Raw genomic sequence first — 144,179 nt, 5'->3', positions numbered from 1 at the left:
GCTTGGAGCCAAGTTTTGTCTTGATCACAATTTTCTATAAGGGTTAATTTTCTTTTTGCATTACTATATCAGCTTTGGAAAAGATATCAAACTCTGTGAAAATAGACTGGTTTGGTTTGTTTTCTCATTTTTTTTTTCTCAAAGTTGATTTAATGTACTTGTTTTGCCACAAATTCAGAAGAGTTAAAAGACAGAGTAAGACCAAAGGTTTCTAGAATTAAAATGTTGTGTGAAAGCAGCTGTCCTTGGAAAACTCTGCATTTACAGGCACATGTGTGCACATGTATAAGGAGAAAAGGCCACATGCTTGAAGGAATTTAAATGTGAAGCACTTCCCTTGACTTGTTTATGCCAGTGCTTATTTTACAATGTTGCTAACCTCAGGCATCCTGACATTGCTTGTACCTCTTGTCCGTGCCATCCTCTTCCCTTTGTTCCCTGAGATTACAGGGATGCATTAGGGATGCTTTGTTTTCCTGGCTTTTGCTACAATTCTAAAGAAGTAAATAGAAATCTTTTGTGCTCTTTTGTTCTGAGGATTGCTATAGCAAACACTTCCACAACTGTATTATAAAAAAATAAGATTTGGAATGAACATCAGAGTTGGTAGCCTGTGGCAGCTCAGATGATCTGAAATGCTCAAAGAAACCTTTCCTTGTAGTGGGGAGTTTTTTTCAAAATGTCTTGCTCCTTAGGTATTTTCAGTGAGAATCATATTTTACTTCTAGTTAAAAAACAAAATGAAAACAAGACAAAAAACCCCAAAACAATGAACTTTTACTTTCCATCATGTACTGGAGAATCCTCTGCAAAAGGTAACATACCCTGCCTTGTGATTGCCGTATTGCATCTATGCATTTGTCCACAAGGTCATTGTAGTGAGACAGTAATGGATTTAATCAAATTTGAAGATAGATAAGTTATTAAATGTTTACAGTTTCTGCAAACAATAATATCATCTGATCAGATCTTAAAATCTGACATCTTTCATTTTATGAATCAAGATTTGTCTGGGTTTCTTCACATTTCAGTCTCCATGCAGGTGTTACAGAACAGCCAGAAGAAATGGTCTCAAAGTCAGAAACTTTTCTTTGGCTTGTGAGGTCGGGGTGGCTGCACAGCTCATTAATTTCCACTGATATTGACACCAGGTGCTCCACTTCAGGAACTGTGTAACTTTTGCCTTTGCCTGCAAGTGTAAAAGGATATTTTCAATATTTATTTCCTGTCTGCTAACATGAAACTCTACCTCTCAGAGGACAAGTCTGAGTCAGATGATCAGACTGTCTCTGCTTATCTCCATTTGGAGCTGCAGGAGAGGATATAATTGATGTCCCTGTGATAGATGAGGGGAGCTCCCCTGCTGCCCCAGCTCATGCCAAGGCTATTTCCTACCAGCCTGGCAGTCAGTTTGGGGATGATCTTCTCCTTTTTGTAAGTGATGCCAAAGGACAATCCTTCCCTGTGGTAGTGTTTGCAGGGGTCTTAGGATGAGGGAAGAGACAAGAATGTCGACTCCATGTTTCTGAAGGCTTGATTTATTATTTTATTATATATATTATATTAAAACTATACTAAAAGAATAGAAGAAAGGATTTCATCAGAAGGCTGGCTAACAATAGAAAAAGAAAGAATAATAAATCCTGTGACTGACCAAGACAGTCTGGACAGCTGGACTGTGATTGGCCATTAATTAGAAACAACCACAGATGCACCTGTTGCATCCCACAGCAGCAGATAATCAATGTTTACATTTTGTTCCTGAGGCCTCGCAGCTTCTCAGGAGGAAAAATCCTAAGGAAAGGATTTTTCATAAAACATGTCTGTGACGCTTCCCCTTCCAGCTGGTCACAGCCAGGGGCATGCCTGCTCCAGTGGTGCCCTTTTTGTCACTTGGGGAGGGGTGCAAACAGAAATTGTCACTCACACTCACAAAGGAAAAAAGGGGTCCTAAGTAACAGCCTGGCTGCTGGAGCTAAGGGATTCCTGACCCCAAAGGAGGGTGAAAAGTGTTTTTTCCCCCTGCCTTGACATGCTCTTTAATTGGTACCTTGTATCTGAGTGTTTAAACCTTGATCACGTTTTTAGCTTCTACCCCCAAAGTCCGGTCCCTGCTCCCCCAGCAGAGCAGCCAGACCTCACAGGGGGAATGCTTCCCTTGGGCCCTCTGCCATGTCCTCTTTCCTTGTTCTGACAGTGCCTCCTGGTAACTTGTGTGCTTGATAAATGATGGTTCTTACAGCAACATCTCTATTAAATGCCTTTTTTATTTTTGTAGTGTGTACTAATTGTATCGGGTAGTGATGGCATGCATGACGAGCTAGATATGCATAGCTTTTCCAAGCCATGCTATTTCTTAAAAATAACCCTGATCTCTTCTTTCCCCAATTAATTCAAGCAATTAAAATTGAATAACTTTGGGAAAAGCAGAGCTAAGTTTGGGGCAGAGCTTGTATTTTTCAAAAGGGAGTGGTTAATAGCTGATAAAAATATTTTCAGATACAAAAGTGGACACATTGGTCTCTTCTGTGCATTTTTGTATATTTAGAATAGAATTGTTTCAGGGAGAGAATTATTTATGTCATTCATTAGAAGCATACTTTCCAAGCTTTAGTTTACTTAAAAATAACAAAATTACTTAATAAATAATCACAATTTTTCATTGGGTTAGCTAATGTCAAAAAAGAAATTATTTCTCAATGCTCTATTTCCAGAGATAAAAAGGTTGATTATTGGAAAAATTGCTTAGATTTATTTTGTTTATATATAAAAAAACAAGGCTGCTTCAATTTTTATGAAAAATTAGCTCCCAGACAGAGGGGTACTTTATGGTGTAATAAGGATTTCCCTGCATCAATTTCTGTGTTTGTGTATCTGTGACACTTTTACAGTGATGAAAACCCACCCAAACCAGCTATCAATATGCCACCTCAATAATATTTCTGTGAAGGATTTAACTTATGTTTCACTTTGCTGTCAAGATATGTCCCAAGGTAAATTTGATGTAGATCCATTTTTTGAGCTGAAGCTCTCACAGGTGGCCAGTGCCAGCCTGAGATTCCCACCCAGCCCAAAGGCTGCAGTGCCATTCACATGGAGCAGCACAGTTCTGGTTGTGTCACCGTGTCCCCTTCCCCCCAGGTAGTGGCACTTAGTGCTGGCACTCACTTTACCATGGAAAAGCAAAATCAACAGTTGTGGCCAGAGATGTAGGCCTGCTTTATTCCATGGAATGAAATCTTATTCTATTCTATTTTTTTTTTAAGGCAGCAAGCTCTGTTGAATTTTTTTTTTATGCCTTTTTTCTTCCCAGAATATGTGGCCTATATTAAAAGCAGGCAAGGATTTTCCTAGCTGGCCAGCCCTATACATTATTATTTCTAGTGATAAAATGCCAAAAGGATAATGCAGCTTTACACACCTAATGACAGGGGGGTTGTCTCTTAAAACTGACATTATTGAACAACTTCACAAGGCTGGTGCTGATTTAAACCAGCTTATGTTCTCAACCACAATATTCAGCCTCTGGTGGTTAATCACAGAGTTTGTAATGAAAAAGATGCTAAGAAAGATTTCTGAGTACTGGGGGGAAAAAAAGTCAACTCTAAAGTAATTGATGTATTTTCTCTGTGCAGGATTCAGTGCCAACTGTTTGATAAACAGGAATAGGGAGATAGCATGTAAAATAGTGCCTTTTTAATACATGTTCTGCACACCTGTCTAAAGCATTCCTTGCTCCTTTTCAGCACAAATTCCTACAGTATTTTACTTCTTCCAACCACTGTTTCATCAAAAGGATAAGTTATTTTCAACTTTCTCAGCTTCATTCTCAAATGCTATTAATATTGTCAGCTAAGCAATGGCTCTAAATTCTGTCCTTTACTGGTGGAAATATGGATGCTTCAGATCACTATAATTTATGGCCCCTCCTGGGAAGGAAATATTTCCCTCAAAGTGAGTAAGTAAATGAGAAATCACTCGTTCCCTTTCTCTGCACTTGTTGAAAAAACCACAACCTTGTTTTAATAACTAAATATCATCCAGAGGAGAGTCACCTGCAGTAGCTCTCCAGGTACCATAAATCATTTGTCAGAGATGTAACTAAGAGACATGTGAAAAGTCATGGTTACAAAAGGTCTGTTTTAATTGTAGAGGAAAAGAAACTGTAGTAATTTTCAGCTAGAAATAAAGCTGCCATTTTCTTTTTTAGGGGAACAACACTGAAAAGATGCTTTGTAATGACATATTTATCAACAATTTGTCACATAGGGAGAAATAATTGGGGCATTAGTACTTGTGCTATGTTCAAAGGATAGTTATTCTACATGTTGCACAGCTTTTATGGAAATTGTAAAAATCTTTATTCTTATAAAAAGAGGGAAGACATTGAGGAGCTGATGACATTAACTTATTTTGCCTCTATCATCCCACAATTATTAACAATCTATATATACATGAAGCTTAAAATATTAAGCTGTGCCCCCTTTGGATAGCAGCTTGTTACCCTGACCAGGAGGAGATTACCTTGTGGACAAAACTAATGGGGTAAAGTGCTGTTCTTTTGGGTAAAAAAACCAAAATAGCCATTTTTTCTTAGGATTTTTACTAGCACTAGGTGCATGCACTGAAGAATAAGCTCTGCCAGTGAAGCTGGTTTAGGCCTTTCTGCCATTGAATATTTTTGTAAGAGAGCTGCTTCTACAGACTAGAAATCCAGACAAGAGGGGGCAAGCTGGCAGGTGGCCATGTACAATTCCCACCTGTTCCAGGTGTGTTCCAGAGCTTTTTGTGTTGGGCTTTGCCCCAGAGCCGGACCAGTGGGGAGGAATGAGAGGAGCATGACTTCTCTGCTAATATATTTGTGTGTTTTAGATTGGGAATGCTACAACTTTAGGTCATAAAAATCAGTGAAGATGAAATAAATGTCTTTAGGAAATGTTGCAAGTTTCTGCTTATACCACCACCACAACAGCACAGAAGTTCTAGCTTTTAAAATTCAGCTCATCCAAACCATGTCTGCTTTTTGCTCTCCCCTTTTTCTTCATTATACTGTTCAATCATCCAACCCATAGTATTTCTTGCTCTGGAAATTTCAAATAATATGAAAAGAGAAATAAAACTGTAATCAGGATAAGTTTGAAGGAGAAAAAAAAGAGAAAATTCTAGTTATGGAAGAGAACATGGTATCATACAAGCACTCAAATCAAAGAAACAGTGAATCAAGAGATGCCTGTCTGAATGCATGAGACAGGAATTTTGGTGATGTGTAATTTACACAAAGGCACAATTTATATAATGCAATAGCTGAGAGCATGCAGTTGTGTGGGCTATCAGATGAATAATTGTGATTCCGCAAATCATGTGTCAGGAGCCCTGGATGCTGGAAGAAAACAGGAGACAGATGAATAGTCTGGTAAAGAGAAAATTTTATTTATAAGCAGCATATGAAGCAGCTTTTTTTTTCTGTATTTTTGACCACAAATTGATGTCTGCAAACTTTCTTTTAAGGTTTTTATTTATCGGGGAAAAGCTCTTCTTAACAGGAGAAAACTGTAGCTGAGGCAAGTTAAAAATACTTGTCATTTAAGCTGGGTGAAAAGCAGAACACAGTGAATGAAATATTTTTCTCCATCCTAAATTTTTCTGGTGCTTGAACAGATGACATCTGTGAATCTGCCACCTTCTTAAGCCAATGATTAAGTGATGTGTGATTACCAGGAGGAAGTTGTGTTCCCTGTGGGGTTGGTTCGGGACTGTAACTGTCTGGGGTTGTAGCAATACCCCAAAAATGATGGGTTTGCCCCAGCTGAGACCTCAGCAGCCTGCCCAGAAGGGCTGTGTCCCTCTGGCTGCCCAGGCTGGAAATCTGTGCTGAGCCTCTCTGGTGCCTCTGCCTGTCCCACAGGGCACTCAGGGCCCTGGGTGTTCCTCAAGCCAAGTGTGGCTGAATTCTCTTCCATTCCCCTGGCACTGATGTAAATATCAGCTGAATCTCTGGGTAATTTAATTTATAGAGAGGAAATTCCAGTCTGAGTCTCAGTGTTACATTTGTTGCTGATATTTTGTTTTTCTTCTTTTTGTTGGGTAGGAATAGGGGAAGAGGAAAGAAGAAAATGTTTTTCAGGGATCATATGTTTTCTTCTTTTTCTAGAGCTGTAAATGTGGAGAGTAGAAAATACCACAGCAATTTAAATGTTTTTCCAGCCTGTTTGACTCCTAATATTCTACAGTGTTTTTTACCTAGTTCTTCTAATAAATTTTAAATTCCTTTTTTTGACTTAACTAAATCTTATGAATGAAACACCAATGGGGAAAAAATAAAGCAGAAGACGATTTTTTAAATGGGTTCTACATTATATTTCTAATTTTGAAGACAGAAGACTGCTTGTCTAAGGAAGTTCTCTCTTAGGACACACTGCAAGCATTTCCAGTTTGTATTACATCTACCTAATTCAACAGTATGAAAATGGCTAATCTATTTTAATAGCAACCAAAATTACAGGGTCAAAAGAGAAACAAATAATAATGTAAAACATCTTACCCTGCAGTCCTGGCTGTAGGATGGCAGACCTCCACAACAAAACATGGTCAGAGTTCTGTGGAAGCTTGGTGCAAAGCTGCAGTACAAGAAGAAATCTGAGTTACACTTGGTTCTGGTTTGTTAGCTTTCCTCATTTTTGAGAGAAAAAGGGAGGAGATGAGGCTATAGGAGCAGTAGGTATGATATAAGGTCCATGAAGGTACAGTGATTTGAAAAGTCTGAGTGGCATTGACCCCAATATAATCTAGCTAGTAGCTTTATGGATAGGAAAAAAAAAATTTGATTTTTCTTTTTTTTTTTTTTTTTTCAAGCTGCTGCTGTATGATTTCTTAACTCTTGAGGTTTTGCTTTTGCTGTATTGATCTCTGCTGATGCTTATCTCTGAGTCTGCATGCAGTCTATCCCAAAGAGTCATCTGCCCAACCCTCAGTCCAGTGCAGGCTGCCTCCAGTTGACCTCAGTTAAACTTTCTTGCTTTGGCAACATCAAATGCTGAGAGAAGCCAGCCCTGCTCTGGGATCCTGATCCTGCCTGTTGTGTGCAAGGCCTTGCTGTCTGTGGAAACCTTTGCTTAGGATGAAGTGCAGGCAGTGATTGTGCTTTGGATACAGGCTGCTATTCCTTTGCAAATGTGAGGACAGAGTCAAAGCACATTCTCTTTTAGCTTTTCTTCACCTTTGCAGAAGACTGTAGAGGTGTGGATTCTGATCTCATGGTACTGTGAGACAGGATGAGCCCTTCTGAGCATAATGCAACAATATCAGTATAAAACCAGAATAAAAGTGGTCAGAATCTGTTCCTCAAAGCTCTAATTTTAAAAGGTGAAGTCCTTGTGACAGTTAAGATAGCAATATATTAACTGATTTATTTAATATCTTTTTAAGGTCAGAATGTTTTTTTAATGTTTTTTACTTGGAATCAAGGTCATAGGTCCCAATTAGTAATAAAATAAATTGGAGCTCCAGTAAATTGGAGCATACCAATATTTTTTTTAAATATTTATGGTATTCCATATATTAAGGTTAAGGTTACTGGGTTGAGCTCTAGCTCTCTGAATGTAAAATTTGGAGGCAGAGGAGCAAGACAGACCAAAAGTACTACTCCTTTCATTATGCTCTATCTGTAATAAGTAGTATCTGATTCTGCAGCTTGTTAAGTCATCTGATATTCTGTAGCATGTATGAGAAAATCAATGACAGAAGCAGTGTTGTGTAAATAGACATGAGAACCTAAACAATCAACAAAAGATACTTCACAGAGTTCATGCTATAATGTTCTGTAAACGTGTGTCTGTCAGGACACTGAGATCCAACAAAGTGCAATTGCATAATGATAAAATCCTTAGTACATGCCCACTCAAGGTAGTAATGCCCATTCCTTAAATTCTCTGTTCTTGTGGCAGCATTTCTTGCCTCTACAGGAAGAGATAGGTACCTTTCCATTAGGAAAAGCAAATAACCTTAAACTCCTTGTTTATACCCTTCATTCAGATAAAGCAGAATTCACAGAAAAATAGCTATTTTGAGACTGGATTTTTAAAATACAGTAATGGTCTTAAGAGATATTTTCAAAAATAGAAACTTGACCAGAATTGCTGGCTTTGCTTTAATTTCCTGTTTCCTTATTATTCATATAACAAGGAATTGCTCTGAAAGAGTTTCTGTGCCCTTACTCAAGCTCCAGTCCTTCTCAGAGAGTTCACAGGAATTGCTGTAAATCCTCTTTCCAGACCTTTCTCAAGAGAATACAGTTGTGCCTTGATGCTCACAGTGTGTGAAACAAGTGCAGGATTTGGGTTTATATTTAGGAGCTAGGAAATACTTTTGCTTTTCAATGTGGAAGCTCTGTGGATGCTGCTGATCTGTACAGCGACTGCAGATCTATGTGAATGAGAGCTGAAATGAGTTTTCTGAACTATATGGAGAAAGAGGCCTCCCCAGAGTATTTTTAGTTCCTGGCCTTTTATGGCATAAAAAGAAACATATTAACGAGTGCATCACTCACTGTTACATGCACACAGGACATTATGTATGTTCATAAAATATAACGAAGCTGATCTCAGTTTCAGTAGAGGTGAGCCTTCATAATGTCCTCTGATCATTTACCAATGGCATTTGGTTAGCACCCAGAGATGGAATCATCTTTATGTCAACTTGGTGCTGCTGTAGGAAACTGCTCAGCTGCCCTTCTTTGAGATAGGGCTAAAAATACATTTCCTTTAAGAGGCTGGACTTGGAATGTGAAAAAAGAGTAGGTTTAGGTTTTTCACACTAAGTGCAGATGCTATTTGATGCTTTCAGACAGACTTCATGGTACCCTTTCTGCCCAAGATAACATTCTTGAGTGTGCCTCTATGGCATTGAAATGATTTGGAACAAATTATCTTCCTCTGTGGCAGTCAGCTGACTCCTGTGAAGTTGAACCAGTAGAACTGGGGTAATTTTGTTGACTTTAAAGCTTCCTCTGCTTCCAAACACCATCCATGCTCAAAATGCAGTCAGTTACCAGCACAACTGCTGTTATTTTGGATTGTTTGACATGCACCATTGATTTTAAATTGTTTAAGAAGTTGTAAACAATTTCTTTATATGTGAGAGGGATGTGAGTAAACAGAGGATTAAAATAAGTATTGCTTGCATATGAAACATAGATGTGGACTTTTAGAGAATTGATTTCATTAAACATTTGTAATGCTTTAGGTGTTGAATTGCTTGAATTTCTGGTGAGGGCTGTATAACACCACTGCTAAATGCATGATGAAGCACTATCACTTCTCTTAGTATTCAGGGAATTAGCTTGAATGCTTCTGGATTATTCCAGCTTTAAAATTTCATTGTAACTGTAAGTCTGAATGAACTCTTACTTGCTCAAAAGTGTTAATAACTACTGATTTATTGCAACAGTGCTGGATAAAGGAGCTTAAGAAAGCATATAAATTAAATATAAATTAAAATGGGGTTTATGATAGTGTCAAACTGCATCAAGGTTTTCTTGAATGTTTGCTTTCAAATTTTTAATTTAGAAATGTTCTTTCAACAAATAGGCATGTGGCAGTGTCAAAGAAGCACTTTCCCTTTCACAGTGCTAGTTGAACCACATTTATAGAGTATGAGCAAAGTGTAAAATCAATAAAGGAAGTTGATTGTTTTGTAATATCCCTCTATTTCCCCAGCAAGTCGTAATAACTTGTTCTGACTTTTGCAGTAGAGAGTGCATTCCTGCTGTTAAAAGTAAGAAAAGGTGTTCACACCATACTTTTCAAATGTGTGGTTGGAAAAATTGACCACTTGAAGGTCATTAGATTTTCTGCTTTTTCAATTTTTTGGGGTTTTTTAATAGGAGTTTATAAATCAGGAGTGAAAATTAATTTATTAATCTGCCTACATAACAGTAATATTTTAAAAACATAGTAAAAAATTTATCTAAAATATTTGACAAATCTTATCTCCTCACATAAATTAAACAAAAGGATCAACCCTAAGACAGTTGAGCAGGAAGACCTCTCTTTCATGATGGCCCAGGCTGAATTTGATATATAGGTAAATTATCTGGTAGAAAGCTCTTTGCAGATTTGCACATATTAGCAGTGCTGTGCTTTAGTGAGTACAGATACTCTGTGTGTACACCTGGAGCCTGAGCCTGAGATCTCATTTATTACCTTCAATTAAAATGAGCAACAATCAGGAATATGATTTAGCATAAACCCAAAACACAAACCACAGCCCTTTAGTAAAGAGCACTTGCTTCAGTTTTGGGCTTTGTTCCTGAAAAAAAAAAACACTGAATGTTTGGAGAAGGACTGGGAGACAATAAAGAATACACAGCAAACTCAATATTTCCTAAGAGGACAGGAACTGGCATTTTTGGGGTAGAATGGTGGAAAATGAGTAGACGCATTAAAACTCTTTAAATATGTAGTCAGCCACTGCAAAGAGAAATGGAGATGTATTCTGACATTTATTTGGAAAAAGTGAAGAATGTATCCTGAAGGAAAATTTGCTTTTAAAAAAATCCTTTTCTAGCAGTAAGAGACCCGAAGCATTGCAATATTGCTTTGGGAAACTGAGGAAGCCTTGTTATACAGAAAATCTTTTAGAGCAGGTTATGCAAATTTCTTTCTGAATCATAAGCTACAATGAATGGATTAAATGGTCTAACACCCTTTCCACCTCACTTTTTCCCATATTCTGTGATTATTACATCTTTATGCATAAGGATATGGTATGGGTAATCAGTCTTTTTGGAACTAATCTCTGTCTTGTGGAAATCACCTGAAAGAAGCTCTAACCCACAAATGACTGGAATACATTTATGTCAGTCATGATTTTGAGCATCTAGCATTATCCTTCAACAAAGCTAAGTGAATAATTTGGACTGGTAAAAATGTTAATGGAAAATGATTGCTCAACTCAAGAAGCAGGGACAATCCTAGGGAACATATCTAGCCAAAAATAACTGGGGAGTGCTTCTACAGTTTGGTTAGAAAAGTGCATTGGATTTTGAAATCACTCTGTCATTAGTGTGTGTAGGAGTATTTATTTATTTATCATGCTATATTTTTCTCTGCACTGATTCATGTTTTTTATTTTATTGGGTTGAAAGTATGCCAAGTTTGACATTTTAACTACCTTTGAACTACTTAAAATGGAAATAATTTCCATCCCCTCCCACTTATTCTTCAGTATGCTTCCTCTGCTCAAAATTGCAGAATGAACTAGTGCAGGTCAAAAGTTTTGTTTAATGAGAGTTGAGCATTTTCACCGTGGAATAAAAGAAGAAGAAAATGAGGTTACCTTACTTATAGAGATGTTCTGCAGTGAGGAATCCAAATGCATTTTGGTTCAATTCAGATTGCAATGAAACTAGAGAAATTAAAGGTCTAGTATTTGATAAAATGTTTTATAATTTAGCTGTGCCCCACATCAACCCTGCAATATCTGCCACATCTTCTCTTAAAAGAACAACTTTTAATCTTCATGCTGGAAGGAGATTTCACAATGAATCATAAGCTTAGTAGAAGCTGAAGTCTGAAATTCTCCCAAAAGCAACTTTATGTGCATTTTAAAAATCACAGGCACATTTTAATGCAATACTATTTCAAATTATTTTGCTCTCCCTGATGGAAATGTAGGATCCCCTAAATAATGAGCAAAATGTGGTGTGAAAAATTTTGTGTTCTAGAAACATTAAGTGAAAGACAGAGATTTGCAGAGGGAATGAAGTATCCTGCCAGGATGCAAAATTATTTCAGGCCAAGAAAACTGAGTCCAAGCTGTTAGACATACTGTGGGTATCCTGTTTGGGCAAAGGAATGAAATGCTAGATTGGAACATTCTCTAAAGTGTTCGAACCCAGCTGGTATTATATTTCACTTTGTGGTTTCTAGCACAGTCACACTGACAGAAGTTTTCAACTACAGTTGGCAACTTCTAGAATGCAATTCTCTTGAGGGTGGTGAAATTTGCTTTCACAATCAAATCATGAAAGGTCACGGAGCCAAACATGTCAATAGAGTCTGCCTGCAAGTGTCAGGTCTGGGAAAACGTGATGGGATCACTGCTCTTAGCATGGCTATGCAAATGTCTCAGTGAGCTGCTAATGGCGGGTTAGGGGAGCAAAGTGTGGCCATTTCCCTTTCACTGGCTGGATTCTGCCTGACTTCAGCTGGGAAACTGAGCCTGCCCAGGACCAGAGCCATCGGGGGAGACCAGCTCTGTGCAAACCCAGGGCACCAGGAATATTTCTGTGTCTGCTCTGGGGTGCCCTGAGCAGACACTGAGCCTGTGGGTCAGGGCACCCCAGAGCAGACCCTGATTTGTGGAGAGTTTCCTAGACTTCAACATAGACTGGAATCCACAAAAGTGTGAAATAGGTTATAGAGAACAGTGTAGGTGTATCACTTGGTGAGAAATTTAGGGTTTGAGATTTTTAGTGTGTTGTGGATGGCAGCTAGATGGAGGGCACAGGGTGTCATGCTGGGTTTCTTCTTCCTTCTTCTCCGTGGGTTTGGGTGGCATTTTGTAATTGGGTAGAAAAGTCCACACTGGGGGCTCTTTGGGATCAGTTATTGGGTTTAAAAAGGAAAATAATCTAGGTGTCAGTTCTTAATTGGATAGTTTAGTCTTAAAAGACCTTGTAACCAGAGATTGTTGGCCATTTTGTGCCTTCTAATGAAAAGCTGCCAAACTCACAATAGTGAGACTGTTTCACTGGTAAGAAATAATAAGTTGAGTCCAAACATGAACTACTGTCTCAAGTGCCTTCAATCCAGACCCAGAGAAACCCACAACTGGGGCCCCCACACAGCTCCTCCTGGTCAAACTCAGGAGTGCAAAAATACTGCATGAAAAAGCAGTAGAGGGCATATGAAATCTGTGTGCAGCTGTGAAGCTCCTCTTTAAATGCCAATACCCTGTGTGTAAGAAATACTGTGTGTCTAGCATTTTAAATAACAGGGATCATGCTTTAATTATTGGATTAGACTGAAGTAATCTCCGGTGTTGTGCAGTTTTGTGGTCATAAATTCTGGCAAAGATATTGTACTGAGTGGTTGACTTGTTACTGCATTTTAAAATGTTACAGGAAGGAGGAAAATTTATCAGCTCAAAAATCTTCATTTGTCAGAAAACAGTAAATTTAAAGATAGTTTAATGTTTATAACCTGGGAGACAAAGTTTGTTACATATGCAAAGATTTCATTTCAGTAGAATTAAAAACAGTTTTAATTTAAACTGAGATGGTGAGGAAAAATTGCTTAATACAAATTTTTTTTAAAAAACAAAACAGGATGTCAAGAACAGTTATTATAGCATGCACTTCATAAACTATTACAAACTTGGTAGATCACAGCAAACTTTAGTATAAATAACATTTTGGACTTTTCACTTACAGTTGTATGGTTGTGTTTCATCAAAGACTGTTTTTTAAAGACAAGCAATGTCAAATAATTGCTTCTTATCAATTCTGTAGACAATCTAATAACTTGTAAATCTCCAGCTAAAAGCATGTGGCATGTACTGAATCTGAAAATGCATGCACTTTTGAGAGGCTCTATAGGAACTGTGAAATCATTAGTATGGTATATCTAGTGCCAAAATCTTAAAAAACTACTACATGCAGCACATATTTGTGCAACCTGACCTTGTTCTTAGCCATGGATGTATTGATTCAGGCTTTGGATGGACAATGAATATGCCAGGAGAACTTGTGAGTGGCAGAGTTAAAGGTAACACCTCAGGTTCTGCACAAAGCTTCTGAGCACACAGAGGGCAAAGGAAACACAGCTGACAAATGTGCCTCAAACACTGTTCAAAAGTGCCACAAGATTTCCTGCCTTCCCTCCTCTGCTTGCTCCTGTGGTTATTGGCTGAAATTTGGAAGACCTAACAAAATTTGTCAAGGTGTGTGGCAAGGCAGTGTAAATGTAAAGGAACCTTAGGGCAGTGTGGTCATCACACTGGAAATCATTACAGCTGCCCCCTGTGGGATTCTGCAGCTTTATTGAGGCTAGGCAAATTTGATAACTAGTGGCACAAAACATATCCCTTGTCAGGGAAGCTTTCACCTGTCTGAACTGCAAAAGTCACTTCCAAACTACTGAAATTTCTATGGAAGTTTTTGTATATGAGGACTGGAAAGGCTTTATGGACATGGTCTGTCCCAGGTTTCCTGTCAGGAGGAGTATTGATACTGTCCCTCTTTGCTTTTGGAAAGCACTGATTTGTGTAAGACTAATTTAATTATTGAAAAAAGGTTTTCTCCAAGTTCTTTCCTCCAAAGACATTTGGATACTTCTAGTCAGGATCTGGATGTTTGTGGAACAGTGTCCAGCTCTGGGGCTCCCAACATAAGGACACAGATCTCTGGGAGAGTCTGCAGGATGGCCAGGGAGATGTTTAGGGGCTGGAGCACTTTTGCTCTGGAGCCAGGCTGAGGCTGTTCAGCCTGGATAAAGAGAAGGCTCTGGGGAGACCCCACAGTCCCAGTGCCTAAAGAGGCCCCAAGAGAGCTGGAGAGGGGCTTTGCATAAGGGTGACAAGAAGGGAATGGCTTCACATCATAGAGGGCAGTGTTAGAGGGACGTTAGTAAGAATTTGTTCCCTGTGAGGGTGGGGAGACCCTGGCACAGGGTGCCCAGAGGAGCTGTGGCTGCCCCATCCCTGGAAGTGTCCAAGGCCAGCCTGGATGGGGCTTGGAACAACCTGGGATAGGGGAAGGTGTCCCTGCCCATGGTGAGGGTTTGGAATTAGATGAGTTTAACGTTCATGTCAGCCTAAACCATTCTGTAATTCTATGTAATTGTTACAGGGCATATGATGCACTCCATGGTCCTAAATAGGAACCTACTGCTTGATGAATGAGTGAAAGGAATAAAATGAAATGCTAATGAAAGTGGGTAAGGGCTAAAAAACTGTATTTGGATATCTATTTAAGACTTGAGGGGCCTGTTTCTTATGAATTCAAATATTTGTTCTTTCAGCAACTGAAAGAAAATTTGGGATGATCTTTGATAGATAACCATGGCTGTGAGATGCAGGCTTAATGAGCTTTGTTATTCAGTGGACTTTAAGTATCCCTTAACTCATGGCTAAGCTGATTATAACTGCATTAAAAAATTCCCTTCTGTGCTGGAATAGTTAGAGATGCTTCTGCACTTCCTTTGATATGTACCAAAATGCATTTCCATTTGCACAGAAGCTCAGCACAGAAGTGCTCTGGTGTTATGGAAGGCAGCAGCAATAGCTGTTATTGAAACTTGATGCTTAAGGATTAATAAGAAGCATCTAAACTGAAAGCTCTTTTTTTCCCTCTGAAAAATCTGGCACATTGCTTCATGTTTTCCCTTGGTTTGCAAAAATAAAAATATGATAATAATTAAAAAAAAAGTTTATTTCAGAGTTCTGTGACTCTGGAGAAGTAATCATTTGCAACAACCTGAACATATCCCATGTTTTTACTCTTTTTGCAGTGCTGTACAATGTCTGCATGTAGATCATTGTTTTGCTAAAACACACCAGTTATTCAGAAAGATTTAATTTTGTTCTCTTAGGATATGTGTGGGATCTCAGCACCTCAGGTGGAGGTGCAGAGAGGCCGAGACCACCCTTGGGGGGCTTGGGAGTCCTGGAATGCTGCCAGAAGTGTCTGGTGGCTGGGCTTTGATCCTACACAGGAGACGAGACCTGTATGAGGACTGGGAGGAATTCACTGGGTGAATGGTGAAGGGATAAGTTAGTTAAAGTGTAAAACACAGGGTTTAGGATTTTGGTACAGGGGGGTCTAAAGAAGTAAGATGGAGGAATTGGGGCGTGTCCTGTCCTTCTTCTTCTTCTTCTTGGCCTCCATCTTCTGTGGTGGTGGTGGCACTTGGGGATTGGTTATTACTAGAAGTGCACCGGTTAATAAGGGTAGAAGGTATTGGGGAAAAATGATAAATATTGTACACGTAACTTCGAGTATAAAGATAAGTGACCGCCCAGGGGTTTGCAGAGTGTGCCCATGGCTGGCTTGCTGTGCAGACCTCTGTTGGGCTGAAAGAAAATCTTTTAGATAAACAATTAATAAACACCGAGACCGAGACAAGATCAGAAGTCTCTCCTCGTCCTTTGAAGCGCCGGGCTCTTCAAGGCCATCTCTGGGCCTTTCCAGGCCACCTAAACAGCTCACAGAAAACCTTACAAGCCAAAACAGCCGAGAAACCAAGCAAATGTCATCCCTGAGCTATCTCTGTTCATAAATCAGGCAAAGAAAAACATGAAGCTTACAGATATGTTTTTAAATTCCTGTATTAATGGCAAGTTGTTTATGCAAACATTTCATTTGTATAGACCCAGTCAAGGCTGTAGTTGTAGATACATTATTGCTCCTGATTCCAGGGTGAAAGAATGCTCAAAAGACTTCTGCTGTCAACAACTTTCATTATGAATGTAAAATTAATTGCCACAAGTTTTTTCTCATATATCTTTTGGTGTTAAATTTCTATGAACATTGATGCCAGTTAAAACTCTTCTGTCAACAAAAGCAGAAGAATCAAGACATCAAGACCAAAACAAGTTTGTTGCAGAATTAATCTTTGCAAACCTAAGACATTAATTTGAATCTGTTACAGATAATGTTTAAAATACTGGTATTTCAAAGCTGTCTGTGTCAGCTGTATTTTGCAGCTATTGGAAATTAATAATTAGAGATATTAATGCAAAAAATTAACCAAAGCCTCCCTCTCATTTTAATAAAGTGCTGGTTTGCTGTCACCTTGGGAGACCTCACTACTGTCCAACGCCTTTGCTGTGTAACTGGTCAGTGGTGTGCACAGTCATTCAGTGGGCAGCGAATATTCAGTTACCAGAGGAGTCTGGCTTTGTCTGAAGCCATAACAGCAGGACTGTGCTGAAAGCTGGAGATTGGGAGCACCTTCCTGCACTCTGCCAGTGCCTGGCTTTGCTGGCATAGCCGAGGCTCAGTGACAGTCACTGTGTGCGTGACACACAGCGCCCGGGGGGGTCACTCTGTGTGTGACAGCACCTGGCAGTCACTCTGTGTGTGACACACAGTGCCTGGCAGGGTCACTCTGTGTGTGACACACAGTGCCTGGCAGGGTCACTCTGTGTGTGACACACAGTGCCTGGCGGTCGCTCTGTGTGTGACACACAGTGCCTGGCAGGGTCACTCTGTGTGTGACACACAGTGCCTGGCGGTCACTGCACGTGTGACAGTGCGTGGCAGTCAGTCTGTGACACACAGTGACACACCGTGCATGGTGGTCACATACGGCACTCAGTGCATGGCAGTCACTCTGTGTGTGACACTCAGTGGGTGGCAGTCACTCTGTGTGTGACACACAGCCCATGGCAGTCACTCTGAGTGTGACACACAGTGAGTGTCAGTCAATCTGGGTGTGACACTCAGTGCCTGGTGGTCACTGCGGGGTGGCTCCTTCAGCCGTGGCTGTGGTGGCAGCTCCGGGCCAGGTCCTGCAGCCCAGAGCCCGCTGTCCCTGCAGGATGGGATGTGCTCTCAGCCTGCCCAGGGAGCAGCTCCCCTTGTACCTGAACCTCACACTGAAATGGCAAGAGCACTCACATAAAATACAGGCTGAGAGGGAAAATGTGCCTGCAGTCTGGAATAATGCAGAGCTGTGGCAAGTAAAACTGGCACTTCAGCAAAGGATAACTTTTTTTTTAAGGTAGTCTGTATTTTTGCCTATTTCTTCTTAGAACCCCCAGGGGTTGACTGTGCAGACCAATGGTAGGATGAAGGCATTGAAAATAAAAGTTCTGCAGTAATTTGCTTTCTCCCTGGGCTGACCTTGCTCACAATGCTGATGGCAGAGGTGAACTTCTGCCTCTTCTCACCGAGGCTCCCAGCTGAGGTGGCTTAAGCAGTTGACAGGGCAAATGATTGAGGCCACAGTGTCAGGAAAATGATCGAGGAGGGTAGGACTTGCTCAGTGTGCGAGGAGCAACGCAGCATTTCCCTGACAGAGGCACAGAAAGGGACCCAAGGCTGTCAACGGTGTCACTTGCTTGACCTTGCTTGACCTGCAGGTTCCTTAAGATGGAGTTGTGCTGAATATGATTACATTTTTCTCCACTTGTTGTCCTACAGTGTCCACAGACTGGCTGTACAGCGTGCACATCTTTGTGCAATAGTTACAGTGGCACTCTGTAGCACACCGTGTCTCTGTATCTATTGGATCATAAGTTGCTCTAAATTACTTTCTATCAAAAAAAGTCTTGTTCTCTGACACATCTTCTAATTAGACTAAAAATTTTGATCAACAGCATGTATTAAACATCCATTCCTCTTTAAGTTTCCTTCTGGGCACCTGCTGTAGTGCAGGTCACCTTTTACTATGCTTGGGTGCAAAGTTCTGCAAGATAATTTTATTTTTTTTTAATACTACAGGTTGTTGGATAGGTTTGCTGAATAAGCAATCAAGCTTGTCCTCCAGGGACCCCTACAGTAAATATATTACTTTTTAAATTCTGCATAAACTTTGCTGTAATGGCTATTTTGAAGACTCGAAGTTCACTTTTCTGCAAATATCACTTGACTCATGAGCCATAAGAAAATAATAAATTAATTTTGTCCAGTAGAGGTAACTCAAAAACTCATGTCATTTTCACATATCCAGTGCAGTAAAATATTTCAACCAATTCATATAGTCCAGGTCTCATGGAAGATCATGGAAATATGGAATTTAAAGCAAGATATGTGGAGAAAGTATCAGTAGTTTAGAGAACCTCTTCTGAGCAAAGCATCAGCTAAATTATTTGTTCTGATTTATTTGCTTGGCTTGAAAACCTTCCATCATGTTACTTTTTCAGCTCTACAAATCTAATAATTTGACTTTTAGGAATATCAACTTATCTTCCTCATTACATCATAGCACTTTTACAAAATCCCCTGCCTGTTATACCAAGTAATTGTTTCTATCAGCGTTATCCTCTCCCTTCATATCCATCATCTCTAGAACATATATTGCTTTGCCAGCTCTGTTTTACCCTGTCTGCATCATATTAATAATGGCACAGATGGAAGAGTTCTCTGAGGTCACTCAGTACAATCCATTTCCTGATGCAATGTTGGGCTTTTATATATTTTCCAATATATGTAGCCTGATGGTGAAGGAGTCAAGTGACTGGATTTTCACAATCTCATTCCAGCCTTAATGCAGTATATTTTTTTCATCTATCTTTTTCCCCTTCTCCCTTCTTACATTTCTTGCAGTAGCTAAAAAGTGCTTCTTGACAGATAAGAAATTGCATAGGCTTATGAAATCTGTGGCACCGTGTCAAGCACATCATATTCTTAACAGCATTATTAATATGTTAACAGGTGGAAGCTTATTATTATTCAGTGCTTTAAGTGTAAAATATCTAATATTCTTTTCTATTTTTTTATTCACCTTTGTAGTTTCCAGTTAATTTGATTAACAGCTTTGGCTGATAACATCTTAAATTTTGTTTCACAGAGGCAAGATACAGTAGTTTGAAATTCTTTTGGTTTTGATTCCGCAGCAACACTCCCTTTAGCTTTTAGTATGCACAAAATCTAATTTGAATGTTTTTTTTTATCAGTGTAAAATAAGTCCTTAATCTTGATTGCCTAAAAGCACTGACAGAAAACAAGGAAATGAAAAAGGTGGGGAATGTCAAAGCAACCAAAGCAGAATTTTTTAGAATTACTGGCTCCAATTCTGAAAAGTAGCTTCCCATATCTTGTCAGCAGGCATTGCATCAAAATAAGAGATTTTAACAATTTACTGGCTGAAATAGCCACTTTGAGGCTTTTTACAGGCCAGCTGTTTAGAGTGGTGAAAATTGCCATAAGAGATGGAATAAAGCAGGAGGCAAACTGCTCTGTTCAGGCCAGCCTATGCATTTGCTCTCTATATCATCTCTCTCAATCTTCACCTCTGTTTGAGTGTTATACCAATTTTTCTACCCCAGCCACCTGATTTACACATAAAATATATAATGATTAAAAAATTATGATTTATAATGCTTCAAACCTGTGAAAGGAAAAGGTCACAAGACTCAGAGGTGACCTCTTCAAACATAAAGAGACTTCTCTCCCTTTTGCAGAAGGGAACAGATTTGTTGACTTGATCCAGTGACCTGCTCACTTGGTTTTATGTCCTCTGTGCTGAGCTGCTCCTCAGCCACTGCGTTGTCACCAGGGCAGGTGTCTGCACCAGCCCCACACTGCTCTGTTTGCTCAGGTGACACACCAAAAGTCTCACTGCTCTCTGCAATAGTCTCCCATTGCAGGCAGCAGCTCAGACACATCTGTGCTGTGTGTGTCAGCTCTGTATCCCCATTTTCTCTTTTTCTCACACGTGTGTTTGAGTTTTCCTTTTGAGTATCCTGTGGAAGCTCTAATTCTTTAAGAAGTAGTTTAAATAATATTGGTTAAAATATACTTCATAAATTCAAGTATTCAGATAGGAGATACCAAATCCACAGGCATGTATATTTTTTTATAAGCAGTCTAATAGTGTCAAAAGTGAAAATAATTTGTGGTCTGGAAACTGTCATGTGATATTGGCCAAATGACTTTATTGGAACTATTCTGGCTGGTTTTTCTCTCATTCTTCATTTAAATAAGATCCATGGGAGAAAAATTTTCTACTACACAATATTTGCAGAATACCTTGTGGAACATGGCATTATTTTGTTGCCTTCTGGAATTTAAATTTCCTTTGCAAATATAGCTTAAGGATCCTATAGCTATTGCACGCAGAATCCCCTAGTAAAATTCCTTCTTAGCATAGTCTTCCTAAATGCACATCTCAAATACACTGCAGAGAGCCAGTATTGATCCTCCCTACTTTGCACACATACAGGGTACCCCTGAAAATGCAGACCAAGACAAGCCAGAGATTTAGACTTGTTTTACAGTAGAAATTCTCCTCATGTTACCAATTCTGCCTGATGGGAATGTAAATAAAATTTTATTTTAGTAAGGCTTCTCTATGAGGAAATTGGCACAATGAAGTAGTGTATTTTCATTGTAAATGAACATGATTGGACTGCTATCTCTTTGTTTAGGAACTAGCAGAACCTCTGTCTCTAGAATCAACTGTTTTACCAACCTAAGTGTTGTACCTACAGCAGACATGATGATAGTTATACTAGGTGACATTTTTAGGGCTTATTATAATTTGCAGAAGACATCTATTCAAACTGTTTGAAATGTTAAGTATATGTTACAGTTCCATGAGCACTTAAAGGTAATATAATCCTGCCTCTGGAGAAAGCTTTTCTTTCCCTTCCATCCATTTGAGCAGACTGTGAAATGAACCAGATGAGATGCTGGTATGGCTTAAACTGGAATTATTCCCTGCTCCCCAGTTTGGTTGAACTCCATCAATTCCCTGTGTGGGTCATTTCAGAATGCCTTGAAGACTTGCACAAGGGAGAGGGCAAAGAGGGGAGATGATGTGGAGTTGCTGAGCATGAAAGGGGCATCTTTTGAATCAGTAAAATTTCTGCCAGGTTAAACTACTTGCAATACTTCATGTTACCTCTGTTATGCTCATATAATGTTCAAGGAATGAAGTGGGGCACGGGGTTATGTTTAGGAATCCTCCAGCTGTCTTGTTAATGCATCTCAAGTTTCATATTGGCCAAAAGTTTTCAATGATCTTTCAGTTGTTTGCATCTCTTTTTGTATATTTGTGAGACATTGTCCTGTCACTCTTATTTATGTCACAAACACTTTATTACTGTTCTGCCAACAAGCAAAACAGGTGATTGTTGTCAAATTTTTAAAATGAACTCTGCATATTTTAATAATTAATTGAGCACTACCATTAATTAGGCTTTTTGCTTTTTTTTTAAGAAACAAATTTTCTATCGGACTGGGTCTGCTTTTCTGTGAAGTTCTAACACTGATTACATATCCTAATCATTCAAAAGAGCTGACTTCCTGGACTTTTGTGTTTGCCCTTCATTTGGTGGAAACAGAAATTTCGACTTCCTTTTTATTCTTGTGGTTACTTTCTAGGGACAAAAAGTGTTCCTGCTAATCCTTTTGTGTGGAAACACTAGCAGGACAATAAAATCAGTTGTTGATACTGAGATGCTATTTTATACCCTGTAGGAACTCTGTAACTACCAAAAATATCAGATTCTATATTAAGACCAATTCAAATCTTGTGTCTTCTGATACTGAAGATAAATTGAGGGTGGATAAAGGAAGGAATGGGACCATAGTTATGCGCTGTGTAGCACAGGTTGCATGTTTGACACATCAGGGCACAACATGCTTATCTGGGGTCTGAAATGTGTCCTTGCCCGTGTGTTACAGTGAGAGTGGCCCAACATATTCAATGTATGTCTGTGAAAAGGAGAAAGGAGTACAAGGTTATTAAATAAATAAAAGTCCAGGTGTTCTGTCCTCCAGCATGATAGCTGCCACTTTGTGTTCTCTTTCAACAGCACTTTCTATTGATATTTTGCAATATTTCTGAAGGGTGCTATAGCTATTTTGAGGTTGAAATATTTGGGTCTGAGTGTACTTTTGATGCATGGCTGCATCTAATATTATCCAACTGCATTGTTGCCTTAGGTTGCCTTGGCTATGATCAGCAATGAATGGGGCTTCAATCTCAAATTACATAGTGGGGAGAGAGGGAGGGAATTCAAGTTTATAAAGAAGACAAAGCCCCCTAATGTGCTTAGGGGATAGAGAAAAGGAGATTTGGAGGAAAATCATGGGGATAGGTTTGGTAGCTGGGCTGCAGAGCCTTGGCATGGAGAGGGTTGCCATGGCTACTGGCACTCCACAAGCCAGGTGTTGGAATTGGGAAGGAAAATGTAGCTGCTGCTTTCAAAGTTATGACACTTGCTATGCTTCTGCTCTTTCTTTTAAAGGTTGTTAACTGTCATTTTTCACCCAAAATTGGCTCTTTTGGTGAGGTTTTGTGTGGAATTTAGATACTCCCATGCTGTCTGTGTGAATTCCTAATTTGATGTATCTGGCTTTTTGCTTTGGGTTTTTCTTGGAAGGATTAGAAGATGAGAGGAGAGTGAAAGAAGAGAGAGATTTTATTGCAGGGCTTATCTTTTTCTTTCCTGTGTTTTGTTTCTGAAACAGTATATGTGGTGATTGTTTTTATTTAAAGATTAAAAATCCCACTGTTCAATCCAAATTAGTAAAACACAGGCTTATATTTTGATATCCAATATACTGAATTAAATATTAATTATTATTTTGAGCCAGAAATTCTAAATAAATGATTTTTATAGAATGTCTGACATCCCACTCTGTATCAATGCTTATCTAAATACTAGGTCAGCTTCTGATGGCTCTACCAGATAGCTTCAAGATTAATATAATACCCTACATTGAGTGTGATGCTGACTGAAAACCTTTCAAGCATTCCACATTGTGAAATAAGTAATTTCTTGCAATTACCCTGGAAGTGGCAGTTTTATTCACAAACAGATTTTTTCTAAAGTTCAGTGAAAGATGTATATAAAAACAATTGTGATTCTTGCAGTTGAAGCATGATCTACAGTGGCCTTACACATGAATGCTTAGTGATTATTTGAGTGACATGCTTTATTTAAAGAATATAATGCCCTTTCTCAAATGCAAAGTATTGAAATCCTTGCTCATAGTGAGAGAACGAGAAGGGAAATAATCTTGCAGTTAATAAGTGAAAATGTGACTGCTAAGTGCAGCAAATGGAGCTGATGATTTGTTTTGTGTCAGTTCCATTTGGTTCTAATACAATTATTGCTGAGAACTACTTTCTTGATGAATATTGTGAAATATTTAGAAAGGAATGAAAAAAAAGATTTTGTAAAAAATTGTGCTCGAACCTTAACATGTGTATAACCTAGGTGTGGCATATATAGGTGAGTTCACACATATATAAATTAAAAGATTTTATGTCTTTGTACAACATTTTAGAATCCAGAATAGTTAAAACAGTCCATGTATTCTACCTTTGTGCCTAGTTAGATTATCTGTAGTAGTGTTCCAGAGGCCTGGAAATATTCCTTCAGAGGTATGTTCTGCTCTCCTCCAGTTAGCATTGTTCAGGAAAATACCATGCAGATCTCAGGAATCCTCAGGAATTTTTGCCCAGGGCCTGAATACAACAACTCTGCAGTCAAAAACTCAGTAAATGCATGACAGACTTTGAAGTTTTGTGTGTCATAGCAATGATTATATGATAGTAATTATGATAGTAATTCTAATTTTTAATCCATGTTCAATGAATCTAAAAAGCCAGATTGTTTCAAGGTACTTGTGGTGTTTTTGGAATAAAAAAAAATCCCCAAAACACTGTAGAAATGATTGTATAATCTAGTCTTGTAATTGTGATTTCAACAACTTATAATTGGGTTTGCACGTAATTTTCATTACAAAATTCCTTAGTACAATAAAGCAATAAACTGGTAGGTATAGTGGCAGTGCAGGTCTTAAAAACAAATCAAAAGCCCAAACAAACCTGTAAGGCAGGATTTGGAACTGTGCTGAGGCTTTTGTGTGTTTGTACATGCATAGCTAAAGAACTTCTTAGGGTTCAATGAGATTTCTAACAGGGTCAGATCACTGCTTTATCTTCAGGCAATCGTTGCTTTAAAATGCATCTCCTGTATTGTTTTCTCTCTGTGATGTCAAGAGAAAATAATCATTGTGGTAACATCAGCTAAGCAGTGCTCCTGCAATGGCACTGGAGTCCAGCAGAGGATTTACCCAGGGCACTTGAGCAGCAGGAGCTGGGCAGGCTCCATCTCTTCAGAACGCATGCGAGTCAAAGTCATTGCTCAGGCAACTGAAAGATTAAATAATAACATTCATTTTCTTTATTGAGAGTGTCTTTCTGTGCATGTTGGGCCTGAGATTTTTGTCAATGTACCTATATCCTGGGTAGTGTAGTAGTGACTGAACCTTAAATCCCTTGCAAGGCCCAGCATATGCTACAGTTTGTTTTTTCTCTACAAAGTTCTTTGTGGATATATCCACAACAAAAGAATTGTTCCACATCAGAATTATCCTCATAAATATCTTGCTGGCTTTTGTCAGGCAATGCTTTCATCCTCTCTTATCTTTTTATTGATACTTTTCAGAATACCCTCTTTCTCTCTTAACCACACAAAACTCTAGAAATTACTCAAAAACCCCTGTCCTGAACAAGGGTTTTATATTCCTCCTTTGTCATATCTTGAAGTGCTAAGGCAGTGTACAGAAATTCTTTTAGATTTATATTCATTGATACTGTGGAAGTGTGGCTGTGTACGTCAAGGGTTCTGTGAGGAGAGGTGTGAATGGGCAAGAGCAGGTGGGAAGCTCTCACCTCTCCAGGCATCAGGACACAGCACAGGCTCCTCCTTTGCTCTTGGCTTCTCCTGCATGTACCCAGAAGGGAGGGACTCTTGCTAAAATATCTCTTTTGTAATCCTCATCTCATCTTGCCCTTTGTGTTACAATTTTCTTGCTGATCCTGTTTCAGAGACTTCTGAAATGCTTTTGCTTCTTTCAATCCTGCATTGATTTCTTTATGTTGGTGAATTGCTTTTGTGGAAGTGTGGCTGTCTACAACAAGATGGGAGAGGGTTGAATCAATTACAAGTAAAGCATGAACCAACCCATAACTAAAAATGATTCCTAATTTTGCTGGAATCCTGTGTAATAGGAGCACCCATGATTGCCTGTGTTGTGTAAAAATAATTCTATGAGCAGACACCAAGGTTAATTTTAACTCAAGCCACAATGACCAAAGAATGCATGAAACAAGCAATGTTAGAGTATAACCAAACAGCATTGGTTCAATTAAAATAACAATAAAATAACAAACATTTATTTTTCTTTGTCAACTTAAATTGCATTTAGATGTAAACTAGCTCACCAATACCAATGAGTTTGAGTTACAAATTGCACTTTTAGTGTACCTGTGAAAAATTAGTTTCTCTGATTTTGGCAAAACTGCCTGAATATTTGTGACTTTACCCTTCTTGCTTTTCTGAATTTTTTTAGTCAGCTTGTCACTTCTACCTCATGCATCTTTTGTTGCCATGGGTTGGACAGATTTTGTCCTAGTGGTGCACACAAGTTTTCCCAAAAGTTTTTCTTGTTTGCAACTGCAGTTCATCAGGCCTGTGTACAAGCATATAAACAGTATTTCATCTTATGTATTTTCAATTCTGTTTGTGATTTCATGTAAATACTCAAGTTCCCTAATTTGCTTCATGTGGTGTTTTCAATAATTTAACAATTAGGATGTATGTAAATTAATTTTATCTTGTGAGTTAGTAAGTAGAGTTCTAAGGACTGAGTGGGATCTCTGAAATCTTTCTGAATTAATCCTTGCCTCTTCTGATATGCTTAAATAGATTGTTACACAATCATGCAACATATATTCTCTATAAAGACAATTTTGTACAATGATTAATTAATTATGGGTTGTTCAGCCAAAGGCTTACCTCATCTCAGTTAACTCTAATGCACTGAAGTTAGATCTGTGCACAGTTTTAAGTAGTTAATTTGTGGTCAGGGCAAAGACTGAGGGCTTTATGAAATTTGGCATCATTCAGATTCTGTGGTTATTAAAAGCATATACCTGTAATAATTTCTGACATTTTATCAGTTTTTGAAAAAGTTGGAAAAAATTTAATCAAGGAGATCTCAAGCCCCTCCTAAAATGTAAACATCCTTTGATTCACTTTTTGGATCAAAGCAACAGCTCCTTAGAACACAGAATCATATGACAGCTAGCCAAGACCGTCCGGCATGATATAATTAAATTATCAGTCTGTTTAGTCATTGCTATATATCCTCTGCTAGAATCAAAATATAGCTAGGATTCAATTTAAAAACCTGTTCTTAATTTGCCATATCTTGCTATTTGATATTTTCCTCTCCTTTTAAGGCACTGCTGAAGTGATTTACTATAGGTGTCTGTTTTCTTATCGAGGTTAGAGGTTATGTTGGGGAAACCTGGAATTTATTATTCAAATTGTAATTTGTTGCTTGCAGCAGATTAATCTTTCCCAGGTTATAGAAATACAAATCTGCTTTGTGCAGTGCAACAGTGAAATTGCCAACATCTGGTAAGAAGCTCTGAGGGAGTTATCTCCATTTTCCTCAGATCCTTATAGGGGTCTCTCCAATTCCTCTTCACTGACTTTCTTATTTATTGCTGTATCCTCCTTCAAGACTAGGGCAGTATCATAGTACATTTTAAATTTATTACATCCAAATGGTTTTGCCCTCTTTGAAAATGTGATTTCTATGTTAGTTCCTGAGTGTGCTGGAGAGAACAGGCTATCTCACCTAGCTTTAATATGAACATCTGCTCATATTTTATCCTGTGGTCGTCCTGTTTTCCAAGTGCTTACATGGAGGATAAAGAAATTTCTTACATTTGTCACAGAGGTTGAAAAGCTTTCAACAGAATGGGTCTCCTATTCCTTACAAAAGCCTTTGGGATAAGTTAATTACAGCAATTCAGCATAAGGTGTTACTGCAACACATACAGCACATAAATGGCATAACTCGTGTAGGTCACACAACCTTTTACCTGTCCTTGCATGCCAGCAAAATGCTGAGAGCAAGGGCTCCAGCCTGCGGCCCTGAAGAAGGTTTTATGCTTTGTAGCCTCCACAGGTCCGTGTTTTATGAGCAGTCAGGTTTCTCTGTGTGCCCAGAGCAGCGTGGCTGTGCTGCTCTCCCTGCGCCAGTCTCAGAGTGTGCCCCCAGTCCTGCAGTGTGGCTGCATTCCTCTGCACACAGGAAAACAAGGCACAACTTCCCAAGGAAATTTTCTGGGAATCGCAGTGACAACCTCGGAGAAAGAGGAAACGGTTCTTCTCTCATTTGCTGTGCCTGTGTTTGTGCCAAAGCAGAAGGCAATATGGAGATTGTTCACCCAGAGTGATGGTGTTCGGTTTCCTTGGCCTATCAGGGCCAAGACTGTTGGTCAGGATATAGTCACAAGATTCTGTTCAGTGAGTTGATGCTTGTGCAGATTCAGTTTAGATGTAATATAGTATAATAAAGTAATTAATTCACCTTCTGATATTAATGGAGTCCTCCTCATCATTTCTCCCTTTGTCAGGGGTCCCCTTGAACCCTATATCACTGTGCTGGGATGGCTGTCCCAGGCCCTGCTCATATTAGCAATGCTGAGCTTCATGGGTCCCCAGAGGAGTCATTCTGGCTCTGGCTGAACTCTGAGTTGGTTCAAAACCAGCTGAAAGATGCCTGGATTTCAGCCTGGGTTGGGAAGCACCTCTGAGCATATTGGAGGATGTATGCATTGGCATCTGTTGTACAAACTGCATGGATAATTTTTTTTTTCTTCTGGGAATGTTTAACTCTTAGATGTAAATTATGGAGGAAAGAATGGCACAGTTTCAGTTCATCTTGCAAACCTGACTTTCTGTTAGGATTCTTGGTGATTAACAGTATGAAAAAGAATGATATTTGACATATGGGCCACCAGCTGCTTTAGTCAAAGAATGATCCGTGTGAACTAGTCAGGAGCCTTTGGTGAAACACACTGGTGTATCTGGTACTCTTAGTAATAGATACAAGAGGGTTTAATTATCAGAACTTTGCTTTTACAAGCAGTGTTTTCCTTCTTGAGTGATTTACATCTGAATCTGCATGGGTCCAAGCACTGAAGGATATTTTTGTTTTACAATGAAGCTGTATGTTTGCCTCCAGTATTCTCTCAGATATGATGCTAGTGAACAGAAGCAGCCATCCTCTAGACTAGAAAATATTTCTCTTGGGTGTTATGATTTCCTGAACTTCCCAGAAAATCACCTGCTGTAATCAGTGCAGACACCAAAGCCCTGCCTGTGTGCGGTTTCCAGTGTGTGGTGCAGCCAGTCCTGTTCCAATGAGAACTTCTCTGAGTGTCAGGGTACAAGGACAGGACAGGTTTGCAGCCATGATGAATATGCAGAGGCAGAAGGCTCATCAGGGCATGCTTAGATGTCTGAATCTGGAGTTAGATGCTGTGTAACAAGTAAAACTTGCAAGAAAACCTGCAAGATTTTGAAGGAGTTCAATTTTTTTAATAAGCTGAGATACCTTATTTATGAATGTTTAGATTTTTTGTCATTATGAGAGAGGCTCCGTGTCATGTTTCCAGACAAATTGAGATTTTTTTCCAAGAAATAGTGGCTTAAGAAGAGTGATTATTATGCATGGTAGGTATAAATGAATTATTTATCAAACATGTTTCTGTTCTCAGTAAAACTACTGTTGATCTGCTTTTCTAAGTGTTGTATTGTAGTAGTCATTTGCACACAAAGCTAGTCTTTACTTTAGTAAATGTTTATCTATCACCATTCGTATGAAAAACGAAAGATTACCAACAGAATTGATCATGCTGTTTTGATAATGTGCTTATATTTTTTTAATAAAAAACTCTATTTGTCAAAAAAAAAAAAAAAGTTCTAGAACCAAAGAAATAAAATCAGGTGTGGAAATGGAGCTGTTAAAAAAAAAATCAAAGAAATTGTCCCAGGTGGGTAGCAGCAGTTGCTTTTGGATCATCCAGATTGCACTGAAGAATCCTGTTCAGTTTTTGCCTTCTCCTGGGTGGAAACCTTTCTGCCTCCCCTATTGGAACATTTTCATTCTTTATGAAAAATTACTAAGAAATCCTTGATGCTGGGACTGTCATCCCAACTGATTTCCCTGCTCACTGTTAGCTGTTCAGAGGCACAAAGTGCTGTTGTCAGAAATTTTGAAAGGCTTCAGTTTGTCTTTGCTTGGAATGAAAATAAGTTTTTGCTGCCACATTCGTGATGAAATATTTTGAAGGCATCAAAACAGTAGTTAGTGAACAATCACACCATTTCATAAAGCTTACGTAGACAAATAATTCTTAGAGTACACCACTAAAGCAGCATTTTAATCCTGGAACAATACATTAGAATTTCAGCTTTTTAGGGAATGATGGAATCACACTCATTGAGGTTGGAAAAGAACTCTCAGATCATCAAGTCCAACCACTAATGCAGCACTGCCAGAATTGCCTGGTGTGTCAATCTCAGTCTTTTTATATGGAAGTAATTCAAGCTATGCCATAGGCATAAAGGAGAGGACTGAAGGCAATAGAAAGTATTGGACAAATTGTGTTTCATGTATAAGAATTTCTCTAGAATGGATAATTGAAAATGGGTTTCCTATCCTCAAGTTAGCTTAGGCAAGGGGTTTGCTGTTTTTGGCTGATGGTGCATGGCTGTCCTGGTGGATTTGTGCCAGGATTAGTTTTGCTGTATTTCTTGGCAGATCAGATGAGAATGAAAGGAAACGTGTAGGAAGGGCAATAAGTGAGTCTTGTTGTGAAACATCAAAAACACTCAAGCACATTATTCAAATTAACCGTCATGTAGAAATCAATCCTCACTCTGCCTTGCTTTTTCACTGAATTTTGGAGTCTGACGAACAAAATACGGTTCTGTAGGGGTAAAAAGACAAAAGCATGGGTTTTGTTCCTTAGGATTTGTGCATTCTGAGTGGATACTACTGTATGTAACCAAGTAAGGTGCAATTTAATCCTCTAGAGATAGCAGAGACCAAGACTGAGCTATGAATGTTAAGTCAAGGGAAAAAGGTTCCTAGTGAAGCTTTGGTTTTAGTGTAATCAATAAAATTCATCATGATCATAGGGGTTGCACAGACCTTCTAGGAATGAATGAATATAAACCTTTAGGTCTACAAAGAAAAAAATTAAACCTATCACTATTCTCTGGATAATTCTAAATTTCAGAGACAAATGTGATCTTAGTGCTCTCAGCTCATTCACTTCCCCACAGATGAGTGCCACTGGTGCTATTTGAAGGCACTGCCTGTGTTAAGGCAAGAAGAAAACTCTGCTTTTGAGGAGGAAAGGAGAGGGTGTTCCATCACCCCTGTCCCATCTGTCCCTCAGGGGACAGGGGCTCTCTCGGAAGCCTGAGGTTGGGCAGGAGATGGCTGCTGAGGGGGTCAGAGCCCAGCACCCAGAGGTAGAAGACTCTCACATGTGGGCATGGCTTTAACAGAAGGAATTAAAGCTAACCTTTGCCTTACAAAAAAGTGAGTAGCTCAAAGGTCAGAACATAGTGCTAGAGATCTGCCTGCATTTCAATTCAAGGTGTTACCTGGTGCCTTAAAGGATAAAAGCTACCAGAAAAACATTTACAGCTACACTAATTGACCCCTGCTGCAATTTGTAATTCTGCTAAACAGCAATGTGGAAAAAAAAAAAAAAAACAAAAAAAAAAAAAAAAAAAAAAAAAAAACAACAAAAAACAACTTCCCACATTCGAGAAAACTGTCAGCTGCTAAACATACATGAAGGGATTGTTTAGCCAGGCTTCTTCACAAGCTGTCAGGCTGTAATAGGGAATTTAGCAAAGGCAGATAACCCTTCCTCTGGAAAGTTGATTTTGACTATGAACTTTAATAAAACAATTTGCCTCCTGGGCATTTTTGGATTGTGCAAAATCTCTTTTCAGGTAAAGCACTTACTTGATATGCACAGACACATGCAGTGATCTCTGAGATGGAATGAGTTAACTGCACACAGGGACACAGTTTTTAAAGCACAGCATGATGTCGTTATTTTCCTATGCAACCACAGTAATAAAACCAGACATTATGGGAAGAATATCTTTGTTGCTGTGAGTTGTAAAGAAAAATGTAAGGAGTTCAGTGAGGGATTGGTTGAGAAGGAGCAATGGGTTTCTGAGCCTGTACATGTCATGCGAGGGGGAATGAGGTGCAATCAAGCGCTGTGATCTGTGAACCAGGCAGGACAAGGAATGAGCATGAAAGAGCTTTTTTTTGCCTTGCAGCATGGTGCTCCAGTTGTGATGTAAATGGTGATTTGTAAAGCTGCGGCAGGAAGTGACAAATGGCAGCGCTGTGCTTGTCAAGGGCTTCGTTAGCACGGCCGTGTGTCAGCTGCAGGAGAGGGATCAGAGCTCCCTCTTCTAACAGGGGACACTTCCAAGAACTGCCAGCTCATTCCCCATAGCTGCAAGAAGACAATTAGACTAAACTGAGGACATTGTTGGGAAGTTTAAAAAGTTGACATTATGCACTGTTAAAAAAAATTCAAGAGAAATTCGACGCCAGTTGAAACCTGAAACCAGCACCATGATTTGGAGAGCGCAAAACAGTCCTAGGTGGGCATTCAAAGAATAATGAAGGTTTTAGTGTCCCTAGAGAGTAAAATAACATGAGGTGTCTGCATGTCAGCAACTCACCTGCAATCTTTTCCCTAAAAGAATATTGGCTTTTGGCATCATCTTCACATCAAGAAGCATTTTTCCCTGTTGTAAAAATAATTAGCGTGAATCACGTGTACGTGGAAATATATCACAAGAGAATGAACTGCAAGTGAAAATTAGTGAGGGTAAAAAGAAAACTTACACAACTGAAAAGAAGATTTATTGCCAAGAAAATTTGCACATCCAGAAAAAGACAGCAGTCATGAGTATTTTAGAATGTTGCATAGCTAAACCCTGGGTGAGTTCTGATGCTGTGTGGATTGAGGTGCTCTGGAATGAGGCTGCACCTTCTGTCCCCTCTGGGTGGGAATGTCTGAAGTACAGATGTGCACAGTGCCAGATGTTGCTCCTGGAGGGAGGAAGGTGAGGACACTGTCTGTTGCACACATGAAGTGGTGAATGTAATTTGGAGTTGTTAGTGGTTATGGAAGAAGGCTTTGTGGTCGGTCTTTTGTCCCTGCACAGCATTTCTGCAGTCTTTGTTAAAATGAAATTTCTTTCCCCTGTGTAGCTCTGTAAATGTGAAAACACCAAGAGAGTTCAAGTAATTTTCTAAACTAGTACAGGCTGAAATAAGAAGCTTTGCTTTTGCCAGACAGGAGCACCTAATAACACTGAAGAAACTATTTTCACCAAGGGTCAAAAATGATAATGAACTTTTTCTCCCACTATCTCTGGAAATATTATAACTTAACACAGATGCAATGCCTGGACATCTTCCCAGAAAGGCTCAAGTAAAATTATTTATTGCCAATAAAAACAACATAGTGATATTTCCCTGCTGTTGTTAAATTTAGGATTGATAGGGTGAATAAAGTCAGAGCAATAGAAACTTCCTCTGCCAAGATGCAAACTGAAGGAAGAGTTAATTCCAAACCAGACCAAATATTTAATGGTCTAAGAAAATGATTTAACTATTATAATACACAACAATTTGGAACAGGACAACTTAAATATTCACTTTCAGGAGTCTGCTTTGGAAGGGAGACTCTACCACCTTTAAGTGTAACATAAATCCATTAAAGGATTTTTACACCACCAAGTGCATCTTAAAAGGAAAACTGGTTCTTTGCTGGACTCAGTTCCAAGAGCTCAATGTATGGCAACAGTAATAAAAAAACAGATGTTGGAATCATAAAAAATACTCTTTCATTCAATCTGTACCATTTGTGCTATGGATCTTTCTTTGTTTTTCTTAGGTTTTTACCCTTTTCTTATTTATTACTTCTAGCCAACTTTCCTTCACCTTTTCCCTAAATGTAAAGGATTTCTCTTGATAGTAGAGAGCTTCTGCAATAGTTACACTGGAATGCTTGATGGTTTATGCAGCTTCACAGCTGTGAGGAAGGTAGGCACATATTGTAATTTTATCTTGCTGTGTCAATAGGTTGAGGAATATAAAATATTAATATATATTCTGAGAGGTTCTTCATTTTTTCTCATTATTTGATACACTTGTGCAAATGCCTACAAATGTCTGGGAATTGGTATTCATTCCTCCACAGACATGCATTAAAACTTCTGAAATCAGTGCTTCCTCTTTCAAGGAAATAAGCACTTCTTATCATCACCTTTTGAGGGGTATACACAGAGATGTGTTTTCTTATTCTGATGTTTATTTTGAAACTGATGAATACTTGCAATTTACTCTAAATATTTATGGAAAACAAAAAGAGTTCAAGGAATTAGAACAAAACAAAGCTTGCTTATATTTCCCACTTTTTCCTCTACTATTTAAGATTTGTTTTTGAAGTGTGTCTTTGAGATGTCCAGACAGAAGAATCTTTGTGAAACTGCCAGTCAGCTTAATGTCTGGAGCCACCAGCTATCCAGTTTAGAACCACAAAGGTTTCCTGACTCAGTTCTGAGTGCACTACAGGTGACAGCATCAGGCCTGACATGCACACTCATAAAGATGAAGTGGTTTGTTCCTTATTACTCTTTCATTACTGCAAGATACATTTTCTAATAGCTGGTTGTTAGAAGAAATTTTCTCACTGAATTACCTTAATTTTAGAACAGCATTTAACAATAGCTTTGAATGGACATTACAAATTAGTGCCAACACCCCATTTGGCTCACAGTGAGCAGCACAGTGAAACTTTCATGAGGTTGTGCTAGCTCTGCCTTGGGTTTTCCTTTCAAAAGGACTCAGTGCAGGAGCACCTCTGTGGCTGCATTTTAGAGGATTTCTGATGCATAAGAGCAGAGCTAAAACTGACTTTTCAGGAAAGAACAGATTCACTTAAACTCAATTCTGTTCTTTGCAAAAGCTCAAAGAGCACAATCTGGAGTCTGTTTCAGTTGCTCAGGAGCTCTGCTGCTTTCTGCTAAGCCCTTCCTCAAATCCAAATCCACTGATATTCATCCCCCTCACCCCCCACCTTGTTTTCCAAAATCATGTTGAAAGTTTGTGATTCCTCCTTTAACTTAAACTTCCATTGTAGCACCACCTACATGAACTGAGGAAGCACATTCCTACCTGTTACACTGGTTTAACAGCTTGTCTTGCCTGAATTGCTATTGATTTTAAAGCAGGATGTGGGTTGCTATAGCAATCCTGTACTTGAACATTCAAAGGAGAATACCACAAAACCCATCACTTTATAAATTCTACAAACTTAAGTTCTCAGGCTAAAACTTTCAAATATATGTTTTACATTGCATTTCTGGCGATGATTCATTACAGTTGTTAAGTTAATGAAGTTGTGAAATTAGGGAGTTAGGCATTTTGTGCATGTGTCTGACCCAAGATGCTTTCTCCCTGACCAGATTGCTCATAACAAAGAGAAAAAGGATCAATTTCATGCATGTAGTCTCAGGGCAAGTTTGTCACTCGTGGAATAACAATCTGAAATGGGTGACAGTGCTCACACCAGCTGCTTGACATCCAGGCAGGTGCAGGAGCCTTAGGAAATGTCAGATTTCCATCAGAGGCAGCTTCAGAGAGCACAAGTGGCTCCAAAGCTTTTAGGCACAGCCATCACCCCGGGCCATGGCTGACACCCCAGGCCACGTCAGCCAGTGCTTGAAACCATTGCTGACCTGTCACTTTAATAAATGAGCAGCCACTTGCTTTTGATCAGCATTGTCAGGCCTTATTCCAGAAGTGATTCTGATTCCATTGCACAGCCCAGCCAAAGTCAATTGGTACAATTTCAAGGTGAATTTATTCATTCTTTATAAAAGTTCTATGCACGCATATATCAAGACAGTTGCATAAATTGAAATAAATAGACTTGGAGCTGCATAGTCTCCTGGTAATTGAAATAGTTTCCCCTCAGTGTATTTGTAGTAATAATGCTACCTTTATGAAGACTGGACTGTCTACAGATGGGAAAGTGTGGAATTATCATATTGATAACATATTTGGGAAATGGAATTGGGCCTAATATGTTGAAAAGGATAGCTGAAAGTTGCCCTTGCCATCATGAAAGCCTACCATCAAATGATTGTATAATTAATTTCTTCTCCTAACTTTAACTTTTCCTTTGTTTTTAATGCAGATGTTAACTTTGAGAATGTAGAATCTGATTGGTAATAGCTGAGGAGCTGATTTCTCCAAAGCATGCTGTATGAACAGCCTGTTTTCTACAATTTAAGGATAGGAAAAAACAAGTAGAAGATGTCAAAACTGTACTGTTTGGATTTTTCTTGTTTGGTTGCTGTGTTTATTGGTAGATCAGATTAGAATGAGTGTTGCAATATCAAATGTCCCTGAGCTTTAGTTGTCTCCTTAGTTTCATTAAAAAGAAAAACACAAACAAACAAAAAACCTTTTCAAATGTTGAAAATATTTTCCTTTATTCAGAAAAAAAACTTGAGGTGAAAAAAGGGCATAAAAATGTTCTTAGTTTTCTACAGGGAGCAAAATGAATAGAAGTGAGGGAAACAGAAGGCATCAATTAGAAAGCAACAGTTCATTACTCAGGTGGCTTTTCAGAGTTGGCAACTACCTCAGCTATCAGAAGTGCAATTCTGCTGTGAATCTCTTCTCCAAGTGCTCTCAGCAGACGTTGCCAGGGCAATGGAGGTTTTAGAAACTTTTAAAGGAGCCCTTGCTGTTTTTAAATTATGCTTCTAAAACAAAGCTCCCCAAAAACCAGAGTAATTTTCCTGACCATAAGAGATGAAGACATTCATTCTTCCCTCCTTGGTCTGCTGCAATGCAAGGGTGACAATCTGCTTCTTTGGGATGGGGACCCCTTCCCCTGTGTCCTGGCAGGTGGGAATTTGCAGTGTCACCTTGCCTGCAGGGCTGAGGGCTGCTTGGGGATTTCTCCTCGGCTCTCCCTTCCCAAGGAGGGAGGAGTGTGGGATTGGTCCAGGCTGCAGCTGCTGCTCCACAAGCTCTGCTCTGTGCACTTTGAGTCATTTCAATGCACAGAGGAGAAGACCCTCCTGACCCGGTGGGAGAGCATGGAAAAGGCATGGGGAGAGAGGGATCTGCAAGAGAGGCCTGGGGAAGGGAAAGGAAAAAGCCAGGCCAACAGCATGGGAAGGAGAGAGTGGAGTGAGTGATACTCAGTAAGGAGCATGTACTTAACTGAAGCAGGGAACATAACAAAGTGATCAAATGTGTTTTCTTCTTACTTTTCATTCTCACTCATCTTCATACAGCCTTAATTACCATGGTAAGAATGAGCCCAGGAATGATTGAGTGATGAGGTACAATTGTAAAGATGGGGAATTAAAAAGTGGAACTCCAAGTTTTCCACAGAAGTTAGGGTACAAAGAACTTTTTGAAATGTCAGCCCTAAAAGTCCATTTGTTTTATTTCTTTTTGAATCATACCATTTGAAGGTGAAGAAAAGATTTCTGACCTATTAACCTTGCTCAGCAGGTTTTGTTCTAGAGCAAAATTTTATAGATCATTTCAGTATCCCCTAAAAACTGAAGTTTTTATAGTGGCATCAGCTCCTTAACTGACACAAGCTATGCTGTGCAATAGGAGAGAAATATGTTTGACTTTGGGAGATTCATCATTTTCCCAAATTTTGATTAGGAGTTGGCAGGACAATATAGCATTGAACTGTATGCAAAGATAGCTGAGATTTTTGCCAGAGTAAAAGATGACAGCTCTAATTTCTTCAATCTGATAATTTACTTGAGTTTGGGGCAAGTCTGAAGTGACTGCAGTCTCGAGGCAAGGCTTACTCATTTGAAAAGCATTATACACAAACGTGAAATCTGCAAGTTTTGCTCCATTCTTATCTATAACTTGTACAGCTCAGGGGAACTGATCTACTTTTGGAATGTAAAGGAAAAATTGTGGAGTAGCTGCAGTAAATGTACTGTGATTTATTTCTTATTTATATCACTTCTATACAGTGAGCTATACTTATTAAATTGCACAGCTCCCAAGAGGCCACAAGCAGCATCCTCAGCGAGCTCAGGTTTAACACCTTCAGTGGGATTGTTAGATGAGAACTGTGCAATTAATGTATGGATCCAGAATGTTTGGGCTTGAATTCATTGGGTTCATGTATCTTGGGAGGCATAAATGGAATAGTTCACTGATAATTCTTTCCAGGCTTGCATGAAACCAAGGGCATGCACAAAACTTCAATGCCAGGGAAATATTTTGCATCTCAAGTGGACAAGGTGATGGGTGAATTTTTTTTTTACAAACTAAACAAGGCCTCATCTTGTGACAATGTTTTGATTCTTTTCCTCTACCGACTAATTTTCTTGACTGCTGCAATCCCTAATGGTTTGGAAACTACTTCTGAGCCCCCCAGGAATATCTGTAAATATTTATTTATAAAACTCTCTAAAACAAGGTCAGTTCTCACCATTCATTCATGTAATACTGTAATTTCCTTCTCTTCATCATAGCTAATCTGGATTTACTTAGGATCAAGTAAATCAGCCTTTATAAATGCCTTAGTATTTCACCAAAGATTAGACAGATCTTTCAGAAGTTTAATTTCCCTATCAAAAATGTAAGCAACTTGATCCCCTGAAATGCATCTTTGGAAGAATGATAGATACAGGATTTATGAAACTGAAAAAATTATCAAAATTTAAAAGAAAAAAATAAATGGGGAAATGCTTCATGAAATTAGTTTTTTTGGTTTTTTTGGTTTTTTTTGGTTTTTTTGGTTTTTTTGGTTTTTTTTCTCCTAGTTCTCTCTACAAACCTCCCCAAACACTGAAAAAGCCTTAAAATATTTTCATAAAGATATTTTAGAATTGGCCTATTTTATGTAGTAGTTTCTATGTTATGATTTGATGGCAAATTCATCTATTTGCCTGAGCACACCTGAAAAGTAATGATGTGATAAGCTCTGCTCCTTTGATTGCTGGATATGCTTAAGGCAGCTTTCTTGGGTTGGCAACGCTGCAGAATGTGTGGGTGTGTGGTGTGGAAGTGAAATGAATTGTTAAAATAATACTGCACCCCAAGACTGTGTTTGAAAACCATTCTGATGCTTTCCTCCTCCTTAACTCCAAATCTGTTGGAAGCCTTGTTGGAACTTTGCAAATTTGACTTTTGTCACTGTTTTATTATTTCCTTAATCAGCCATCAGCAAGAATTAGAAAAACCTCATCTAGGCAATAGTGAGCAAAAATACAAGGAAGGTGCCTATTAGTAATACACAAAATCCAGCAAATTTTATGTAATAGCCTGAGCAATCAGATAAATTAATTTTTAAATCTAGTTGAAGAGAAAAATTAAATAGATGCATTTATTCAACCATGACCTTTCCGAGTTTCATGTCCACTGGAGTGTCGGTCCTGACACATTATTAAAAAGATGAGATTAAAATAGGAAGAAATTTAGCTAATGAAAGTGCAGGAAAAATTCTGTAATGTAATTGCTTGTTACATTTCTCAGCCTTCTGTCTGCCACCTGCTATGCTCTAGTAAACTGTATTTCAGGAAAGGCCATTATAGAATAACTTTTTATATTGTAACAAGATTATGTTTTCCTGCATTGACATTCAAGCACAAACACTTACAATTAACTCTGGGAATATGCCTAATCTGTACTTTGTTATCAGTGATATAGCTGTTTTCAGAATGTGTACTGTACCATTGCCCTTTTTAGCTGTATCCTTGGCATGAATAAATGTAAATTTTGTAACAGTGTACAGACAACAAAGAAATCAAAAGAATGAGAAGACTTGAAAGAGGATTTGCCAGAACTTTGGTTTAATAATGCAGAATTTATTATCAATTAATGTTTTCTGTGATAGCATCCTTGTGAAAAGGTGATTATAAAAACAATGCTGTTTACTGGTGCCATACACTGCAATGTAAAAGGATGCCTTGACTTTTCATGTTGTTGTTGACTGTAGCTGTGCTGCCTTACCAAGGAGTGAGTGCTTCTGGAGATCCTGCACATGCCCCCCTATGCCTTGCCTACACTAAGAGACTGATTATTTGAGTAGTTTTCCCATCAATATATGCTGCCAAGCCATTGTGCTTGTGAAACAAGCCACTTGTTGAAAAATTGAATGAATTTTCTGATATCTAAAGCTGTTTGTTTGGTTTGAAACTGACAGTGGGAAAATTAGGTAATAATCTCATTATTTAAGCATGCCACAATGCTGTCAGGACATGAGATTCTGGAGTCAGCCACAAGGCCAGGTGTGAGCCAGCTGGTAATTGCCTGACAGCTCCTCAGGAATTCCTCCCATTTCTTTTGTGTAGGTGCCATGGTTTCACTGAAGTACAAGTGATCCAGTCTCTGACACTGGACTTGTGTGTGGGACCAAATGCGACTTGCAAAAATAAATGTTATGTGAAGTGGGACCCGCTTTCAAGGGAAAAAGTCTGCTTTTCTTTCCAGAGCTGTGAGGGGGTGATGTCCTTCTCTGAGCAAAGTGTCCTTCCCTCAGCACATTGAGTGTTCTTTGAAGCTTTTTCTCTAGTGCTAAAAATCTCTGGCACTGCAGGTTTTAACATCGTCATTATCCAACTTCTGGATTTCCCAGATCTCCCAATCAAAACATTCCTGCACCAGGTGCTGCCTAGATACTTTATAGGGACAGCTAACTTAGCTGATGTTTTATAATTGTGCCTTTACATTATGGATGTCTTGGGTTGTTTTTGTTGTTGATTTCTTTATTTTCGATTGAGTTTGGTTTGTTTTTTGTTTTGTAATTGATGAAACCATTTGAAACTCGTTACATGCATCCTGTTATTAACAGCATGGAAGGAAGGAAGCAGCTCTCTCGGGTACAGTGACAGCAGTTGATGCCCCAACATCACTCATCTCATGGGACCATTGCTCAGATTTGAATCCTGCTGTGGCAACATTGCAGCTTTTAAAGCAATGACTCAAGGGAAGGTGGTCCTGCTCTAAGTGTATTTTTAGTGGGAATGGGGGGAGGAGGAGGCCTAGGGGACAGGAGAACTGCTTGAGGGAGGTAAGCAGATGATTAAAGTTGGATATTTTCATTATTTCTGGCACAAAGCAATGGGACAAAACTGGTCTTCATAGCTATATCCGTGAATGTCTTTAAGGTGAAAGATTATCAAACTGTTGAACTGTTGACACTTTCCTCAGGAAAAAAAAATAATTTAATGACTAGGACAATCTGTGTTTCTTCCCCACCAAACACACACTTTGGTAGCCCAGGTGTGCCCTCTTTGTGAGGCAGGTACTCCTCCCATAGGTGAAATATTTCAGTGTTGCTATTAATCATCAAGGGTTATATGGCCACGTGTCAGATCTGTAGGATTTTTTTATAATATGGTGTCTTGCAACATTGTAATATTATATTGTTACAAGAATTTCACAATGCTTAGTCAAATTATAGCTGCCTGAAATGAAAATGTAGTTGAGATTCACTGTAGGAGTAGTTTAGGCAGATATTTTTACATTGACATGCAAATATCTTTGATGGAATCTTACATTGCTGTAGAAACAATACTAAACTTTCAATATTTTTGGATTCTACATCATTCACAAGAGAAAAATACTCTAGCTTAAGGCTTGGTATGAATTAATTCTTCATGTCAAGAGCAAAATGGTGCATTTCTCTTTTTACAGGAAAAACAAATGACCATCAGTTCTAGCACTGACTTCTGATTACAATTTGTCCTCTTTGTTTATTTCACAATTAGTGTACATAGATTAATAATTACAATTCCTGAACCTGATAATTTATGCATTAGTATTTAGCCCTTGTCATGTCTATAATTTTTGCAATTAATTGTTTTAATAATGGAAAGGTTAATTGCACTATTCATCAGAACTGCTTGCTGTGAAACGGCAGACAAATGAGAATCTTCAAAGATAAAGGGCAAGCTGAGTGCTCTGAGCTGTCATTCCAGCAAGGGAAACTCACTGAATCAGCCCTGCAGCTTCACTCCCTCGCTGAGATCTTGGGCATGTAAACTCATTCCATCCAGACAAAGGGAATTGTACCAAATCACAGGTCATTAACCAACCCCAAACAAACAACACCTTACTGGACAGTCTGTGATGTTCTCTGTCTGCACTGTGGTGTGGCCCACAGACACACAGGGCTCTTCAGCACACTCTGAGAGCAGGTAGAACGTGTTTTCAGACTGCTCAGGACTCCTGTCAGGGCCTGGGTGCCGTTTATATCCTGATTAATCCCTTGTACTACAAGGCCTTTGTCATTGTGTTGCTGCCTGAACCTGTCAGCCAGGTGCTGCTCAGTCATTAGACCTGCGATAAAGTAAATGCATAATTGGGGTATACATGTGGTTATAGAGATACAAAGTACTTAATGATCCCTTCTTCTTAAACAGGAAGCAAATATGCAAGTGTAGGTAACTGCAGGAATGACCACACTGGGATTTAGGTCCAGCGTAATTGATTGAAATATTTGCATAGGAATTGACTCATTAAGTGTTTGCCCTGCTATACTGGTGCTAACTTTCTATCTTTTTATATCTATGTAGTGAAGTCAGGAATAATTAAAGGAGAAAACAAGTTATAATTCTAGAGCCAACTGGAGACATTTTAACACTGCTCTCTGGTGATCTTCAATTATGCTATTGATAAACCTTGTGTATTAGAAAATAAACATAAATAGCAACCAATTTTTGTTAGACCACAGCCTTTTATCTTCCCTTCTCAATGCTGTATTTCATAAGGCTTCCTGTGATTACAACTGGACTGCAGAGATGCTTTCTTTACCATGGCTGCGATTAAGGGTCTCTCCACGCAAAAATTTTTGATTAAATCTTTGTTCCATTGATATTAACATAAAACTTTTAATGTATTTTTCCGGGCGTGAAAACTATATCTGTTTTTTATAATTGCACACTTGTTTGAGTTCTCTTTTCTCAGCCCAAACTCAGGCACTTCACTGCCATTTTCAGCTCAACAGCACTTTTTATTCCAACACTTTAATTCACAGCACTTGCTCTAAGAAAAAGAATCAAATGCTTTTATTAGACAGCCTTCTGAATTCCAATGCAAATACTTTTTACAAATTGTGCGTGTGTGTACATATATATTTAACGTATACCACTGTAAATTTTTCTTTCCAATCTTTTGTACAGTTTTTATTCTTCCTGTGACCTCACAGAAGCTGATATTTAACATCAAGGACTTGGAGAAATGCAGCACTATTCAGTCACACTTTGCTCTGTATATGATGAAGAATGCAGGTTCTTGATGTCTTGTATTTGCAGGGTTCCTAGACAGAGAAAGGAAATGCTGAATCTGACTCCATCTTCTTAGAAGGATAATTTATTTTTTATGATACTATATTATATTTAAGAATTCTATACTAAAGAATAGAAAAAGGATACAGACAGAAGGCTAAAAAGCTACTAATGAAAACTTGTGACTCTCTCCAGAGCCTCGACACAGCTTGGCTGAGGTTGGCCATAAAGTCAAAACAATTCACATGAAACCAATGAAACAATCACCTGTTGGATAAACAATCTCCAAACACATTCCAAAGCAGCAAAACAGAGGAGAAGCAAATGAGATGATACTGTTTTCCTTTTTCTCTGAGGCTTCTCATCTGTCCAGGAGAAGAATCCTGGGCAACGGGATTTTTCCAGAAATATGGCAGCAGCATTGATGGATGTTGGTGGAGAAGTTGTCAAGTCTGCACCAGGAGGTCACAAAGCAGAAGGGGTAGGAGGCTGCTCTGGGCTGCAGGCTGCATCTCATGCTTCGCTCACTCTGCTGGGCAGGTGTCCTCTTTAACCAGCAGGGACTGGAGAGCTGGGTGAGGAGTGCACAGAGCTGTGTTCCTTTATACCTCCACCAAATCTCTGAGCTACTGCTGTATTGCTGTGTTTGGTTAGTAACCTGGCAATAGGCTCAGCCTGCTAAAAATGACCCTCTGTTGAACCATGAGCTGCAGTCACAACTGTCCAGCTGCAGGATGGTGACCTGATTGTGGTCTTTGAGGAGAAAACATTCTCTGTTGTGTGCTGGAAGTGAAGCCATGGATGGTGTCCCTTACAAGAGGGAGCTGTTCTGAAGGCCCAGGTGTTTCTTCAGCCCATGATGTTCCAGGGATGATGTGGGCTCAGGCCTTGCTCTGCAGCCCAGCCCGCCCTGGCTTGCCTTGGAAAGCTCTGAGGTTTGGGTTTGGCAGAGGTTTGTCCCAGCAGCTCTGCTCCAGCCTGGCTTCCTCTCCAGAAATGTCTGTATCACCCAATTTGGAGCAGCATGACTTGAGTAACTGGAATTACTTATCTGCACATTGCATGAATTGCCTGTTCAGTCATGGGATAGTGAGAAAAACTTGCTTTTAGGTTATTCTTGGTCTTGTCTGTTACAAAGAATTTTGGTGAAGGCCTAAATGTTATCCTAATCAAAGAACACAAGTACAAAAAAAAAAAATTTAACAACTTTTTTCCAAAGAGAAAGAAATAGCGCTGTTAGTCTTTTATCTAGATATGAGCCATCTTCTATGACAATGATTTTTTTGCTACATCTATAAGCTGCCTTTAAAGACACCCAATGAAAACTTACCACCACTTAAAAATAAAGCTTGCATTAAATATTTCTGGCTGAAATGCTGTTTGAAACAGCACACTGCTCATTATGTTTGCTTTTTTCCCTCTGATGCAGTATGCTTACAGATCATGTGTCAGAAATTGAACTTTCTGATATTTATTAATACTTTTAAGTGATAAGCAAAAATTACATATTGGAAAACATAACTACTTGTATATAGCTACTCATCTCCACCACAAATATGGATTACAAACACCAAACAGAATGTTTTGTACTTTGGCTGTGCTGGTGCTGAAGGCATCAGTTAAATTAGAATCCTTTGATATGTTAATTATTTATTGTTGTAAATTATGCATCCTCTAAAATCAAAGAGACACATAACCTATAATTTATTATTCATTTAACATGAAAATTTGTCTTCATATAACAATTTCTCAGTTAGATATGGAGTTCTGATTTGAAATAAAACCTTTTAATGTGGGCCACAGTTAAAACATAAAAGAGGTTGAGGTTTTTCTGAACCTGTAAAATATTCTCTAAGACAGTTTAACCCCTACAACTTCTTTACAAAGTTTCTAAGCTCACTGGGTGATAGATGGATTCATTAGATATTTCCTAAAAGTGACTGGGGTTTCACTTGTATATTTGTTGTTAAAAGACTGGTGGGTGAAAGTGGATTTTGTTTGTGCAAGAACTCTGAAGAGCAGCTACATATGTTTTCATACACAACAAGTTTTGCAAATTGTGATTAACTTTTACTTTGAGGAGGAAGCTGTGAAACTCTTGGACTGCATCTGACTTGCTCTTTGCATTTATTCAGTTTGAAAGTTTAGAACAAAATTATGGGTTTTGAGTTTCAGGCAAACCAAAATAACAGATTTGCACTGCATGATTAGACCCAGGGATATTTGTATAGCAGTTAGAGAATTGTAAGCTTTCCCAAACCACCATTTCATGTCTTCGTTTTCCTCTTTGTGCACTGTGCATTCTCTTCCTGTTGGAGCAGAATGTAAAGTAAATGCTGTCTGGATTGCTAAGCACTTGGAATTTCTTTAAGACTCTTCTGTTCCAGAAGAGAATAGAAGTGGGTAGGAGAGAGAAAGTTTTGTTTCTGACTGGGAAATGGTTATGCATATGCCACACTCATGTGCATAACATGTTTTGAACACACTAAGACCTTGGGGTCAGCAGAGAAACAAAGTTCTTATTTCTTGTGGTTTGTCAGGGAAAAAAATGCTACATTGCAAAATATTTTAGCAGTCTGAATTTTAGTGTGAGTAAAGAATCATGAATGTAAGTAAATGTAAGTGCAGTAAAACAAAGGTATAATTATGTTCTTTAAGTTTTTGAGAACAGTTGCTTTGATCTTCTTATGATATTAAATACCTGGGGAAATTTCAGTTTTGTTACTGCACTTACAGGTGTCATAGAATATTTGTAATAAAATATTTGGAATTGCTCTATATGGAAGTTTTTACCTCTAATGTAAAATCTGCATAGTTTCTGTGTAAGAACTGATTTTGCATAAGTTCCCAATCCAGCAAGTATGTGACACCCTTGTTTGATCAGGCCACCAGACCTTTCTTTCTTTGAGTTATAACAATGGTGTAGCAAAGAGTGGGAGTGAAAGACAAGTATTAAATTCACTATGGGCAACTCATGTGATCTAATTAGATTAAAATTAAATTGGGATGAAGGGCATGAAATGAAGGAAAAGTGCCCAGACTATGTATAAGCATTTAAATTTATTTTTTGTGCCATTGTTCTGGGAGAAAACAGTGGATAAAAACATCAGCATTTTTGAATATCTACTGAAGAGTCCTTCCATGGCTGAGGAGGTCCCTTCTTTTATGTTAAGCATGCAAGGCTCATGTGCACATTTCTATATCAAAAAGAAGGAAATTTTTATTAATGACATCCACTGTCAATGGGAAGCAGGGCCTCAGCCAGGTTAAGAAAAGAAGAAGCATAAGTTTATAACAGTTCAGTTTTTAGGCACACAGTTTGTGGTGATTGGGAGTGGGGCTGGGGCCCAGCCTCATCCCTAATTGTCTACAGCTGTGTGCTCAGGTGAATGATATTGGAGATAACGAGGCATGGAGAGCCCAGGGGCACTGAGCAGTCACACAGGGAGCAGAGGGCACACAGGTGCAGGGCATCAACAGGAGGGGATAGAAGGCTGGGCTGAGGAACAAGAAGGCCAGAGCCTTGCTGCCTTCTGAAGTGGTGCGGCGTTACTCTGTATGGATAAATACCTGAAGCCTTCTGATGAGGTAAGGTGTTATTCCTAAAGTCTTCTGAAACTGTGTGGTGATACTCTGTGTGTAGTGGCTGTGTCAACTGTGACATGGGCTATGACATAGTTTTTATAACAAATCCTGCGTTCTGTGTATTTTCATCTCTGCAATGAAGCAATGCTTTTTTTGTCCTCTGTCAGAAAACTCTTTAAAGCTGCTTATGTGCACACTGATTTTGTTGAAGAGTAAAAATGATTCAAAATAAGGAAGAGTTTTTCAATAGCTCTTGCAAACCCAGTGGGGAAGCCAAGGTCTGTCAGGTCTGTTCTGCATGTGAAATATTTTGAACAGCTCCAGAACACAGCTGATGCTTCTGAGGCTTCCTTAAGAAAAGGTCAATGCAAACTACAAAAAGCTGTAGGCAGTAAGTCAAAATGAGAGAAAAAAGTGTGTTCTTCCATTTTTTGGTTATGTTAACAAGCTCAGCTCTTCGGTGCTTATAATGGCCAGTGTCAAATAAGAATATAGCAGCCATCTTGTAGAGATAATGCAGGGGTTTATATACATCAGTGTAAGTTCTCTGTGTTTGTGTACACCTAAGTGTTGGTGTAGTTGTTTGCTTCTGTTTTTTAGCTTCAATTAGCAATTGCTTTTTCTCTCCTGCAGTAAGTTTTCCTACTAGCTGACCTTAATAATAGGCTTATTTTTTATCAAGTAAAACCACTTTTTGAAATGCCTTTCTCTGTAAAAGGTGAACTGATATGTGTTAGCAACTTCTGGTCTGTTTGATTTATTGCCAACTGTTTAACATTGGAACAGTCATGCAATTTTTTTTTTGTTAAACTCTGGTGTCCCTGAATATAATACTGGAAAAAAGAAATCCCTGTCATCAAATAATTTTTTCCTATAACAAAAAGTAATAATGCTAACTCATTATTAAGGGCTATATTCTGTGTATTATAAATCTTTATATTGTTAAGCCTTAATAATTATTACGTGTTCTATCTTGCTACTGGTATTCCTATTAATGCTTCACTTAGCAAGGCAGAAATGGTACTTCTGATCTTTATAGTGCTAGAAGAGAATGAAAAAACTCTTTGTGCACAAATCACAAGAAAGCATAACTTATCTGTTACAGAGCAGGGAGATTAAATACATGGCCCTAAACTCCTTGCAATCATGGTGACTGAGTAGAGGCTTCTTCTGATTGCTTTAATAAATCCTTTAAGTATGCTTTCAATCTCTCAGTGATTCCTGACAAAGCTTGTATGCTCTTGTTGGGCATCTGCCTGCATCTAAGTTCCAGTTATGAATATTTTATGTGGCTTATCACTGCACTTGTGTCACTGGCTCAGGAGTTGCTGCTGTGCCTTTTGTCAGGGCCTGTTAATGCTGTACTAGGCAGAATAGGGGAAGGATGGATATAGAGTTTGGTAATCTCATCTTTCATTTCCTTTTATAGAAGATATAAAAAATAATGATTGTGAATGATTGATGAGGTGATTGTATTTCACAGATTCTGAGATGCTGCTCCATTAGTAAAATCATTTTAAGAACTTGTTTTATCTTCTGTGTGCAGCGGAGAGGTCAGTGGTATTGCAATGGCATGGTGCTGAAATGGGATACTGGAAATGGTACTGAAATGGAAAATCTACTGTACCTGTAACTGCCTGGTTTCTCTTCTGGGGTAGGAAACCAGAGCTGAATACATGAGTGTCCTTGTGACAAGAGTTGTCTTTGCATTCAACTGTTTTCTTGCTTCTTATTCATGGATATTTAGACGCTTAAAGCTCTTTAGAGCCCATCTGTAAGAATACATGCAATGATCCCACATCCTCCCATCTGGAATGGCAAGCTCCCTTCCCTACCTCCTTTGAAGCACTCCTGTGCTGACTGTGCCAATGTTAGGCACAAACGTGTGGCAGCAGCTCTGTGCCCCCAGAGAGCAGGCACCGGCCTTGCCAGGTAATTTTCCCTGGGTGAGGCTGTGAAAAAGCTCAGAGAAAAGAATTGTTTTAATTCTATCTCCACTTGCTGCGCCTGTTGCTAGGCAAATGTGGAATGTGTTATGGAGATGGGTTTACCAAAAGGTGGTGGTGTTCTAATTGGTTGACCAATGAGGTCAAAGCTGTATCAGACAAGTTAGAAGGGGTTCCAAGTCTTGAAGTTTTAAAAACATAGGATGAATGTAGTATAGAAGAATAAAGCCTTCTACATCATAGAATCAGTGTTAATTACACCTGTGTCAGGGAGACCCCTCTGGCAACACAAATGAACAATAAAATAAAATGGAATTTGTTTTGGTATCCATTTGGCATTCCTTTTCAGGAATACTTCATCTGAAGGAGTTTATAGCCAGGATTTCTTGCAGAAAAACATGTTTTAAGTCAATGCTAGTAAATACAGAATGGAAATTTTGGATTCCTAAGTGAGACTGTTTTCAAAACTAATTTGGTGGGTTAAATCTCTGAAAATTACATGATTTTGTATTCTGTTTCTGGTATAATCCTGCAGTATGTGTCTAAAAAACAGTTCCATTTGGGGCATTTAACCAAGTGGTTTGAGTTAAAGAAATTTTGTAGTGAAGTAATAAATGTTGAAGCAGAATATGGAACTAAACAGTGTAATGACATGCAAATAGAAACCACTGTAGGAGAAGTGCTAATGTGTCTGGGTACAGGACTGAATTGGGTTCAATAGTTCAATGAGAGCATTTCCTGACTCTTTACATTTGATGCTGCCATTATATGGGCTGATGCCTACCTTGAGCACATGTAGATAGCAGATCTGTGTAATTATACATTATATCAAAGTACCGCTCACCTTTAGGTTTTCTTTTTGCCTGTCATTATTTGTCTTGGTAGAAAACAGTTTCAAGAAGAAAGCTGGTTTGAGATTTCATGAACTTTTAAAAAAGATGATGATACATTTGGAAATTAGATCTAAAACAAGCCTCACATTCTCAGTACCTTAGAGAAACTCCTTGCAGAGTTGCCAGTGACTGCATTAGTTTCTCCAGTCTGTGTTTAATGACCCTTCTTGCCTTAGGTGAATGAGTTTCTTCACCAGAGTTTGATTTATTGAGGTATTTGTCCAGAATGTGTTTATTACCTTTTTTCAGAGATTTAGAGTGTATTCAAATATTGAAAATTAAGTCACATAAATAAGGTTTTAGCTTCCTATACTTTCTGTATTCTCAAAAATGAGATACTACTATATGAAAAGCAGATGGAAAATTGTCTCTTTTAATTTGGCTGTGGTTTCAACAGCTGAGATAGAACTTAGATGAGCAAGAATAGTTACACAGATAAGGAACACAAAATTTGCATTTCCTTCTTGCAAAAAAGAAAGAAGGTGTAAGTAGTACTTGAATAATACCACATCTGTCTAAAGATTTTGATGGATATCATATAATCACTGAGGATATTTGGATGAATATAGAACTATGAAGATTATACTTTGATTTTCACAATGCAATTTCATGTCTGGGATAACACAGAAGATATATAAAAAGAGTGTATAGGTTCCAGAGATTTCTGAGAGTAAAATCTAATAATAATGCTAGCTAAATTCTCATGATTTTTTCAAGAAACTAACAATATGGATAAAAATATTTTTCTTCACGGTTGCACTTTATTTGGTTTGAAATATGTTGGCATATAAAAGGTGTAAACTATTTTGTAAGGCCATACTGGAGGGTTCAGTGTTTGTGGGGTATTAGCTGATTTATTGTTTGATTTTGTTTTGGCTTTAATCTGCTACTAGGAAAATAAATAAAGTTCAACATGCAATCACATAAGTTTCACATGTTTAAATTCTTTGAACTAGTAACTCTTGAAATGGATAAATTAAAAAAATTTTTGAAGTCAATTACTTATCAAGACAATTAATGGAATAAAATCATAACTATTAAAATGCATTGTCTCAGCCCCTGAAGTCAGCTGGTATCTCCAATTTTTAATGTCATTTCATCACCAATTCTAAATCCGTAATTAAATGTTTGATGTGTCTTCTCAATCAAAAACTGATAGGAGGCTAAACCATTTCACCTGAAGGATTTTAATAAAGCGTTCAGATTGGTTTTGGTTAGTGTTTGTGGTGCTCAGGTGAGGAGGAGAGGGCTGGAAGCAGTCACAGAGCAGGGGCTGTGCTGTGCCTGAGGCTCTGCCTGGGGCACACACACAGGGCTGCTCTCATCCCGGCACTCCACACAGCCAGGCCCTTTTGGCTTGGCATAAAATCGGTTCTTTTCCATTCTCACTGAAAAATCTTCTCTGCTATATCTTCCTTTATCCTGCTTCTTCAGTATTCCTGCTCAGCCCAGGCCTCCCATCAGTCTGTGTGATTGATTTTGTTCCCACAGTCCTTCCTAAGCTGTTCCACCATTTGAGGACTGTCCTTTTCATCCCCAGGCCCTCTTTGCTTCCAGTCAGGCTGATAGGGGCTGTCAGCTCATGTTCACTGATCCCTCCAGCACCTTTCAGCCTGATCTCTCTATAACCAAGCCTAGGATTTTTCACTGGGATGCTGATAGCTCTGATACAGAGCTGGTATTATTTATTTCTTGCTACCAATAAATTAGGCTTCGATTACTGCACCAAAATTGGTTGTGGGGGTCAAAGTGTAGTTGGAAGTGCATTTTTGGGGGTATTATATTTTGGAGGCAATGAATACTGAATTTAATATGTTGTACTTCAAATTTTAACAGCTGGATCAATGTGTATATGTTGTAATACCTGTGAACATTGTCCGAAGAGAAACACATCAATTCTGAAGTATCCAAGTATGTATGCAAATGTTAGTTGACCTAAAATGTTTTCTTAATATTTTCTGTATTAGTTAACTTTTGACTGTTATTAGTTAGCTTTTTAAACTTTTTTGACTGGTGTTGATAGTGCTTTGGTGACTAGAAGAGAGAAGCAACCTAAACTGTCTTCCAGCTTTAAGAAAATAGAATGTGCACATATAAGGAGAATGACACATAGTGAATGAAACTCCATGACAATGTAGTAGACAAGAATTTCTCAAGTATTTCCTTAACAAAAGAGCATCCATGGAGTGATTGAGAATATTGCTGCTACTAACAATAACAAAACCACCAAAGGTCTCATTCATTATTTTATTGTTAAATTCACAATACTTGAGGTCATGTAACCCAAGTCCTTGGCTTGAGTAAGAGAACACTTGAGATCTGTGCCAGCATGGCTGGAGAAGTTTGAAGTCATAAATATTAAAAGCTCCAAACCCAGAAGTCAACAGAAAGAAAAGCAGTGTACCTAACATTTGTACTCTCCAATTTGTTTTGGCATTATAGAAATTAATTTCCTGCTCTGTTTGATGGATAACCATAGACAGGGGGTTGGGACAGGTATTCTGGTATCTACTCTCTCTTCTGTTTCTTCCAGGAAAAAAAAATACTCAGGGCAATGTAACTTTATAGTGTTTTTACAGGTTTCTTTGAGAACTGGAAATACCTCACAATATACAGTGAGACAGGTTTTCTTTTGCTCACTGCGTCTTTGCTCCTTACCGTTGTGACTTAAACTTGGTTTAGGGCTGATTTTTATTATGTGTCTAATGAAGAAGGTCCAAGTCAATCACTACTACTATTTATAGTAGACACTTATTTCTGTAGTGTTTTAACTGGAAACCAAATCACATTTTGGTGTTGTGCTGTTGCCTTAACTGAAACATCCTCTTGCCTTAAGTGAAGATTCAATACCTGAGACATTCAGAACAGAGCTTTTTAGAAGAAATAGTTTATTTTGTTACTGGTTTGACTCAACTATGACTGTGAATTTCCAGAAATTAGGTTTCTCTAGGGTTGGATTTTTTTTTTTTTTTTTTTGTCTTGGGGGAAAGATACAGGAAATAATGGAGAAGTTAATATAATTAGGAACTTTAAAATGTTTTCCAACAATGATCTCCTGCTGAGCCATGGAGAGCCACCCTTGTGGGACGACTGCAGAAGGAGCTTGGGCTCAGCTGCTGTGGGTAACTGAGGGGGAGGGCACTTGTGCTGCCACCACCAAATCCTCTGTGGTAAAATAAACTGCTTGGACAGCTTGGGCTTGGCTCCCCTTCCCTGTTCTCTGCCCCTGCCTATCCCCAGCTCAGAGCTGCTCTCTGCCACAGCAGCTCTTCCCTGAGGGGAAACCAAGAGGGAAATCAGGCTAGAGCTGCAGAGAGAGAGAGAGATCCTGCTCAAGTATTTGGTCTGCTTTGAAAGGTTCTTGTCTGACTTGAGGTTATTTTGTGTGTGAATTTTAAGAGACACAGCAACTCATATTCAGTTTTAATACTTAGAATGGCTTACATTAAATGTACATAATACTGAAAAGATTTAATTCAATTTCACAGTAGTAATGAGTATACAGCAGTGGATTCTTGCACTGCAGTAAAATGGTCCCTTTGATAAAAAAAAAAATTAAAAATTAATATATTGGTAGCTAATGTATCATTTCCCCAAATAAAGTTAGCAGTTAGTGTCTAGGCTTCCTCCTATGAAAGCTGACTCATGTTAGCCACCCCTGCACAATGCTTTGTGGGGCACTGAACAGGAACCCAAAATAATGCAGACATTTTTTCAGTCTCATAAAATGATTAAAGTTAATGTAAAAGGACTCATTAAAATTGAAAATATTAGGATCATTAAAAAGTCATTAAATCACCTAACTCCTCTGATTTATTTAACAATAACCATATTTGGTCTCTGTTTTAAACTCATAGACTCCCATCTTTTGTCTCTAATTATTGGCAGCCACCCACCATGCAGCTTGCGGACATGTTCTTGATGAATTCTTTCTTTTAAAGCCTTCTTTTAGGTAATTCTTCAGCCTTTGCAGATCCTGCTGCTGCAGACTCTTTGGCCAAATGCTTAAACTCAAACATAAACAGATCAATTGAGATCTGCACAAGTGGTTGCCTTCTTAAAGACTAATGTTCAGGATATCAGGGCTAATTAAAATAACCCACTCTGATTTCTACTATTACCTTAATAGATCATATTTAATTCCAAGTGCTTTGCTTACAAGTGACACAGAATTTGCTGTAAAAGCTAAAGCAGATTCTTTGAAGCATACTTCAGCTCCTATAAAAAAAATCCAAATTTTCTTTAACCCAACATAGCAATGGAAATCTCAGACTATGGTGGGAAAAAGAGAGCTTTATCACAATTCTCATTTGATGTTGGTCCTTTTCACTGAATGACTCATACATTTTTAAAGATTGACTTTAAATATATTTGCTGTCCCATGGAGTTCATGGAAGCTGTTCGAGTTCCAAATGAGCAAGCATATTGGGAGGGTTTATGTGGAGAACTAGGCCTTTCAAAAGGCCCTTTTATCTTTATGAAAAGCATCTTAATTTAAGCAAACAATAATAAAAATAAAATCATTTATGTGTCTTTACTCAAAGGAGGTTACTAGTACTTTTGAAAAAAGTGCTGCAAATGGGTAGAAAATAATTATTTTGGGAAAATTGTTCTCAAATTACTGATGGAGCTGTCAGACATACTGAGAGGAACAAAGGCAAGTTTTAATAATGATTTTGTGAGTAATTTGTACATCAGTTTTTAATTCTGAAAGGCATATCTTTAGAAGACAAGGGTCACTCAAGAAAAAGCAAAAGGAGTTTCACAAAATATTCTTTGATAAGAACCCTCAGGAAAACCAGTGTTTAAAGTCTTAATGTAATTTAGAAAGCCATAAATACACTCCCACTCCAGGAGTATCTCTAGTTTACCTCCCCCAGTGAATTCACTGCTCTGACTTGCTTGTTGGTAAAACCAGGAGTAGGTTTCAATCCAGGAAAGTCACAGTTATGGCAGGGAGCCACTCTCCAGTTTGTGATTTTTGTAGAAGGATGAATTTATATCCAGCCCCACCTTACCCAAAAGTTCCAGGTTCATAAGAAAATAACTCCCCCAGTGGGTCTTATACAGTGAACATCTTGGGCTTTAGGAACAAGACATTTGACAAAAATTCTCATTTTTCATAGCAACTTGACAGATACTTAATCCCACTCTGTGTCTAGTCCTTTCATTCTTAAGACCATAATTTTTTATATCTAGTTAATATTTATTACACTTAGTGCTTTCTTTTATACTTGTTTCCATCTTACCAACTTTAATCACTGCTATTTGGGCACTACATCCACAGGTATTTTTCTTTTTTGACTGTTAAAGCATCAAAACTGATCACTCACATTAAAACTAACTCATTATTTTCAACTATACCTTATATTATGGACTGAGTTCAATGCTCTGAATGTTTTCCTGTACATTTCTCTGACAACCATTTTCAAGAAAAAGAATGGTGTACGCGGTCATGTTTTAAATTACAGATTTTTGTGCAGGTGAAGTGCTTGTCTGTGGTAGTTGTAGGGACAGATAACAGTTCTCAGAAAGGAGTGTAGATGTTGGACCAACCAGCAAACAGCTGCTAGCTGCAGTTTTCCATCCTAATATCTCTCTGTATATTCTGAAAAGTATATTTGGAAATTCAAGCATAACTTAGAAGCTGCAACTTCAATATTTAATAGCAGAAAGGAGTGTTTTCAGTTTTGAAAGGCAATGTGCCAGGGGAGCTGCATTTGGGCAATACTTGATGGGATGTCTCTTCTCATGTTGTGTAATGAAGGTAGTAGAGTTTTAATGGAGTTTTTTTTATTTTTTGTGTGCTCTATACAGCATGATCCTAATAGGATGTAGAGCTTATTTCTGGGTGCTTCTCTAGGATTCCTCAAATCTTTTTGAAAATCTAGGTGCAAAAATAAGATTTGAGACTCAATGGTGAGTTCTATAAGAATACAGCCATTTAAAGCAGGGCAGTATAGCAGAGATCTCACTTTTTGGGACAGTACCAGATGATTTATAAAACAGAGGTGGTCCCTGGCAGTTTTCTGCATTATCTACTTTACTTTTTATAAAACAGCACATTATTGTTTTTTCTTCCTGATATTATGCCTGTGCTTAATTTTCCTGTGCACTTCCTTCAGATCATTTGGCTTGACATGTAAATCTGCCATGAGATAGGAGGAAAACTGCCATAGATAAGTGCTTAAAACAAAAGGTACTTGTCAATCATTTCCTTCCAGGAAATCAAATGGACTTTTTTTGTCTGGTGTTGCTATAGTGAGAGTTGATGGTGTGCTACTGATAAGGCTGTCATTTCACTATGAAATGCTTCTGGCTGGAGCTGTGGTTAAAACATGATTTATTAGAATATAGGAAAAAGAAATATATTAGTACTACTTCTTTTATATGCTTCCATTTTCTAGTCACTGGAGAGTGTAGTAGGTAATGTACCAATTAACTGAGTGCCAGCTGCTGGTTGGGCTTGTGTTAACATCACAGGACAAGTTCTCTCCTAGATGTCATTGTCCTTGTGACTGCACTGCTCAGAACTGGATGGCCTGAGGCTAAACCCATGTTCAGCAAGAGAAATTCTCAGGCATTCAAATCTGGGATTTGCAGGTGCAAAAATTAAACCAGAATACAAGAGAGGATTGTAGAGCTGAACCTGTGTGATCAGTGCTTGTATGTGTCTTTTTTTAAAGCTACTGATGTTTTAAAATATAAGAATGATTGAGTAAAAAGCACTGGGATGGTGACACCCTGGTAACATTCACATTGTGTGTCAGAGATGCCTGTGGAAAAGACAGATGACTTATGGAGACTAAATTTTATGAAGATTAAACTCCTAAAACGAGGCACGGTGACATACAGAAACCCTGGTAGAATCTCCTTTCAGCTAGTGACCCAGGAATCTAAAGCCATGCAGCCTCATAGAATTTGGAGAATTTGCTCTCCTCTTCAGAGAGCAATCAGCAAATGCTGTGCTTTGTTTTAAATCCATCTTCACCCATACAGAAATATTCAGGTTTTACTTGGCAAATTATGTGGTTTTCCTATGGATTTTAATTATAACACATTGGAATAATCCCTAATCTTTTGCCAGTTACTATTGTGCTGTAGTTTGGAGTATAAAGTTGAGTTTGAGAAGAAAGCCAGTGCAGCACCGCTGCAAATGAGTTTTGCTTTCCTTCTCCATTCTGCAGAATAGTCTCTGGGTCTCATCCCTAATGGTGTTTGTTATAATAAATTAGAGAGAAAAAGAGAGATCAGAGTGTCTTTGCACTGGGCATGTTAGTTGGACATATGACTGATAAGGCTAATGGACTAGTTTTTTACAAGACAGCCACATGAAAAATTGATGTCCTTGGTTACAATTGATATTAAACACCTCTTCTGCCCTTTGTGAAAATTAAAGTAGCTTTTTCTGTGCCCAGCACAATGCAAGATGGGCAAATTAAAACATTTATTTTTGTGCTAACTTGGTGCCAGCATACTGGAAGAATAGATGCAGGATCATAAATGACCTAGTCATAAAGGTGAGGTCCTAATTTACTTCACGGTTTTATTTCAGCTTACTTTTCCATTGCTGGGAAGCATAAAAGTTACTGACTTATAGTACATTCACCTCACGCTGGTCTCCTATCAAACAGAATATCAGTGGAACACCTCCACAGAGCTCTCTACATGAAATTGTCCTTTTGTATGTCTCATAATCTGCTGCAATGTGACCAAGCATCTGGTGGTGACAAGCAGATGTCTTTGATTTATTGGCTAATATCACTGCTTGTTAGTGGATGGTTGAGCAGGAGACTAAAAGAGCATAAAATCAGAGAGAATAAATTATGAAGGCACCGAACTGTGGCATTATAAACTCCTCCTTGTCACAGCTGTGACATCTCCTAGGAAATGTGGAATGAGAGAGACATCCTCTCTTCAAAGACAGTGGCCACTGTCTAATGATTTTGAACAAAATAAAAAACCCAAACAAACAGCCCATATCCACCAATATCTTGCCTGAAGGGGTGGTTTTCTCCTGCTTAAGCAGTCTGCTTCAAAACTGTTGATCTGCTGGGAAATGGAGTTGATTAGCAGCTAATTCAGGAGTTTGGGGAAGTTGCAGGATGCTGGGGTTACGGAGGATCGGAGGATCGCTGCTGCAAATGGAGATGGTTTTCTGTAAATGCTGTCTAAAAACTGGATCAGACCCTAACTCTGAAAAAATGGGTTCAAGGTTCTTTTAACATTATTAGTCTTGTAAAGAGAAGAGTGTGTCTGGTCCCTTTTGTGCAGAAGGATTCCTTGTCCCAGGAAATGCATGGATAAAATGGGAATTAGCTTTGCAGACTGTGCTGTACTGTTTTACTCACACCATGCAGGTAACTAAGACATTCAGGTCTGCTCTGCATTGCAGGCTCTTTGTGGGCTCAACAGGAGGATTGCAATGGGGTAGCTGTGCAAATACACAACACAAGTCTCAAAATTAGTCTGCAGCATTCTTAAATGCACTTGCCATTTTTTATCTGCTTTAAATAGTGAGTAGCTACTGAATTAAACAATGTGTGTGACTGAAAATGTCTGGTAGTCCCTTGGGACAGGAATGCAATAGATCTCAGCTGTTGTTCATTGCTGACATTATTCTGAACTGCAGAGTAGTGATAATTGTGACTACTCACAATGTCAAATAAACATTATGTATATGTTTATTCAATAAATCAACTTGAAGTATGAAAGGAAGAAGGTACTCACTATTTCACTCCTGTGCAGTGCTGAGATGTTAAACTGACTAATGGCAACAAGCCATGCACTGATTCAGTAGGAAGCCATTCAAGAGTTTTAATGCCTTCAAAGAATAACTATGGACATGACTTATGGAATTGACAGCTTTGTTTTAAATATTTATGTAAATATTTCTCTTCTCAAGTAATAGATTAAGAATCAATTCAAAGGGGGATGTCACAGGTTGTGTTCGTTTCCATGGACAAGGTTAATTTTATTATTTCAATTAAAATCCAGTGTGACTTCTTGCAAAGTTTCCTTTAACCCCTTCAATGTTAGATGAGCTGCAGCCATAATGAGGAGATATTCTTTGTGCTTTTAACGAGCAGCACCAGTAACTGGTTATGACTTAGTGAGAAGTGAAAGAAAACTTTTAAGGGTGCCCATTGGAACTATTTTGCTACTGCAGTTATGTGAGGGTATTAGCCTGGAGCAGATCCTGGGAGCTGCAGCAAGAGGCTGCACAATTAAAAAGGCAGGAAGGAGCTGAGTGGTAGCTCTTGGTAAAGGGAAAGAGGAGCTCAGGCTAATGACACCAGACCCGCAGGCAGAGGGGAGTCACTGCAGTGCTACACAGCAGTTACATCACAGTGCCCTAAAACCATGTGCTCAAGGATTTCCGTTTACAAGAGCAAAACCCAGAAATTTTATGGAGGAAATGTTTGTGCTTGGAGTTTTTTGTTGTTGTTTCTTAAATTTCCTAGCATTCAGCAAGAAAGTCTTAGGAAGACTTGTGATAAAAAATATAATCAAAAGATAGTTGAAATATAACATCACAAATCATAAAATATCTCATACTAAGAGAAATATAGTCCATGGACTTGATAAGAGTTGCAAAGGGGGAATCTTAATGTTTCAATGTATTTCTCTGAGCAGTTCTTTTTAATTTTAATTTCTTTTTTTCAAGTGAGAGCTGTTCTGTGTAATGGATTTGAATGTACTGAAGAGATTTGAAAGGATTTCCTTCATGTTCACTTTATTTCTGGAGCAGTTCAGCCTGTTTCAGCTTGGAGTTACAAAATGGAACAAAGAGGAAAATCTCCATAAAATATGCATACAATTTTTAATAATGAGTTCCAAAAAACTCTCCTATAAATGAGAACTGCTGATCATATCTGGGTGGATTTTCTGTAAGAAGAAAAGCATGACACCTTGAGACAGAAGTCTGTTGTTTTTTAGGTAGTGGCTGTGTGTCAGTCAAAGCATTTCTGACAGTGAAAGACATGAAAAAGCCACAAACACACCCAATCTTGAAAGACAAATGAGATGGAAGATATTCTATTAATAGAAAACATAAAAATAAATACCAGCCAAAACAAGTGCTTCATTCAGAGTTTAAAAAAATCAACTTGTCAAAAATGTCATAGGCATCAGGATCTTCTTGAATAGACTTCACTGTCTCTGAGATGTTGCTTCTCATCATAACAAAAATTGGGGGAAAAAACCTAAAAATAACTTGGGTATAGGAAAGGTAAAATGCATATGAGAAGAGACTTAAATTTCCAAGATGTGCTGCTTCAAAAATAAGAGATCTTTCATTTCGGTGTATACAGCTCAGGAAATATCAACTCAGTGTGCAGTCCCAGCCAAATCTGCTGATAAACTGGGCAGGGCACTTGGGTATTTCTTGGTTCACCAGCCATACCATGGGAATTTGAGCTGTGTTCTCACTTGATGCAAATTTATTTTCCATTTTGCTATCTCTACAGCAGCTTGGAGTTAGATGGTAACGTGAGTCAGGAACATAATAGTTCCAGCTGCATTCTGTAACTGTGTTAGGTCCTATCAATTCCTTGTGATTTAGCACTTTTAAGGATAAATGGTTTGAAATGGACAATCAGTACATACAATGTACAGTCTTTGAACAATTCAAAGGAGCAATAGTTCATTTTAGACAAAATGAAAACTTAGATGTATAGTTATTTGTTTTGAATTATTAGAGAGAGTTCTGCCTACTTACAGGAAATAAATAGAATGTACTTTTCTGAAGTTCCCAGCCAATATTTATCTTTAATTTTCTCATGTGGTTTGGTGTCTGGTGACAATCATTTTGTGTTATCCAGACAACAATTATTCAGTATCTGTTCCTGATGAGATTATTTTTTTAAAGTGTCCATAAAGAAGTGGATACAAGCAGCAAGTTTTATTATTAAGGTTTTTATTTAATCTCCTAGAAACGTGCTGGAGAGCCTGTGTAGAGCTGAGTGCTTGAGCTGAACATAGAATGTGGACCTTGGTTCACAGTATTTTAGTGCCCATTGACTTGTGCTGGAAATACTCAGATATATAAAAACTTAGTTCCATGAGGTCAGAAAGAAACTCTAAATATGTTTGGCTTAATGCATAAGGAGGTGGAAAACTCCTGCAATCCTAATCAAAACTATAAAGATATCCATACTATGTTAGTCAATACTTTGGGTATTGAATTATTTGTAGGGAGCCTCAGAAAATGATAGAAATGCAGAAAATCATGATTCCAATCAGGGGGATTCTCAAGGATTTTTGTTTTGGTTTTTTGGGGGCTTTTCCCCCCTTGCTGCAGTAATATCTGTGCTTTCTAAGTGATGTGTTTGTGTCTGCTGCTTATGGGAAAGACATCCCATAAGACATGGGAGAGATCCCAATAACTGTTCAGACAGCTCTGTGTTTCAAGAGTCTGTAAATACTCTCAATACTGATCTCATATTATTACATTTTTTTTTCTTTAAATGATTATTTTCAAAAATCATTAATAAATGTAGCCAGTGGAGAGATGCTTTTCTGATGGGCAGTTAAAAGCAGAAATGTGGTTCAGGATGCTCTAACCTGTTCTCTGAAGGAATGGATCCCACTGACTACATGGCAGGTCTGGTGTCTGTACTTACTCTCCCCTGTCACTTGGTGCACAACACTCAATATTGTATTAGACACGATATTTCCCTTCACAGTTGCTCAAAAGGAATGAAACATTCTACCAAGCAGGAATGGCAGAGTTCTATAGATGTAGCCCTGAGGTGGCTGCTCATTTGCTGATAACTCCAGATCTGAAGAAGGAACCTGGACTCAGCCTGCCCTGAGCTGCAGCTGTGCCTGCTTGGGCTCCCCTGAAGGGCTCCTGGTGGGATCCATCAGCAGCTCAGCATCCACCCCACTGCACAGACAGGTGGGAACAAATCCCAGCAGGGCAGAGACCTACATCAGAGGGGAAAAGCATTTCTAGGCTGCCAAGCCCCTTATCCTGTACAAGATTTTTGGAGAGAATATTTAACTATATAGTATAATTTGAGCTTGCTTTTCAGATGATAGAAAAGGCTCCATTACAATAAGATAACTTTCACCATCAGGTATTAGTCGCTCTTGAGCATCTTTGCAATTAAAACATTACTATTGCAAAGTCCTAGAGGCTTAGGAATAGACATGTCTTGTATACTTGAGTGGATGTGAGTGTAACCATGTGCAGCCATGTGTGGTGAATGTGTCAGAACTAACAGCAGGAACTTTGATAAGAGTTCTCCATCAGTAAACCTGCTTGATAGCTCGAGGTCTTGGAATTGTTATTATAAGTGGCATCCAGAAGGGCTGCTGCAGTTAAAGGTCTGTCAGATTTCCCCACACACAGGCTTCCCTAGGGATTTATTATATTTCAACTTCTCCAAGTTGTGTTGAGCCTAAAACTACAGCCAAGAACTTGTAGATACAGACGTGGTTTTATCTTTTTCCCCTGAATGATCCAATGGCTTGGTTCAAGAATTGGTGATGTGGAGGATCAGAACAATATGTGTGCTTTGGGGCACCCTGGGGTGAGCATCATTAGCAGCAATTAGTAAGAATGAGAATTGCTCTTCTGGAAAGGGAGGCAGAGCAGGAGATGAGCAGGAGACAGGTGAGGGGCAGGGAAATTAAAACAGATTACATGAATGAATTAATTTCTTCAGAGAAATGACACTTTTTGAAAGTTATTTATATGACTCAGAATTTGGAAAATAGCAGAAATATTATTTTTGAATTTGCATCTCCCCCTCAGAATTTACCATTATTATATTTACCAGTTTTTTCATTGATAATATGCAGAGACTAGAAGTAGACGCAAGAACAGATACTTCTCATTTATATGTGGAATTTAAAAGCCCTGCCCTGGCAAAGTTTCTGGCTTTTTCCTTTTAAGACTGGTCACAGAGAAAGTAAAAAAAGCAGAGTGCTTAGGCTGCTGAGCTGGCATGCAGTGGGGCAGGAGGGAAGAAGATCCCCTTTGCTGGAAGCAGTAGTAGTAGCAAAGTCATATTTAATGCTGTAGGTAGCGCATGTAGGTATTTATTCCTAAATCTGCTGTTCTCACACTTGCACAGCAGATTTAGGAATGTTTCTACTGTAACTGCAAAATGACTTCATAAGTGAACTTAGGCAGCTGCACAAAAAAGAAGATAAATGTGTCACCATTTTCTTGTAATCCCTCTGCTTCAAAGATTCATGGCAAAATGTGCTGAGCACTGTGGACTGCTGAAATAAGAAAATGGACAGAGGGTTTTAGTCATATATTCCTCATGAGGGATGGAGTAGGTCAGTACAGGGGCCCCATGACATTGGCTGAATTTTCCAGCTCTCAGTGAGTAAGAAACTGGTTTACTGACTCTCTGTGGTATTAAATCATGGTGCTACTTTGGGAATGAAGACCAACATGAGGGGTTTTATTCATCCTCCTCTCCTGCAAATAAGTGCTGCCTACCAATTCCTTTATGCTGTAATGTGCACTCAGGGGAAAAAAAACAAACTTAAGAAAATATAAGCACATTTTTTGGTGTATCAGGTAAGAACTGTCCCATATTCTCAAATTGAAGGTACATTCATTTCAGTGTAAAGGCCTTCAGTCAGATTTTATTTTAGTGGTCCACTTCTGTTTGAGGAAGGCACTTGAGGAAAAGCACAATAGGATCAGCTGTTCCTTGTCAAGCCTTACTTTACTGGACATAGTCATTATTCATAACTCTGGTTCTCTCTCCCATTAATTTGTTTTCTGGTCTATCTCCAACAATTGTTTGAGGCATTTTATTTTTTTTTAATTCCTATCAGTTTGGCCTGTCCTTTTACTGCTTCAGGTACATACAGACATATCCTGCATGGTTTTTTGGGAGAGACAAATGTGGGAGGCTGCCTGAGTGTGGGCTGTGTAGGAATTTGGCTTATTCCTGTTAAGCCAGTGTCCTAAAGGGGCCCTAAGCCTGAGACAGACCCTACATCAAATTAAGCCCATGACAGGATACAGATATAGTCCAAACAGATCAAAGGTTTGCTTCTGACCTTCCTTGCTCAAGGCAAGCTCTCACCACACAAATAAATCCTAGATGAAAGAATTTATTCAACTCTTTAAATCAGGTCTCTTTAAACCCATAGTTCCCAACCTGAATATTACAGCCTTATTGCAGGAGGCAAAACTTGTATTTCAGCATTACCACAGACAATACAGACAGGGCACTTTTTGTATGACAGTGGCAGCCTGACCTAGAGAGGCTGGGAATCAACAAATGGGCCTTGGTTTGAGTTCAGTGGGTTTGTGGGATTGATCAGAGGGGTTGGTTGATAGCCTTTGTAAACAAAGGGTGAGAACTATCCTTATCCGCTATGATTTCTGTGACACTTTTTAAATATTCAGAACGTGAAATCATCACTATCTCTGTACTTTATTCCCAATATAGTCTGGTGACAAAACAGCCTTGACTCAGCAGCTCGCTGTCAGGGTTAAGCTTTATCAACACCAAATTTGAGTTTTGTTTATTTGTATTTAAATCACAGTGCGATCCACACAGTGTATGCATCCTCCTCTGCAGCCAGGGAGGTTACCCAGAATAATTCCCAATACATCTTGGAAGGCATCAGGGTCTCTCATGTGGACCAATCCATCCTCTCACATGGAAACCTTCCAAGTGAAAACCTTGGCTTAGGTGTTCATTCTGCTGAGAGAGCTTTGATCCCAAGGCACAGTCCAAGTATAAGTCCAATTTCTGAAATAATCCCTTGTATCCCTTTATGGCTGTCATTCTTTTCATTCCTTTGGGCCTTAGGCAGCTCCCTCCAGCTGCCTCTGTACCCAGTTTTGTGTGTGACAAAACATAGGTTTGGAACAGGAAAAGCTGAAATGTCATGAGACAAACTATTATATTTTAATTAGAGCCCAGAAAAAGGGAGAGATTTTATTGCTTTTACATTAAAATTGAAATGTTTTGAAATTTGGTCTCATTTCTATCAAGGTTCTGTGCATAAGGAGAAGGTTTTAGCCACTGTATTTTTTCTGCCCTAGGACTTGAATATCTTCTCAGGGGCTTCAGACAGTGCAAGGATTTGTTTTCAAAAGACTGTTTCAGGGCATCTGGAGCAAAATACGGCACAACTCATTGCTGGAATGTTTTACTGGCATTTTACCCTATTTCAGTCTGAAATATATTTCTGTTGACCAAAATGTGTAGTGGAACTGGAATGCAGTTTTTCATACAGCTGAGGAATTTTTAATGGTGGTTATACCAGGAAAATAAGAATATTTTCCATTAGTTTACCATTGTACCAAAGGGAAAGAATATTGATGCAAATTTGAAAAACTAATAAAAATAATAATAAAAAGCCATTTAAAAAAGCTGAGTCTTTAAGGATATGATCTGAATTTGGACATTTATGTTTTTTCCATATCAAGCAGATTTTTGGTACTTTGAAACCATGGTTTAGGTGAGGAAAGAATGTAATTTTTTTTTTTTTTTGTATGGATGGTTTGCTTTACCCCAAACACTTATCAGCTGCAGCTGAGCACTACAATTTGTATCTACTTAAAAGTGTAGGGTGGGCAATGTGCAGTGGCTGGAGAATCTTCAGCTTTATTTAATCACTTCACTTTGCATTTGAAAAGTAATTCATCATGGAAAGTCAGTGGGGTATAGAGAGCACTAATTGCAGCAAAATATCAAGGACAGTTTTCCTCTGTCTTAATTAAACATTAATGAGTAAAGTTATTTGCAAATGCATGCTGCAGGGATGGACTTGTCTATCCAAGTTTTGTAAATACTGACACCGGGTGTCAAAATAAAACACCTTAATTGATTTATACAGAAATAGTTTAAAAGAGTACACCTGGAGTGACATTTCTCTAGCTTTTTATAGAGTAGTTTCCTGATGAATTATTTATAAAGAAACTTGGCCTGACCTATCTTAATTACGCAAGTGATTGTTTCCAAACTAATCAATTTTGTAAGCAAAGTGAATTCTCTTCACTGTCAGTCCTCACTGCATCAAGAAGGAAATGGAATAAGAAATGCACCTTTTGTAGGAACTGTCTCCTACACTATCAGTGCACTGCCAATAGCATCTTTAAAGTTACTGGGGAGCCCAACAAAAGACTAGTTCTCATCTCAATTTGTCTGTGTGTTAATGAGAGAGTCAGAAAATAATAAAAAAGACCGCAGAATCTAGTATCAATAACTAATTTTTAGTGCCAAGCCACAGGACAAATCAAGTAAATAGAGCAGGAAAAGGAGAGGTCAGATTTTTCAGTGTTAAGGGGTCTTTGAAAATGCTCTGTAGCAGGTACTCAGAAGCATCCTACTAAGTCAAGCTAGTAGTTCAAATTAAATAAAAGAATAATTTTCTCCCCTTCTGTAAGAGAATACTATAACTTTTTTTCTGAATGTGTTCTATTTATGTAATTTTCTGTATATCTATTATGGTCAATTGTTAAAAACAAAAGCAAACAGGAGTCAATGACATGAATCTTGTGAGTGAGCAGAGTGAAGGAGTAAGGAGTGATAACTGCTGTGCAGCTGGAGGGCAGCACTGTCAGAGGGTGAGAATGGAACAGTCTCTTAGTGAATAGCTGTAATATGGAAATGTGGCTGTAGAATGGAAAAATTACAGAAATCCTTATTCTGAACTTCTACAAAATCATGTACTCGGTGGGAAAACGTGGACAGAGACATAAGGGAAGAAGTGATTCATGTAAGAGAAGAAAAAAATTAAGTTCTGCTTGAGGAAAGCTTTGCACTCTATGGAACTCTCCATTACTTTTTAATATAACTTAATTTCTTCCCCGCATCAGACATATCTTGTTAATAAACATTGCTGAAATTGTTATTGCCAAAATTATTTTCATGTGTCTCCTACAATTACCACACTTCAGCACATGTAGTTTAGTTTCTGAACATGCCAAGTATACTTTGAAATCTTCCTCAGCTTTGGAGGGGAAGAAACCATCATTATGATTGACAAACTGTTTAACAAAACAATTCTCAGAGCTATTTTCAGTGGTTCACTGTCATATCAGAGAAATGTACCAGGTGCAGCTCCAAAGAGAGAGGTGGCACAACTGAACATTTCCATGAGACACAGACCATAGAATTAAGAGTGACTATATTTCATTTATATGTGGCAGATGTATACTTGGCTACATTATTAGAGTGCAGAGTGATTTTGAGATGCTTGGAAGGAGCTTTTCCAAAATATTCTAAATTCATAATTTGCAATACTGTGAATTTGCAATTATTTTAATTTCCTTTTTTTTTGGAAATACCTATATGCTTTCAAAATGTGAATAATCATCTCATTGTTTGGTCTGTAGCAAATTGATGAACAGGAGAAAAATCCAGAGAATTAGCCTAAGATCTGTAGGTCTCAGGCCATAGGTTTCTCACTTCAAGCTATCCTACCATTAGGAAAACCTTTGCTCATGTTATACTTTTATGTTTTGGGCTATGTTAAGGCACCTTCATCCTATTGCATGCACTTGGATCACAATGAGCAATTCTAATATCAATGTCACAGGCCTTGCAGGTTTCTGGTCCTTTTTATTTATTTGTTGGTTTTATTTTTTGTTTCCAGTGCTAAGAATAAAGCCCTCCTGCCTTTTAATCATTGCTAAAGCTCTTGCCACAGGATGATACTGTCTTCTGTGATGTGATAATTTCTTTCCTTTAATTAAAAAATATTACCCAAACCTTTTAATTAACTATTTCTATAGGCAAGACCATCTTATGTTTCTGTGGGGCCTGGATTGCAAAACAGTCTCATTGTTTGTCTTAGCATGGCCCAGGGAATTGTTTAAAATGTTACACAGAAAAATCAGGAATAATCAAGTGGTCAAGGTCTGTTTGAATAAGTTTGTGCAGTGTGCATTCAAGCAAACCAAGCCATTGCTCACGGGCAATGTGGCAGTTTTTATTTTGTTGTTTTGCTCATGGCACTACTTGCTTCATGTCTCACTTGATTATTACAAAATAAGGGGCCTTTGTGTAATTATATGAGAACCATCATTGCCTGTGGCTGCCTTAGGTGTGGACAGACATTTTCCACTCAGCTGGAGGAAACACACCTCATCAGGCTCCCTTCTCATGGGCTGGAGCCACTTGCCATGTTTGTTTAGTATGAGCAAGCAGAAGAGAAGCTGACTTGTCCTTTAGCCTGCAGCTGCAGTCCCAACGTTGTACAAAACGTTTCTGTGCTCTCCTGTTACAAAAATATCTGTACGGTTGTGGAGGGTAGAAGGTTCTGCTTGTGCTGGGGTGGGAAGGGGGAAGGCAATTCTTGGAGGGATTTTGTTACACTTGGAGCACTTAGGACAAGAGTGTGGAAAGGTGGTGACACAATAGTTTTCTTTCGTGAAAACTATTTAAGTGAAACTAGTTAACATGAAAACCCTTTAAGAGCCATTCTCCATTCTGCAATGATATCTGCTGCTCCTACTAGTGCTATGAAATGCTTTCCTCTGTTTTTTCCCTGAGCCAGCCTCTTGTGCTGCTAAGGAGTAACTCAGAGCCCACCCAGGTTTGGTCGCTGCTGGTTTGCACACACATCCCCTGTCATCCCCTGGCAAGTTCCTGAGACATCCCCTGCCCCTGGGTGGTGGTGCAGATGGATAGCAGTGATCACAGCATCTCATTGTCAACAGGTCTTGGCATTGGAATAACTCTGAGAGCTGCAGTGCAGGTGTTGTAGTGAGGAGATCACGTGTGTTTAATCAGCACGTGGCAGTATTGCACATTTTCTGTGGTGCTACCATCAAACAATGATTTTAGAAAATGGAATAATATGGCAAAATGGAAGCTAAAATGGAAAATGAATAGGAAGATTGCCTTAATGTGCAACTAATGGATCTAGAATCTGATATTCATAATCAGAATTGCCCAGGAAGGAAGTGAAAAGGATGGTCAAAGTCTTAGTGTGCTGCCATCCCTTTTCCTGCTCCCTGCAGCAGCTCACACTGAGTAGAACAGCCTGATAATTTACAGCTACAAATTGCCCAGACTGTGGGTTAGAGTCTCTGCATATGCACCAGAGCTTTCACTTACCAATTTTACACACATTTACATACAGTCTTCTATTTTTGTCAGGTTTGGGTTGAAAATCTTGTTGTACAATCATGGTTTGAAACTACTTCTGTACGTTATGTCAAACAGACTCTTCTTTCATAGCTTTTTTAGGCTGTCACAGCTCAAGACTGTTTGGTTTTCCAGCTTTTCAGGTCTGTAGTGTTTCCTTGGAGCTTCTGCCATGTGGACAGATATTAGTAGGTAAAAGTGAAATGAGAGATCCCCTTTCAATTTTTTAGGAATCTCCGTGTTAATTAAAATCTTCAGCTTCATTGTGTTGCAAAACCTACAAACATTGTAATTGACAACATTTTGCTTACTACTACCACAGCATTTCTAATTGGCAGTAGGTATGGTTGAATACAAGAACAGTGTTAATTACACAGTGATTAATAACTATGACCATTTATGCTGCATGTTTAAACATTTAAATCAAAACATGATTGGCATTAAAAAAATCAGTTTTTGAAAACTATTGAAGAAGCTCTAATTTTTCATTTCCTCATGTATTATGCAAATAATAGCCCATGGTGACATTTGGCCTTCAGCAGAAAGGTTCACAGATACTACATAATCTCTCTGATAAGCATGTCATTCAAGATGCTGTCTCTATCAATATTGGTGGAATTATAAATGGGTTAGAGAGAAATGGGATTAGGGATGAGATTTGTCAGCTTTAATCCAGCACTTTGCCCTTTGCCATGCAAGAAACGAACTTTGAAATTTGTTTACCCCTCATTATTATTTGTATTTTAGTTCTACTCAGCACTTAGCTATGCAGTTCAAGTTTTGCAGATGAACAAAGCAGTGTTTGAACTGAGGAAGTTGACTCAAGGAGTAGCCATTTGATAGACAGGAGAATGTGAATATCTAATAGCTGTGCAGAGGGTTTCTGCATAACATAGCTACCATTTAGATGAGGTATATGGAAAGTAGCATTGCTGTGCTGAAGTTCTTTAAGTGCACTATGGTGCAATGTATCAAGGGAATTGTTTGGGTTTTTTTAATAATACATTATTTTTGTGTAATTATGGCCATCACTTGGGCACTTTATATTCTCAGTTCTGTCGATATATTCATATATTCAGAATAAAGATTTCATCAGAAATAGCCAATGCATTGTACAGACATGTCTCTGTTGTGAAATGGATGAAGCTCAGCCCTGAGATTCCCTGAGCTAACACTGATGTGGGCCTGGCAGTCCTCACTGCTGGCTCCATCTTGCACAGCTCAGCATCACCAACTCTTGCTCACGTTCAGTTGCTGCTATCAAAATTCTCAAGGTGTTTCAAGTCAATGCATGGTATGAGAGAGCAGGACATAAATAAGCTGTTGTTTAATGCTCAGGGACCTTTGCTTCTTCTCATTTCTGCATGCAGACTTTCCTAGCCCTGATTCATCCCTCCCCAAGATAAATGTATATTGGTGTATTTAAGAGAGTCATCCTTACAGAATTTTCATTATTTTTGCATCCTACCTATTTAATATTTCCCTTTTTGTACTGGGAGGCCTTAAAGAAATTGCCTGCAGCTCTCCCACATTGTCTTACTTAAGCCTGCCTGCTGTCTCTCCATTCCCTAATTATACAGAGCTAGTAAAAGGAGGATTTAAAGATCACCCACATTTTGGAGATAAGATCATCACTAACAGGTGTTTTATTTCTGATACATTGGAAAATTCCCCAGCAGGAGGAAAGTTTGTGTACATGGAAGCAGTGAATCCTCACTAATCTCAAAGTATGGAATAAGCTCTTCAGAAAGCTAAATTAAATCACTGCTTGCTGTTGCCTCCTTCAATTATGAGTTGTATTTTCCTTTTTCCTAATGTTAGTGTATAATTGTATGAATTACTTAAAATGACACAAAAAATGGGACATGCTGTCATTGACTCAGAAGTTTCTACTAATGAAATGGTGGGGCTTTCACACCAACGTGAACAGAAAAAAAATCATACCCTTACAATGCGTTTTAGGTGAGTCAAAATGGTGAAGTATGACTGTAATGACTGAAAAGATTTCATGAAAACATTTGTAAGATCAAAGTTGTGAATCACAGAGCACCATTCAAATTCAGTATTTGGCTATTTTTGGGGCCTACAGTTCTTATTTTTCATCCTGTCCTTGGAGAATGGTGTCAGTATAACCGGCACAAGGAGCTAAAATCCATGGGCTGTTCTGTTGTTTCTCAGCTCACAGGCTGGAGCTGCATTTGCACAAATTCCAAGTCAAACATAGGTACAAATAGTTTCCCATAACAGTTATGGGACTATGTCTCCAGAAAAGTAGCTTTTTCAGAATTAGCTTTTATGGCTGTTTGGTTTTGTCCCTCAAACTGTAGCTCCTGAGCAAGGCTCAGAGGGCAGAGTATTTGTACTGCTTTTCAAGCATCTGCAGTGAGCTTTTCCCTCTGCTGAAAGTGCAGCAAAAGACCCTGCACTTCAATTTGCAAGTTGTCAGGCCATAGGTACAGTGCTGTGTTTAAAACCATAGCATATTCAGACACCTTAAAAAAAGTTTAAAAATTACTTATAATGTGTCTAGAAGGCAATATTTAATATTTGTGTTAAAGCACAGTGTAACAAAGTATGGTATGTTAAGTAGGTGTTGCCTTAATGTATATTAACTATAAGTTGTATTGCACATAAAGATTGTGAATGTGTAAACAATAGTGACAAAAAATCCCTTGAAATTCTTTAGATCAATTTACCTGCATATTTTTTTTCCCCATGGAAATGTTCAAGTGCTTTTTCTATGGCAGTGAAGCAAAAGTCATAGAGCAGATAAGAAATGTAAATATAATTGCCTGCTTTACAGCAGTTGTATTAGCTGGGTGAAAAAAAAGTATTAGTGGTACCTCATTTGCAGAGCAAGAGGAGAAAGGAGGTGGCTGTAAATTGGCAATTGCTATGAAAGAACAAAGGAGGACACTGCTGGTAGTGCAAAGCCTTGAAACATAAACACAGTTTAAAAGGACTTGGACATCTGAATTTAAAATAAAACCCACAAAACTTTGAAAAAAGTATCTTAAAGTATCTTTACAGAAAGATTCTCAGAAAAGAAAACCATGGAGTTAAGTGTGCACTACAGTGTGCACAAAGTCTGCAGATGGTTTCTGACTTCACAATCAGTCAGGATCTGGAAATGTGATGCAAACACTGCCTTTTATCCAGGTCCGTGTGGCTCAGGGGACTGGCAGGGTCATACAGGAACTCCACAGGCCAAGAGCTGAAACTGGAATAGACAAAAGGGAAATATTCTTCTGTGAGAGGGGGTGAGGCACAGGTTAGCCAGGGAAGCTGTGGCTGCCCCATCCCTGGGAGTGTCCATGGCCAGGCTGGATGGGGTTACCCTGGTGGAAGGTGTCCCTGCCTTGGGACTGGAAAGAAATGGTCTTTAAGGTCCCATCAAACCCAAACTGCTCTGTGATCATCATCAATGAGTGAGAATGCCTTGCCAAGAATTAACAGACTGATTTTGTTTGGTCCAAGACTGCACAACTCTCTCCAGGGAAAGCCAAAGAACCTGAGGGTTCCCTGTGCTTGGGGTGTGAACTGCCCTCAGCCACAGCACAGAGAGCCTGTGTATGTTACCCCTTATTAACAGCAAAGCCGAAATAAATGAACATTTGTGTGTGAAGAGCAATTTCCTCGTCTCCCTTAATGCTTTATTATCATTCCACAAATTCAACTCTTCAAGCATCACAGGGGGACTCAGAATATGACAAATTTGGGAATCTGCAGTGAGTAGTATTATTTCTGAGTATCTGCATGGCAGCTGTTATTCCTATCAATATTCACATTACTCTTCAGCTGTAAGACAAGTATGAATAATGGTGTCAGCAGCTTCAACTTATAAGTAATTTTTATGTTTTCTGTATGAGTATTTATTTCAGTTAAAAATGTAAGTTTTTATTTTAAATTTGTTCTCCAAATAATGGACTCCTAGGTAATAAACTGTCATAAAAGACAATGTACATTTTATCTTGTGTCTGTTGTTCACCTTTCATAGTGGTGTATGCATTTTCTGTCAAGTTAAACAAAGTCTTCAAAGCAGAAATCTACAATTGAATAGATTTCAAGAAAACAATGATTGTGCCTTGTCAGTACTCCAGACTTTATTTCTTGTTAAATTCTAGTTTTAGTTAATTTTCTTTGCACGTGTGTTGTGTAGTGGTACCAAACCTGATGTTAAAATCCATGAGAATGAGCTCCATCTCCCAGACAGCCCCTCTGGAAGGGCAGGATCCAATTTATTGTCCTTCCCTGCTGCTCCCTTGGGAGAATTCTTGCAAGCACTAATCTCTGACATGTCTGATGGTACAAAGAGAGAGCTGGAGGTTAAGGAGCAGGAGCAGGTCAGAGCTGGGAAGTCACCCTTCCCTTTACTCTCAGTATTTAAAGATGGAGCTGTGTTTCTGCTGTTTCTACATTTTCCAGACCTCTCACCCCTTAGCACCTCTTAGCCCTGGGCACTCAGCTGGGTTGTGTGCCACAGAAGGGCTCAGGGATTGTTGTCACTTGCACTTTGTGTGCTGGCCATTCAGTGACAAGGCTGTGCTGCTACTCCTGCTCCTTTTCTGCTGCCTGAATTGCATCATCTATACATTGATGGCTTAAATCAGCAATATCTCAGCCAAAAGACTAAGAACATAATGTGTTAAATGAGGAACCTCTGCTATTTGGGAAAGCCATGCTGATCATCAAAGGAATTGAGCTTCTGGAACAAATAAATGATAAATGAATGTCTAGAACATGGCTTTTTAACTTTCAGTTTTATAGGCTTCATATAGTCTCTAATCTCCCTGAAATTTAGACAATGCCATCCAACAGATAAGTTGTAATGGATGCTAGTAATCTTACATGAAAATTTTTGAATTAAAATCCTTGTGTTTCTCATGTAAGAGTAATTCTTAAAATTAAGATTACAAAGCTGCTTTGTAATTTGCCTAATGTCCCAATTCACATTTCTTTTTCTTGCAGTCAATTTGAGCAGTTTCTATTATCTTCCAGTTTCAAATGAATCAATCAGCATCTGACACAGCCTTGTGGGTCCTCAGCCATGTTCGCCCAAGGCAATGAAACTGAAATCAAAAGCTACCTCTATGAGTAGGGGGTTATAACTCAACATAGAAAAATAATGTTCTACTCTGTTGAATACAATAAAATACACCATGAATAAATTAGACTAGCTCTATTTTCTGCTGGTTGTGAATTGGGATTTTTAAGCTTATGCAAGGATTTAATCTATCTAGTCCTTTAGGATCTGATTTTTGAAGCTGCCTTTCATTCTGGTCTGAAGGGATGTTTGTCCCTTTCAGTTCTATAGCCTGAAGTTTATACTCTTAATTGAAATGTAATAGGTTCCCTCAGGTTATGATAACTCCTTATTACTGTTTCTGTGCAGTTGCTTTGTTCATTTCTGAGGCCAAAAGCGAAATAAAAATCATCTTTCATTCTATTTCCTCCATTTGGAGGAATAGAATGTATGCCACCTCCAAACATTTTAGAAAATGCTAATGGTTTTTCAAGTGCCTTCTATCCATAATAAATTTTGTGTTTATTTACGTTCAAAATAATCAGTGACAACAACATCTGACCAGGCTATCTTGCTTGGTACCTGATTTGCCCTTGATTAAAACAAGTACTGAAAGAATGAATGCTTTGACCTAATTAAATAGAAGAAAACAAAGGGGATTTAAGTTCTATAGGTCAAATAGAAGAAAACAAAGGGGATTTAAGTTCTATCTTCAGTGATAGGACTCTGGGGAATTACTGCCCAAGTTTTTGGGCTGTAAAAGAAAAGCTAAAATGTTGAGAGCTTGAATAATTGACTGAAGGACAGGTTAACTTGCTGGAATAAAAATGGCAGGACCTGCCTGAACAAGGGAAGCAGAATCAGTCATAGAATGGTTTGGGTTGGGAAGGACCATGAAGATGAGCTAGCTCTAACATTCCTGCCACAGACATGGGTGCCATTTACTAGATCAGGTTGTTCAGAGCCTCATCCAACCTGGCCTTGAGCATTTCTAGGGATGGGACAGCCACAGCTGTTTAAATGCTGGGGATTTTGTTTGGTGCAGGTGGCTCTGGGTGAAGCTGCAGTGGGAGCTGCAGATTTAGCCCTGGGAGGCAAAAGCCCCAGAGAAGAGGCTGTGACCTGCTGACCTTGGCACAACAAAGGCTCAGGGACCTGTGTCCTGTGCAGGTGAGGGACACCTGGAGGTGCAGGATTCATGGTAGGATACAAGGATACAGACTCTGCCATGCATAAGACTGGGGGGTATGAAAGCCCAGGGGTTCCTTTGTTCTGGGTCCCTCCTCAGAGGCATCACCTTGAGCTGTTATTTTCTTGTTGCACCTTGATTAAATTTTTTAAGGATCTGAGACTCTGTCATGAGAAATGTGGTCTGAAACATGGTCTGGCTGTGTGAGTGGGGTGTGCAGGGCATCCTTGGCCTCACTGGGGCTGCCCCTGCACAGGGGCCTCCAGCCCAGCTCAGGTGGTGTAGATGGGATGGCAGCAGTGGCTCCTGCATGGTCAGAGGGAACTTCTCAGAACATCCAAGCCATGCAAGCCTTGCATTGTTCATCAAATCACTCCTGTGATGCTGGAGGGAGCAGGGGGAACAAGGGCCCTGCAGCAAAGTGCACTGGCTCAGCAGCAGAGCCAGCGTGAGCTCTATTAAACACAGCCCTGAGGGTTAACAATGTTCTGTCAGGATGTCACAGGCAGGAACAGGCAAGCCCAGCAGCAACTTTCTTGGTAAAACTCCAAACCAAGGGCACCAAAGAGGGATGTGCTGACACTGACTCTGTGGGTATGTTTCTATCCTTTTCAAGAATCCAAATTCTTACTGGCATTTGAGCCACAGTCTTATTCACACCTATAGGAGTACCCATGGCATAGCTAAAACAGCAATGTGCTGTTTGCAAGGCTATTGCCAATACTACACCAACAGTGGGAGCAGTGGAAAACCTGAATTAATTTAGGTCTAAGCAAGATGTGTAAAGAATGAAAGGTCTGATCATGCATATGAAAACTTAAGTTCATCTCAGTTAACTTAAAAGCCTCTCCAAGAGTCACACAAGGATGCAGTTGTTCCTTGGTGTCTAGGCAGAGCGCATCTTGTGTTTAATGTTATCTCTTTGTAAGAGCTATAGTGCTAAGAAATCAGTAGTGAGACACGTGCTATGCTTACAGCATAATGATTTAACAAGACTTTTCTTTACTGTGGATACTTCACAGACAAGAAAAGCTGGTGGCTTATACTTGAGGGAACCCATGTTTTCTTCATTTCAAACATTTAATTCAAGACTTAAAGTGTAATACTGGAAGATAGGCATGCTAACTTGACTTTCTTGTAGACTGGCTGTGTCTTTTTGTGAATAAACTGAAAAGAAATCTTCAAATTTAATTTGCATTTTAAATTCAGAAATACTTCAAAGCAGTGCAGAGTAATGGGATTCATTTGATAACATTAAATGAATTAATTTGTTATTTTCCTGAATATTTGAAAATGTGAGGAATATTCTGTGGGAAAAACCCTGCAGTGCAGTAATGGCAGCAATGAGGTTTCTAAATCCTGTGTTCCATTGCTTTTGAGTCTGTGCTGGAAGGAGTGAAGCATCATCTGGGCCAGAAATGGAAGCTCTAAGTGATATCCTAGTTAGAGGCTTTTTGGATCAGCTGTGAGGTTTCTGTGATCAGAGCTTTAATGTCTGGTTTGAGGTTTCTGGCTGGTGAAGAGCCTGGTCCTGTGTGAGCTGGCACCCAGTGCCCTGCTGGGCTCTTGCCAGGCTCCTCTTAGCCCCAGGTTCCACCTTCTCCCAGTTCTGCCCCCATCCCACCAGGGAGCAGTGAGTGAGTGGCTGCAGGGGTTAAACCACAACACCCTGCTGAAATTCATGTCACAGGCACATGGCAAGGTTCTATCCTCTATTCCTGACCAAGTCCTTCAGACATTAACCATATCGATTGATGTTCTTTCCTTAATATTTAGGGGCTGTGTGTTCTTCTGTTCCAGTTACAAGTTTGTACATGGTTGCAATAGTTAAATATTTTCTGTAAGAATGGAGGGGAGGTGTGAAGTGAGGGAGATGAGCTGTCAGCAAGAGGTATTTTAGAGATGCTGTCAGACTTTGCACAGAGAGTATGACCAGGGTGCTGCTTCTTGTCATAAATCAGCAATTGTCCAATGGCCATAACAGATTAAGGTCACTTAATGGTGGGTAAATATTTAAAAGGCTGCTTTAACTATTTTGGGCACTCACCAAGGAAATCAGTCTTATAAATGGGAGGGAGATTCCACTGGCATTCTTGGTTGTGTGTTTATGAAGATATATTTGAGTCATATAAGTTTTTTTTTTTCAGTCTACCAGAATTTTGATTTTTAATTTTAATTAAGTGCTTTATAACTTGAATGCATATTAAAATTTCATCACAGGGTATTGGTGACCTAAGCTTATATTTTTACAATAAACAGATATCAGATGCTAATTGGTGAAAGTGTACCAGATAGCATGGAACTGCAAAATTGATAAATGGCAAAGTTGTCAGTGGTTTACCAACCGCTGCATTTCTTGCTCCTGCTTTGGAGGACAGCTGGAATCTGCTCTGTGTTCTGCTGTGTTTCAGAGAGCATGGTGAGACAGGGTCTGCCTGTGCACGCTGCTGGGGCCCTGCCCTGTGCCAGCAGCAGCACAGCTGGGAATGAAGAGCTGGGGAAGCACAGCACTAAAATCCTAATAAATATATTTGTGGGAGCAATGCTGTAGTACTTGGTGGAGCATGGGCTACACAATCCTGCCTGCTTACCTACCTGCTGTGGAAGTGACAAAAGTGTGACCGCTGTAAACATGACAGACAAAGAAAACTGATGGTAGGAAATGCTGAAAAGTTCAGCACAAATGTTTCCTTTTTGCCAAAGCTGTAAATAGCCAAAATCATTATAAAAACTGTAGAAGCTACACCAACTCCTTTTGCAGCTGAGTGGTGGCTCACACAGCAACACGGTCTCTTTTAGCTCTTTTATCTCTGAAAGTTTGTTGTTCTTTAGGTTTTGGTTTGGTTCTTTTTAAACTTAAAAATTTACAAGATTTATGTACATTGAGATACAAGGTAGTTGACAAATAAAAGCTTGATAATTAGACCCCAAAACAAAAAAAGTGTGTTCGGAGAGTCAGAAAGTACTCTGCTGTAGCAAAACTTCTTGCTCCTATGTGATACTGCCACAGGGAAGAGAACTACTTTGTGCATTTGACTTTTTAGAGAACATTTGCTTATACCATTTCCCCCTCTGCATCCACTCAGCCCCTGCCAGGCAGCCCTTTCCCCTTTTTTCCTTTACAATTAGCACAGGGGGTGTACAGATGATGGTGGGAAAGAGGAACAAATTGTCTCTTTATAGAGCAAAACAATTTAGATTTTAAGCTGTTATGAACGTTGAAAAGCTGAATTTTAAAAAATTAAAAAGAAATTATCAAATCTGGAAGTCTCTTTTATTTTCCTCTTAATATATTAGCATAAGTTACATATATATATATATATATAAAAGAGGAGGTTTTAATGCTAAATAAATTTTTTTTTTCTGAACCAGTATGAAATTCTTTTCAGTTTAGAGGGTTGATAAAATTTATATTGCTGTATTTGCTTTGTGTAAGCTTCCAAAATACCCTCCTTATATTTCATTGTCACTAAGTGTGTTGGAAGCTATTCATTTCAGACGAGAGGTAATTCCATGTCCCATGAAACTGCTGCAATGGAAATAAATAGATCCCAATTTTAGAATGCTTATTCTGTCAATGTTGACATCAGTGAGTGCTGTTATTATTGACTGGCAGATTGCTGCCTCCTGTGTTACTCTGCCCTGGATAATGCACATCCTCAAAGCCAGCCTGGACACAATTTAGGGGAATGCACCAATGAACGTGGGGCACAACTTTGACTGTGGGAAAGCCCTTGCATATAAATGTGTCCCTTTGTGACTGATGCTTGCCTTCAGTAGTGTCCTAGTCTGACACAATTTTTGTTTGCTGCTTCTTTGTATTATTAGTTTTAGAAAATAGTTTAGAAGTAACAAAATGAAAAATTTGTAGCTCTGTTTTGAAATACTTATTTCATCAGTTAAGGGGTAACAGCAACCTCAGAGTAAGCCACTATAGGTGAGGACACAGTAGATATTAGGGTTTCTACAGCCTATCCATTTATAGTGAGTGTGAATTGAACAAGCCAAGGCTGCTAACAGTGTACTCAGCTCTAGCAGAGGATGTATGTTGAGGCTATCCTTTACTAAAATGCTTGATCCTCCTGAATAGCAAGGATATTAACTTAACTAATGATCCTTTAAATGGGTATGTAAAATATAATTTAAGCCACTTGCAACATGCAAAAGAGGGGCATCATTTGTTACTGCCAAGCTCACTGGCATGTGGAAATCAGAAAATCATTAGCCTTGATAGAAAGAGTTTAATATAGCAGGGAAGAGAACACATTATTTAGGGCAGTTAAATGACAATTGATGCAAATGCTGGCAAAATGCAGAAAAATGAGCGTGATTTAGCAAATGATAAATACTGCACTTAAGACTTATGCATGCATGCAAAACCTGAAAATCTTTCCTCGTTATAACATATATTTTACCTGGGAGACAAACTTCCCTTGAAATGCAGCATTTACCCTCCCTGATTTTTGCAACTTTACCTCTTGACACAAGCCCCATTCTTTTTGTCTATTACATGCCATATATCCACATAAGCAGTAATGTACAGTTCCATCTGTCATTCCATAACCACAGAAACACATCAAGAAAGGAGATTTTCACCCAGGTTTAACATTTACCAGGAGCAGCCTTCAGCCTTGTTCCAGGTGACATCAGCTGGCCCTGGCATGGAGAAACCAGCCCTCATTCTTACACATGTGAAAGGTGTTTTAGGAACCTCTGGAAGACATTTTATGAAGAACATAAATGTAATTTCAACTTTCTTAAAGGCCTCTTTTTACAGTGATGATAGTGGAAAGTGACATTGGGATAACTGAGGAGCAACTGGAGTCAGTTCCCCAGAGCAAAGCTGGGTGTACTGCTCAGGGCAAGCTGAAGCAATAAACACCTTGTTCAGTACTGGGAGAATGTAGCTGCATAGAAATTGAGGTTAGAAAGGGAGAAATTACATCAGTATACGCTCATCCCCTCTCTACCTATTTATCTTTCTGGAAATATCAAGGAAAAAGCATCCCCCTCGAGAAAGAAATAAACCCAGACACCACATAGACACACAGAGAGCTACACATTTCTTAGCAGAGCTCACTGTGTACTTGTCAAATACACTTTTCTGTGTCACTGAATTTCCTCACACAGGCAGGTTGTAATGTCAGCTTTGGTGCTGTGCCTGTCTGCTTTGGAAGCCGTAATGGACATGGCTGTGTGGCTTTAGGGACATCCACCTGACCTTGTTAGAGCTTTCCCTGTCCTCTTGGTTTGGAGTGGCATTCCTGCATCACCCTGGCACAGGGGACCAACACCTGGCCTGCTGCTTTCAATCTCTGCTTTTACCTTTAATTATGCAGTGACAAATTTTCTCACAAGGAGAAAAAAATGTTCTGAACATGTGAGTTTTTGCCTGGGTGTCTACAAAGATTTGTGTGTTGTATGTCAGCTCTGATAATGGATGAAATATGACAGTGGATTTTTGACTGGCAGGTTTGCACATCTAAAATCCCTCCCATATGTAACAGTTATACTATTTTATTGCACTAATACAGATGGTGACAGCAAATTGACACCAGATTTCCACTTGCTGGGAAGGTGGTTCACATCAATGCATCAAAATATTGCTTATGACTAAAAGTACCTTGCTCTCTCTGAAATCACTTTAAAGAAAGTCATTGAATATAAGCAGAATTTATTAAAGGCAATTAAAAACCTTTTGTCAATGCCAAATTATTCTGGTCAGCTATACACAACATTTTCTGAGTTGTTTGTTTGTTTTTGTTTAGTCTTTTTTCCTCCCTCTTATTGTATGTATTTGTCATCTTAGAAATTCTCAGACAAAATAATTTGAAGTTTCTTTAGAGCTGCTATGGAAGTGTGTAAGTGAGCCCAGTTTTTGCTCCATACCCCTTGTACCCTCTCCTTCTCTCTCAATTATTTTTATAAGTATAATGAATAAATACTTTTTTTCACTTGTGGGGGTTTTGAAAGCAAAAGACCATGAAAAATCTGATTTTAAGGGTTTTGCTGGAAATCAAGGAACAGAAAAATCAATAGGAATAATGGATAAAAGCTCTGTGCTGTTTCCCTGATATTTTGAGTCATTTAAGTAAATTCAAATCAAGTACATGTAAAGGACCCAATGATTTTCACATATGCAGAAGACTATATGGCTCATTCGAATTATGAAATCTATTTAATGGATGGGATCAGAAAAGAGTGAAAAGGGCTCTTGATTTATACATATTTAACCTATACTTTCTTGCCACTGCAATGGGCTGCAGTTATCAGGGTCTGCCATTGAGGTTTTTGTTAGTTTGCAGTTTGGGGGTTGTAACTGAGGTGGACATCATTGTGTTTAGACATCTGACTGCTCATCACAATTTGGAAGCTCTGGGTAAGAGCCCATAAATCAGGTGGCTCACACTAAAGATATTTTTCTAAACATGTAAATAGTTTAGACCTCAAGGATTACCAGCGAGAACTTTCTGCAGCTACTGTGGTTTGGGATTGACAATATCCAGGAAATTTGTCGCTTTATGCTCTAAATTATCTGTCTGTCTAAATTTTTGGAAAATGGAATGCTGGAAGAAAGAGCAATGCTCTGTTTCAAAATGTGCTGATCAAGTGCTTGATCTGAGCACCAAAGCAATATTGAAATTCAACACGTTTGTTTCAGGCACAGTAGAAGTAAAGAAGATAGACAAAGGTTTCAGAACTTTTTTAGCAGTCAAATTACAGATGTAGAAATATATTTTCATTGCTTCTGTACATAGTGTCATTTACGTTTCAAGTCCAGCTTAAAAAGCCTGAAGTACGAGGTGTTATGTGCGTATATATTCATCTGCAGAGGCAAGGCTGTGCTGCTGAATTTGTCAGGATGTTGCCTGTAGCTCTCATGTAAATAGGATCAGACCAAAATAAAGTGAGAGCGATTGTACCAGAGTGTGAATCTGCAAGACAGGACAGTATCCAGGAATCATAACATTCATGTTTTAATCTCTTTTCCTGTAAATACTAGAGTTGATCGCAGTGTTTTCAATGTAAGTGCCTGAATGACTTCTGCTTCTTCCGTTTTTAAGCCCTCCCAAGTAATTTTGAGTTTGTTCTTGCAAACCTGAAAATAAACGCCAGCCAGGACAAGTCTGTGGGCAGAGTGGAGGGGAGCCAGCATTTAAACCTTGCACATCAGCTGTCACTGAAACATCTCCAGCTGGGTGGCTCTTTCTTAGATAATAATGCTCAGGTGGTGTGGAGTGAAGAGGATGGGTAAGGGGAAAGAGATGGGATGAAAACTGCAAGAATGTGTGTGATTCTACAGTTCATGCTTATTCTTATTCTTTTGTTGTCTTCTGTTCCTTGAAGGCTTTTTGTACCTCAGAAGGATTTTGACCCAGAGTTTAAAAAAAAATTGTCAAATGCTTTTATCATTATTACTCCTTGCTTTTCATAACAGTGCTTTTATCAAAATATCCCTGCTAGAAGCTTGGAGTCCATTAATTCCCCTTGTTGTACAGAAATGACATTGACATTTGAGTTTGTTTCTTTAAAATGGAATAGAGTGAAAATTGTTTAAAAGTCAGAACCAGTATAAACATTACAATTAAAACTATATTTTCACTGAGGTTGGTTTTGTTTGTCAGATTCTAGTACTGTCTCCCTTATTTTACTTTTCAAGTGTACAGCTGGTAAGTGTTAGAAAATGGCTAGAAAAGTGCTAGAATAATCTGCAAAGCTTATTTAAAATTGTTGCTTAATGGAAAATAATACGTTAGGTTAATTCTAGGTTAATTTTTTTAATCCTCTCTTGTACTTTACTACAAAATGTGTCATATGTTGTTCCCATAAGTTCATGGTTAAGTTATATGCAGAGTCAAGTAGAACTTTTGAGTGTTTCTGTAGTAGCAGATAAAAGCATCAACAGATGATTCAGGGTAAATCAGAAATGCAGTAGCAGAGAGTCTCTTGTGTTTAAGCTTTTGTACTCTCCATTGTCATCTGAGTTTCTCTCACATCTAAACAAGAACTATGGGTTTTGTAATGGAAAAATCTTTTTTTTATTTTCAACTTTCTTCTGACAATGGTAGTGAATGCTCAAAAAAACTGGGTCCATTTTAGGAAAGTACATACTCTCATAACCATTACAAGGTTTTGAATAAAAAAAAAAGTATCTTGCTTTCAATGAAATTAAGGGTCTGCTTGGTCCTTAAGCAAATCATAGTTATAATGGGCTTAAAAATAGAGAAATTCAGTTCTCTTTTAATACAGCAATTGATGGTTCAAAGTCTGTTGGGTGGGAAGGAGGCTCACTGTCTTTAGTTTCTGAGGAGCACAAGGAGGTTATTTAACTTGTCTTGGATTAACTTCTGCACAACATGACACACCTTTGTGCAGTAAGAGTGCATCCCCTCAGAGCTGCTTGGTTGAAACAGGTTCATCCTGTTAGAACATACTCGAGTTGAAATCAATGTGTTCCTGACCAGGCTGAGGAAGGTGACAGAGCACCGGGAGGGAGGTGGTGGCTGTCTGGGAAGAATCCTCTGGAAATAGGGCTTGACATTTTTTCATGTAAATATCTTAGGGATAAGGTCAGGTTTCAGAATAGGGAGAGGTTTTGTTTCTGTAGGCCTTTTTGCCTTTTAGGCTCTCTTTTATGCCCCTGGAATCATTGAAACAGTGCTGCTGCTCCAGCAGAGGCTGCAGCAAATGTGCATTGCCCAGCACCCCCGGACGTGCCCAGCACCGCCTGGACGTGCCCAGCACCCCTGGACGTGCCCAGCACCCCCTGGACGTGCCCAGCACCCCCTGGACGTGCCCAGCACCCCCTGGATGTGCCCAGCACCCCTGGACATGCCCAGCACCGCCTGGACGTGCCCAGCACCGCCTGGACGTGCCCAGCACCCCTGGACGTGCCCAGCACCCCCTGGACGTGCCCAGCACCCCTGGACCTCCCCAGCACCGCCTGGACGTGCCCAGCACCGCCTGGACGTGCCCAGCACCCCCTGGACGTGCCCAGCACCGCCTGGACGTGCCCAGCACCCCCTGGACGTGCCCAGCACCCCCTGGACGTGCCCAGCACCGCCTGGACGTGCCCAGCACCCCCTGGACGTGCCCAGCACCGCCTGGACGTGCCCAGCACCCCCTGGACGTGCCCAGCACCCCCTGGACGTGCCCAGCACCCCTGGACCTGCACAGCACCCCCTGGACGTGCCCAGCACCCCTGGACGTGCCCAGCACCCCTGGACCTGCCCAGCACCCCTGGACGTGCCCAGCTCTGCTCCTGGGCCTCAGTGAAAGGACCAGAGGGGCTCCTTGCATTAGGCTGAGCTTCTGAGAGGTGAGAGGCTGAGGGAAACGCACACGAGTCAAGGAGGTGAGATGAGATGAGATACTGCAGGAAGAGGAAATGGATGATGTGAAAGGAGGCACAGTGGCAAAAAACTCATAGCCAGATTTAATAGCTGTGAAGTGTTACTCTGCAATTAAATTATAAATCCTGAGGGTTTAGAATTCTGTCTTTGCTTGTGCCCTTTTAGTTTTTTGAGCTATCTCATTTGAGTTTGTTCCGGGTTGGCATTAAAAAGTTGATTTCTTTATGTCAATATAAAATATGCATAGATGTGCATATGGGTATTTAGATACGGACTACTACATACATATCTCAGTTAAATAATAAAACACTGAAATAATCAATTGGTTTTTATTGTACTCAGGAAGGTAATAGAGGTTGTACCAAAGGAAAAAAAGGCACTCTAATTTCCCCTACAGTTAAGATAAGTAGCAAGTGAATGCTGCTTCTAGCCTCTCTGTTTCTGTGTAGGCTGCTGAATAATTGGAGGCTGGAAAAGACTATAACTAGAGAGATGATAAAAAGGAAAAGTACTTTGATATTTATCTGTGTGGTAGATGGTCAGGCACAAGTACAGTTACAGTGACAGCAGCCAATACTTGCTGGCAGTGAAAATCTAAAGATTTACTTTGCAATGTTTCTAGTACTGGTTCCCAAAGCACCTATTCCATCCTCTGCATAAGTACTGATGAGTAATTATTGATTTTTTAAGTAATATCACTGCTTACTCTACTAAGAGTTCCTTGTAAATTATTGTCTTTATAGGACCAGATTCTGAACACATTTAAGTACTGGCTTTTCTAGTTGTGTTTTCTTTTCCATTTCCATATATTTTTTATGTGAAGATGTTCATTTACTGCAACTACAATTGTGAGAAATATCTGCAATGGCAACAAACAAGAACACTCTGAATACCTATAGTAATAGAATAATAATTTTTGTAGATAGTTGCCAGTCAAGTGAAGTTCTTTTTTTCCCCTACTTTCTCTCAGTTAGTTGTATATTTCACATTTCCTTTTCCATAAATTGCAGACTGAACCAGCTTAGTGAATTCTCTTTCCTCTGAAGATAAATCGAATATTCTTTCACATTACTTGCAATTAAAAAGATAAGTGAGGATGTTCTATATGGAAAAGTTTATTTAGATCCTACTCTATGGCACACATTATCTACAAAATGGGTCTTTTTTCTTTCTGGTGCTCATGGAACTGCTCTTAAGAGTTGGCAATATGGGTTACTAAATCAAAGCATATTAGCTAATGGTGAATAAAGAAAGAGAGAATGGTGAAAAAATTGCATATGCTCAATCAAAAGAGAATCAAAAGAGAAAATTTAACCACACATGCTCTTAAAATATTGTGTGTGATGCTTGAAACTTCATTAGGTTAGAAATTCCTGATTTTCATATTGTGTTTAAAAGTGCTTAGGATTTTTTTTTTTTATTTCTGTGAGTATTGAAAGCATGTGTTTACATCAATCAAATCCTGACTCATTGGAGTTTAAGGTATGGCAGAGTACACATACATTCTTTTAATATCGTATTTAATATCCTATCCAGAAATTTTTCTGAAGCAACTTTCCACAAAATGCTACATAATTATCATAATAATTTTGTCATACAGACTTGGTTGCGAAAGCTGAATTTTCCCAGGACAATAAAAATTAACCCCTCTAAATTTGTTAGAAGCACCTCACAGTGGGAAATGAAAGCATTTTTCTTCTTATGTAAGGGAGGAGAAAAATAGACTGTGATTCTTCTCATTTTCTCTTGCTTCTGATGCCTTAAGATATTTATTTTTTGTGGTCCTTCACTGACATGAGTAGGATTTGCCATAAAATCTGGAAACTAAGTACAAACTTCAAATGCTTGCAGTAGTTAATAAACAGCGCTGCTGTTTAAAGATTTTGTTGGAAAACCATTTGCTGTCATGATGGCCATAAAAAAGCCCCATTGGACTTGACCCTGTGGTGAAATAAAAGCACAAGTGTGGTTAAATTCATTTGAACTGCCAGGTCTGAAAGTCTGAATTCAATGAGCAATCCTCAAAAAAACAGCAAAGTCCAGTTCAGAGTTGGAGAAGGGGTGAAAATAAGAAAACTGTTGGTGAAACTGGAGCTGCTGCTGCCTGCTGCAGGGAGCTGTTCAGCTTTTCTGGTTTCTGAGATTCCCAGTAGGATTCTGCAGACATCCAACTGGAGACTGGAAGGCAACACAGGATGACAGTACAGGAATATAAAAAGTTACCACTGAATTTCTCAGAGCATCTTTAAACCATACAACCCATTTTAGGGTCTTGGGGTTTTGTTCCTTTTTTTTAAATTTTATTTTCGTCAGTAGGTGACATTTTGTTTTATAGGAAAGGTTTCAAATATACTCATCAGGTCAATTAAATTTTGAAGTGCCTTTTCACATGGGTAGTGTGAAATCTCAGCTCTCACAGCTGAAGAGCTGATCACATAGCTTTTGTGTAGGCAGGAAAATTAAAACAAGCCATATTCCTATCACCCCAGCAAATATTTATTGTTTAGTCAAGGATTAAAAAAAAGACACATTGAACCTGTCCCTGGAGTCTGGCTTTAGAAATCTGCAGTTGCTTTAGTGCCATTTTTATTCTAATCAAAATTGTCTGCTTTAAGGGAGATCTATTAAGAGTCACCTTCCTCCAAGGGTCTGGAGGCAGTTTTTGTAAATTAATCAAGTTTCCAAATACCACTGTGAAATAGGTAGAATAATACCTCTCTTACAAATGAGGCAAGTGACACACTTCAGTCACATGCCTAACTCCAGGTCATGTAAATTGTTAAATTGGTGGCATAGCTCATTAAAAAAGAATTCCAATACCTTTTTACTGCATCCATTGGATCACAAAGTCTCCAACAAATTCCTCAACACCTAGGGAAAGTCAAATATTCTTTATTTGAAGACTCTGTTCAGTAGGTGGCCAATACTTCCAATAATGTCAGTAGCTCTGGTTTTTGACTGTTTTGGTGCTTTTCTGTTGACTCCTTGTGTCTGACTATTTGCTGTCTTAAAGTTCTGCTTTGAGAATTTACCTCCCCAAGTTCTGGGAAACATTCTTCTGTTTGAATAACACCAAGTTAGTAACTTGGCTGTCAAATCTTTCAGAGGGTTTTCCCAGAAAACCAGTTAAAGTTAAAAGACCTCTTGGTCCTTTAAATATTCTTTTAAATTTGAACGCCTAACAAAAGTTTGGCCATTGCATTTTCTCCTATAGAAGAGAGAAATTCCAGGCCACGCTTGTTTTCTGCTGCTGACAGTTAATGCTACCCTCATTTTGGCAGTATTTGTTAGTGGTGCTTTTTTGGTTTTCCTTATTTTTGTCATCCTTTCAGTTCTTTGCTTGATGCTTTTTCAAAGCTGTGACACCCTGTCTCTGGCTGACAGGACAGGTGAGTTTCAGTCCTTGAGGAATTCTCCCTCCTGCTTCAACAGAGGATCATGGATAGAAATCCTCCTCTAGAGAGACTGAACATATCATTTCTCTGACGTGCTTAGCCTTTGCTGCCCAGACAGACACCCAGTGCATCCCTCCCCACCTCCAGCCCCTTGTCCCTCTCCTGGAATAAGCACAGGTTTACTTCCACGTGTGACAAATCAGCAATCATCTCTTAGATGATTTTACTGCAAAGTTTAATTATTTAAAATATCATTTGAGTTCCATTTGAGCAGCTGTTTATACAAATTCCACAGTATCATCTATTGTAGCTGCAATTGTTGCATGAGGATTTATGGAGACCCAGCTCAGTCCCTGCCTGAGTGTACTTTCACTGGAGATTGATTTGCCATATTGTTATTTAGCATCTGACAGAGCACGGAAGAATATTAGGTATGAAACATTAATCAGGAAATTATGCATTGCTTTCACAATTAATGTGCAACTGGACTTTACTTTGTAATATTGTATTAGCTCTTAACATGCAAATTATTGTAGGTAATTACCTCATTTTTCAGTGGCCATTTGATGGATTGAAGTTTCATGCAGAATGTTCAATGTAATTTAATGCCTTGCAATTATTTGCTTCTTTACATTTTGTAAGAATCTTAGTTGTTCTTTATCATACATCAGCCATGAAGAGTCTAAAGCACTGGAAAACATAAAGTATAAAGTTCAGTTTTTCAATCCTTTTAACTTTAGAGCTGGCAATTTGGTCAAGTGTTACAGTAAAGATTTCTTTTCCTGCAGTATGTTAAAAAGAAGAATTGCATGTGTTTCTATTAATAACATCACACAAGTGAAGCTGCCTTTGAACCATCTGCTTGAAACAAGTGAAACAGTACTCTACCAGATTATCCTTTATATTCCCTAATATGTGAATGTATTATATTCAATAATCTGTGAACAGTCAAGTAACAATGCTTCAAGAGGAGTAATAGAATTATACAATTAATTGTCAAAATGCTTCAGCAGTTTTAAATGTAACAGTGCTGGTTGCTTGGTTTTTTTGTGCGTCTCTAAGGTGTATACAGTTTCACATTATATATCAGGAAAGCATTAGCATAACAAATAAAATCTATTAGGAGGTCCCTGGCCTATGGGAATATTTTCATGTATGTGAATAACTCTGAAAATTAAGGTAGTTCTTTCTTCATGTTTTTGGAGCTTACATGTCAAAGTCACAAGTATTTGTTATGATCTTTTCAAGATCCTGCTTTAGTAAAACAGCTCCTCTGTAAAAGTCAAGCAATATAAAATTGAATGCTTATATTTAAATAGATTTTAACAGATAATAAAGCCCTTGAGATTAAAATGGTTTCATTCACCAAGACAGTTTTCTCTGCAGTGTGCAATTTGTGTCACATTGTGTAAAGTTTCAGAAAGAAAAAATATTTAAAATAAAAGCACAAGTAAAAAGTATCTTATAAAATGAAACCAGAGATGTGCTTTTAGTCCTGAGTCAAGTAGAGAATGAAAGCAGGGTATGAGATCCTACAGGTACACACTGAGTTTTATGACTTGATTTGTGTTCTTTCCTGCCTATGTGGCTTTGAAACTTAAATTTCCAGTTGTACTAGCAGAATTTCATCTCCCTGGCATCTTCTAATAGATTTCTTCATTGTTTTGGGGCTTGTTTTTATTTTATTTTAATTTTAAGAAAAGACCTAAGGAGTCAGACTATGTCGAACATGAGAGAACTGCTTTTGCACTTGTGGCTCACAGTTTGGTGTTTCAGAATATGGAGTTTACATCCCATAATTGGTTCACCAGCATGCAGGTTTGTATCATGTCTCTTGTGATAAGAGCTACTGTCATTTTCTCAGAAAAGAATATTTAAATGTGTATGTGAAATTGTGCATCTGAAAAATGTATTTCTCCCATTTATTGGCAATGTCAAACATTCTGTTACATGAAATTTAGTAGAAAAGAGTTTTTGTACACAAGCTCTGAGCTAGTGGACTGATGAAAACACCATTTCTTAATAAGTGATGGCAGGAAAATAGATGAGTTATGATCCCTGAATGACACATTAATTAACAATGCATGGATAATCCAGGTTCATGCCTTTGTCAAGCAAGGCTGGTTGATTTTTAGAGAGGGATGTACCTAGCTTGTAAGACTTCTCTTTAGGATGACGTTTCTGAGGGAATCTGGCTTATATTTGCCAACTAGAACATGCTTGTATTCTGAGAAGGGCAGGAGCACGCTCCATGTGTGACTCCGTGCATGCTGCAGTGCATCTACTGAAAAAGAATTGAGAAAGTTCTCATTAAAGCTAACTTTGTCTTTCTCCCTGCTTTTCCCAGCCCAGAGGTACACTGTGTATAGATAATACTAATGGCATTGCACTCTTCACCTAAATAAAAATTGAATTAATTTTTAATAACAAAAGAGCAGCACCTATAAAGAAGTTCTAACTCTGTAGTGGGGAGGATGAGTTAAATATGTAGGTGGCCATTCAAAATACTGTACTTTGCTCTCATTAACAATCCACTGCCATGTATGTCAGCTATTAATATTTCAGGCCTAAATGGAAAATGAGCAGTAGAGAGCAGTAGGAATTGGTTCAAATATCTCTACCAATCCCATTTGAAGGCTGGAAATTGAAGTGGGAAGCGAGTTGTGCTGTGCCATGCAGAGATGCATGACATTGCATATGCTGAAACCCATGAACTCTGCTGTAAAGTGCCAGGGAGAGGCATTTTCTGGGGCCTGAAAGGGACACTGAGTGGGAATTCCTGCTGTTTCTCATCTAGGCAAGCCTCCATAGCATTGGCTAGCGTAATATAAGGTGCCTTAAACACTGACTGCAAGCAGCAAGAAATTATTCCAGTTTTTGCTCTTGCTTTCTCCTTCAGGAATATGACTTGGCAATTTTGCTGTTCATATGCTAATTGTGGTGAGAGAGTGGATGCTGGGGTGAGGATGCAGATGGTGGCTGTCTCACCAAGCAGTGGCATCCTCAGAGGAGGCACGTGCATATTGGAACTCCTGTTTAAATAATTTACTAGGGGCAAACACTGAGAGAAAATATAAAATTGTGCTCCTTGATGGGCGTTGGACCTGCTTCTGCATTTTCTTCAGGTTGATAGGAGGCATCTGCAACTTTAGGTTTAGGTAGTAGTGACATGTTCTTCTTCCTTTGGAAAATAATGTAATAATCAAATCGTGGAGGATCTACCTGAGCTCTCTGTTTCCTTTCTTTGTTTTTTCTGCTTTTTTTCCTCTATTAAATTCTTTTCTCCCTGGTCTTCTATTGCATGGATGGCAAAACCATATGTCATGTCCCCATGTTGAGGAAATGTTGTTTTTACCAATCATTAGTTATCACCATAAATAATAATTAAGGAAAAAGCTCTGGGGTAAAATAGGAAAAAGGGAAAAACAAATCTGATATAGAGGTAAGAATAACCCATATGTTCTACTTTAAAAACTTTGTGACTTAGTGAAGTTGTTTTCCCTTCTCTGATCCGACAAACTGTTCATAAGATTTACTTCAGCTTTACTTTAGTTCTCATCCTGCTTTCTCTTTACTGCAAATAAAATTGCTTTAATCATAGGTAGGTTTGTAAAAATTAATTTTAAACAAATTAAAGACAATCTGAGTGAAAGAGAATTTTGGAATTAAAAAAAAAATGCTTTGAAGCTTTGATGTTGACTTAATTCAGGTAATTCCCATGAAATCATTGTACAATGTACCAAACCAGTTTTAGCTGATAGCTGTTACATTTTGTCAATACTAGAAATACTTGTATCTTTTTCAACTCAGAATCATTCAAAAAAATTTGAATTATTTCCTCTTGCTGAAATCATTAAAGACCAAATACATCAATTGTCATATAGATGCCAATGATGTAATATTATTGCATAAATCTGTTTACTATTAGATAGCAAAATAATCTACACAGATCCATGGAACACTGAAAGTCTAACAGAAAATAGATTTCACTCCAGCACTGTGCAAAAGTGTGTCTTCCAAAATATTACAGTACATTGATACCACATGGACATTAGAAGAGCAATACAGGGATTAACTGGGATTTACAAGTTTGTCACAGAACAATTACAATTGTAAGTAAAAGATATCTACAACAGAAGTTATTGCATTCAGTCATAGAGCATCTTTTAGGATCATTGCAATTTTTTACTTGTAGTGTCAAAAATAATTCAATCATGTTTTGGATTGTTTGGTGAAGTAAGGCAGGTTATTATGCAACCTTCATTGTCTCCTCTAGTCTAGCCACAATTTCTTTTGGATTACTGACATTTCTCTATCTCCTGGAACGTTCAGAACTGCCAAAATCAAACAAACTGATTGCTATAGCAATGCTGCGAGAGAACAGTTGAGTCTTTTATGCTCAGCAGGAGCTCTTCCCTGGAAAGGCTGTGTGAGATCACACAATACAAGAGAGATGATATTGCAGTGAGGAAGGCCGGCCCCGTGCTGTGCCACATTACCAAGAGTGCAGCCAGCAACTTCACAGGAGTGATCTTCCCCCTCTATTTTGCACTTGTGAGATCCCAATTTGAGGGCTGTGTCTGCGTTGGGCTCCCTAGGACAAGGAGGAGTGGACACACTGGAGAGAGCCTGTGGCTGGCTGGTGGGGAATTGGGCTGTAGCATGGATCTCCTAGAGCCAGCCTAGGCAATTCAGAGAGGGGCAGAGTGCTGAAGTGCATGGAAAAGATGGGTGGAAAACTGCCTGGGCTCACTGGGTTGTGATGAGAAGACTGGTGGCCAGCTGTGCCCAGTGATCCCAGTGTCATGCAGGGATCAATAATGTTCAATCTCTTTAATGTGAGCTGGAGCACACACAGGAGAGACTGAGAGAGCTGAGCTTAAGGCTGGAGACTAAAGAGGGGAAGGGGAGATATTGATGATGTCTGTAGTGTTTGATAGGAGAACATGAAATTCTAGCCTTGGAGTCTTACAGTGAGAGCATGAGAGGCAATGCTGGTTGCAAGCTGCACTGTGATTCTGGTCAGATGTAAAAATGTTTTCCTCATGAGTTGTGGTTAAAATTAGAAGATTTGTTCAACTGCATTGCAGTGTCTTCAAGCTTGCTGGTTTTCAAAGCTTGACTGGACTATGGCCTGATCAATCTGATCTACTTGAGAGAGCAGAGCAAAAGGTCCCTTTGAACCCAAATTATTCTATGATTCTGTCAAATACAGTATCTTAATTTATAAAGATGAATTTAAATGCATTGTCAACAATGAAATTCTTTAAATGCAAAATCATACAGAAATATTTCTATTTTTTTTAAACCAAACATGGGAGTGCCTCTGATCTCAGTGTATGATCAGTGAAGCAGAATTGAATTCCTTCTGTTCAGAAGAGAAGAGCTGACATGCAAGTAACATCCTTCATTCAGACTCTATTAATTTTTTGCTGAATGAAAAAAAAACCCAAGAAAATAAAAGCTAAAGGTAATTTACTGAATTTCTCTGCATCAGGATCCTTCACCCTCTGGTCTTCCTTATTCCTCTGCTTGACTCTCTGTCCAAACAACTCTCACAACTGGCCAGGGCATTGCAAAATTTAGTTGGCTCAAGTTATTTTAGTGTAGTTGAAGTGTCCTGGCACCCATTCCCTCCTCAGCAGGGGCACCAGGGAGCTCTGCACTGCCAGGCAGGTGCCCAGGAGCATTGGGGACATGCAGAAGGATCTGAGCCCAACAGAAACATCTATTCGAGTGACATAAGTGGTGACATGAACAAGAGAATGTTCTATGTTAAGCCCCTACAGAAATGTAAGTTTTTCTGGTAGCTAATGTCAGGAGCTAAAGCAAAAAGGATATTTCAACAAATTTGTAGAAGTCACTAAAGAAGAGAGTGAATGCAGGAGAAAATACAGTAGGAAGTTAAAAGAAATTATATAATCAATAAAGGATAATTACAGTCTCTGTCTAAGGATCCATGAAATGGTATTACATTGCTGTATGTTTTTGAGCTGATACAAAATGCAATTCAGTTTAAAGAAAACACAGAACTGGGAACCAATTTTTACACTCTGTAGAAGTTTCCAAATTTAATTTTGTGCGTGATTATTCTAATTTAGGATAAAAAATCTCCTGAAAAACACATGTTGGTAGTTAACAGTCAATATCTTTTTTTCCTACTGTAATTACTTTTAATTTTAAATAGTCATTATTCAAATTCACTATATAATATTAAATATGCAGTGACTTCCCCACCAATAATGATAGCAGCTCCCTTCTAGCACTTGTTGAATTTTCAATGAGGCACCTTCATGCACAGAAGATTTGCATAAGTAGCAAAAAATACATTCTGTTATAGAAATAGAGATAGCCTAACGTTTCTGAGCTTTTGAAAGTTGGAGATTCAAGGCCATCTCTGAATAAAACTTCAATTTCATATGCCCCAACTCAGTTCTCTCTTTTTTGCTCGGGGTTCTCTGGGTCATGGGAGAGAATTGTTCCATTTTTCTGCTCAAGTGTGCTGCTTACAGGAGCATTTCATGTACTTATGGTGATTGGTGCTCAGGTTCATAGTTTGAATTCTCTGATTGTTTTCTCTCTTTTTCCAAGCTGGCTGCACTTGTTTTGACTTCTCTCCATGATGTCAGGGTTACATGGAGGACGTCAGTGAAATGAAGCACAGCAGCTCACACAAGGGTGGCAGGCTGAGTGCTGCCATTCCTTGAAGGTTCTGTGGTCCTTGTGTGGATAATAAATCTCTGCTTTTAGAGACTCCTGGATGTTGCTTTTCCATGAATCAGGGAGCTCAGGTAGATCCTCCACAATTTGATAATTAATTTTACTTTGCCTGTGAGCTGGGGGCTCAGGCAATACCCCATTGAGTGCTGGCCAGTTACCTCAAAGTGTCACTAGGAGATGCCCCAGAAGTTATAGCAATAAAATGGTGGTCTGGCAATGCCAAATTTTAGGAATTTTTTGTTTCAGAAGTTGTTGGGTTTTTTTTTTTTTTAATATTTTTCTTAGAGAAGAGATCAGCTTTAATTCATTGGTGTGTGATATTCTCTCTAAACTGCTCAAAACACTAAGTAGTCAACACTCATGTGAATGCTAGAATTATGAGTTTTGTGTTTCCTTAGAAAGGTTAAACTGGTTTCAAGTGACATACACAGTGCCCTATAAATACTGTTTATCCTGGAACATGAGATTTTGCAGGTGCAGACTCTGAGCTTTCAGTGTGCAGATGTTTTTATGGATGTTACCCAGATCCTCTCTTTTTTTTTTATTCTTTTAGTGTTTTACTTTGCTTATCCTGAACTAGCCTGAGAGAGTTATAAAATTCAAAAAGGGTTTTCTGAAAAATGCATAGGGTTTTAAATATTCCCCTCAAGACCTTCAGCAGTATGAAATGCAGTACAAGGTCTTTTGTGTTAGCAATTATATTTCTGAAATTGAAAATATTGAATATTTAATTTTCCCTGCAATTTAGGAACTAGATAAAAGTCACTATTGTTGAAATTACACAGGTAGTGTATCACAACTAATGTAAACAGTAATTTAGCAATTCTGTCTGTGAAATAAGCATAAGCAGGACATGACTGTCTAAGTTCATTAATTGATTGGGATGGTTCGTAGCAAATTTTTTGATTCTCAGTGTATTTTCATTGTCATCAAATAAGAATCCTGGTACTAATTATCAGGATTTTTTGACAATGCTATGTAAGGATGCTGAGGGTAGTCACACACATGAAATAACACATTAAATCAATGTACAAGTATACAAGAGTTTTTAAATATAAAAAACATTTAATCCTTTAAAAGTTTGTGGAAGTTTAATTTAGTTCTGTTCTTTTAATTAGCTAATCATCAATGACCATTGTTATTAACTCCAAAGTACTAGTAATTCCAAAGCCCAGTAAAAATTTAGGTGCAGAGATTATGACTGCAGCACTACTTTTTGCAGCATTTGCATAACTGTGGCATTTCCTTTCTTCACATGCTGTTGGTTGTCCCAGGGCTCACATGGTTTGTGAGTGAGGCTGCAGCATCTCTCACCTGGCTGGAGCTCATGAGCTCCTCTCCTGACAAAGTGAACTTTGGCACTTGGCCAGTGCAGGGCTGGGTGTGCACTGAAAAAAAACTTGGCAGAGGCAAGGCAAGGGACGTGCTGGAAATGTGGAGTGGATGGATAAATGTCAGTACAACTCCAGATTACAAAAGTTCAGGCTCATTGCCAGAAGGAGGTTAATACAGATGAGACAGCAATTGTTCCATCAGCCGAGTGTTTGCCTCTGGAAACTGCTTGAGAGCGATTCCAGAGATCAGGGCTGAACTTCTTGGGAGGTTGTGCTGTCCTTTCCTTCCAGGTGCCATCTGCAGGACTCTGTGCTTTGTGCTGGGCTTTATGAGATGAGTGATCTTAAGTTCTTGCACAAAATCAACTCCAAAGGAGAGCTTCTCCATCTCTAGACTGAAGTAGGGCCTAGTGGAAAATTTCTTTAGCACCCAGGAAACTTAGCTTGGAACCGAGTATTGTGTATTTTAAAGCTATGAGTAAAAATTTAATTGGAGATACTAAGAATTTCCTATTCCATAATTATTTTACCATTGTAATCCTTATCTAGAGAACAGTGCCCTGCATTGCTTGTCTCATAATTTGGGACATTGCTCATCCATTCATGGGCTGCTTCCAGAAATTAAATGCCCAGGGCTGTAACTATTTATTTAGTTGGGTTTGTGCCTAAGTCTTCCTGTCTACTGTTTAGAGAGAGAATTTTATTGTTACTGAATTAGGTTAGGAAATGAAGACTTCAGCCCAAATTATAATTATTTTTTCTGCATCTGCTCCAACCATTTACATGGTTTATGCTTGTAAATTAGGCGTTAATGGAATCCAAGTGGGGTAACAGTGTGGAACATCAGAACTGCAATTGACTGGAGAAGTAGACAACATTCAAATATCTCTGAGGAGATAATTTGAGCAATAACTCTGGGGTGTGTGTGTGACATGCACGGAAATATCATTTTATTACAGAAGTTATCTCAAATAGAAGGGGAAGAGAAAAATCCATCTTACACAAGGAATTGTACTTTAGTTCTTTTCATACTTTTCAGAGAATGGGTGTTTTCCTTCTTGAAGTTGTTCGGTTTGTGTTGTTTTGTTGGGTTTTTCCTTGTAGCACAATTACTCAGCCTTTGCATTTCAGATAAGCAGCTGTTGCATGTATCAGAATATCTGCCCCTCTCACAAGTGTTTTGTACTTTCCCCTCTTGAAAGCACCAAGTAGAAATCAGCCCTCCACTGCTTCCCATTTTAGGTATATTAGATATAAAGTGGTTTCCTTTTTTCTGTGAATAGCTAATATGAGACCTATAAGCCACAAATGCTCAAGTTAGTAATCTCAGAAAACAGAATTGTCAAATGTTACTTGTAAAATTATAGAGAATCTTGACATGGTTTCAAATTTTTACACTCTTAACTTCTGTGTGGCATTTGCCTGAAACATGCAGGAGAATGCTACTGATTATTTGATATTGTGTAAAATGAAGATCCTTATCTCTGAAGCTATAGATTTGTGATATCCTAAATATAGCTGCCCTTTTATAATTATTTACTTGACAGGAGCATTCAAATTCTTAAGAGAATATTCATCAAGCTAGAGTGATGAAAGAATGAATTAGTGCTGATTTAGTATGTGAAAGATCTCTTCAGTGCAGGTATCTCCTGGAGTCACACTGTCACTCTGATGTTCTCTCTAGACGTTTGTGATGGCCTTTTCCTGATTAGGATTTACCAGAGGAAAACCAAGGGGAAAGATGTGAACCAGACTGGAGTGTATTTAAAAGTTGATACAGGCTGACAAATTGGGTGTTTCGTACTCCTCATGTAAGAGATATAAGCAGCTTTATGAAGGAATCACAGTAAAATATTTGAAATTGCGAGTTAGGAGTAAATGCAGAATAAAGTTATTAAAAATACATAAATTAATATTGTTAGGAAATTAATATATTTGGACTGAGTGTTAGTCTGTGAAGCTAAAACCAGACTTGGTTCCTCTGCTGGGGACCAGCTGATCCAGAAGAAGAGCAGTTGTGTTATAAACTGTCTAACACCTGGGCAGATTGCACCAAAACCAAGCAGGACTGACCACTTCATGGCCTAGAAAGTGCAAGGCAAAGAGTGAGTTGAAGACAGTCATTCTTTCTTCTTCACTTAAATCTCTGTGTCTCCAATGATGCAAGCGTCATTAAACATCCAAAGAGAATTTCTATCAATATTGCTCTCACAGGATCTGATCATGAATTAGAGCACTCAGAGAAGGGCTGAATGTTGGGATGTTATAGAATAACAGGGAATAGGATTTTGAATGGGACACTTGTATTTGTCTGTATCTGTAAAATGTTTCTGCTTATATGTTTGGGTATTGCACCTATAATCTGCATAATTAGAGTCATTAATAAACTTGCTCAGGTCTAAGCTATAGAATTAAAGGCTCCCTGAAAAATAGCTTTGAAAATTGTTTGCTGAAAAGTGATTGCATTAGAACTGAGACCTCCAAATTTCTCTTTACATCCATTACATGAAAACATTAATTCAGGTGATAAACCACTTAATCTTAAAGGAAAATTGTGAAGTAAAAGGAAACAAATGAGGACAGAAATTGTGGAAAAGTAATTCTAGTATCTACCACAGTTAGGACTATTTTAGTGATAAGATCTCCAGTTATTCTCTCCAGTGCTGCTCTGAAGGTGAGGGGAGCAGCAGTCCCTGGCAGTGCCACCCCACAGCAGGTGCTTCAGGGCTTTGCTGAGCCTCTTTTAGTGACCCTTCCTACCTTTTATAGCTATGAATCTGCGTCTTGGGCTTTAGAGCTCTGTAAACTTTTAGGATTTTGGGGTAGGGCCATGCATAGTGTGTGAGCTCCACTGTGCCTTAAAAAGGACTTAATGATCCCATAATGATACTGACCTTTCTGATGTTTTCTTTCAACTTCCCTTGGAGAAAGTTCTCTCTGGGCTTTTGTTGTTTTTGTTGTTTGCTTTGTGTTGTTTTTTTTTTTCCTGTTTTAGAATGTTTTGCTCTTTTTTTTTTCTCTTGGGCAGTTTGTGAATGCTGTCTCTTGCTTCACATAGGATTGTGTGAAGTTTGGGCATGCTGATCACTTTTTAGCTTGGCAAGTATTTCTGAATATGTCCAGTATTAAATTTTAATAATTTTTAACAAATTTTATTGTCCTCTAAGTTGCCCACAGTAGTAAGGACTCTGATTTTAAAGGCTTCCTTGGTTAATATTGTCTCTCTATGATCAGTCACAGGGGACAGTTCTGCTGTGTGTTAGAGAACAAAGAGGGAAAGGTTAATGTTAGGTAAAGTGGGCAGTTATAAATTAATGCACTCAATTAGGGAAACTCAAGATGCACAGAGTGGCTGAAATCAAAACGTAAACACCTGCAGATTATCATTACTTCATACAATTACTATTGTGTATGAAGTGACACAACAGTTTATTTGTGTTTGGGATTCTAGTGTTCATAGGCATCTACAGATGTCTCAGATATCTAACTCGATACAAATTTCAAAGTATTTTTGCCAAGAGTACTATAATTAAGTAATAGCAGATTGATTTCTATTAAAAAACAAAACAAATAAAATAAAGCAAAGTGGAGAGGGTGAATTTAAATCAAAATATTTTATTTGAACACGATTTAAATACTTTGACTTGTCATGTCAGAATGATATTTTGTGTTGGAATACAAGTAGGGGCAATCAAAAGTAAAATTGCAATGAACTTAACTAAATACAGCCTTGTACTATATATTAATGAAAAGCCCCACACATTTGTGAATAAAAGAAAAATATTTCACTTTCTAAATACTTCGGATGATTGGTGGGCTTATGGTTTTTTAGGTTAAGCAGGAGAACAAACACAAATCAATCAATTATTCACTTTATGCTACTGGGGTACTAAAATATTCAACTTGTTGATTTATTTGGGATGTTTCAGTATTGTTCTCTCTTGAATTCCAAGTTCTTACTTGGCCACTAGAAAGAAACGATTTTCTACAAACTACATCAAGGAAACAATGAAACATTCTTTTCTTTTTATCTTGTGATACCTGAAAAGTTCTTTTCCTTGATGAATGCTAGGAGAGAAAGATCAATGTTTTTCACTGTTTAGCTATTTTTGGCCTTTATATCACAGTGACATCTTCTGAAATGGAAAATTGAAATTCTAAATACGGTACAAGTGTAACATGTTCTTCCAAAGTTTAAAAAAATAGAAAACCAAAAACAAACCACAAACATATTTGGTTTGGTGGTTTTATGAATGAAATGCATACTTTTTGTGCTTGTCTTCAAGTCAAACTTTTTATCTGTAGTCTTCTAAGACTTTGGAAGAGAACTTGACATAGTTTACTGGGACAATAGATGGCTGAAGATCTGCATTCTGATTTTTGTTGGGAAATGTAGGGTCAATTGACATGAATTGTATTTCTGTAACAAGGAATAACCATGCTGTTACTGTGTACAAACAGTTCTCATTGGGCATTTAAAGGGCTGATTCTTTTTTCAGTTTTTTCATTCTAATATACTGAAATTAGGAACACATTTTCCTTTAAGTCATTTTCCTGGTTTCTTGCACCACCTAACGAAGATGGCAGCGATGACTTTTCACACATGCTGAAGGATTGTACAATCAGCCGAAAAAATGGGTCAGGTTTTCCAGAATAGATAATCATATCCCCTCCAAAAACAAGTCTGCTAATTTCCAGACTGAAGGAACTGAAATTAATAGAGGCCTTTTGGGGGTTTTTTGCTTCATTGTTAAATCCAGACCTATGGAAGAAGTTGGAAGAATATTATCATATGCATAAAAAATGTTAAATCTGGAAGCTAATATTCTTGATCCTAATCTCTAAGAATATCACATATCACTCTGGAACATGTTGGAGAAAATACAACTGCAAGAATGTCTCCTGAAGGTTGTTCCCTCAGAACTCAACAAAATGTATAGAAAACTTGGGAAAGGTTTATCACTTCACTTCATAGGCAGAGGGGGAAAGAATCTCCTATGTAACGTTTTTTGTTTTCTTTCCTCTTCTTAAGCATCTATTTCTGTACGTAAAACTGTTTTTAAGACTCTAATGAGAACAATATATCACTTATGGAGAATTCTACCTGAGATTGTGGAAATCTTATATTTCTGTGATTGTTTAATTTGTCAAACTGTTTGTGAAAAATTCAGACTTAGAAATGTATCTCATACATCTTCTCTCTGCACATATCAGAGCAATGGAAGGTAATAAGGGATACATTGCATTCATTTCTATTTTTTCCCCTCTTTAAAGCATATGCTATGACTGGTGCATAGGTCAAACAATCTTATTTTGGTTTCTTTCTGATCGTTTTCTGAGACTGGGAATATAAATCAGTTTTTGTTAGGTGACATAGATTACTTTTTGTTTATTACCCTTTCCTCAGCAGCATGTTTTCTTCCCTTTATACACACTCAAACCAAAACACTTAGTTTTATTTCTGTCTGCTTTCCTGTGAATATTAAACAGATTTATGAAGCATTTTGATTGGAATAAGTAGAGCATATCTTTCTATTCAAGAGCATTTTTCTACCACTTAAATGCTTCTTTTCCAAGCTCTTGTTTTAGACTCATTAATTTATAATTATGACTTGAGTCTTTTTGTTTGATTTGAGGTAGCAATCTGGTTCATTTAAATATGAAGAATGGTTTGATATTGAAAAATAAGAAAATGAGAGGGAGGAAGAGGAATTCTTTGGCCAAACATTAGATAGCATTTATTCCCTGTCTGTGGTCATGTGCAGTTTGAATTTGAATAGTTTATAGCCAGTGAATTAGACAGCAAATTCATGTGGCAAAAACCAGTTTCTTCCATGAAATAGCAATGTGAGCAGGTATTTCTGGCAGCAGTGTCTAAGGCTTGGGGAGCTTTGAGAGATGGGGAGACAGTGGATGAAGTGTGAAACAACACTTTTAGTGTGGGGAAACAAAGTCATCAGGCTGGTCTCTGTGCCTAAAGGGCACAGCTTAGGAAGATGCCCAAGCTCTCTTGGCAGTGCTGTTTTAAAAACCAGATCTTTGGATGAAAATTGGTCAACTATGAAAAATATAACTGTGATGATTCAAAAAATGGTTATCCCCAAGTGCCTCTTCGTATTTACTTGCAGTTATTGCCTTTGTTGTACTGTGGAGTAAGACAGAGGGGCCTGATCCACCAGCACTTTTTTGAATCGTGTTTGAATTCCAGGGCACAGCACATTCTTCAACAGCCTTCAATGCTTATCAAATTTGGACACGTCTGTGCCCCCCTGAACAAATGCTGATATGATGTGCAGAGGGTTAGCATCGTATCAGCCATATTTGTTGCCATAAGACATTAAGGTTCATGGTTCTTGCTATTTGTTGGTATTTTTGAAGAGTTCTGTAGTGTGGGCCTTTGCAGGAATGGGAACTATTGGTAGGAATGAGTTTGTTGCAGCCAATATCCCCTTTGTACTCTCACCCTGAAGTGAGGAAGTTGCATTATTGTAACAGGCTCTGACTTCTCTGAGCTTTGTTTTTTAATATTGCTTCTAGTGTAATATAAAAACTCTTGTATATATTTGTACCCTAGAAAAGCCCTTTTCTACCTCACTCTAGGTATAAAATTAGATATAGATTAGGTCTCAGTCATATATGGATAAACATGACTCTGAAAATCCTCCTACTGCAAAATTTGCATCATGCAAGTATAAGTGACATGCAGAGAAGAATTTTAAATGAAGTTTATTTAACCTGCTGACAGACAGTGCTGATACACACAGTGAAAATCATCATCCATGGTTTGCTATGAATTGTTAATCCTGGAAATTTTTTTCGAAAGGAAACACACTTTGACTTGCTTCATTATGTTGCATATAAATGATAAGTAGGCAGCAGATAAATATCTGTTGTCATTACAAAGAAAGCAGTTGTAACATTTACAAGGAATTCTGATAACTTGTGTTTACTTTTTTATTATTGCTTGCACATCTCAAGCAGAGCAAAATTATTCATTGTGGATTATATCATTTGTTTCCATTAGCACATGAATCAAAGGAAGTTCAGCTCAGTGAAACAAAGGGAAAAAATGGATGTCAGTATATCTGTCCATGATTAATTTAAACAATAAGTTGTTGAGTGTCCAAAAATACATTTTAATGTTGAACATGAAGAGAGGTAATGAGTAATGCTGCTATCTTCAAACAGTGGCAATAGCTCTGAGATTGCTCACAGCACCAAATGAAAATGTTGCAGCTGTTTGAAAAGAGGTCAGGGTTTAAGTTCAGTGGGGGAAGGCAGGAAAAAAAAAGTGCTACGTGATAAGGGCACATAAATGATTGATTCCAGTCATATGAAATCAGATGTCACAGGGATCAGCTCGTGTCTGTGGCAGAAAGGCTTCACCCATTGGTTTTACAAATAATCATTGGTAAAACAGGAACTGTTCAGAGGCATCTGCATTATCCAGCCTGCACTTTAACTGTGCTGAGGGTGCAGGGGAACCAGGGAGCACAGCCGGGCTTACCCATGGCAGGGGTTATCAGCAGGGCTGGAAGCACTGTGACAGTGCATCTCTCCGCCTCCTTGAGCACAGTCACCTCTTGTACAAAATGTCACTGCATTTATCTTGTCCCCTGTGCAGGCCAACACATCCTGCTACAAATCATAATTCTGGAAATTAATGACACATCCAGAGCTGTGCAAGGCACTGCAGGCTCACAGCTGCTGCACCCAGCTCCTGGCTCAGCACATGGATCTGGGGGTAAATGCATGCACTGTGCTGCCCAGGGTGACCTGCACCTGGGTTTAATTGGAGAGATCTTTCTGCTTCTGAAGGAACCCTTCTTTGTTTAGGAAGAGGTAACCAAAAAATTTCGCAGTTCTTGAAAAAGCAGGACTTTCTGTTGGCTTTGTTTCTCCTCTTGAGCTTTACATTTTCCAAAACCCAAACTTTACTTTGGAAAAAAAAACAATATTCAAGCCTCAGATCATATATAGTTTAAATCAATTTCCTTCAGCCTTATATCTTTTGGGCCTGGTGTTAAGTTACCAGAAAAATCTAATCACTTAAATAGTAAATAGATTTAAAAATTGAAGCATTTGTATGTGATTTCCTCATGACCTGGAAGTGAGTTCTGCATCCAGCTGTGACTGAGCAGGAATTCTCTTACTGAGGTGAAAGTGCCCTGTGCCCATGGACTGCAAAGACCTCTGGCCTTGGCACCACTGCAGGAGTGTCAGGAGTGTGGGCAGTGGGATGTGTGTCAAGAGAACCCAAGCCTGCCCTGCTCACATGAAGCTCTGGTGCCTCAGATCATTTCTGGTGGTTGTGCTGCTTCATGTCAGATGCCAGGCTGTGCCTGGTGGCACAGGGACAGCACAGGGGGCTGTTCAGGACTGCTCAGCCCTTGCTGCAGAGTTTCTCCTTTGCCCTGCAGGGCTGCCTGAGCTGAGCACACCCTGCAGTGGGATCAGGGTTGGGAGCTCCTCCTCAAAGAGGCTGCTCCTTTGCTGTGAGCTGCTGGGACGCTGGGGTCACCCTCCCTGGGGATCAGCTCAGCTCTGGGCAGTGCCTCCCTAAGGCAGACCCATGAAAAAGAGCCTCTAACAAGGGTGAATGCTGCTGAGCTTTGGCGTTTGACACACTCACTGAGATGAGACAACAGTCAGGAGGGTGAAGAATTTCATATGGATGAGGATGTCTGGAGAAGGTATATCCAGGGAACTGCAAGAGCCTAAACTGTACCTGCCACCAGTAAACTGGGATGAGGCTCCAAAAACAACACTGTGTGATTGATTGGCTGTTGTCCATTTCTGTAAGTTATTTATGCTTGCATGTACACACTTATATGCATTTCTGGATTGCATCTATTCTATCTGTAGCTTTAATAAAATGAAATAATGATACAGTTTTAGATGCTTTTTTCCCACCTGGCACCACATAACAATATAACTATTTGCAGTGCTGAACTCAAAAAGGAAGTAGAGTTTATTTGAATTTGGGTCTGTTGCATTATTTTTTAATATTTAGGATAGTCCAAGGTCAAAATATGTCCGAGTTGCCCTGGTGAAACAACTGTCAAATTGTTTCAGTGTTCTGCTGAGGTGAGTGAGTAGGATGCAAACCTCTGGAAGTCTGTACAGAGAAAGGCTCATTACCTGCTGAGGTCAGGCTTGCTGCTCTTTTTATAAAAGAATCCTGGCCCTCAGTCCTTTGTGCTCTGCATCTTGTGCGATTGGTTTTTACCAGTGATAAATAAATGTGGTGTGTTACTAAATCATTATGATAGAATATTCTACTTAACTGTACTATAGGGTGTAATTTTCAAATACAGAGTTTTAAACAGAATCATTTACATCCTTTCACCTACTCCAAAATAAAATTCTGTATCAAAATATTTTTTACAAGCTTTGAAATGAAAAATAAAGATGTACAAAAGCGTGCATTTGTAAATTCTGCAGCACCTGCTTTAGATTTCATTAGCTTTGAATTCCATCCTGGAGAAGGAATCTTCTGCCATCCCTATTTCTGTAGCTTTTGGCTGTGATCTTATCTCTCTCCATCCTGTGCATTGATGTTGTCCTTGGCAGTGTGGGGTGTAAACACAACAAAAGAAACAATTTCTGCCGCTGTAATTGATGCTGGGATTACCCATCCCATTGCAGTCTATCCTGCGCAAATGTGTGCCTCTCTTAAGAGCATTAAGGTTTGCAGAGTCAAGTACCCAAATATTTACAGAAAAAATAGGCCAAGACCAAACTAGTCATCACTCTGGTCCTTTCTATGCAATATTTATGAAGGTTTTTAATTAGATGAAAATTTAGTCCCTTTCTTAGCTCTTTGGCCTCCCCTTCCAGAGGTATGTTCAGTCCAAAAAGACAAGAATTATTCCCAAAACATTAGTGGCCATTAATAAATACTGAAATATTCACGGTGCTTGCTCCCGCTCTTTTTATCAATAGTACTCTAAATATTATCCATAGAAAGTACTAAATACCCCAATGGTAGTTTGTCTTCCTGACTTTTCATTGAAGTAGGAACTGTTGGATGTAGCAGGCAATCAACAGAACTATTGCCACCAGAGGAATTTAACCAAGGAAATCTGAGAATGAAATAAAAAATTGTTATCAGTTCCTTTAAGGATATTTTTTCTGTCTGGAAATGGAATATGCTGCTGCAGGAAAAGGAATAGTTTGGATATTTCCCAGCACACATAGTTGCATTGCTGGTTGCCATTATTAATAAAACAGGTTATCTCCAGAAGCTGCAGGAGGTAGGATAAACAATGTATTTGACATTTAGTCACATTTTCTTTTATGGGACTTCATAAGTGTTTGAGTTAAATGCTCTTCTATTTTCTGTTGGATATCTAGTGAGTGTTCAGGGACTAGAACATTTCTAGGTAGGTAATCAGATGTTCAGCAAAGTAAGTCTCCAGAAGAAACCAGCTGTTTTTATCAACTACATAAAGAACCATTTCTTTTGACATTTGATTAATGATAAATTTTTCTTTAAAAAAAAAGGTAACTTTTTTTTTTTTAATCCAGAGAGGTTTAAAATCTCTAATATTGCACTTTTAGATGGCAAAATGAAGTACACCAGGGTTTTAAGAATTGCCTGGAAATAAAACTGTCTCTGATGATTTTTAAGGACCATTGCAGTGCCCTTTCACTTCTAGAAAACCTCAGTGAATGGAAGCTGGCTTTAGATTTTCTGAATACCTAAATTAATATCAGTAAAGGTGTGTATGCTTTGATAAATTCAGGATTCCATCTGGACAGTGATAAGAGGTTTTAGTCTTTTCAGTAGAGATTTAACAAAACATTATGCAAATATTTATCTCAGATGGTGGCTGGAAATCTCATGTATTTATTCCCACAGTTGTATTTAAACTGCTGTGGTTTTTTTACAATGTGATCAAGAGAAAGCAGAGAAGTGCAAGGATGTTAGCTAAATTTGTTATGCAGAAAACATAATACAGAATAATCCTTGAAAACAGTTGGATGTAAAATGCAAAAACCCTGCCTAAGCTTAGGAAACTGTAAATGTTTTGAAATTCATGAATTTCCAGCTATGACGTTCTGTAACTTGGAAACAAGCAGCAGTACCAGTACAGCAATCAAGAAAAACAAAATGCTCACAAGGTGCACAGAAGACAGACACTCTGCTGTGCCATTTATAACCATGACTTTGATTTCTTTGAATCAGCCCTCAAAATACCGTAGCAAATTAAGGGATTGTTTCCTTGACATAGTTGACTTTGAACAGTAGCCATCCTCCAACTCTAAAATAGGTTTGTTTACATATATATATATATAAAATGCCTGAAATGGAAAAATTAACCCATATGTATGTACAGCCAAACCAAGGAGATGGTGCAGTGTAGAATTTATAGTGGGTGAGCCCTTCTTAATGATGCCATGTTTTGCTGAACTTAGGTGTTGTCTTTCTTAGTTTGTAGTGCATATTTGAAAAGTGAAGGACATATGAAATTTGAAAGTAATTAATCCAGATTCTATATGACTGCACAAGTGTGCTTTGTTTACATGATTCTTTAATAAATCCATGGAATCAGGTTTTTCCTTACAGAGGTAATGTTGTGATGAAAGAAAAACATGAACAATTGGCCTGGTCTCCTTCTCACCTTTTGGTAGGGTTGACAGCAGCATTTCTGCATGGGCTGTGTACAGATTTTTTGAGCCTGTCAGCCTTTTTGAGCCTTTTGAGCCCCTGTGAGATGAACCCTTGTAGAGATACTCCAGTGAGCCCTGGGGGAGCCCTGCCAGCCACTCAAACTCTGCCCCAGGGTGGCTGAACTTGAGGTTTTTGTTGTGAGATATTTCTAGCAGTGTCTTTCTTTGCACTTTGATATAACAGCTTTAGTCAGAGAAGTTAATTAGTCATAAAATGCCATCTCTTATTTGATAGCTTTCATGCAAAGATTTCTTTGCATCCTTGGCATTCCATATGCTTTTCTATTTCTTTTTTAATGCACAGTGCAAAATTGAGTTCTTCAAGTCTTGCTGGCATTTCACATGAATTTTCACTCTCTTTTTACACTTTATTTTCACATATTCTGTGTTTTCTATCAAGTCTACAAGAAACTGCACTACCTTCTTTATTAATAAGTAACTTCTGCAGATGAAGAGCAGCTTTAACCCATCACCACTTCCCTGAATTATACATTCTCCATCCTTTTGCCCTCTTTTTATTAAATTAAATTGGTAAATATATGAGTCAAAGGACAGTTTGAACCTTCTGTTCTTTTCTTGAAATGGGGGAATGTCATCTCCTATTCTTCTTTAGGCCTAGAAATCTTTTCTCATTTTCTGCAACTGACCTCTTACAGCTTCTATTATCTAAGCTGAACAAGAGAATCATTTAAAGTCCATGAGCTAAAGCACTGAGAGAATTATGTCACTGTTCTCTTTGCTAACAATGCTGTATCAGAACATTTTAGCAAAATGTCAAAAGTGGTCACAAGACATTTTAGTTTTTGAGTTTTTATCTGCTACCAACCTCCTGTATGTATGGCAAGGTGAATGCAGTGTGCAGCATATTTGCTAAAAGCATCAGTACAAAACTACATCCTAGGAAGGTTGAGATCATTCAAACTTAGAAAATACTGAAAACCAGAGATTCTGAAAGATCTTTTGTAAACTGACCACATGGGAAGATGTAGTGCTAGTAATTTTTTCTGTGAATTTTTGATAAAATTCAAAGGTTATTTCTACTGTGCCTTATTTATACTTCTGTCTAAACCCTAATTTGAAAACTATATTTGAAGTTAGATAATGTTAGCCAATTTTTTCCTACAACATTTACATTGTAAAATAGGGTATCAGATTTTTCTTTTTCCAGATTGTAGAGTATTATTAGGATCAGAGTAAGGTTACATGAATGTTGATATATAATGTAAACTGCCACCTCAGAGCAGAGAAATACACATGTGGTGATGGTTTTGCTTTCTGCATTGAAATTCTACTTTTTAGTACAAAGGACTTCAGTGTTGCAGGTCAAGATGAGATTGTAGAAACACTGAAATAATTCCATTCCTCATTTGAAAAAGAAATAGAATATTTTCCTTTTAGCTTGCCACAGTCACTAGACTTTTTTTCCCCTAAAGTTTCACAAATGCAATTTTTGGTGTCAATATAACCACTCTGTAATATTATATTGATGCTAATTTATTAAAGTACTTACTGTGGGCTTGTTTTAAATGCAGTGTATAATTTTGTGGCAAACCTTTTAGCGGGTCTGTAAATTGACATATCCTGCAATCAGCAGCTCAGAAACAATAGTTTTCCATCAATCAGTAGAAAACCCACTCTTGTAATACATATACAGTCCCCAGAGAATGGCTGGGCTTCATAATTCAAACATGCACTTTTCCCTTGTGAGTCATAATAGAGCAGCGACCATTTGGAGCCCTTTAAAATGACAAAATAAAAGGAGTTCAACACTGAAAAGAAAAAAGTGCCAGTTAAAAGCTGGAAACAATTTCACAATGATGCTTTTTCCATGCAATAAATACTCAAAATTCAGCTTAGACCTTTCTATTAAGCAGATGTTGTTATTGGCATGGCTTGCTGCTCTCTAAAAGAATTGGTGCACTTTCAACAAGATTTGTACCTTGTAACTACAATAAGTGCATTAGTAGGAAAAGATGGCAGAATTAATCATGGCCAAAAATAATGCCCTACATTTGTATAACCATTACAGGAACATTTGCTCCAAAGTCAGTGTTGTTTCCGTACTTGAATTTCTCTGTTGGTTTGTTTTTCTCCTCTGTATCATTCCTCAGTAGCAGTGCCAGTTTCATATTTTAAACATTACTTTAGGAAGAAGAATTTAATATAAGATTAATGAGATTATGCATAATCAGGCAAAAAGAAGTGTTCTTTTTCACCCTCTGACTTTTATGTCTATATTTAATTTCTGTAAAGATATTCTCCAGACACCATACAGTAACAATTAGCTGTGCAATAGTTCAAGCAGAAATTACTGCCTTTCCATCCCTTCTTGACATTCAATAGCCTATTAGTACCAAAGTTCCTAAGATTTATGCTATTGCTCAAGGCAGGGATATGCCCAAAACACCAGGATGTGTTTAGATGGACTTTCATTACATGTAGAAGTTTCCTTTTTTAACCTGTTTCAGTGGCAATTGCAATATTTTTTGTCAAATGTCAAAGTAGAACAGTCAGTCTTTGTGTTTGGAGTAAAGGATGGTTTGCTGACAATAATTTCTCCTTATAATACCTGTTAACAACTACCTTGAATTTGCACTATGCACTCTTGGATGTTGCACAAACACTTAGGAGAAGTTAGACTTTTTTATCTTGTCCAGAAACAGGGAATATTTTAAAGCTGCAGGACAACCCCAGTGTCTTTAAAATGTGGCCCAAACCATTAAAAAAAAAAAAATCTTCTATTTCCTTTTTTATTCCAGGAATGCTCAGTTGCTCAGGGCTCTAGCTGGGAGAGAGGAATGCTCTTGTTGTACACTTAGGCTATTCAAGCCAATGAAAAGGCATTTATTACCCTTAGAAGCCTTCTGTGAGTTACGTTGTAATGATCTCTCAACCTTGATACTGCGTGATGAGTAAAGCTGCTCAGGCAAAGGCAGTGAAAAGCAGAGTTAAACCTCTGTCATGGCACCACCAAAGGAATAAATAGAAAGTCAATGAGGTGAGAAGTAAATATTTATAGATTTGAACTCTTGGCTTGTCTTGGTAGAATTAATTGCACAAATATTGGTGCACAATGATCCACACGAAGCACTAAGATTGCGTCCTCTATCAGGAACGAAGTAAAACCACACAGAGGTTTGGGTGGGTAATCAGGGCTGTCATCACACTTTCCTCCTTTCACCTCTGCCTGAGCAGCAACATCCCCTGCAACCCAACCCAGGGATGTGGGTCAGTGCTGGTGGATGCACTGCGTATTCCAAGGGTGTTTTCATGAAATCCTGGTGTTGAGGGACACACCCAGAGCGGCCCAAGCTGCTCTCTGCTCTGCAGGCACTGCACACTTCTGTGCTCAGGGGGTTTTATTGGCACTCCTTAGCCTATAAACCAATGTGTTTCCCTTTATGGCACCATGCTAGGGTTTTTTTTGCACTAATTTCTAGCTGTTTATGATTGTTTACACCTGGCATCATATATATGTTTTTGTTGCTGATAATAAAATGGGTGTCTCTGCAGGTCCAAAATACTTTAGGAGATTTCTCATTAATTTTTTGCTGTGTGAATACTTGCATTAAGAGCATTTAATACTTGCATTAAGAGCCTTTAATACCTCCATTAAGAGCAATTTAATTTTAACTAATTATTTATACTCTGGTTCAAGTAGTAGCTCCTCTAATCCGTCTTGAGTTTCCAGAATTTGAAAGCCAAATGTTAAAGACTCAAAAAAGATATGACCTAAAAAAACCCTATTATTTTTACATACATCACAATTTGGAGTAACATGAATTTGAAATGCTTTTTACTTCAAAAGTTTTTGGTGACACAGCTAATGAGTCCACACATTCAGCTCAGCTGAGCAGGATTTTTCAGAATGGTAGCAAGTGATTTATAGTCTGTCTTGTAAAAATGTTATTCATTTAGTGCCAGACTCTCTATAGCCAGATATGTATTTTGAAACAAGAGGATCTGTGTGGCAAAATTTACCTTTCACTTTGGTTTGCAACTTCATCAATGAGGGACATTGCTAACAAGATACCTATTTAAAACAAATCTGGGGAGGAATTAAGTCTGATTTCTTTAAAATTTCTCATTTCAGAGCACCTATTTTTGTATTGTGTGCTAGATGGACCTTCTTTTATAGTGCCCTTTATTTTCCTTTCGCTTACCTGATGGGAAAATAAACATATGAAGGCACATGTCCTGCAGAGTTCTCTAGAGTAGCAAAATACTCCAGTTTGTAGAAGTTACAAGCTGCTTTGAGTTTTGCAGTGTCTTGGGGTAGCAGTTGTGTGACCACCAGGATAAGGAGGCTGATAACACCATACTGTCCTTGTACTGCCTTAACATGCTGTGTTTCGATTACTCTGTACAGGATTCTTTATTTTGGTTGCTGTTCCTACTACAACAGCTTTGAAGCTTATTTGGTCATCTATTTATTAACCTCTAACTGATTTTTTTTTTTTTTTTAAGAATTATAAAGAAGGCAGAGCTCTGTGTCCTCGCTGCCCTGAGAGCAGTGGCATAGCCAGAGGTCTGCCAGAGGAATCAGTTTTGATTTGGGAAATGGCAAACCCTGGGTCCCTGCCAGTCTGCAAATAGATTGGGCAGTTTGCTATTTCTGATGTGTGCTATTTTAAATTACAAAAAATAGGGGGGGGTTTTCCTCAGTTTTGTTTTTTTTTTTTTTGCAACAGCGGGTGACATGTTGACATTAGAAAAAACAGGCAATGTGATGCTTAGGACAGTGCTCTGGAGCACAAGCCAAATTCTTCTTCACCAGCAACAAAAAGGTCCAATATGTAAGATTATATATTTGAACCAATGCTTCCCTATGGTGCTATTTTTATAGTGTCATATTTTCATATACATATCACATTCATCTATTTCTAGAATTTTCTAGCAGTTTTTAAAAGCATCCACGATGAGTGTATCAATAGTGAGACAGTATTTTAAATTATTGCAACAATCTATGCAAACCAAAATTTCTGTCTCTGTACAACAGGATATACTCTACATTTAGATATGAAAAAATTCAAAAATTTCGGTCTGTGCCTATTTTTTCTTTTTAATTTTTTTCCCCAGTAGTCCAGATGAATGGTTGGTTAATAAATTCTCTGCTTGGAATATAAACACAGCAAAAGGGTCCGAGCACTGCACTGGGCTGAAGAGTTGGTTAAACTAATTTATTAAATTAGCTGACACCTGTGAGAGAGACAAAGACAAAAGTCACACGTGTGTGGGGGGACCTGGGGGCTGCAGATCCTGGAACCCAACCTTTAGCAAACAGCTGAACTTCAGAGGGAATGAACAGGATAAAGGGAATACCTGTTCTGCAGAGCCTGGGAGTGAGCTCCCCATTGCCCTGTGAATTCTGGAGCAGGGAATTCACACCTGGAAATGCTGTGTGAGCCAGGGCAGAGCCATCACCTCCTGCAATTCCCCTAAGGCTGACAGAAGGGTTGTATTTAGAGAGGGACTGCTCCCCTTGGATTTTACCCTTGTAGGCTGATTGGAAATAAAAGGGAAAACAATGATCATGTGGAACACTGTGGGTTTGGGGCTCCTTCCCTTTTCCCCCTTCCCTTTTCCCCCTTCCTGTTTCTTTCCTTCCTTTTTCCCTTCCTTCACCTTCCCTCCCCTTCCCTCTTTGTCCTCTCTTCTCCCTTCTTTTTCCCCTTTCCTTTCCCCTTTCCTTTCCATTAAATGAACAAAACAGTTGCTGTTTTGAGTTCTGAGCAAGTGCTTTTTAAAGAAGATAATTTGTACACTCTTAATTACATGACGTTTGCTTTAAGCAATCTCATGCAGGAGCCTGCCAAGATAAAAACAACAAAATGATCTTAAGACTCAGCAAATGCTCCTTTGCTTTCCAATTGGCACAGTTTGAGTTTTATAGCAATTATATAAATGACAGCAATTTTGTTTAAAAACAATAGTTGTATGAACAATGATTTCTAAGTTTATGGTCTATTGAACATTCCTCAGTCCTTACCACTTAGTTTGAAGGAAATGGCTTCTTAACAGATATAAATTTACAGAAGGAAAATGGTAATAAAACTGCTGATAAAATTTTGGGGTTATAAACTGGGAAGCTTATAAAACAATATAGTTAGGCTTATTTGCTTTAAAGAACTTAAATGTTAATTTCATGAATACAATTTTGATGACTAGGAAACTTTGAGCTTGTAATGTTAATCAAATTATTTTGCTATGGTATCTTGAATGCTTTAGTATTTTTAAGTAAAATGAAGTTTGAAAGAACATCAAGGGTTTATGCTCCTGCATTACAACAGAGCAGTTTTTCCTCGTAGATATTTATCCTGTCCTTTACCTGTGAAGGCTTTAGAGCTACTTAATCTGTTCCACAATGTGTTTCTAATATCTGGCCTGGATCCCCAATTCCCCCATTCAAAGTGTGACAACACGTTGCTTTATGTGTTGTATTTTGTTGGCTGCAAGTCTGATCTAATTCATAAATAGTTTTAATAAATATTTTGGCGCTAGTTGGAGTTGGAACACAATGCCTATTCCTTGGTAATTTGTAAACAAAGTAATTTTTGTTTACTGTTAGTTATCCTTTGTTTTTTGGTGAATGATTTCATGCACATTAATTTCTTTTTGCTCAGAAATACTTGAGTGTCTGCAGCTGGCAGGAATGATATTCCAAACAGTATCAGGAAGTACAGAGGTACATCTTGCAGCCTGCTGGTCGTCCCTGATGGCAGTACTGGTTAATTTGCTGTTTTCTGTGACCCATGAGGAATTATTTGAGTATCCAAAAAAGTGTAGTTGAGTGTCCTGAATGTGCTTTCAAATCTCCAGGAGCCTTTTCTCCCCATGTGTATAAGATCTTCAACATAAGTTTACGAGAGTAATATTTAAAAAACACCTAGACAATTTGGATGTATAAATTTCACAACCAGCAAATTTAACTAATGGAATATAGCATAGCTGATTTTTTTTTTTTTTTTGCTGTTTTACCTTTCTAAGGAATGGGAACTTGTGTTCTTATTTTCATACTGCAGCATAAGTGTCCACCTCAATAAATATGTTGCAGTGTGAAAAGAAATTGAAATTGTGTATTATTACAAAGAATTTTTGAAAGATGCAGAAAAAATACTCAGAAACCAATCAGTCAATAACAGTCAATGTTCTCTATTTCTCTTAATCTCAAATATCTGATTACTCCTACCCAGCTCCAGGAATTCATTTGCAAAGAAAATTCTTATGTTTTATCTCTGGGTCACATGAGATCTTTTCTGTTCTTGAAGCAAGGCTTCTGCTTCTGGCCTATCTAATATTGCTCTGTTTCATTAATGGTGAAAATAGAAACCACATTGCTGTTATTAAACATTAGCTATGGCACAAGCAGTATTTGGTAAACTCCAGATCTCTCTGTGTGGCCCCTGGAACAGCCTTTACCTGAGAGTTGTCATACAGGGGAATGCTGCCATCAGCCTCCAATCAAGGTTCTCACTTGCTGTCTCCAGTGAAGCTTGGCATAATTGTGAATAAGTCTTTTATTCTGTTTCTATTCTCCCTTGGTATATAGACATTCTCCCTGCCTGTCTCTTCTATATTTCTATCAAGTGGTAGAAAATGAACTGTGTTAGAAAACAACTGGAGGCTGACAGATAGCAGATGAATGCCAGACAATACCCTATTTTTGCATTATAGCTGAGCTTCAAAACCCATCAAGATTGTGCCAGTCTGTTCTGGGAATGAAGCATTAACTAGTTTAGAAGTTTAGACAGAGTTGTATGGGCACAACTGCACTCACAAATGCTTAAAGACTATTACTAGATTTAAGAATTTTGAAGTTGGAATTACATATGATATATTATGTGAGAAGCCTGTGTGTAACTGCAGTGTAACTGGGAACTGTCTGATAAAGTTTTTTCCAGCACATTTCTGGTATCAAACCAGTGTGCAATGACAGTGGTTCTTATCAGTAGAACAACTTCCCTGGTCCTGGTATTGTTTAACTCCTTTGATTTGCATTGAATGCAAAGTTCTAACAGTAACTAGTTCATCGCTAACTGTATTCTGATCTTTGAAACCTAATTATGAAATATGAATATTAAAAACTTCAACTCTGAAGGGCTGTAAAAGGAGAGTTACAACTCACAGCTTACTTTTAACTTGCAGTACAATGGAAAATGTCATTGTCACCTGCTGGGGCTCACATACCATCACAGCCAGATCTCTGGGTTCTTCAAAATGAACCCAAACTTTGACAAATTTGTTCTGTCAAAGGCTGGGCCATCACCATTTCTGGTGCTCTGCAGCATCCAGGATCAAACAGGCAATTTGCTGGATCACTGTAGGACCAGGAACAGTGCTGGGTTTTCTGGAGAGAGAAAATAATGCAGAGTGGTGGCATTTGCTGTTACTGAACACACAGAATGAGGCAGTGTAGAAGCAAGCCAGGACATCTGTTATTACAGGCAGTCTAGGTAGTAATTGGATCAAATCTCAAATAAATACTCTCAAGCTGAGTATTGCTGCAGAAGCTCACATCTGCTCTGACAGTAATGGTGATGATTTGTGTATATAAAGTTGAGTATAAGTAACTAAACTAGAAGAGAAATCTTGATGAATGGCTTTTGACACTGATTTTTAAATTATAATGAAGAGATTTCCTCTCCAAAATGGCTAATGGAACAGCATCTTAATCAGATAGAGTCCCTGTGTGTAGTTTTCACTGTGAGAGCCCAGATCACTGCTAGATGCTGTTTTTCCTCTGTTCTTAAGTCATTGCTAAGGACATTAGGACTAACATCCTAATAGTATTATTTTATTAATATCATTTTTTTCATTAAAAAGGCCAGATTAAAAATAGAGAAAGTTAATAGACATAAGAGGTGCAGCAGTGGTTTTAACAGCTAAGTACACTTGACATCTACAGTTCAAGTAGACCTAACACCAGATGTTGCTATTTTTTCTTGGGATATAATTGCACTTCTTCTGTTCTAAAATATAACTAAAATAGCAGAGAAATTTTGCTCAAAAGAATCAGTCAATTCTATGGCTTATGTTTTTAGAAAAAGGAGGTGGAAATATTCTGAAAAAGCAATGCACATGTTCCTAAAAGATCTAAAAAAATATATATCTTTCACTTCCAAAAATATTTTTTTCTGAATTCTTTTTCTCTGTGTGATTTTGTCAGAATCATCCTTTCCATGGGCATTTGCTTTGGACAAATAGCTGTTTTCCAAGAGAAGAATGTCTGCACTTTATCCATATCACTTTAAGTGCTTTTTCTTGTTTTAGAGATGTTTGAGTTCAGTGCTTCCTGAAAGGTGGGGAGGGTTTCTCTTTGCTCTGCTTGCCCTGCTGAGTATTTTGCTTTTTTCAGCAACCAGCACAGCTCCAAGTAAAAGCCAGAATACTGGCCTGCATGGACAGCTGGCTCATTTGGTGACTCAGTTTTGTGCGGATGTTGTTAAAGGGTGAGGTTTACTTGGGAAGGCTTCACTAAGCTCATTCTAGTGAGGTTTTTACTAGATATTGCACAGATTTAAAGGCAAAAATCACTGTGTTCCCTATGATTGTACACAGCAATTGTGTTTCACAATCTAACCTATATACCAGTAGAATGATTTATAATAGAGTGTATTGAGCCTGATTATTTTTTTTCTCTTTGAAATGAAATCTCTCCTCATGGATGGGGATTGATCATGATGGTAAGAGTGTTTGCATTTTAAGGCATCATGGCAGGAAGGGTTTCAATGAGAGACAGATTTTGCACCATTTACACAAAATAATTACATTCTAATTTTCTAGAAGATTGTTCTCTAACTGTATCCTCTGGATAAAGAATCCCTCCACACAGTTTATAGCCATTTTGGTTCTTCCCTATCACATAATCTCTGTTATGGTATTACACAACTTAAGATGTGTTTTTGATCAATCTGGGTTTCATTTTTGAGCTGATTTCACTGTTTGAATCAAGCTTTTGACTGGTATGAGTGACTCAAGCTCTAGGGGAAAAATGTAAATATGTTCTTACTGCAACCTAATCCTGCATGGAGAAGGAAGAGATACTCATTATTAACAGGTGCTGTGCCTTTTGTCTGGGTTGAGCAAACCGCTTAAAGCCCAGAGATAGAACCATTCTTGTATAAAGAAAGCAAATAAAACTGAATATATTTTTTTTAAATTTTATTTTTCTAAGTGGATGGTTGGTACTCAATCAGACTTTTTCATTTATAATACCTATTTAAAATGTGCATTTATATTATATTTAATTTATCTCCTGCTTGCACACATATAATGATCTGGTACTTAGGAACAGCCTGTGGTGGGCTGAGGTGCTCACCAAGACTCTTCTATTCCTCCCCACCTTATTCATCTACACAGGGAGCAAATATACAAAAGATTCCTGGGCTGAGGTAAGGACAGGGAGAGATCATTCACTCCTCACCAAAGCAGGCAAAACAGTTGACTTGAGGACAAATGAATTTAGGTTATTACCTATTTCATCAGAGGAGGATAATGAGAATAAAATCAAATCTTAAACCATTTTCCCCCCTACCCTTCCCCTCTTGCTGGGCTCAATTTTAATCCCATTTTCCCCTCCCTGCTCCTCCCCATGAGCACAGGGGAGCAGGGAATAGGGAACAGTCAGTTCCCCAGTCCATCCCATGCTGTCCCTGCTGCTCCTCAGGGCCAGAGCTCCTCACACCCTTCTCCTGCTCCACCATGGGGATCCCTGCTCCACTGGGATTAAAGCTGAGCCCAGCAAGAGGGGAAGGGGAAGGTGTTTTAAACATGTGGTTTTATTCTCATTATCCTCCTCTGATGTGATTGGTAATGACTTAAATTCATTTGTCCTTAAGTCAACTGTTTTGCCATTGATGGTGAGGAGTGAGTGATCTCTCCCTGTCCTTCCCACGGGACACAGCCCTGCATGGACTTCTCCCACATGGCTCTTTTCAATATGAGAATTCCACTGTTTGAACCACCATAAAAATGGCAGCAGTGTAGCTTTAGGGCTCAGAAAAGCTTTTGGAAGAGATATTCCAGATGTTGCACAGGTTAGGCTCTAAGTGGTTGCTAATATTAGATTTTCAGTTGTCAGGTGGCTTGGATGCTCAGTAGGAAAAGTGAGAAATCAGCCAATAGTCATATGAGTGTTCTTAAGGAGTTTGATCATTTTCTTTTGTTCTAGACAGGATTGCTGTGTCACTTCTACTGTCTGCATTGTCCTGGAACTATGAACCACAGCAAATGAGCAAAATTGTTGTTTTATTAAGGACTACTAAATAGAAATGCTTTTATGATTGCTTATACTTACTGACAAACATACTTTTAGTATACTTGACTGTGTAGTTAACTGCAAAATAAAAATAAATCCAAGATAATTCAACAGATGGTCTAATTCTCCCTTCATTAACAGACTGTTTTGAAGGTGAGCAGCAGTATCATGTGTCTGGGTGTGAGAGCCCAAAAGGAATTTAATCATAGGAGTTTAGGGTTGTACAGATCTGACCATTGCACAAGAGATCTTGCATGATGTCTCCTAAAATTGTGTCAAAGAAATGGCAAATGCTGTTGAGCTGAGGTTGAAATAAAGGAGTTAACAAACAAGTTAAGAACCTCAATATCTTCTGTTTTACATCTCATTGATCTGGAAGAGTTTTTGCTGTAGCATGATGTGCTTAGGGGCATGAGACTAAGCATGTGGCATCATCATTGCAGTAATTACTCATTAGTAATGAACATAATTTAGACATTCAAGCTTTTTTCCTCAGTAGTGTCACTAAATTGCTTCACATTAATACCTCATCTCTCTGTGTTTGTGTATCTCCCCCTTTTATAATGTAATTACATTTTATAACAAAATCTTCTGAGGTTCTTTGAAAATGTATGTAATTTTTCCTTAGTACAATTATTTGTAAGGTGCAAAGTGCTACTGCAGTGCTTAGTAAACTGGATCTGCAGCAAACAGTATGAAATACGCCTTGGAGAATCCTAATTAATTTAGAACCACAGTAAACAAATGGCTTGTCACTTTCAGTTTATATAAGTATAAAAAAAAGTGGAGGTTGGGGTTAGAAACACTTGCAAGAACATATGCTTAACAAACCACAGTAAGCAGAACAAACCAGAGAAAGTCTAAGCAGCAGCAGAGATAACCCTGGCACCATCAGCAGATTGTATGGCTACGATCCAGAATGCAAACAGAAGATTGTTCAAACAAGTCATTCATATATTTAATTAACTATGGCACAGTGTTCCAATCATGAGAGGTTATTTTAATATTGTGCAAATGCCATACTAACCACATGCTCACCCCTGCTCTTCTGAGATAACAGCAAAACTCCCACTGCCTAAAACAGGAGCAAGACAGGACATTGAATATTGAAAATTGGGGGTTATAGTGGGTGCCATTAAATCTTCAAATCTGTGGAAACAGCAGACTGAAGAGAGCAGAATATGTACTGTTTAAATAGAAAATCATAGTAATTTATTACCTTTTTATATCCTGAACTCCTAATAAAAACATTTGGGTAGCTATTGGAATTTATTTGCCATCCTTAGGGGTGTGTGTCTATTTCTGGAGAATATCATGAGGTGTGTGTGCACAAACACAAATGTGTGTTCACAAACACCAAGTGTGTATGCTGAGGGGAAGGTCAGCACTGTTTGTCCCTCATTCTGGCCATCAGGAACATCTGGGGATGGCACAGCCCCTGCTGGGCTCTGCTGCTTCCCGTGCCCTTGCAGAGGGAACAGGAGGAGGCTTGCTGGGGTTTGTGTGTCAGTTTTATTGTGAAGCAGGGGTAGGACTGAGAGGAGGAACAGCTCTTTGTGGTGTCTCAGTGGAAGGAATGGGTCCAGAAAACTGAGCAGAAGCTGGGCTGGCCCACGGGCAGAGGGTGCTGCAATACAGGGGAAGAAAAGCTGATCAAAACAAGCCAGACCTGCTTAGTCCAGGGCGCAGTTTTGCAGTCCGTGGATCAGCACCAGTAAGGCTGAAAACTAAACCTACCCTAAAAAATTAATTTTGAGCCCTGTAAGTGAAACCAGCTGGGTGAGAGAACTTAGAGGGCTCAAAACTAACTTGGAGTACAGGGAGAGACTAACACAGGAGAGCAGGGGCTATGTGGCTTTTGGGGGCTGTGTGGCTTCCACAAACCCATGGTGGCAGCTCTGCTAGAGCCAGCCTGGGAGCAGGCAGGAGATGCTGATGAGATGCAGAGGAGAAGGGAATGGTGGCAGGCCAGGGGTTGGGCAAATAAAGTCAAGTGCTGAATCTGGTTGTAGGGGGATAGAATATAAGAAAATAAAGATAGTGTAGAAAGTAATCTTACCCCTAAGGAGTTGCAGTTGGGCCAATTATCAAAGATCAGGAACAGGCCTGGCTTTAACAGGCCACAGCTGTGAGCAGTGAGAAGAAGATGCTCTAACAGAGTGGGGTGGCTGGGTGAGAGGGGAACTGGAGTCAGTGCCTGCTTTGTGAAGGAGAAAGAGTCAGTGCTCTGAGAAGGTGTCCACGAGAAACAGCAAGCAGGTATGAAACTTCTGTGATAAGGAGACAACAGTATGGAACCCCTGCTATAAAATGACAACATCTGGTGATAGTGAAATCTAAAACAAAAGTACAATTGCCAAAAGGTTGGAAAGAGTTCTGATCTATACAGCTCCATTGGATCACTAGGCTAAAGTTCAAATCTTTTGCTTAATCCTGAGGACAAGAAGAATTCTGAGATAGATTTGAAAGTCTTAGTCCTGCTTAAGGGTTGTGTGCCGTTTCTCCGTTTGCAAGTGTTCAATTGCCTAATTTAGTATACTTAAACTTGTCAGCTGTGGTAAAACCTTATTTAAATCAGAAAGGTGTTGTCATAATCCCTTTTATTCTGGAAAAAATTACTGTCAGACTTTTTTCCTCCATTGGAAAGAAGTAGATTGTTTGAAGAGTGGTTTAAATTTCTAGTTTTTCAAGGTGAAAGAGAAGATTTATACTCCTGTCTTAGTTTAAGTGCAAAACTGTGTGAAATGTATGAATCTGTCACTATTTTGAAATAATTGCATTGATAAGCCTACCTTTCAAGATTTGTGTGCTCGAGATAGTCACCCACCAGTAGCAAGAAAAAATATATGTTAGTGTATGTATATGTGTTTATAAATTAAGCATTAGTAGTATTTTTCAGATGTATACATAATTATACAAGACATGTGTAAATTTGACAAAGAAAAACTATGATTTTTATCATTGTGACACCAAATTTTCAGTCTCTGACTCAGGGAATGAACATGAATGTTTGTCTAAACTTGGTGAAATTTTGAGGCTGCAGGCTCCCTCACTGCTGTGGGTGGAGTGGAAGTACATGTGGTCCACTTGAGTAACACAGGTTTGTCAGGAAGGAATGAGAGGGAAACTGCTCCCCCAAATTACAGAGCCTGATTTAGATGTCAGGGAGGGGACCTGAGTCCCCAATGTCTTCATGTGTCACAGGAAAGGTTTGTGACTCTTCAGCCATGCTGAAGGCAGTGCTCAGCCCAGCAGGAACATGGTGATTGGGAGGCACTCTTGGGGTGCAGGACATAAGTGTCAAAGCAAGAAAGGGAATTAGAGCAGATGACGTTAGCAAAGATTAGTTTATTTTTACCAGAAACATGGATTAATTCCTTCTGCTCTTTTGGAAGGTAACAGATTATTCTATGCTTTGGAAGCAAACTCAGGCAGGAAGCATATCTGCTTTGATTTCCTTATGTATTTTGGCTTAGGCACCAAACCAGAAAAGCAATTATTTGTACAACATCAGTCACCACCTTTATGGGAATAAAGGTATACCTAAACATAGGTATGGCACATTTTATAAGAAACAGATAATATTTTCTGGCTCTTCACAACAGAGAGGCAGAAAGAAAGCAGTTACCTGCAGGTGCTCAGAGGTCAGGAATGCTGCAACAATTACAGGCACAAGTAAATCCCGGGCAGAGGATAGGGGGACTGGAAAAATACCCAAGTGGGTTATTAGAATGACCTGAGGAGTGGAGAGCTTGTGGTGCCACAGCAAACTGGATGAACCTGCCTTGCTTAAATAGCATAAAGGGGTTGAGATGGAGAGTGATTTTTTGTCTGTAAATGTATCAAGGGCACAAACGCAGTGAAAGGGAAAGAACTCTTCAGCAGAAGGGTGATAATGGCAGAGTGGTAAATAGCTATCATCAAACTTGAACAAAAGCAGGGCAGAAATTAGAGGATTTCTTACCATAACAATGGTAGTTTCTGGAATAGCCTTTCAGGTGGAGGAGACATCTGTGATGAACCTTAAATTTGTGAATGGTCATATGTAATGGCAATGTCTGTGACAGGCTGGAATTGGACTTGATGACCAAGATTCTTCCTCATTCCTTTATTTTTGCATCAGGCATTTGAATTTATGCACAATAAATGAAAATGTAATGAGCAGTTTATCACCTCACCTTGTGACTGCTTCTTAGCTTTGATGGAAAATAGTCAGTGAACCAGTGTTAATCAGCAGATTTAAAGGCATCCAGATATTGTTTGTTTTTATTCCAGTGGTTAAATTTTAGTCACTTAAAATCTTATTGCTGTTTTATTTGAATATGTATATATCCACACTTTTACATTACCATAATTTAAAGCACTGCAATCCTACACTATTTTCTGCAAATCAGTCACTTTACTGTATTTTCCCAGAGCAAATACTGTCACTTAGACATCTTCTCAGATTTTTTTAGCTGCAGCTATTTAAAATACTACATTTTTTCCCAGACTTTGGTATCCCCAACCTCATATAGCTCTTCCAAATGATTATGATAGAAATGAATGCAAACTGTTATCTTCCCCAGGCATAACAAATGCTTGATGGGAGTGAGAAGGATTCATCCTGCAGAAGGCACCAGCATGTTATCTGAAGATAGAAAAGTGTAGATTTCCTCAAAATCAGTATCTTTATATACATTTGAGGATGAAAATAATCCAGATATCCTAAATTAGTCACAGTTTTATTAAAGAGTGATAAGCACAAGAGATTTTCATGGTCATTGGGGAGGTGAGTGCTACAGAATCTATTGCAGCTCCTTCATGAGTGCCTGTGGATATTGGAGACAGGGAGAGCATGACTGATGGATTTCTAACCCCAGGCAAGGTTCCAGGGCCAAATCTAGAATGCTTCCCTAGAATTTTATATTCACTCATTAGCTTTGTGAACCAATCAGAGCTTCTGGGATTGGTTTTTCTCTGTAAACAGAGGTGGAGGGAGGCTGTGTAAAATCATGGGTTTGCATGTGCATATTTCCATTTCCTTCTGTAAATTCTGTTGATCTAAATTAGAATTATATTTATCTGGTGCTTGGGCCACATCAATAATCAAAATTCTGACTACCTCCCCTTGCCATGATAACTAACCAGACCTTTGAAAGCTTTATTTCTGTTTGAAGCAAACCATTAACTTTCCATGGGCAGGCATGCTGCTTTCTGTACCAAAGGCAGAACTGTTGGACAGTATCTTTCTGAAGAGAACAGCAGAGCTCAGTGTGTGAGGACACATTGTTTATATGTATTTAAAGGTTATCACATCCCATTCACTATATGAATAGCCCCAGCTGACATTTTCTGTCTCCTCTCAAGCGATGCATGTCTTGTTCATTGTGCTATGCAGAGTCAGCTGTCAGGCACTGCATCAGGGGACCAAAAGCTATTTTCTTTCACTGTTGTGTTTGCACTTCAGCTAAAAAGCTTTGGATCTTATGATTTCTTAGCAATACAAAAAATAATATACAGCCAGGGGTAGCAACTTTTAGCAGATGAAGGAATTCCACAGCACTTTATTTCACATTTCAGCCATGCCATACAGAAGATTAGATGTGGAAGGAAAGCTGAATTTGGAAAAAGGCAATTATTTTAAAATGTCTTCTGTTAACAAACAATCTCTAAGTTATCTGGCTCTTTAACCTCAATTAAAATTATCAAGAAATATATAAAGGAAGGATGAAATAATGTTTGTTTTTTGCTTATGTTGTTGCTATAAAAGACCTGTCCAAGTCAGTGTTGCTTGGCCAAGTGTCAAGTCCTGCTGTGTGCAGATTGCTGACTTGGGATGGCAGCAGCACCCAGCAGTCCCTGTGGCAACTGGGAACCATGCAATGAGCAATAGTTCAAGAAATATGGCAATGGGAACAGGAGCTACACCTTAACTGTGTGGTATAAAAATATCCTATGTGATATAAGAGCAAAAACTTCAGTGTTTCAGTCAGTACCAATCAGGAAAATGTAAAGTCTCCTACTTATCTATGAGATATCTGTTCAACAGCTCATGGATGATAATTTAATTAAAATGCCTAATATCTCTAATGTAGTGCAATTACAATTCTGTTAGGTAAAGTAGATGTTAGAAAGCTTTATTAAAAACAATTTTCAGAACAAATACACTTTTTTTTTCAAACTTACATTGATTTTTATAATCCGTATTCATTTTGTACTATCAAAATATCTAGTATAGCTATTTCCATACTCTCCCAATTGCATTTGTTTGGCTTAGAAAAGTGATGTAAGCATTATTAGTAATGCTAAAAACATTGATGATACTAAACCAGCTTTTCCTGGACAGTAATGTTTAAAGGCTTTTTGCTTTTCTCAGACCTGGAACTAAAGGAATATCTTCTTCCCTTTCTTTTCCCAGCCAGAGTTGAGCTCTGCATGTGTAGCTATGAACACACAGAATATTCTGTTTCAGATAGAGGTCCTAATGTAGTGGCTGAATTCTTAATGCCTTTCCTTGTTTCAGTACCTTTAGTTCCAAATCCTGCAGAATTTGATCTATCCAGCAGCTTGACAGCTTTTAACTCTTTGTCTAATGAGTACATCAAGAGCAGGCACTGTATATCAGATGGAGCAGCTCTAAAATAACTGCCTTGCTCAAAAGGTGAATTTCATCTAGCCATTTTTATAGCATTTCTCTTCTAACAGAAAGGGAGTGAGAGGAATTTCCAGTTTTAATGAATAGGAAGGAGAAGTAAGGTAACTTCAAAAAAAAAAAAAAAATGGTGCTGCAAAGGAACTTTGGCAAAAATCCCCCAAACCTTTTATCATACTAAGATGTGTTGCATTCTGTGCCATCAAAAGTATTACATGATTTTCAGTAGATTTTGTGAAGTTCTGTTTGGGACAATATAAAGTAAGCAAGCATGTTATCAGCAGAGTAAAAATAAAAGCTCTTTGCTGCAAAGAGGGTAAGGCCAAACTAGGGAGTGCCTCATTCACAACATAATTTATCTTTATATTTAACCTGTAAAAAAAAAAAAAAAACTCCGTAGGCTTAAACTTTTTTTTTTCTTTTTTAAGGTTGTTTTTTTGCAACATTTCATTGCTTGGATGCTGAGAATTTCTAATCATACCTGAACTAATCATATCAGATACTGAGATCACCTCAGCCATTGAAGGTTTTTGCAAGAGGGGCACATGCAGTCATTGTTTTCAATGAGTGAGGGATGAAGAAACATTTTTGGGAATTTTCTCATAAGAAGTTAGAGAATTATGTTGTGTTGCTATTAGTTTGATGTTTTTGAACACGAAAGACTCCCATCATGGAATTCAGCTTAAGTTTGGTAAAGATGCCTGCTGGTTTTCACTTCTGCAGTGATTTTAGACAAAGGAAATCTTCTGGATTATGGTATTCGTGCAACACAGACACTCATGTACTCTGAGTTATCATGTCATAAAAGTATAAATCTTCAGACAGTGTAAAAATATGAATCTTTAGACAGAATCCTTCCCTGAGATATAAAACTGAAATGCAGAATAAGGATTATTGTTCTGGAGACTGAAAGGAACAGGCAACCTGATGGGTCTGATTAAGCACCCTTTTGAACTTCCTTTTTCTAATGGGGGTGATGAAAGCACATTTTGTTTAGAGTTTTGTTTCTATTCAGTCTGCCATGAAACTGTTTGAATTTAGGATTATGCCCACGTTATTCATATTGCCAAAAACATCAAAACAGGAACAAAGGAAAGCTAACCTTGAATTTTCAGCATGTATTTCAGTCCCTGTAAACAAGTTACCATGGAGATAGAACCCATGTGAACTGCAGCCTTCCTCCTGACTGCTGTAGACTTCGGACCAGCAAGAAAATGTGATATGGCGTTGGTGCCATTTCTGACAAAAATAAAACTTATTTCAAATGCTACACTTAAGCATTTCTTTGCAACACCACTAAGTGAAAGCTAAAAATTCCTTAAAAGCATTGAATTACTTAAAAATAGGCAATATAAGTGAGAGGCAAAGCTTTACTAGTTTCACTTTTCCAAATTAAATAATATTCTATCAGAAAAGAAGATGCGAGGTCACTGCCCATCTTGCTAGCAAGATGAGTCTGCAAAGACAGATTGCAGTTTTAAATAGTTTTCTCTAGGAAATGGTTTCAAAGAAGCTGAAGTTGTGGCACAAAAAGAGTTCTTAAAAAGGAACAAAAATATCCTTGTCATTGATTTTGTTGTTGCCGTTCAAATGTTTTTGAATAGAGCTGCAATTGTCGTGTCAGAAATAAAAATCAGCCATCATACTTACTAGTCTACTTATCTTCCATGGACAGAGAGGATAAATACAAAGAAATTTGTAGCTTTTACTCATCCTTCAGATCTCCAGATTTTGTTCAAGAAAGTCTTTTGTTTGCTAGCTCAGTAGATTTATTGTTAAAACTATGAGTTCTGATCATCATCATCAGTAATCCTCTCTCTACTAATTGCAAAAATCAGATTATTCCTTCATATCCTGGAGATAAAAAAGGAAAAACATATCCAGCCTCTAGAACAATGGCTGACACATGCTTGTGAGGCAAACCATAGTGCAGGTGTCAAAAATGGGGTGGATTCTAATGCTGTAGTCATTAGTGCAAATAAACAGTGGTAGTATAAAAGCTGTGGTCTAATCTCAAATTTTCCTTTTGTTACTCCAGTTTGAAGTCATTGTTTCCTTTCACAGCTTTGAAGACTAGAAATTAAAACTGCTATGATATGCCCTGGCTTTCTGCTGTTTAGCCTGATAAAATATATGCTTGAGGAGGGGAATTGTCTTTTTGTCTCATACTTTTGTGTTAGTTTTCTTTCATTTTGCAAATGTTATTTTTGAACAATGCAATTATCCAGTTTTCTTCCTCTGAATTTAATTCAGCTGCTTCTGATTTAACTATTTTAATTCCTTCTTTTCCCCTTTGGTCCTTTTATCTCTCTCTTTTATTATTATTTTTGTCATAGATGTCATATTTTTTAATTAGTTTGCTTCTTACCTCCTGCTATAAGTCCTGATCCTAAAGCCACTGAAAGCCATGGCAACCTTTTCTGATTACAGTAACAGTTGGCCCTTATTTCTTTTATTGATGGCACTTTCAGAAGTCATCAGTTCTGCTTGAAGAGTTTAGGCAGTGTAACCAAATTGTCACTATGAGATAAACGAGTAGGAAAATATTCAGTTACAAATGCTCAGAGTTTATAGACTCAAGTAGACATAGAGGAAGCAAATAGTCTGGGTCAAAGCAGTTTCTTTTAGAATAAAAAAATGGACCTTAAATTAAAATATCTTCATATAGCCTGTTCAATGATAAAATGTGTATTTCTATTAAAAAAAAGTTGATAAAACCAGCCATTATATGAAATGGTGTTAATAATTCTAGGTAATTTGCTTGTAAGGCCCTGAGAATCTTGCTGCCAAAAAAACTGTCTGGCCATGTTTACTGACAGCTCCCCTGTGTTTATAATGCAAGCAATGTTTTTCCTACCCAAAACAAAGCGGTTAAAATTATCTTTTCCCAAGCTGTATGGAAATACGCTAATTTGTAACTTTCTAAAGCTAACACATTTATGCTTCAGAGATACATAATTTAGTAACAAACAGCAGACTGAATTTTGATCAGGTTTAAAAAATGTGTACAATAGCCTTCAGACTTCAAATGAGCTGAAAAGACTCCCTTGGTGTTTTCTTCAATCTGAAATTTAAGGGGTAACTTTTTTTCTTGAAGATTTCTTTAAAACGTAATGAACAATTGAAGAAAGCCTGTTTATTATTGCTGCTACCCAGATATCCTGTTAATGAAGCTTTCTCTGTCAGCCAAGCTCTGGCTTCCATCATGATTTCTTGCATTAAGTGATGCAAACTGTTCCACTTACACTGCTCTCCTTTACATAATGGAGGGGTTGTGTAAATTAGAAACATGCCTCAATCAAGTATTCTATAAGAGTCTATCAGCTTCTTGGTTAGAAAATAACTGTAGCAGTTTCAAGTCTTGGAGGAACAAGGAAGGTACAATTCAAAAAATTAGGGAGTTTTTGCATTAATGGATTAGAGGCTAAACAAAGCAGGCAATTGCCTAAATGTCAGCCTGATGTCTACATTTGAGACAATATGTTTTATATATGAAAAGGTTCTGAATTATGAGATATTTTTACATGTAAAAGCTCAGATGCAGTGAATTCTGAACCTTGTTAGCTGTAATATAAAAAAGGGAATAATATGTATTGTGTGCTAAATAAAGTGTATTGTGGGAACTGGTCTTGAGACAAGAAATCCTTATGATAGCAAGTCTGGCCAAATTGTGTCACTTTTTGTGGGTCAAAACTTGAGAGGCTCTAAGCCAAATATCCATGGGTTGGCAATACAGGCATTTGCTAATAAACAGCAATTTCATATCAGTCCTGTCAGTGGTAATGCAGATGTTACAGATGTCTCTGCATGAGAACACAGAACCCTCGTTCTGCTCAGGTCAGGCCGTAGCAAGTTTGACCTCCTTTCCAGCCCCCCCCAGATTGTGCTGTGGAATTCTGGCCTGTCTTCTCTCCTGTATAGGTCAGTCTTTCATCCAAATCAAGTCAGTAATAATAAATGTGCATGTGCTTCTGTTGCTTGCATGCCTGATAACCTCAGGAGGTTCAGGAATTTGGAATTTGTTGGGCAAGTGTGTAGACAGTGCTGGGACATATGTGTCATGAGGGAAGCAGAGAAATGACAGCTCATCATAGCTGTTCATCATAGCTGTTCAAATTACTGTATTAATGTCTCTGTGATTTCAGTAGAAATTTAATTTAAATTAATTTTATAAAGATTTTTTTGTTGTGGTTTGGGGTTTTTTTTTTTTTTTTTGTGAGTCTTTTTTGTTTTGTTTTGTTTTTTAAATGCTGTTGACTCATCCCTTAAGATTAAATAGCTGCATTGGTGTCAAAATGAGTTCTTTCTAACTGTACTTAAGGAGAAGAATTTGGTTTATAAATGGTTATGTCTCAGCACATGCAGCTAGCAGGGCAGTTAAATGCAGAGCAGTTAAGTGGCTGGAATCAGGCAATATTTATTCCACATGAAGCATGCAGTCTCATTCCAGCTTTAAACTGCTGGCGGTAGCTGTTCCTCTCACAGAAAATACCTGTAAGCTTATGTGGAATCAGGGAACAAGGTTTTAACTGAATGGATCATGAGGGAAAATCCTGAAGTTCACACACAAGACATGTCTTGGGTTATCCATAAGTATCCCCCAATAACTTTTGGACCTGTTTTGGTCCACATTTCTTTCTAATGTCCTTCAGTTAGAAAAAAGACAAGGGAAAGGGCAATATTCTGAATATTCTGTAGACAGATCCCTGCAGGACAAGCCTGCTTCCAAGCAAGCAGCCTGAACCTAGACCCTAGCAATCAGCACCCACTCATGCTGCTGAAGGCAGGTGACAATTTCTGAGCTGCCTGTGGACACTGAGGAAAACTTTTGTCTGCCTTGCTGTTAGAAGCAGCACTTAGCAACTCTGCCATCTATGACTGCTGCCACCTGACAGATCAATAAAATCAGGAACAACAGCTGGTCAGGGAAGCAGCTCTGAAAATGGAGCTTTGTGGACACTTGCTATCAGATACGAACTCAATTATGATTCTCAAAAGAATATAGCAGATCTGAAAACTTTTAGATTATTAGAAACATGAATTTGGTGTGCTGGAGAGTTTACTTCTGTTTTAGGCATTGCAATCACAGCTATTTGCTTTATGGTTTTATGATAGGAAGGGCAGAAACTGTTCCTTTAGAACAGTTCTGAGAGAGAACTCTTCTGAGAGTTTGGTGCTTTTTCCTTGATTCTGTGAAAGTCTCATTTACTGCCTGTGAGTTTTTTTTCAGCTGCTCTTCTAAATAGTATTGAGATCTTATGAATAGAAAATATTTTCTTCACATAATTAATATTTTTTTCATAAGATTCAAGTTCTCATGCTGCATTATTCACTATTTTCTCACAGAAGTCACAAGTCTAGATCATACAGCACATCTAGGGTTCAGTATTTGAAATCTGAGTATATAATTACAAAGTCAGAGCAATTTTTCATTCTTTCTAGTCACATTGCATGAATGAGTCTGTATTTCATAGTAATTCAAACGTTACTACATTAAAAAGTGAATAGAATTCAAAGAAAATAATTTCCTTTTACACTTCCACTGACCAAGAATGGCAGACCCACCACACAACCCTGCAGCAAATGCAGCACAATGGCCAAAGAACCCCCCAGCCTGAGCTCAGATACAGCCTCACATTTCTGACTCCTTAATACCATTATTCACTTTTTATTAGTTATAATGAGAAGAAAACTGTCTGTTTTTAATCTGAGAATGGACATTTCAAATGTTTTCAGCATCCATATTTTAACAATAGATGGGTTGCAAATTCCAAACTGAAGACCTCTTTTTAAATAGAACTGGAATATTGCAGGTCTCCCTTTTACCACCAATGGAGGCTGAAATCCTACCTTTATAAAAGCTTTAGAAATAATTTAATAAACCAGATGCGGTTTTATTTTTAACAGGATGTTATGGTACCTGCATGCAGCCTGCATACAGCAAGAGAGAGGGCTGACATAACTCAGAGGCTGAATCTGGAATAGTGTCTGTCTTCTAGCAGTAAATACTAAACTACAGTGTGTTTTATGGTCAGATATATTCACACATATCTGACCATAAATCAGTGCCTCGAGCTTCCTCAAGGAAAGTTGAAAGAGTGCATCTCACAAGAGAGAAAAATGCATTTAAAATTACTGCAGCTATAAAACAAACTGACATAACCCAAAGCAACAAATATGGGGAAGGAAATCTTCTGAGGCCACATCAGTACTCTGAGATGATTTCCACTTTTTGGTTTTATTTCTGATCAGTGATCCAGTGTGGTTTACAAGGGGAATAAAATCTATTCATTATTTCCCCTAATATTCAAACAGCTGCATTCCTTCTTTAGAGTCGTTCTCTTATAGGATCAGCAAAACACAGAGCTCAAAGAAAATGATAAATGATCTTTTGTTGAAGATTTTCTCTTTTATAGTCAGCAGTGTGTCCCATTCAGTTTGCTGTAGGTGCACTCTCATTTGCAGGTGTTTCACAAATTTTGGGGACATGAAGGAAGAAGGTGGAGAAGCTGGAATAATTGTACTATAAAGTAAAATGAGTTTGTAATTCCTCATTTCAGGTAAAAGTGTGCAAGTTTTATCTGCATCATGTTGGAAATGTCTCCCAACACCATTTTCTCATTTGAGACTTCATCCTCCAAGGTTTGCACTGCTCAAATGGCATTATTATACAGCTTATTTCATTACAACTGCGTTTAATTGATGGTACTCACTTAAGATTTTATCTCTTCTACTGATTCACAGTCGTTTTGAGAGAAGGCTGGGCAATTTGGATGTAATTCAGGTTTTTAATACATGTTTTAGACCCATTTATCACTTATTGCTGTTACCAAGATGGTGGTATAACTGTAGAAGACTAAATCATGAACCAAGTACTACTTTGAATTTATGCTGAAATTAAAAAGAAAATCCATTCTGAAGTCACTTGATGCTAACTGATGGCCATACTTACTACCTTAATGTGATTTTTTTTTTTTTATCATCACTGCATTTTTGAACCTTAGCAATTGGCTTTCTGTCTTGAAAATATTGCTTCTAATAGGACCAATTCTGAGCTAAAACACTCTAATAGGAGATAAAAAAGAAGCAGAAGTTTTGTAAAGAAGTTATCCTGAAAGCCAAGTTATTTAGTAGTACTCAGAAAAGTTAGATGCATAGTTGATAATAAGAATTTACAAACAATACCTCAAATAATTAAAATCTTTTCACATTATGGTCCTGGTTGTTGAAGAAGATTATCACAAAGCTGTACATTAGGAATGCTGAACTTAGGACTTCTTCTTTGTTTTCTAAATAGAAGAGCTCTTTCCTACCAGGCATCTTCTCATGTGAGTGAGTTTAACTTAAGGAAGCATTTCTCTTTTCTTGTTTATACTTTGGGTGTGTTATGGAACATTATTTATTTCTAAAATTTTTCATTTTTCCTCCCCATTTCAAACTTTTTTTCTTTTTAAATCCAGTAGTGAAAAAAATAATGATTCAGGTCAGTGGTTTTGTGTCATGGCTGCTTAGAGAAATACATCTATTCATTAGATTTATTGATGCTTTTAATGCACATTGTTGCTTTTTCAGAAAACACAGATACAAAACAAGCTTTGTCTCTCCCAATTTTCTTCCTTCACACTTTGTGAAGCTTCATGAGCTCAAAGGCTCTGTGATTGTTAAGTCATGTTGTGTGCCCAGGAGAATGCATGGAAGGAAAAAAACCCACTTGAACCCAAAGCCTTATTCTTACATTATCTCTGTGTCTGCACCACTGCAATGTGACCCTTGTGAAAGCCCAGCACACAGCTGGCCACGGGGTTTTGGGCATTCAGACAACCTAAGAGCTGCTGAGAGAATACATCCATCATCCAGCATCTCCTGAAAATGCCAATGGTTAGACTCAGACTAGGCTTGGTGAAGACATTAGAGCTCAATAATGTTTTTCATTTCCATGACAGGCTAGTTTATATAAGATTAAGTTCATCTCTATCTGTTAAAATTCTATCCAAAATGGAGTGGCCCTCATTGATTTTTCTATTCACCCATTACTGTTGTTTCTAACGTCTGTCTATCTTAATTGTCATTTTTCAAAATTGGTCATGACTTCAGCAACTCCTAAGTCTTCCTGAGGTATTTTCTTGCTACACTTAATAGCAGGTTGTTAGGAGTGTAATGGCTTTGAATTGTGACTGAGTTATTCATCAATGTGTGGAGATGAATATGCAGCAAAATCACAAGAATTGACAGTAAAAGCTGGACTTGGAGTGTTTCTTTCTTTTTCCAGAATTTAATGAATCCCTTCAGCATTTTTAGAAGTGTGTGTATGGCACTGACCTGCACCAGGCAGAGCATAAACACATGACCCATAAACTTGCTTCACTGAAAATCTCCTGAAACCTTTGCAGTCCTCTGAGAGTTGCATAATGCTTCCAGGCCTTCAAATAAATGCAGAAACACCATATACATTTTTGTGTAGGGTTTTAAGGATCTTTGGTAGCAGTGTTCTGTTTATCTGTTTTTTTACTTGATCTGAAACTGCTTTTCCAAATTGGGAGTTCTGTGCTGCACATAATTTCCTTCTACTCAAGCCTAGTCCCATGAGATATTCAGCAGTGGTTTTGAATACCAAATTCCCCCCAAAAAGTGTTTTAAAGGTCGAGTTTACTCTCATGGATATAGACTGCCTTTGAAACTAGAACTTGATAAAAGCAGGGAAAATATTCTGTTACTTCCATGGTAGTTTTATTCAGTGAGCATGGCTGGTTCAGAGGATGGAACTGCCAGACTTAGCAAAGGCTTTGGCAAAAGGTTTGAAACTTGGCAAATAAGATAGTAGGAGATGAAAAAGTCTTGCTGTGAGCAGCCAGCAGAGATGAGAAGGATTGAAAAATTGATTGTGGCTTGAAGAGACATTAAGTTGGGAGTTAAGAGGAAAAGAAGGGTTTGTTTGAGAAGTAGGCATGGAAGAAATGCAGCTCAGGTATGGCAAAGTTCAAAAGATTTAACTTAAATGATCATGTTCCCAAAACCTAGGGACATATCTTAGGAGCTTTGTGTTCAAGATTGAACAATTTGAAATCATTGTACACAGAAATCACCGACCATAGGCTTTTGTGCTCACTCAAGGTTAGAGCCACGCTGCGGGTCTGTGAGGCAGAAAAGAAATAATTTTTCAAGTTAGTTCAAAGCCTAAGAAAAGTTAACATCTTCAGGTCAGGAGATGTTTAACCTGAGCTGGACTGGTATAGCAGAGAAATGAAAAATATTTTTAGAATTCTTTGAAAGGTCATAGGATTTTTTGGTTGGAATTTTCAATTATTGAAAATAAGAGTTCTCATAAAGGCAGGTTTTTTTTCTCTTTCATTAAGACAGTCCTTTTGGGTCCAAAATAAAATCTGTGATCAAATTTGATAATTTCTTGGTCCAGCTCCATTACTGGATTATTCTAAGAGAGAGAGGAAAGGGTGTGAGTGGAGCTGGGATGGGGGATTATGCTTCTCTATCTGACCAAATTGCAAGGAACTATTAAAAGCTTTGGAGGTATTAACCAAAATTTAGTTTCTGCCCAGGGCTGCTCAGGAACGTGAGTTATATGAGCACTGAAGCTTTGTTATTTCAGGAGATGTTTCTTACATGAAGGACACACAGGGAAGGCAGTAAGGATGTGTCAGAACACTGGCATTATGGCCCCAAGGTACAAAATCAGAGCACCTAAAACTCTGAAGGAAGGAAAAAAATCTGTTTCCTGAATGGTTTTACAGGACATTGAATATTTTTTTTTTTTTAAAGAAGGTTGCTGGTGTCAAGTCATTATTGTTTGAGAATTGAATTTATCCCAACAGAGTCGCCATCCTGAATTTTGGCTGTTTGGAGTGAAATAGGACAGGAGTACCCAGGAGGGCAAAGGGAGTGATCCCTGCCAGACCTGCCAGTTCCCAGCTCTGCCCTGGTTCCCCCAGACACTCAAACAGCTGATTTCTTCCAATGTGCCCAGCACACTGACCAAGTAACTAATTAATCAGTGTGTCCACTAATTCAGTGCAGCATTCACTCCTCCTAAACCCCTTGTCTGTCACCACAGCTCTGCTGTGGATTCTGCCTCTTTCCTGTCATCCACTGAAAATGGGGATCAGCAACACAGTGAGACAAAACCCCAATAGCAGTAATTCCAAATCAAAAGCGTTTAAATTGTTTTGACTAATTAATTTTGTATGAGGATTTTTTGGAGATAAGATGTCATCTGTGCATGTCACTAACATTATCTTGGATTAAGTTTTTTCTTCTGTAGGATTTGAATTATTTCCACGCTCTTTTCACTCTAAAAATTTTTCTCTAGTGTACTCTTGCCTTGAGAAAGCTGTTGAAAATCCTTCTCTGAACTGCTACTTCATTATTGCTCATTCATCCTCATTTTTGGTCCCTTATGAATAATAAGTTTTCTGGTGACACTTTGAAAGGAGTGAGTTTTCTAAGAGGCACTAAAAATAGATATTCTTTGTTTAAGTTGAAGCTTATGATCTACTTGAAAATTTGGAGAACAATTTGCTTTTATGTTGCTAATTTCAGGTTGTCATTTCATGGTTCTTGTTCAGATCTAATTTATTAGATCACTTTGTGCAGATTTTTCTCTCAGTCTAAGTCAGTACCTGTAATTAAAGCTGTCTGTAACTAATAATGACTAATTTATTGCACAAAAATGTTTCTTTAAAAAAAAAAACCAAACCTCACAACTTAAAATATGCGTGGTGAAGATCTCTAAGCTTCAAAACTGCTTGTGGCTTAATCATGTATGGACTCATGCAAGGACTGATATCCAAAACAAGTTGCTTCTGTTGATGGCAGATGAGTCAATTAAGCAAACAGTGCTTTGTCATGGGGTACTGAGGTGCAGAGTTCATTACTGTCAATGACAATCAGTTAAGAAGGCAAAATGTCCTTTAGGAAGAAAAAAAAATTAATAAATTGCTCAAATCTCTCTCAGGAATGAAATGGTAACAATTTATTTCCTGTAGAAATTTCATTTCATTTGAATTAATAATAATTTGGCAATTTCAGTTGTAGCAAACATGTAAAAGATAATACAAAAGGTGACCAAAGTTATCAAGTGCATTCATCTAAGTGAGCATTTGTCCAAAGCGTGTGTTTAAAAGCTTATCATATGTACAGTGTGATGGTTGATTTCTTAATTGATATAGTAGGATCAGGAAGATTTTCCAATGTTCACTAAAACTGTGTATGTGCAGCATTTTAGAAATCCCACTGCTTTTCCTTGGTGTCTTCTATTGGAAGGAAAGTTGGCTGAAGGAAGATAGGGATACTGGAAAGGAAAGATGAAAATTGATTAAAGACTAAAAAGCAATAATCTGGAATAAATACTGAGAGGGAAGTAACCACTCAGTAAATTTGTTAGTGCAAAGGGAGAGAGAATTTATGAGGAGAGAAATAGATCAGGAGAATTTTGTGTTTGGACCAGAGACAGTACATTTGCAGAACTGCAAAAACTGGTACAAGTGAATTGGAACTTTGAAAGGAATTGGAACAGATATTATATGTTCTACAGAAGTTGAAGTCTGTTTTTCTTTAAAGCTTTATTTGTTTAAGTAAATTTCATTTTCCTCTGTCCTTAAGCAATTACAATACAGGTAAAACATTTTTGCTTCCCTGTAATTTGTACACACATTTTCTCCTTCAAGTATTTATGGTATTAACTTATTAGGTGATACATTTTTGTACTGTTGACTTTCCTACTCAACAAAGTAAAATGAACAAACTTAGAAAATAGACAAAAAAAAAAAAAGTTGTTAGCTAACAGAGAATTCTATTAATTCTTTGAATTATTGTTCTTGAAGACCTGTATTCAATATTTGCTTAGTTCTGGCTATAGAATCCATTTGCTTTCATAAGGGGCGTGGGTGTGTGTATTATGCAAGATTTATGAAAAAGGTGAATTTGATTTTTGTAATAGTTGACTGGCTAGAATAAACATAGCATCTGCTTCCACAGGACATAAAGCTTGAATATTTATAATTTAGCAATAGATTTATGGAAAAAGGCCAACATTTTTCCTCCTTTGAATAAATGTTAAGGTGTATTGTTGTTTAGAATGCAGAACCCTCTACCTCTTGCATGTTGTATTACTATTTTAACTGTAAATACAACATAGCATCCTATTTATGAATTCTAATCTCAGAAGCTAATTTAATTGGTGCATTCCAACTACTATTGCTTATTTCACACTTCAATAGGTAAAGATGCATTAATAATCAAAGTTTCAGACTGTAATTAACGCTAGCTTTAGGCTCCTGACAATGAAATTATTACATTGTTATGTATGTCTTCATACACAAAGTTAATCTTACCTGCGATTGAATAACGAAAGAAACACACATTTGGTCTCTAAAGCAAATCACTGCTTGTAATTGTGTTCCCTTCAACTGTCAGGAAGGAGAAAAGTAAGATGCTATAAAAGCTGTGTGGATGTCCCTCATTCATCTCCTCCAGCTCTGCAGTGATTTCAGTGAGCTCTGGATGATGTGGTTCATCCCATTTGTTTCCACATTCCCCCTTACAGAGCAGAGCCCTTGGCTTCATGCTCTGGGCTTTGGGTAAAGGGTGACAGGATGCCTGTCTAACGGGGAAAGGCAGAATTTTTCCATGGTGCCATACAAGCTTACTACACAAAGCCCTACCACTTCCTCTCCAGCAAAAGAATCCTTTAGAATCCATTTTCTTACCTTTCCCTTGAGGCTGCAGAACAGTCTCTCAATTACTGTTATGATTCTGGAAGCAATCTCTGTACTTTAATACAGGCCAGGGAACATGCAGCTGGAAATCACCAGCAAGCAGGACCTAAACCCAGCACAGGGAGGTCACTGGATCAGCAATTCTGTTCTTTGCTGTGGTCTGGTGTTGATTAAACCAAGCTAAACATTAATAATAGATTTTATTGCCCATTATGGTCATTACAAGTAACAAGAGAGCTAAAAGCAAAATACTGCTCTAATGCACTTTGCCTGCATTAGGTGTTTGTAATAAAAATATGGTGGTGATGTTTATAAGCAGAAGTTTTCAGCAATAAACCTCAAGGGGGTAGAAGTGAAAGAGCAGAGCTGTGCCTGGCTGGTCTCTGGGCTGGGATCAGCCCTGCTAAAGGCAGCTGCAAGAACTCCCAGTGCCAGCAAAGCCCCCTCTCCTCCTGCTGCCAACACCATTCTCTGTTTGCATTTAAAACTGAATATGGTGCAAAGCAGCTGAATATATTTTTCAATGAGAAATGCATTTCTTGTAAGCAAAGATAACTGAAAAAGATTCAGATTAATTGTTGAAAGAGCTATTTATCTACTTTTTAATAAAAGCTGGAAACAGGGTTTGACTCTTTCAGTAGGAAGTGGGGGAAAAGTAGTTTGAGGAGCTCCGTATTCTGTGGAAAGGGCATGTATGTATAGGAGGGCAGTTAATATTTATTCTTTCATGCTTTGTCTTTGTTCTTCTCAGTTCCTGCCTGTTTTCATCTATATTCCCACTGATACCTTTTGTCCTCCCTTTAACTCCTCAATCTTTGTACTCCCACAGACTTTCTCCCTTAACATTTTTTCTGTAGGGAGCAGTGGACACAAATGCTTTCATTTAGAAATTCCATCTGGGACCTTCTCAGTTCATGACAGGAAAAAAAGGGAAAAATAACGGGTAAGTCAGGCAGGATAATAAGCTGGGAAATTAGCATATCTCCTGTGCTTCTAAATTCTCTTCACAAATCAAGTGGTGCCTGCCTGAGATAGTAAAATATAGCTCATAAAAAGGCTGAGGAGATATTCAAAATAAGATGCTGCTGATGTTTTTCATTTGGCTTCTTTTAAGTGAAACAGCACTGGATAGACTAGCTTGAGTCACAGGTATAATTGATGTATACTTTTTAATCCAGGATCTGCTAATGAAATAATTAGTAGCTGATTCAGAGCACTCCTTAAAGAATGGGTTTTGAGTGCCACAGTCATGCAGAGAAGTTTGGTGAAGAAACGTGCTGTGTGTGATGGATGAAGAAGCTCCCAGCAGGAAGAAGCTGGCCCCACTGTCTGGGGAGTGACTTGGGGATCTCCTTTCACCTTGGGCTCTGCCTTGTCCTTGTCATGATCTGTTTCTCAGCAGCCCACTCTCAGAATCTGGCTCCTTTTATTAAATCCTCAGTAGCTATGAATACAGGACATAAAAGCAGTTTTGAGTGCCTTATGTGGAGGTGGCCAAGTTTTTGTGCTGAACTGGACAAAGGCCAAAAGATCCCTAAAGCAATGAAGTTGTCCTGTGCATTTATTACATCAGAGAGAGGGATGGGGAGAGGGAAGAGCTCTGGGAACAGATTGCTGAGGGCTGGTGCTCTTCCAAGGGTGCTGAGTGTCCTACCTCAGCGTGCAGATCGTTCTGTGAGGTTTGTGAAATAAATCCATAGGATCTTGTGTGTTGTTTGCAGCAGCCAGGCCTCTGTGGAAAGCCCCAGTCCCCACCAGCGCTGTCCTCTGGCAGACACAGGACACAGCCCTGGCACAGGAGCTGCTGCTGGGTTTCTTGAGAGCCACAGGAAATTCCAGACAGGGCCCCCTGAGCTATTGTATGAACAGATCAATACCCTGACATTTGTTTAACTGGTGGCAATCTAGGTAGATGGTACTTGGTAACATGCATCACTTTATCTCTCATTATTTACATTTTCAGCTAAAACTCCATTTCACCCTGTTTTGCAGGTTTTCAATTACAACTAATTCAAAACTATAGTACTTTAAATAGGATAGATTAACTGATGTTAGTAGAAATGAGAAACCTCTTTTTCCCTGGATTGGCAGGGTATGGGAGGACTGATTCTCTGATGGGTTATGATAATATGTAAAATCCTTCCATTTTAGCCCAAGCAGAGTCAAAGTTAGACTGGGGAAATGCTCCTGCAGCACTCAAATGGATGCTGCTGAGAATGTTATGTCAATCTGTAACTTCACTTTCTCCTTTTTTCTGTGCTTTGAAGGATAAGCAAAAAAAAAAAAGAAATTAAAGCAAAGATTACCATTTATGCCCTACAGATTCTCAGTAGGTGGCATCACACCCAGGAGAGAGATTTTTTTTCTGTGTCCCATACAAATATAAATCTGGTATCAATTCATCAATCATTTTTTATTTCTTATTTTAAAAGGACTTTCTTTTTCTCACAAACCCTATGGACTGAAGGCTTTTAATTCTAGTGAAAAGTGGTGGGCAGAAAAAAATGTACCTATAAAAGGCAAAACCCTCCTCAGGTTTGCTGCTTCTGATAGACCAGGGTAGAATTTATTACTTATGCTGTAATAAGTATTGAGAATCACTCTTTATATATTGTTATGTCTTAAAGTATAGATATATTAAGGTGTGATATTTAAGGTTATTCCAAGTGATATTTTTCTCTTGTGTTGCTTATCTCTTCAAAATTAAGGAGATTTCTTCTTCAGTAGCAATTTGGGGAAGCATGTGATCATTTCCACACTGGAACTAGTCCCAGCTGCCTGTGTGTGGGAGAATTGTTGTGTCTTAGGGGGATCAATCATACAGAAAATCCCCCCATTTTCCCAAGACTATCGTGGTTTGAAAATTACTGATTTCTGCCCACTTGGTAGAAAAATGACCTGGCTTGTGACAAAACCCAGTGTTGTATTTCATTAAAATGAGGGGTGAGCCTGGGATGGGCAAAAAATAAATGTTTCTATCCATATATTTTCACATCCTATCTGCAAATAAATGGTCCAGAGAAATAACAGTAATTATAACTGTCACTCTGATTTTACTTATTTTGCATTTGAATAAACAAGAAAGGGTTTTTACAAATTGATTCGAGTTCTGTCAGTGTGACCTGAGTCACTTTTGACCAAAAATAGATAAATACAATTAATATGTCTCTCCTTCAGCTGTTGACCTGGTCATGGACTTTGATAATGGAAGGCCCATTTGTAGAAATTTTGATGGAAATTAAATTAATACTGAAAAATGCAAAATGAGTTTTGAATTATAGTAAAACTTAATGGGAAAGGAGGTGTGTGCATCTCAAAACGATGCTATTTTCAAATATGCTGATGTTTAAAAGGAAAGAGAGAAGACTTATAGAAACTAAGCCAAATATGGTTTTTCCTCCCATTTTCTGCCATTTTTTTTCCAGAAAAGAAATGGAGTAATAATTGCCTGGCTAATTGCTGCAGATGTAAAACATTTTATTTCCTGACAGTTTATGTCTCCAAATTTTGGTCCAGATCTGACAAATGACAGATATTCCATGCCTCATTTGTACATTGAGATCTTGTTTTCTAAGCATGAGATTAAATGCAAATATGGAAATCAATATACAGATGCTTTTAACAAAGAGAGCATTGTAAAGTGTCTGCTGAATTAGCTTCTGTGGAATCATCTGTCACGTTGCTGACAGCCCAGCTTTTAACCATGATGGTATAATCCAAAGTGTTCACTCTAAAGTTGAGTAAGATTTATAATGTTTTAATTGTGATCTACTTTGTTATATTTTGAGTGAGTCAGACCAGATGGTATAAGGAATATATTAATTGAATTAGGGGGCTATTAGAAAGGTACATGAGCTCTTTGCATCCTCAGAAAGGCTGAGCAGAACTTTCCCTTCTTGCATTTGTTTAATCTTTCCAAATGTCATGAACACTTGTATTTTATTACCAACAGCAAACACCCTCACCTTTTGAGCTGAATTGTACAAAGTGAGATGATTTTTTAATTATTATTGTTAATTTTGAGTCAGGTAGTTTTCACTTGCTTTGGTTAATGAAGATATTCATAAAAGGAACTTCAAATGACAGATTGAGTTATTCTATTTAGACCTATTAAATGCTAACAATGCATTCCTTGTCAAATAATTAAAAATCAGTGAATGCTTTGGTAGTGGGAGTTTTCTATTTGCAAATTAATATGAGATGGAAGCTCATTGTAACAAACTGTTGCTTCTGTGGCTGTAACATCTTCACAGCTGCTGGTATTAACTGGCACTATCTGTCTCTCCTTTGCACTGAGCAGAGACTGTAGCACAGACACTTCCTGGGGAATTGCAAAGCTAAATTTTGGCATGGTTGGCTTTAAACTCCTGCTTGGATCTTTGTGTGCGTGTATAAACAATAAGCTTAACTCGATGCGTAGCAATAGTCACACCAGAGTCACCTGGATGGTTTACACCCATGGAATGCTCAAGCTTTGCTATTCTTAGCTCCTTCTGGAAGAGCAGATCTCAGTGAACCCTTGATTCTGAGGGCTCTGCACTGATTCCTGCCTCTCCAGGGCTCCATCCCAGCACGTTCTGCAGCTGCTGCTTTCCCAGCTGCGTTGTTATGGTGAGGCTTTGTGCTGTTGCTTTAGCCAGCAGCAGAAAGCCCGGAGATAAGCAAGAGGATGAGGGCAAAAGTTCCATAGTGAACATGACGGAGAAGTTTAGTGGGGATATTTTCCCTCTTTCTGACAGTAGCTTCTCTCTTTGTTACAGGCGAGTGATTTTTTTCTCCATGCCCTCTCTGCATTGTTAGCAGGGACATCTCTGGGTCTGTGTTGCTGTTTATATTCTCTGGCATAATAATGTGGTTACAGGTTGCATAATTCTAAACCAAGGAATAAACAGGAAGGTCAAGAAGATAGAAATCAATTTGAGAAAGGAGGAGTGGAGTGTTTAGTGTGGAGTTTGTTTGTATGTGTCGTGTGTTTATAGGGCTAACAAAATTAGCCTGTGTTTGGAGTATATACATATAATTTATTTTTCTCCAAGGTACTTATTGCTATTTTCAGACCAGTAACCCCTACTGTAACATTATGTCAACATTTCTGTGCCTAATGACTGGAAACTAATCCTCTGGATTTGACACTTGTCCATGTGACCACCCCCACCCAAATGCATATTTTTATACTCATACTATGGACTGTGCATTTATTGCTTCACCTAATCCGAAGTAACACATGCATACAACCCGGAATAATAAATTTCTGAGATGATAAATATTAAATGGACATCATAAATCTGTCCTCTTAAAAAAATAAGAAAAGAGACTAGAAAATGGCAGAGAAGCTACTCATTTTCATTATGGCTTTTAGGCAATAATAGCTTCAGCCTGTTCTGAAGCCAGAGTATGAATGATGAGCAGTTGAAATCCAATTTGAATTCATAATACCACATTTGGTTTACACTACCACCTGTCAATAGGAAATAGACTGAGACATATCTCCTGAGATATCCGCAGGGAATGCTCATTTATAATTAACATTAAAAAAACTCCTTAAATATTTTTCATTGCAATGGATGTGCTGTTTTCCATTTTAGTAGCAGTCCCTCACTAAAATGTAGCTGAATTTTTATCTAATATCCTCTATGAAATATAACAGAAAATGCTTCACATTCTATTTTCTCTACTTTGCTGTCCATCCCTTTCTTCCTTTTGCCTGTGCCCACATTAACACCTAACCCCCAATTCAAGTGGAATGGCCTCCCCAGATTCTTGAAAGGTCCAAGTAATATCATGCAGGTTTAAGTCAGAATATCTAGCAGAAAATGTAACTACCATGGGTCTGCTTTTTGAAAGAGGATGTCAATACCAGATGAAATTATTATGAAAGTGGGCATTGGCACAGATTTAACCTAATCATTATTCTCATTAGACTGTAATTTTGGGTTCCTCTTTAGAAGACAGCACATGATGAGAGCTGACATCTACTTTGAATTCATATTATCATGCTTAACGTGTTCAACTAATATTTTCCAACAGCTGAAAGTGCAAATCATGTCTTCTAAGATGTTCATATAAACACTGCTCATATCTATCTATCCACAAACACTGTGGATAATACAAATTGCTAGTACTTAAAATCTGAGAGATAAAATAAGAGTTCTTCTGAATATGAACATTTGAGATTGATGGGGAAAAGAACACACTGAAGCAAACCATCTAATGATTTTTCCCCCATTCAATTTTATACTTCTTAACTCCAGAAGCAATAAAATTTATTTCAGTGTTGGCACATCTAAGAGGATTATACCAGTTTGACAAAGCTCCTGAGTCTTTCAAAATCTTTCTTGAAAAGACATATTCAACTGATGTTTTGTCACTTAATAACATATGGCAAGGAAATAATGCAGCTTCATCAATAATTTTGGTGATGTTTTCCTCTTAACATGAGATTCAAAAACTACTGCTAAATAAAAATC

This window comes from Ammospiza caudacuta, chromosome 16 (genome assembly GCF_027887145.1).
Source record: "Ammospiza caudacuta isolate bAmmCau1 chromosome 16, bAmmCau1.pri, whole genome shotgun sequence".
Lineage (NCBI taxonomy): Eukaryota > Metazoa > Chordata > Aves > Passeriformes > Passerellidae > Ammospiza > Ammospiza caudacuta.
Note: the sequence above shows the minus strand (reverse complement) of the source record.